At 47.2% G+C, this 143,379-nt stretch overlaps 1 protein-coding gene across 1 annotated transcript; it reads right to left on the bottom strand.

The window, feature by feature from the left end:
* Positions 1-41,084: 41,084 nt before the first annotated feature.
* On the bottom strand, positions 41,085-114,635 carry LOC128398541 (uncharacterized). The gene is made up of 15 exons (XM_053359768.1): positions 114,242-114,635; positions 101,151-101,503; positions 93,812-93,951; positions 77,420-77,536; positions 75,922-76,032; positions 69,533-69,673; positions 68,404-68,523; positions 67,170-67,243; positions 66,942-67,077; positions 66,113-66,208; positions 65,163-65,267; positions 51,764-51,899; positions 50,761-50,882; positions 49,534-49,683; positions 41,085-41,304 (listed from the first exon to the last, which is right to left on the bottom strand). Exons 2-15 carry the CDS (start codon positions 101,500-101,502, stop codon positions 41,146-41,148), a joined length of 1,959 nt encoding a protein of 652 aa, XP_053215743.1. The 5' UTR covers position 101,503; positions 114,242-114,635; the 3' UTR covers positions 41,085-41,145.
* Positions 114,636-143,379: the final 28,744 nt, after the last annotated feature.

The raw sequence follows: 143,379 nt of genomic DNA, 5'->3' as shown, positions 1-143,379 counted from the left end.
CGCTCCTATTGGTGGGACACTCAACCGGAGGTGGGGTGGCGCAGGGAGCTGCTGCGGGGACCTTTGCAAGCAGTCTCACCAGAGGTACCCGGGGGAGGGGAGGACATGGACGTGTTGGGGGAGGATCCTGGATTCGAGCACATCAGCAGAGAGATGGAAGCAGAGGAAATTGACGTCGACGAGCCCGTTGCGGTTGGGCCGGATCCAGTGGACCGGCTACACACCAGGGGGGAAGAATGGTATCCCGCACTCACACCCACAGGACTGGAGCACCCGGAACCCACACCTGAAGAGGGAGAGGGGGGAAGGGGGGGCTTCGAGGGGGGGATGGATGTCAGGGAATCAGGAGCAGGAGCACTGGGGAGAGAGGAATTGGATAGCGAAGGGGAAGAATCCGAGGGCAGCGTAGGGGAGTATGACAGTGGCCCGAGAGATTCCATGAGCTTCTCCAGTGAATCAGAAGATTCCCAGAAGGGGGCGCCGATGGTTAGGGCAAGGGGGGTCCCAGGGGGGACGCACCAGAAACAAGGAGCCAGAGGGGAACCCCAAAGCAGCAGTGGAGGATCGGGACCAGTTTCCCCACCAGAGCGTAGTGGGGGGGAAGAGTCACATGTGTCAGGGCCAGTGTCTCCTCCAGAGAGGGAGTCAGGGCTGACCACGCCTCCATCGGAGAGTGGGGGAACGGAAGGGAGGTCAGTTGCAGCTAGCCCCCCCGAAGGGGGAAGCAGTGACAGCAGCAGTGAAACGGTCAGGAGGAAAGCTGCTGGCTGGGTGCGCGCGCCAAGTTCAAATGTGCAGGCGCGCGGACAGCAGGAGACCCGGATGGGGAACCAGCTCCTAAAGCCCGCCGGAGGGAGGGAGAAGGCTCAGGGGAATCAGCGGGAGAAGAGGCTAGAAAGGGCGGAATCCCGGCGGGCAGGCGGACCCAGAGGAGGAAGGAGCAGCGGAGAAGGTGGAGCAAGGCTAGAATCTTAAATTGGTGTCAAGGGGGAGGAGACTCAGACGGAGCATCAGCGGTCTGACAGTTGAGACGTAGAGCTGTGCGCTGCGGCTCTGGAAGTGAAACTGAACTTCAATAAAGACTTTTATACTTAACAACGAAGCAGCGTTGGTCCTTTGTGAGCTGGGACCTAGGGTAGCTCTGACAGTTAGCATCATGCATATTCTTAACCTTGTCACAAAACTCCTGAAACCTTTCCAAGGCTTCCTGTGGCCTCTTTAACACATAAATCCAGACAAAGTTAGAGAAATGATCCACACACACAAGATAAAATCTTGCTTTGCCTCTAGATGGTTCTAGAGGACCAATCACATCAGCATACACCCGCTGAAACGCTCTGTCGACCCTGGCCATCTTCTTGGCGCTCGTTTTGGTCACACCTGCAAGAGAAATCACGTTAGACTCAGAATTACATTCCATGTAATCACTTTGGTCAAAAGTCAACAAATACAGTCCATCTTTCTCTCTGGCAGAAAGATACAACTCTCCATCTTTGAAGATCTTGCAGCTCTCAGCATCATAGGACAGTTTCAGTCCTTTCTTTGCAATCTGCGAAACACTCAGCAGATTGAACTTCAATTCAGGAACCAAGTAAACATTGTGTATAGTCAAGTTCAGACTCTTAAGATACACAGTTCCAATCCCGGTCGCGTCCAGCTCCTGACCGTTGGTTAGTTTCACAGCGAAGGTTTGCTTCTTAAACGTCGAAAAGAGCTGTTTGTGTGGAGACATATGAACAGTACAGCCCGTATCGATTATAAACGAGTGTCCAACATCTGGCGTGGTTCCTTTCGCCATCAGGGCCTTTGCAGGTTTCACCGAAGACTTCGTATGACCTTTGCCTGCTGCCTCAGGCTTTGCTGAGCGGCCCTTAGCTCCTTTTGGCTGGCGTGGCTTCTTGCAGTTCCGCTGAAGATGCCCAGCCTGTCCACAATTGTAACATCGGACAACGTTCAAAGCTACAGCATTCTCTCCAGTAGCAACATCAGTGGGGGAATTAGAACTCCGTTCCTCCCTCCCCCTGTCCTTCACCTCCAGTGCAGCAAGCCTGTCGTGTTCATTCAAAACAACGGCAGACACCCTCTCCGCGGTCAAATCGTTCGCCGGAAGGGAACCAAGCTGACTGGCAACGGTTTTGTAAGTCCGATTTAAGCTGTTTATCATCATGAAGCAGAACACTTCCTCCTGCAGACGGAAATTGCGTTCCACCATCTGTTGGCGCAGATATTTCATTTCCGTCAGGTGCGCTTGAACATCTCCATCAGGCGCAAGCCTCAGATTGGTCAGCTTCTCAAAATACAGCAACGCTGAAGATCCAGCATCCCTCTGATGTGTTCTACGCAGCGTTTCCCAAATCTCTTGCGCGTATTCCAAATCCTGAATATGCACAAGTTGATCATCCGAGACACACAGAATTATAGCCGTCCTGGCCTTCACATTCTGTGATTCCCAACCTCGCGTTGGTGCTTGAGGGATGGGGTTCTCAATCACCCCAAAAAGCCTCTGATTCTGCAGCAGGGCCTTCATCTTTACAGACCAAGATGAATAATTGTCATTAGTCAGGGGAGGCGGGTAAGGCAAGGCTCCCCCCTTCTTGGCATCCATTTTGAATCCAAGTCTCAGCTCTCACTCTCGAGCCTGTAAAATCCAAAAGTCTCTTTTGGGTTGTTTTTCTGCCTTCCTGGCAGGCAAACTGCAAGCTGTCTGAAAGTCCTTGCAAAGAAGCGAAGACAAAACAACTTTCGCTTTCCCAGGCTCTGACTGAGCCAGCCCCAGGTGTCAGTAACTTTCCACTGTACTGACTGTCGTTGCCTAGCAACTGTGCATACCTTTCTTCAGATAGGAATTCTTATCTCACCACAAGAATCCCTGGTATGCAAGCCTTTGCTCTCAGAGCTGTTTTTCCAAACGCAGCTCCTGTGAACCAGAGAATCAAATCAATCTGCGTTCACACTTCAAGCCCGATATTCAGCATACCTTTTGGGGCTCCGTTGCTTGGAAAACACCCCCTCTTGGTGTCCAGCCGTCTGTTCAGCTTCTGGCTGCAATGCAGACGTTATCTACTTTCCTTGGTGCAGAGGATGGCACACGATCCATCAACCTCTCACCTCTCATGCTGATTCCCATGGATCAGATAACCAGCGGCGTCTGCTACCATTTGTCGGAATCAAGCCTTAATCAGTCAGAGGAATTGGCCACTCTCCAGGTGCCCGGCTTGAGTTCCTTGTTGATCTCCCCCGTCAGCGACTCCCGGCAAGACAAGGCGAGATCCCGGCGATCCTTCTTCAAACGTGAGAAGAACACACCTTTCCTCCCCCATCCCCAGGGAGGGGAGAGAGACAGACAGAAATGTATTTACATGCCTTTATTTCTGTCTTTCCAGCAGTACAGAGAAAACGTGTCTGCACTCTTTCTACACTGACAGCAGAGAGTGAAAAACTCCACCCATATACATCCAGTACAGGGTCATGTGGCACTCTGAGCTAACATCCGGTGCTCAGTGCACATAATAGACTGTCCCTTGTTCCCACGGTACAGTCCCATAACATCAACATCCTGTTTGGCTTTCCAGCCATCTGGAGCACTCAGCAGCATTGCTCCTTTTTCGTAACAAGAAAGGACTCTCTTCAACTGAAGCCATTGTCTACCTCCAAGTTAGAACTACAGTTTGGGGCACATGCTGTCAGTCACCCACCATTTGGCCTTTGGCTGAATTTACTGTTAGAATTCCCCTTCATGGATCACTGCCTTGCCTGGCAAAGGGGCTTGAAGAACTCAGAGAAGCTATGAACTATGCCAAGCAGGGCACCCAAGATGGACAGGTCATAATGGAGAGTTTGGACCAAACGTGATCCACCTGGAGGAGGAACCGGCAAGCCACTCCAGTATCCCTGCCAAGAAAACTCCATGGACAAAGACAACAGGCATATAAAAGTTATGACGCTGGAAGATGAGCCCCTCAGGTCAGAAGGCGTCTAACATGCTACTGAGGAAGAGCGGAGGACAAGTACAAGTAGATTCAGAGCTGATGAAGCGGCTAGGCCAAAGCCGAAAGGACGCTCAGTTGCGGATATGCCTGGAAGCGAAAGGAAAGTCCAATGCTGTAAAGAAAAATATTGCATAGGAACCTGGAATGTAAGAACCATGAACCTGGGTAAGTTGGAGGTGGTCAAAAATGAGATGGCAAGAATAAATATTGACATCCTGGGCATCAGTGAACTAAAATGGACGGGAATGGGGGAATTCAGTTCGGATGACCACCATATCTACTACTGTGGGCAAGAAACCCGTAAAAGAAATGGAGTGGCCCTCATAGTCAACAAAAGAGTGGTGAAAGCTGTACTAGGATGCAATCTCAAAAATGATAGAATGATCTCAATACGAATCCAAGGCAGACCTTTTAACATCACAGTAATCTAAGTTTATGCACCAACTACTGGTGCTGAAGAAACTGAAATTGACCAATTCTATGAAGACGTACAACACCTTATAGAAGTGACACCAAATAAGGATGTTCTTTTCATCATAGGGGATTGGAATACTAAAGTAGGGAGTCAAGAGATAAAAGGAACAACTGGCAAGTTTGGCCTTGGAGATCAAAACGAAGCAGGGCAAAGGCTAATAGAGTTCTGTCAAGCGAATAAGCTGGTCATCACAATCACTCTTTTCCAACGACACAAGAGACGACTCTACATATGGACATCACCAGATGGGCAGCATCGAAATCAGATTGATTATATTCTCTGCAGCCAAAGATGGAGAAGCTCAATACAGTCAGCAAAAACAAGACCTGAAGCTGACTGTGGCTCAGATCATCAGCTTCTTATAGCAAAATTCAGGCTTAAAATGAAGAAAGTAGGAAAAACCACTGGGCCGGTAAGATACAATCTAAATCAAATCCCTTATGAATACACAGTGGAAGTGAGGAACAGGTTTAAGGATTTAGATTTGCTGGACAGAGTGCCTGAAGAACTATGGATGGAGGCTCGCAACATTATACAGGAGGCAGCAACAAAAAACATCCCAATGAAAAGGAAATGCAAGAAAGCAAAGTGGCTGTCCAACAAGGCCTTACAAATAGCAGGGGAGTGAAGGCAAGCAAAATGTGAGGGAGATAGTGAAAGATACAGGAAATTGAATGCAGATTTCCAAAAAATAGCAAAGAGAGACAAAAAGGCCTTCTTAAACGAGCAATGCAAAGAAATAGAGGAAAACAACAGAATGGGAAGAACCAGAGATTTGTTCACGAAAATTAGAGATATGAAAGTAACATTTCGTCCAAAGATTACCATAATAAAGGACAAAAGTGGTAAGGACCTAACAGAAGCAGAAGACATCAAAAAGAGGTGGCAAGAATACACAGAGGAATTATACCAGAAAGATATGGATGGCTCGTACACCCCAGGTAGTGTGGTTGCTGACCTTGAGCCAGACATCCTGGAGAGTGAAGTCAAATGGGCCTTAGAAAGCACTGCAAATAACAAGGCCAGTGGAAGCGATGGTATTCCAGCTGAACTATTTAAAATTTTAAAAGATGATGCTGTTAAGGTGCTACACTCAATATGCCAGCAAGTTTGGAAAACTCAGCAGTGGCCAGAGGATTGGAGAAGATCAGTCTACGTCCCAATCCCAAAGAAGGGCAATGCCAAAGAATGCTCCAACTACCGCACAATTGCACTCATTTCACACGCTAGCAAGGTTATGCTTAAAATTCTATAAGGAAGACTCAAGCAGTATGTGAACCGAGAACTCCCAGAAGTGCAAGCTGGATTTAGAAGAGGCAGAGGAACCAGAGACCAAATTGCAAACATGCGCTGGATTATGAAGAAAGCTAGAGAGTTCCAGAAAGACATCTACTTCTGCTTCATTGACTATGCAAAAGCCTTTGACTGTGTCGACCACAGCAAACTATGGCAAGTTCTTAAAGAAATGGGAGTGCCTGATCACCTCATCTATCTCCTGAGAAATCTCTATGTGGGACAAGAAGCTACAGTTAGAACTGGATATGGAACAACTGATTGGTTCAAAATTGGGAAAGGAGTACGACAAGGCTGTATATTGTCTCCCTGGTTATTTAACTTATATGCAGAATTCATCATGCGAAAGGCTGGGCTGGATGAATCCCTAGCCCGAATTAAGATTGCCGGAAGAAATATCAACAACCTCAGATATGCAGATGACACAACATTGATGGCAGAAAGTGTGCAAGAATTAAAGAACCTTTTAATGAGGGTGAAAGAGGAGAGCGCAAAATATGGTCTGAAGCTCAACATCAAAAAAAGGAAGATCATGGCCACTGGGCCCATCACCACCTGGCAAATAGAAGGGGAAGAAATGGAGGCAGTGAGAGATTTTACTTTCTTGGGCTCCATGATCACTGCAGATGGTGACAGCAGCCACGAATTTAAAAGATGCCTGCTTCTTGGGAGAAAAGCAATGACAAACCTAGACAGCATCTTAAAAAGCAGAGACATCGCCTTGCCGACAAAGGTCTGTATAGTTAAAGCTATGGTTTTCCCAGTAGTGATGTATGGAAGTGAGAGCTGGACCATAAAGAAGGCTGATTGCCAAAGAACTAATGCTTTTGAATTATGGTGCTGGAGGAGACTCTTGAGAGTCCCATGGACTGCAAGAAGATCAAACCTCTCCAGTCTGAAGGAAATCAGCCCTGAGTGCTCACTGGAAGGACAGATCCTGAAGCTGAGACTCCAACACTTTGGCCACCTCATCAGAACAGAAGACTCCCTGGAAAAGACCCTGATGTTGGGAAAGATGGAGGATGCAAGGAGAAGGGGACAACAGGACGAGATGGTGGGACAGTGTTCTCGAAGCTACCAGCATGAGTTTGACCAAACTGCGGGAGGCAGTGGAAGACAGGAGGGCCTGGCGTGCTCTGGTCCATAGGATCACGAAGAGTAGGACATGACTAAATGACTAAACAACAAAAATCCATTAGTCTTCAAAGCAGGGGTTGCGAACCTTTGGCCTGTGAGCCAAATTTAGGCCAGCACAGGTCTTAACTTGACATGTAAGGCTGTTTTCTCCAAACCACACCCACCTGTCCTATAATATGCGACATCAGGTGTGGGGCAGAGGCAGCAGCCATCGAGGCTTTGACCGCCAGAAGGGGCCGTGGCAGCAGCGCAGGTCATTGAGGCTTTGACAGCTAGAAGGGGCTGCGGCAGCAGCGCAGGTCATCGAGGCTTTGACAGCCAGAAGAGGCAGAGGCAGCAGCGCAGATCGTTGAGGCTTTGACATCCAGAAGGGGCAGCGGCAGCAGCACAGATCGTCGAGGCTTTGACAGCTAGAAGGGGCTGCGGCAGCAGCACAGGTCATCGAGGCTTTGACAGCCATAAGGGGCCACGGCAGCATTTAGACAGCTAGAAGGGGCTGCGGCAGCAGCGCAGGTCATCGAGGCTTTGACAGCCAGAAGAGGCAGAGGCAGCAGCGCAGATCGTTGAGGCTTTGACAGCTAGAAGGGGCAGCGGCAGCAGCGCAGGTCATTGAGGCTTTGACAGCCAGAAGCGGCAGCGGCAGCAGCAGCAGCGCAGGTCTTTGAGTCTTTGTTTTTTTGTTTTTTTTATAATATTTATTGAAATTTCAAAAAATTACAAAAATAAAGAAAAATAAAACAAAAAATACAAAATACAGAAAAATAAAAACAATTATAAACAAGTCAATCTTTCCATATCTTATCTTTCTTTCTTTTTTTAAATTTCTTTTTATTGAGTTCTTTACTACAGAAAACATAAAAACATTGAGAAACAAAACAAAGAAAAATACCAACGAGAAAAAAAACAACGAAGACAACACACATAGCAAATAAACAAACAAATCAACTCTAAAACACTAATTGACTTCCCTCCATCTCGGTTTGAGCTATACAAACACAATACCTCTCTGCAGTTTTATTTGGCTAAATCTGTACGTCGCAGGTTTTATATTTCACCTACTGTGATTTTAATATTTCCTAGATTTGCTTCAATGTATGTTGTAAATTTGTTCCAGTCATTAATAAACTTTATACTTTTTTGATGTCTGATTTTCTGTGTCATCTTTGCTAATTCTATGTACTCGAATAATTTAATTTGCCATTCTCTGACGGTTGGGATGTTAGGAGTTTTCCAGTTTTGCGCTAGCAGTATCCTGGCGGCTACCGTTGCATACTGGAATAATGTTTGATCTTCTTTTTTAATCTCTCCAATAATATCTTATCTTAGCTTTCATTTGCTTATTTCCTTGACCTCCTCACACCTCCCTTTTTTGTATTCTAGTTCAATTAGTTAATTCAGCAAATCCTTTCCATCTTTGTTTTTATCTTAGTAATTTATCTTAATATATTGTGACTTTACATTCTCACCTGTTAACAATCCATTTTTACTTACTCCTTTGTAACATTGCTGCTAAAACCACATAACTTCATTCCAGCATTCCTTCTAACATTCCTTAATTTTACAATGTTTCTGAGGAAAATTGGCTTCCAGGTGGAAAAATCTAAATTAGAAACAGAAGTGCTAGAACTTAAAACTAAAATTATGTCAAAAATGTATAACTTGCTGCTGAAATGGAACACACAGGATGAAACGGTTAAGTCAGCTATGATTAAATGGGCACAAGATCTTGGACACAACATCATGTTTGCTGACTGGGAACAGTTATGGACCACAGGTATGAAATTTACGGCATGTAATGCCTTAAGAGAGAATATTATGAAAATGATATATAGGTGGTACATGACCCCTGTCAAGCTTGCAAAAATATATCATTTGCCCGATAATAAATGCTGGAAATGTAAGGAGGTTGAAAGTACATTCTTTCACCTTTGGTGGACGTGCCCAAAGATTAAGGCTTTCTGGGAAATGATTTATAATGAAATGAAAAAGGTATTTAAGTATACCTTCCTGAAAAAACCAGAGGCTTTTCTCTTGGGCATAGTCGGTCATTTGGTGCCAAAGAAGGACAGAACTTTTTTTATGTATGCTACAACGGCAGCAAGAATACTTATAGCAAAGCACTGGAAGACTCAAGATCTACCCACTCTGGAAGAATGGCAGATGAAGTTGATTGACTGTATGGGACTGGCAGAAATGACCGGCAGAATCCGCGACCAGGGAGAAGAGTCAGCAGAAGAAGATTGGAAGAAATTTAAGGACCATTTACAGAAATACTACAAAATTAATGAACTCTGAAAAGATGTTGGATTGAATTTTTGTGGTCTCTAGCTGTTATGATAAAGATAATAGGGATTAAAATTGTTTAAGTCACTAAATTTAAAAAAAGTTGAGTGGAAAATAAGGTGTTATTTTAAAAGGAATGTTAAGAGATTAGGATTTGCTGGATCAACAAGTTGAACTAGAAAACAAGAAGGGGAGGTACGAGGAAGTCAAAGAAACATGTTATTGAAAAATTGTTATGGAAATTGACTTGTTTTTAATATTTTTCTTTTTCTTTTTCTTTTTGTGTTTATATAAAATTGGAAAATCTAATAAATATTTATTAAAAAATTTTTTTTTTACAATGTTTCTGTAGATAGTCTTTAAATTTCTTCCAACCTTCTTCTACCGACTCTTCTCCCTGGTCTCGGATTCTGCCAGTCATTTCCGCCAGTTCCATGTAATCCATCAACTTCATCTGCCATTCTTCCCGGGTGGGTAGATCTTATAGAATCATAGAATCATAGAATCATAGAGTTGGAAGAGACCACAAGGGCCATCGAGTCCAACCCCCTGCCAAGCAGGAAACACCATCAGAGCACTCCTGACATATGGTTGTCAAGCCTCTGCTTAAAGACCTCCAAAGAAGGAGACTCCACCACACTCCTTGGCAGCAAATTCCACTGTCGAACAGCTCTTACTGTCAGGAAGTTCTTCCTAATGTTTAGGTGGAATCTTCTTTCTTGTAGTTTGGATCCATTGCTCCGTGTCCGCTTCTCTGGAGCAGCAGAAAACAACCTTTCTCCCTCCTCTATGTGACATCCTTTTATATATTTGAACATGGCTATCATATCACCCCTTAACCTCCTCTTCTCCAGGCTAAACATGCCCAGCTCCCTTAGCCGTTCCTCATAAGGCATCGTTTCCAGGCCTTTGACCATTTTGGTTGCCCTCCTCTGGACACGTTCCAGTTTGTCAATGTCCTTCTTGAACTGTGGTGCCCAGAACTGGACACAGTACTCCAGGTGAGGTCTGACCAGAGCAGAATACAGTGGCACTATTACTTCCCTTGATCTAGATGCTATACTCCTATTGATGCAGCCCAGAATTGCATTGGCTTTTTTAGCTGCCGCGTCACACTGTTGGCTCATGTCAAGTTTGTGGTCAACCAAGACTCCTAGATCCTTTTCACATGTAGTGCTCTCAAGCCAGGTGTCACCCATCTTGTATTTGTGCCTCTCATTTTTTTTGCCCAAGTGCAATACTTTACATTTCTCCCTGTTAAAATTCATCTTGTTTGTTTTGGCCCAGTTCTCTAATCTGTCAAGGTCGTTTTGAAGTGTGTTCCTGTCCTCTGGGGTGTTAGCCACCCCTCCCAGTTTGGTGTCATCTGCAAATTTGATCAGGATGCCCTTGAGTCCATCATCCAAGTCGTTGATAAAGATGTTGAATAAGACCGGGCCCAAGACAGAACCCTGTGGCACCCCACTAGTCACTCTTCTCCAGGATGAAGAGGAACCATTGATGAGCACCCTTTGGGTTCGGTCAGTCAGCCAGTTACAAATCCACTGAGTGGTAGCATAGTCTTGTGCCTTCCAATACTTTGCGATAAGTATTCTTGCTGCTGCTGTAGCATACATAAAAAAATTTCTATCCTTCTTTAACACCAATTGGCCGACCATGCCCAGGAGAAAGGCCTCTGGTTTCTTCAGAAAGGTATATTTAAATACCCTTTTCATTTCATTATAGATCATCTCCCAGAAAGCCTTAATCCTTGGGCACGTCCACCAAAGGTGAAAGAATGTACCTTCAGTCTCTTTACATTTCCAGCATTTATTATCAGGCAAATGATATATTTTTGCAAGCTTGACTGGTGTCAGGTACCACCTGTATATCATTTTCATAATATTCTCTCTTAAGGCATTACATGCCGTAAACTTCATACATGTGGTCCATAACTGTTCCCAGTTAGCCAACATAATGTTGTGTCCAACATCTTGTGCCCATTTAATCATAGCCGATTTCACCGTTTCATCCTGAGTATTCCATTTCAGCAGCAAGTTATACATCCTTGACAGAATCTTAGTTTTGGGATCTAACAGTTCTGTTTCCAATTTTGATTTTTCCACCTGGAAGCCAATTTTCTTGTCCAAATTGTATGCCTCCTGTCAGAGCCGCCCGAGGTCCCAGCTCACAAAGGACCAACGCTGCTTCGTTGTTAAGTACAAAAGTCTTTATTGAAGTTCAGTTTCACTTCCAGAGCCACAGCGCGCAGCTCTACGTCTCAACTGTCAGACCGCTGATGCTCCGTCTGAGTCCCCTCCCCCCAGACACCAATTTAAGACTCTAGCCTTACTCCACCTCTTCCTCTGTTCCTTCCGCCTCTGGTTCCGCCTGTCCGTTGGGGTCTCGCCCTTTCTAGACTCTTCTGACGCTGAATCCCCTGAGCCTTCCCCCTCCCTCCGGCGGGCTTTAGGAGCTGGTTCCCCATCCGGGTCTCCTGCTGTCCCCCGCGCCTGTACATTTGAACTTGACGCGCGCGCCCAGCTAGTAACTTTCCTCCTGACCGTTTCACTGCTGCTGTCACTGCTTCCCCCTCTGGGGGGGCTAGCTGCAACTGACCTCCCCTCCATTCCCCCACTCTCCGATGGAGGCGTGGTCAGCCCTGACTCACCTCCTCTTCCCGCTGGAGGGGACGCTGGCCCTGACACATGTGACTCTTCCCCCCCACTACGCTCTGGTGGGGAAACTGGTCCTTATCCCCCGCTGCTGCTTTGGGGTTCCCCTCTGGCTCCTTTTTCTGGTGCGTCCCCCCTGGGACCCCCCTTGCCCTGACCATCGGCGCCCCCTTCTGGGAATCTTCTGATTCACTGGAGAAGCTCATGGAATCTCTCGGGCCACTGTCATACTCCCCTACGCTTCCCTCAGATTCTTCCCCTTCGCTCTCCATTTCCTCTCTCCCCAGTGCTCCTGCTCCGGAGCCCCTGACACCTCCATTATTTGATAATAATGAAGCCAATCTCACACTTCGTTTTTTAGTTTTTCAAAGCTCTGCAATTTTAATTTATCTCCCTCTTGTTCCAAAATTTCCCAGTATTTCGGCCATTTGGCCTCCAAATAGAGCTTTTTGTGAGCCTTCGCTTCCATCGGTGACAACCACCTTGGGGTTTTATTTTCAAGTAGGTCCTTATATCTTGTCCAGACATTAAACAATGCTTTCCTGACAATATGGTTTTTAAACGCTTTATGTGCTTTGACCTTATCATACCACAAATATGCATGCCACCCAAATACATTATTGAAACCTTCTAAATCCAAAATGTCTGTGTTTTCAAGAAGCAGCCATTCTCCCAGCCAGCAAAATGCAGCTGATTCATAGTAAAGTTTAAGGTCTGGCAGGGCAAATCCACCTCTTTCTTTTGCATCAGTTAGTATTTTAAATTTTATTCTGGGTTTCTTGCCCTGCCAGACAAATCTAGAAATATCTCTCTGCCACTTCTTGAAACAGTCCATTTTATCCAAAATTTGCAGTGTTTGAAACAAAAACAACATTCTTGGCAATACATTCATTTTTATCACAGCAATACGGTCTAGCAATGAAAGCTTCAGATTTGACCATATTTCTAAATCCTTTTTCACTTCCATCCAACATTTTTCATAATTATCTTTGAATAAATTCACATTCTTGGCAGTCATATTAACCCCCAGGTATTTCACTTTCTTAACCAATGTTAATCCTGTCTCCTTCTGAAACCTCTCTCTCTCAATCACTGTTAGATTTTTCTCTAGAACCTTAGTTTTTAACTTATTCAACTTAAATCCCGCAACCTGACCAAATTCTTGAATCAGTTCCAATACTCTTTTAGTACTAGATTCTGGCTCCTGTAATGTCAATACTAGATCATCAGCAAATGCTTTCAATTTGTACTGTTTGGCTCCGACTTGTATACCTTTAACCAATTGGTCCCTTCTAATCATATTTAAAAGAACCTCCAGGACCGATATAAAAAGCAATGGGGAAATTGGGCAACCTTGTCGTGTTCCTTTCTCTATCTTAAATTCCTCCGTCACTACATTATTGACAATTAATTTAGCCTTTTGTTCTGAATATATTGCACCTATGCCATTTCCAAAACCTTGACCAACCCCCATCCCCTGTAAATTCTTCTTCATAAAGCTCCAGGAAATATTGTCAAAAGCTTTCTCTGCATCCACAAATATCAAAACTGCTTTGGTATTCATATGCACTTGTAGTTTTTCTAAAATGTTAATTATATTTCTCGTATTATCAGACAAGTGTCTGCCCGGGAGAAAGCCTGCTTGATCTTTATGTATCTCTTCTGCTAATACCTTTTTTAGTCTTTTGGCCAAAATATCTGCAAAAATTTTATAATCCACATTAAGCAAAGATATGGGGCGGTAATTCTTAAGCTGTGTCTTCTCGGAGTCTAGGAGTCTTGGTTGACCACAAACTTGACATGAGCCAACAGTGTGACACGGCAGCTAAAAAAGCCAATGCAATTCTGGGCTGCATCAATAGTATAGCATCTAGATCAAGGGAAGTAATAGTGCCACTGTATTCTGCTCTGGTCAGACCTCACCTGGAGTACTGTGTCCAGTTCTGGGCACCACAGTTCAAGAAGGACACTGACAAACTGGAACGTGTCCAGAGGAGGGCAACCAGAATGGTCAAAGGCCTGGAAACGATGCCTTATGAGGAACGGCTAAGGGAGCTGGGCATGTTTAGCCTGGAGAAGAGGAGGTTAAGGGGTGATATGATAGCCATGTTCAAATATATAAAAGGATGTCACATAGAGGAGGGAGAAAGGTTGTTTTCTGCTGCCCCAGAGAAGCGGACACGGAGCAATGGATCCAAACTACAAGAAAGAAGATTCCACCTAAACATTAGGAAGAACTTCCTGACAGTAAGAGCTGTTCAACAGTGGAATTTGCTGCCAAGGAGTGTGGTGGAGTCTCCTTCTTTGGAGGTCTTTAAGCAGAGGCTTGACAACCATATGTCAAGAGTGCTCTGATGGTGTTTCCTGCTTGGCAGGGGGTTGGACTCGATGGCCCTTGTGGTCTCTTCCAACTCTATGATTCTATGATTCTATGATTCTATGACTCTGTTTTTGGTATAAGTGTAATATAAGCTTCCTTCCACGACTCTGGTTCTTTTTTCCCTTCCAAAATTTCATTACAGACTTCCTTTAATGGTTGTATTATCCATTCTTTCAAAGATCTATAGTATCTTGAAGTCAAGCCATCCGGCCCTGGAGATTTACCCAATTGCATATTCTGAATGGCACCCTCTACCTCCTGCTCGGTTATTTTATAATTCAGCATTAACTTATTTTCTTGAGAGATTTTTTGTAGTCCGTTTATTTTCAAAAATCGGTCAATATCAATTTCTTTCTGTGTCCCTTGTGTATATAATTGTTTAAAGTACCTCTGGAAGCTCTTTCTAATCTCCACTGGATTCTGTATATTCTTTCCTTCCACTTCCAAATTTGTAATAGTATTGGGTTTTTGTCTTTTTTTCATTTGCCAAGCCAGCAATTTCCCACATTTATTAGCCGATTCGAATGTCTTTTGTCTCATCTGTTTAATTTCCATTCTATTTCCTGGTTCATCATTTTCATATATTGTACTTGATGTAATTTTATCTCTCTCAAGATCTCCTGCGACTTTGGTTTCGCTCTCAATTTCTTCTCTCCTTCCTTTATTTTCTCCAAAATTTTGTCTTTTTTCTCATTTTGAGCTCTCTTCTTTATTGCATTCTGTTGTATCAGAAATCCTCTCATAACCACTTTGCTTGCATCGCAGATTACTCTTTTTTCAACAATGGTATCCATATTTATCTCAAAATAATCTCTTAAGGTTTTTTGGGCCTTCTTAGTCACTTCTTCGTTCCTAAACAAGGTGTCGTTCATCCTCCATCTAAAGGAACCAATTGGTGTTAGTTTCATTTCCATCTTCACAGCATTATGGTCGGAGCAAGTTTATAGGCAAATTTCCACTTTTCTTGTCTTCGGAGCCAGCCCTCTAGTTACCCAAATTTGGTCAATTCTTGTCCATGTCATTTTGGCTTCAGAGAAGAAAGTTCCCTCTCTTCCCAAGGGGTTCTTTATTCTCCAAATATCAACTAAATCCATATTGTCAGTCATGTCAAAGAAGGTTTTTGGTAGTCTGCCATCCTTAGTAACTACCTGTCTCTGTGCCTTGTCCATATTTGTAGATACCACTCCATTCATATCCCCCATCACGATCATATTGTAATCCAAATAGTCCATCAGAGTCTCATGCAACTTCTTAAAAAATTCTGATTTTCCCTCATTTGGTGCATAAACGCCTACTATCAAAAATTTCTCTCCTTGTAATTGAATTTCAATAGCAACAAATCTTCCTTGGTCATCTTTACTACTGCATAAATTACTACTCCTCTTTTTTTAACTTTGTCTGATGAAATAAATTCCTGGCCCAATCTTTTATTACTCAATACTTTCCTGTGCAGCCTTATCAAATGTGTTTCCTGTAGGCAAATCAAGTCCAATTGTTCCTTTTTTAATAAATGAAAGACTCTTCGCCTTTTTTGAGGGGAATTGAGTCCATTCACGTTCCAGCTTAATAGTTGCAGTGCCATGATGAAGTTACTCTGTCGACGCTTTGACAGCCAGAAGAGGCAGAAGCAGCAGCGCAGATCGTCGAGGCTTTGACAGCCAGAAGAGGCAGAGGCAGCAGCACAGGTCCTCAAGGCTTTGACAGCCAGAATAGGCAGAGGCAGCAGCGCAGGTCGTCGTGGCTTTGACAGCCAGAAGAGGCAGAGGCAGCAGCGCAGGTCATCAAGGCTTTGACAGCCCTAAAAGGCAGAGGCAGCAGGGCAGGTCATCGAGGCATTGACAGCCAGAAGGGGCAGTGACATCAGCACAGGTCGTCGAGTCTTTGACAGCCAGAAGAGGCAGAGGCAGCAGTACAGGTCGTCAAGGCTTTGACAGCTAGAAGAGGCAGAGGCAGCAGCACAGGTCGTCGAGTCTTTGACAGCCAGAAGAGGCAGAGGCAGCAGCGCAGGTCATCGACTCTTTGACAGCCAGAAGAGGCAGAGGCAGCAGCGCAGATCGTCGAAGCTTTGACAGCCAGAAGGTGCAGGGGCAGCAGCGCAGGTCGTCGAGGCTTTGACAGCCAGAAGGGGCAGTGACATCAGCACAGGTCGTCGAAGCTTTGACAGCCAAAAGAGGCAGAGGCAGCAGCGCAGGTCATCGACTCTTTGACAGCCAGAAGAGGCAGAGGCAGCAGCGCAGATCGTCGAAGCTTTGACAGCCAGAAGGGGCTGCGGCAGAAGCACAGGTCATCGAGGCTTTGACAGCCAAAAGAGGCAGAGGCAGCAGCGCAGGTCATCGACTCTTTGACAGCCAGAAGAGGCAGAGGCAGCAGCGCAGATCGTCGAAGCTTTGACAGCCAGAAGGGGCTGCGGCAGAAGCACAGGTCATCGAGGCTTTGACAGCCAGAAGAGGCGGAGGCAGCAGCGCAGGTCATCGACACTTTGACAGCCAGAAGAGGCAGAGGCAGCAGCACAGGTCGTTGAGGATTTGACAGCCAGAAGAGGCAGAGGCAGCAGCACAGGTCGTCGAGTCTTTGACAGCCAAAAGAGGCAGAGGCAGCAGCGCAGATCGTCGAAGCTTTGACAGCCAGAAGGGGCTGCGGCAGAAGCACAGGTCATCGAGGCTTTGACAGCCAGAAGAGGCGGAGGCAGCAGCACAGGTCATCGAGGCTTTGACAGCCGGAAGGGGCAGAGGCAGCAGCACAGGTCATCGACTCTTTGACAGCCAGAAGAGGCAGAGGCAGCAGCGCAGGTCATCAAGGCTTTGACAACCAGAAAAGGCAGAGGCAGCAGCACAGGTCATGGAGGCTTTGACAGCCAGAAGGTGCAGGGGCAGGAGCGCAGGTCATCGAGGCTTTGACAGCCAGAAGGTGCAGGGGCAGAAGCACAGGTCATCAAGGCTTTGACAGCCCTAAAAGGCAGACGCAGCAGCGCAGGTGATCGAGGCTTTGCCAGCCAGAAGGGGCAGTGACGTCAGCACAGGTCGTCAAGTCTTTGACAGCCAGAAGAGGCAGAGGCAGCAGCGCTGGTCGTCGAGGCTTTGACAGCCAGAAGAGGCAGAGGCAGCAGCGCAGGTCATCGACTCTTTGACAGCCAGAAGAGGCAGAGGCAGCAGCGCAGATCGTCGAAGCTTTGACAGCCAGAAGAGGCAGAGGCAGCAGCGCAGGTCATCGACTCTTTGACAGCCAGAAGAGGCAGAGGCAGCAGCGCAGATCGTCGAAGCTTGGACAGCCAGAAGAGGCAGAGGCAGCAGCGCTGGTCGTCGAGGCTTTGACAGCCAGAATGGGCTGCGGCAGAAGCACAGGTCATCGAGGCTTTGACAGCCAGAAGAGACAGAGGCAGCAGTGCAGGGCATCAACTCTTTGACAGCCAGAAGAGGTAGAGGCAGCAGCGCAGATCGTCGAAGCTTTGACAGCCAGAAGGGGCAGAGGCAGCAGCGCAGGTCATCGAGGCTTTGACAGCCAGAAGGGGCAGTGACATCAGCACAGGTCGTCGAGTCTTTGACAGCCAGAAGAGGCAGAGGCAGCAGCACAGGTCGTCGAGGCTTTGACAGCCAGAAGAGGCAGAGGCAGCAGCACAGGGCGTCGAGGCTTTGACAGCCAGAAGAGGCAGAGGCAGCAGCGCAGGTCGTCGTGGCTTTGACAGCCAGAAGAGGCGGAGGCAGCAGCACATTACGTTCATTTTTATTGCCGCCATCCTTCCCATCCACGAAAGTTTAACTCTATTCCATATATCTAGATCTTTTTTAATTTCCTTCCATGTTGTCAAGTAATTATCTTGGATTAAATTTATATTTTTTGTAGTTAGCCAAATTCCCAGATATTTTATTTTTTTAGCCACCTTAATTCCATTCTGTATCTCTAATTCTTCTCTTTCATCCTTTCCCAGATTCTTAGTCATCATTTTTGTCTTTAATTTATTCAGTTTAAAACCGGATAGTTTGCCATATTCTTCTAATATTTCCAGCACCTTGCTGACACTTTTTTGCGGCTCTTCTAGGGATAGCATCAAATCATCTGCGTAAGCTTTTAATTTATATTCTTTCGTTCCTACTTTAATCCCTCGAATCTCTGGTGTTGCTCTTATTTTACTCGCGATAACCTCTAATACTATGATGAACAAAAGCGGGGAAAGAGGGCAGCCCTGTCTTGTTCCTTTTTCGATTCTAAATGGATTTGTTAAGTTGTTATTTATAATCAATTTGGCAGACTGACTCGAATATACTGCCTTTATTCCTTTCATAAATTCGCCCTCTATCCCTGCCTTTTCCATACTTTTTAATAGGAACGACCATGAGACATTGTCAAATGCCTTCTCTGCGTCGATAAAAATCAGCGCCGCAGGTATCTCATTCTTACACTCCAGATATTCAATGATGTTTATAGTATGTCTTACATTATCTTTAAGAAACCTGTTTAGGAGGAATCCTGCTTGATCTTATGAATTAGATTTGCTAGACACTTTTTAAGTCTGTTTGCCATTACCTCTGCAAAGATTTTGTAGTCATTATTTAATAATGATATAGGCCTGTAGTTTTTGATGTTTAATTTATCCGTGTCCGGTTTAGGGATCATCGTGATGTGAGCCTCTTTCCATGACTCTGGTATCTTTCCTCCCCCTAATATTTTATTCATGATATCACATAGCACTGGCGTTAGTTGATTTTCTAATACTTTGTAGTATTTTGCAGACAGTCCATCCGGTCCTGGGGCCTTCCCTAGTTTCATTTTTCTTATCGCATTCTGGATCTCTTCTATTTTTATAGGTTTGTTTAGTTATGGTCTTCCCGCTGCAGTCTTCTAAATATTTTTCTATTTGGTTTAAATCTTCGTCTTCCTTTTTATACAGTTTCTCATAAAATTTGAGGAAATTTTCCTTTATTCCTTTTGGATCTTCTATCAATTGCTCCCCTATTTTTATCTTATTTATCACATTTTGTTTTTGCCTTCTTCGCAATTGCCAAGCCAGTAGTTTACCTGTTTTATTAGCTGATTCGAAATATTTTTGCTTCATTAACTTAATTTTCCATTCGATTTCATGATTTGTCAGCATTGAATATTGTGTTTGTAATCAGGTCGTCGAGTCTTTGACAGCCAGAAGAGGCAGAGGCAGCAGCGCAGGTCATCGACTCTTTGACAGCCAGAAGAGGCAGAGGCAGAAGCGCAGATCATCGAAGCTTTGACAGCCAGAACGGGCTGCGGCAGAAGCACAGGTCATCGAGGCTTTGACAGCCAGAAGAGGCAGAGGCAGCAGTGCAAGTCATCGACTCTTTGACAGCCAGAAGGGGCAGAGGCAGCAGCACAGGTCATCGAAGCTTTGACAGCCAGAAGGGGCTGTGGCAGCAGCGCAGGTCGTCGAGTCTTTGACAGCCAGAAGAGGCAGAGGCAGCAGCGCAGGTCATCGACTCTTTGACAGCCAGAAGAGGCAGAGGCAGCAGCGCAGATCGTCGAAGCTTTGACAGCCAGAAGAGGCAGAGGCAGCAGCGCAGGTCATCGACTCTTTGACAGCCAGAAGAGGCAGAGGCAGCAGCGCAGATCGTCGAAGCTTGGACAGCCAGAAGAGGCAGAGGCAGCAGCGCAGGTCATCGACTCTTTGACAGCCAGAAGAGGCAGAGGCAGAAGCGCAGATCATTGAAGCTTTGACAGCCAGAACGGGCTGCGGCAGAAGCACAGGTCATCGAGGCTTTGACAGCCAGAAGAGGCAGAGGCAGCAGTGCAAGTCATCGACTCTTTGACAGCCAGAAGGGGCAGAGGCAGCAGCGCAGGTCATCGACTCTTTGACAGCCAGAAGAGGCAGAGGCAGCAGCGCAGGTCATCGACTCTTTGACAGCCAGAAGAGGCAGAGGCAGCAGCACAGGTCGTCGAAGCTTTGACAGCCAGAAGGGGCAGCGGCAGCAGCGCAGGTCGTCGAGTCTTTGACAGCCAGAAGAGGCAGAGGCAGCAGCGCAGGTCATCAAGGCTTTGACAGCCAGAAAAGGCGGAGGCAGCAGCACAGGTCATGGAGGCTTTGACAGCCAGAAGGGGCTGCGGCAGCAGCGCAGGTGATCGAGGCTTTGCCAGCCAGAAGGGGCAGTGACATCAGCACAGGTCGTCGAGTCTTTGACAGCCAGAAGAGGCAGAGGCAGCAGCGCAGATCTTTGAGGCTTTGACAGCCAGAAGGGGCAGAGGCAGCAGCACAGGTCCTCCAGGCTTTGACAGCCAGAAGAGGCACAGTCAGCAGCGCAGGTCATCGAGGCTTTGACATCCAGAAGAGGCACAGTCAGCAGCGCAGGTCATCGTGGCTTTGACAGTGAGAAGAGGCGGAAGCAGCAGCACAGGTCATCAAGGCTTTGACAGCCAGAAGGGGCAGCGGGAGCAGCGCAGGTCATCGAGTCTTTGTTGTTGTTTTTTATAAAATATTTATTGAGATTTTACAAAAACATAGGTTTACAAAATACAAAGAAGACATATGAAAAGAAAAAGATAAAAAAGAAAACATACAGAAATACATAAAAAATAAAAAATAAAAATAATAATACAAAATACAAAAAATGAGTAGATAAATAAAAATTAAAAACAAATCGTTTTTTGTAACTTTAAACTCATTAGCTTGTTTCCTTGACCTCTTCACACCTCCCCTTTTTGTATTCCCATTTAAATAATCAAATCAGCAAATCCTTACCCTCTTTTGTTTATCTTAACTCTATATCTTAACATATTATAACTCTATATTTTCATCCATTATCAATTCATTTTTGCATATTCTTATTAACTTTGTTGCTAATGCCACTTATTTTCAATCCAACATCATTTTAACATTCATTGATTTTACAGTGTTTCTGCAGATAGTCTTTAAATTTCTTCCAATCTTCTTCCACCAACTCTTCTCCCAGGTCTCGGATTCTGCCAGTCATTTCCGCCAATTCCATATAGTCCATCACCTTCATCTGCCACTCTTCCAGGGTGGGTAAATCTTGTGTCTTCCAATTCTTTGCAATAAGTATTCTTGCTGCTGTTGTTGTATACATAAAGAAAGTTCTATCCTTCTTTGGCACCAATTGGCCGACTATGCCCAGGAGAAAGGCCTCTGGTTTCTTCAGGAAGGTATATTTAAATACCTTTTTCATTTCATTATAGATCATCTCCCAGAAAGCCTTAATCTTTGGGCACGTCCACCAAAGGTGAAAGAATGTACCTTCATTTTCTTTACATTTCCAACATTTGTTATCGGGCAAATGATATATTTTTGCAAGCTTGACTGGTGTCATGTACCACCTGTATATCATTTTCATAATATTCTCTCTTAAGGCATTACATGCCGTAAATTTCCCAGTCAGCAAACATAATGTTGTGACCAATATCTTGTGCCCATTTGATCATAGCAGATTTAACCGTTTCATCCTGCGTATTCCATTTTAACAGCAAGTTATACATTCTTGAAAGTATCTTAGTTTTGGGATCTAACAGTTCTGTTTCCAATTTTGATTTTTCCACCTGGAAGCCAATTTTTTAATCCAAATTATAGGCCTCTCTTATTTGATAATAATGAAGCCAGTCTCGCACTTTATCTTTTAATTTCTCAAAACTCTGCAATTTCAATTTGTCTCCTTCTTGTTCCAATATTTCCCAATATTTCGGCCATTTGTTGTTGTTTTTAAAGATATTTATTGAAATTTTCAAAAAATAAAGAAAAAACAAAAAAATAAAAATAAAAATAAAAATAAAAAACACACGTATTGTTACATTCCTTTCTTTCAATAACATATTTCCTTGACTTCCCCACACCTCCCCTTCTTGTATTCCAATTCAATTTTTAGTTCAGCAAGTTCTTATCCCCAAATTTTACCTTATTATATTTAAATACTTTTGGTTAACCAATTTTAACATAAACCTCAGTCTTTATGCATCAGTACTTATTCTTAATATCTTTTTCTAAGATCGACCCCAATTCCCTTTCACGAGTTCCCCATTTTAATATAAGTAACAAAACAAAGTATATAAAAACAAAGTATAATTGTACAGCCTTTGGATACCCAAAACCCCACTCCCCACCTTTCCCGGTTTCAAGCTCCAACAAATGTCCATCAGTCTATCTGCTGTCAGCCTGGTGATCTCACATCCGAGGCTCTTAAGTCTCTCTCATTTCCTCTCTGCCGGTTTTTTTGGTAGTCCTTTATATTAAACACTAAATCTCAGAGAAGCTCTGTCCCAATAAGGTCCATGTTTCTTCCAGCCAGACCTCCATATTTAAAATTGTAGTCCAAATCTTGTTTCTTACTTCTTTTAAGTCCAAATGTCCCAGAAACTCCAGCTTCCACTTTAGTCAGGTTTGTAATCCATAAGTCTTCAGATCTCCACATGAGGAGATCTCTCCATTCCTCATTCTTCCATTCAAACCAGATTTTCATAATCTCATTCTTCTTTTCCTTTATATCCATCTTAGCAGGCCTCTGGCTCTCCTTAATCATCTGCGGCATTATAGCTCCTCCTTCCTTTCCCTCTAAATTATCATGTATCTCTTTCCCCACTTTCTCAAATTTATCGGATTTCTTTTCTTGTTCAGCTGCAAAATTTTTTAGCTTAGATACAAAATCTTTTTGTTCTGATACAAAGACTTGAGTCAAGTCCCTTCCAGTTTCAGCAAGATTATTTACTGTTTCATTCAATGTTGTAACATTTATAGCCAAAACATTGCTTTGTTCTTGGAATTTTCCCAGAAGAAGAAAGGTCTTTTCCAGTTCAATCAGTATTTTTCCACTTACAGCCATTCTTGTAATGTCCCAGAGCCCCCTCTAGAGGAGTTCTGGTTACTTAGTATTCCTTCCAGTTCCAATCCAAAAGTCAATATAACTTTTTCTCTTTATTTTCAACAATTTATTACCTGAATGTAACAAATATAACCAGCCGAGGCAACAGAAACAAAGTTCTCTTTTTCCCCCAGCTTTGACAGCTAGTTTGACAGCTGTCAAAATCTTCTATGTCTCTTCAACAGGCTCTCTCACGAATCACTCCCGGGTCCTGGGGGGGGGTGGCAGTTCCACTCTCAAAATTAGCTCTTATCCTCCAGCAAAGTCACTTATACTGCCAAAACGTGAAATTAATTACTTTTATCCTCTCAAGAAGAAGGTGTTCTCTCAACCTTAGTTATCTAGTCCTTGCTTTAAAATGTTTACAAGACGGGGAGACGGACTTCCTCTTTGCGCCTTCCCCGCTCGTGCCAAATCCAAAAAAGAAATTTTAAGTCCAATTTCTGTATTACTCACGGGTTGTTACTTTTAGTCCAAATGTTCAAAGGAAGAAGTCAGCACTCTCCGACCATGGCATGCGACTTCACTCCGTAGGGGAAGCAGTCGACTCACAGCACCTTCGTGGGTCGGGGGGCGCAAATGGTGCCCGCCGAGTCACCAGGTCCACAGGCTTCAGCACCTGTGGTTTCTGAGGGTCCCCGCGTCGCCGCCGCGGCAGGACCCGTCCCCTACTGAGCAGATTCCCTCCGGAGCTCGGAGGGAATCCGCCATTAGCCGTTCGCGCTAACCCGGAAGTCCAATTTGGCCTCCATATTGAGCTTTTTCTGAGCCTTCGCTTCCATTGGTGACAACCACCTTGGGGTTTTATTTTCCAGTAAATCTTTGTAACTTATCCAGACATTGAACAATGCTTTCCTGACAATATGGATTTTAAATGCTTTATGTGCTTTAACCTTGTCATACCACAAATATGCATGCCATCCAAAAACGTTAAAACCTTCTAGGTCCAAAATGTCTGTGTTCTCAAGAAGCAGCCAGTCTTTCAACCAGCAGAATGCTGCTGATTCATAGTAAAGTTTAAGGTCTGGCAGGGCAAATCCGCCTCTTTCCTTTGCGTCAGTTAATATTTTAAATTTTATTCTAGGCTTCTTGCCCTGCCAGACAAATTTAAAAATGTCTTTCTGCCACTTCTTGAAACAGTCCATCTTGTCCAAAATTTGCAATGACTGAAACAGAAATAACATTTTTGGCAATACATTCATCTTTATAGCTGCAATTCGACCCAACAAGGAAAGCTTCAAATTTGACCATATTTCCAAATCTTTTTTCACTTCTATCCAACATTTCTCATAGTTATCTTTAAATAAATTTAAATTCTTAGCAGTCATATTAACCCCCAAATATTTTACTTTCTTAACTAATGTTAAACCTGTCTCCTTCTGAAACCTCTCTTTCTCAATTGGTGTAAATTTTTTCTCAAGCACTTTAGTTTTTGACTTGTTCGGCTTAAATCCTGCCACATGACCAAATTCTTGAATCAATTCTAATACTCTTTTCGTACTAGATTCTGGCTCCTGTAACGTCAAAACTAGGTCATCTGCAAAAGCTTTCAATTTGTATTGTTTAGCTCCGACCTGAATACCTTCAATCAGACGGTCCCTTCTAATCATATTCAGCAAAACCTCCAGAACCGAAATAAAAAGCAATGGGGAAATTAGGCAGCCTTGTCGTGTCCCTTTCTCTATATTAAATTCCTGTGTCATCACATTATTGACTATTAACTTAGCCTTTTGTTCTGAGTAAATTGCACTTATACCATTTTCAAACCCTTGGCCCACCCCCATTCCCTGAATATTTTTCTTCATAAAATTCCAAGAAATATTATCAAAGGCTTTTTCCGCATCTATAAAAATTAAAACTGCTTTGGTATTGATGTTCACTTGCAGCTTCTCCAAAATGTTAATTATGTTCCTCGTATTGTCAGACAGATGTCGACCTGGGAGAAAGCCGGCTTAATCTTTATGTATCTCTTCAACTAATACCTTTTTTAATCTGTTAGCCAAGATATCAGCAAAAATTTTGTAATCCACATTAAGCAGGGATATGGGGCGGTAGTTCTTGAGTTGTGTCTTTTCAGACTCAGTTTTCGGTATAAGTGTAATGTAAGCTTCCTTCCACAACTCTGGCGCCTTTTCCCCCTCCAAAATTTCATTACAGACCTCCTTTAGTGGCTGAATTAACCACTCTTTCAAAGATCTATAGTATTTGGAGGTTAGACCATCCGGCCCTGGAGATTTACCCAACTGCATGTTCTGAATGGCACCTTCTACCTCCTGTTCTGTAATTTTGTAGTTCAACATTATCTTATTTTCTTGAGAGATTTTTTATAATCCATTTGTTCTTAAAAATTGGCCTAAATCAGTCTCTTTCTGTGGCCCTTGTGTGTATAGTTGTTTAAAATATCTCTGGAAGCACTTTATAATCCCCAATGGATTAGGTCATCGAGTCTTTGACAGCAGAAGAGGCAGAGGCAGCAGCGCAGGTCATCGAGGCTTTGACCGCCAGAAGGGGCAGAGTCAGCAGCGTAGATCGTTCAGGCTTTGACAGCCAGAAGGGGCAGAGGCAGCAGCATAGGTCGTCGCGGCTTTGACAGCCAGAAGAGGCGGAGGCAGCAGCGCAGGTCATCGAGGCTTTGAGAGCCAGAAGGGGCAGAGGCAGCAGCGCAGGTCGTCAAGGCTTTGACAGCCAGAAGGGACAGCAGCGGCAGCGCAGGTCGTCAAGTCTTTGACAGCCAGAAAAGCCAGAACCAGAGGCAGCAGCACAGGTCATCGAGGCTTTGACAACCAGAAGGGCCAGCAGCAGCAGCACAGGTCGTCGAGGCTTTGACAGCCAGAAGGGGCAGCAGCAACAGCGCAGGTCGTCAAGGCTTTGACAGCCAGAAGGGGCAGCGGCAGCAGCGCAGGTCGTCGAGGCTTTGACAGCCAGAAGGGGCAGCGGCAGCAGCGCAGGTCGTCAAGGCTTTGACAGCCAGAAGAGGCAGAAGCAGCAGCACAGGTCGTCGAGGCTTTGACAACCAGAAGAGGCAGAGGCAGCAGCGCAGGTCGTCGAGGCTTTGACAGCCAGAAGAGGTGGAGGCAGCAGCGCAGGTCGTCGAGGCTTTGACAGCCAGAAAAGCCAGAGCCAAAGGCAGCACCGCAGGTCACCGAGGCTTTGACAACCAGAAGGGCCAGCGGCAGCAGCGCAGGTCATCGAGGCTTTTACAGCCAGAAGAGGCAGAGGCAGCAGCGCAGGTCGTCGAGGCTTTGACAGCCAGAAGAGGTGGAGGCAGCAGCGCAGGTCGTCGAGGCTTTGACAGCCAGAAAAGCCAGAGCCAAAGGCAGCACCGCAGGTCACCGAGGCTTTGACAACCAGAAGGGCCAGCGGCAGCAGCGCAGGTCATCGAGGCTTTTACAGCCAGAAGAGGCAGAGGCAGCAGCGCAGGTCGTCGAGGCTTTGACAGCCAGAAGAGGCGGAGGCAGCAGCGCAGGTCGTCGAGGCTTTGACAGCCAGAAAAGCCAAAGCCAGAGGCAGCAGCACAGATCGTCAAGGATTTGACAACCAGAAGGGGCTGCGGCAGCAGTGCAGGTCATCGAGGCTTTGACAGCCAAAAGAGGCAGAAGCAGCAGCACAGGTCATCGAGGCTTTGACAGTCAGAAGGGGCAGCGGCAGCAGCGCAGGTCGTCAAGGCTTTGACAGCCAGAAGGGGCAGCGGCGGCAGCGCAGGTCGTCAAGTCTTTGACAGCCAGAAGAGGCAGAAGCAGCAGCACAGGTCGTCGAGGCTTTGATAGCCAGAAAAGGAAGAGGCAGCAGCGCAGGTTGTTTAGGCTTTGACAGCCAGAAAAGCCAGAGGCAGCAGCGCAGGTCATCGAGGCTTTGACAGCCAGAAGAGGCGGAGGCAGCAGCGCAGGTCATCGAGGCTTTGACATCCAGAAGAGGCACAGGCAGCAGCGCAGGTCATCGAGGCTTTGACAGCCAGAAGAGGCGTATATTACACTTATACCGAAAACAGAGACTGAAAAGACCCAGCTTAAGAACTACCGCCCTATATCGTTACTTAATGTGGATTACAAAATTTTTGCTGATATTCTGGCCAAGAGATTGAAAAAAGTATTGATGGAAGAGATTCATAGAGACCAAGCGGGCTTTCTCCCGGGAAGACATTTGTCTGATAATCTGAGGAACATAATTGATATTTTGGAAAAATTAGAAGTGAATATAAACACTAATGCAGTTCTGATATTTGTGGACGCGGAGAAAGCCTTTGACAATATCTCTTGGAGTGTTATGAAAAAGAACCTACAGGGGATGGGGGTAGGCCAAGGTTTTGAAAATGGTATAGGTGCAATATATTCTGAACAAAAGGCTAAATTAATAGTAAATAATGTGGTGACGGAAGAATTTAAGATAGAAAAAGGGACACGACAGGGGTGCCCAATCTCCCCATTGCTTTTTATATTGGTCCTGGAGGTTCTGCTGAATATGATTAGAAGGGACCGGTTGGTTAAAGGTATACAGGTCGGAGCCAAACAGTACAAATTGAGAGCATTTGCAGATGATTTAGTATTAACGTTACAGGAGCCAGAATCTAGTACTAAAAGGGTTTTAGAACTAATTCAAGAATTTGGTCAAATGGCAGGATTTAAATTGAACAAGTCAAAAACTAAGGTTTTAGAGAAAAATTTAACACTGACTGAAAGAGAGAGGTTCCAGAATGAGACAGGTTTGACTGTGGTTAAGAAAGTGAAATACTTGGGGATTAATATGACAGCAAAAAATGCGAACGTATTTAAAGATAATTATGAAAAATGTTGGACGGAAGTGAAAAAAGAAATTTGGTCAAATTTGAAGCTTTCCTTGTTGGGTTGAATTGCAGCTATAAAGATGAATGTATTGCCTAGAATGCTGTTTTTGTTTCAAACACTGCAAATCGTGGACAAGAAAATGATATACAGGTGGTACATGAGACCAGTCAAGCTTGCAAAAATATATCATTTGCCCGATAACAAATGTTGGAAATGTAAAGAAAATGAAGGTACATTCTTTCACCTTTGGTGGACGTGCCCAAAGATTAAGGCTTTCTGGGAAATGATTTATAATGAAATGAAAAAGGTATTTAAATATACCTTCCTGAAGAAACCAGAGGCCTTTCTCCTGGGCATAGTCGGCCAATTGGTGCCAAAGAAGGACAGAACTTTCTTCATGTATGCAACAACAGCAGCAAGAATACTTATTGCAAAGTATTGGAAGACACAAGATTTACCCACTTTGGAAGAATGGCAGATGAAGATGATGGACTATATGGGACTGGCAGAAATGACTGGCAGAATCCGGGACCAGGGAGAAGAGGCGGTGGAAGAAGATTGGAAGAAATTTAAAGACTATTTACAGAAATATTGCAAAATTAATGAATGTTAGAATGATGTTGGATAGAAATTAAGTGGTTTCCAGCTGTAATGCTTTAAGAATATGGAAGAAGGGTATAATTAGGTAAAAAAAAAAAAAACTAAAATGGTGTTGGATTGGAAATAAGTGGTATTGGCAACAAAGTTAATAAGAATATGCAAAAATGAATTGATAATGTATGAAAATACTGAGTTATAAAATGTTAAGTTATAGAGATAAGATAAATGAAAGAGGGTAAGGATTTGCTGATTTGATTATTTAAATGGGAATACAAGAAGGGGAGGTGTGAGGAAGTCAAAGAAACAAGCAAATGAGTTTTATGTTATGAAAAATAATTGTTTTTAATTTTTCTTGTTGTTTCTGTATGTTTTATTTATCTTTTTATTTTTAATTTTTTCTCTTTTATTATTATGTGTTTTTGTATATTTGTCTAAAAAAAGAAGAGGCAGCAGCGCAGATCGTCGAGGCTTTGACAGCCAGAAGGGGCAGCGGAAGCAACACAGGTCATCGAGGCTTTCATAGCCAGAAGAGGCAGAGGCAGCAGCACAGGTCATCGAGGCTTTGACAGCCAGAAGGGGTAGCGGCAGCAGCGCAGGTCGTAGTGGCTTTGACAGCGAGAAGAGGCGGAGGCAGCAGCACAGGTCGTTGAGGCTTTGACAGCCAGAAGAGGCACAGGCAGCAGCGCAGGTCATCGAGGCTTTGACAGCCAGAAGAGGCAGAGGCAGCAGCGCAGATCGTTCAGGCTTTGACAGCCAGAAGGGGCAGCGGCAGTAGCATAGGTCGTCACGGCTTTGAAAGCCAGAAGAGGCAGAGACAGCAGCGCAGATCGTCAAGGCTTTGACAACCAGAAGGGGCTGCGGCAGCAACGCAGGCCATCGAGGCTTTGACAGCCAGAAAAGGAAGAGGCAGCAGCGCAGGTCATCGAGGCTTTGACAGCCAGAAGAGGCGGAGGCAGCAGCGCAGGTCATCGAGGCTTTGACAACTAGAAGGGGCTGCGGCAGCAACGCAGGTCATTGAAGCTTTGACAGCTAGAAAAGGAAGAGGCAGCAGCACAGGTCGTCGAGGCTTTGACAGCCAGACGGGGCAGCAGCAGCAGCGCTGGTCATCGTGGCTTTGACAGCCAGAAGAGGCGGAGGCAGCAGCGCTGGTCATCGAGGCTTTGACCGCCAGAAGGGGCAGCGGCGGCAGGGCAGGTCGTCAAGTCTTTGACAGCCAGAAAAGCCAGAGGCAGCAGCGCAGGTAATCGAGGCTTTGACAGCCATAAAAGGCGGAGGCAGCAGCGCAGGTCATCGAGGCTTTGACATCCAGAAGAGGCACAGTCAGCAGCGCAGGTCGTCGAGTCTTTGACAGCCAGAAGAGGCAGAGGCAGCAGCATAGATCGTCGAGGCTTTGACAGCCAGGAGGGGCTGCGGCAGCAGCACAGGTCATCGAGGCTTTGACAGCCAGAAAAGGAAGAGGCAGCAGCATAGGTCATCGAGGCTTTGACAGCCAGAAAAGGAAGAGGCAGCAGCACAGGTCGTCGAGGCTTTGACAGCCAGACGGGGCAGCAGCAGCAGCGCTGGTCATCGTGGCTTTGACCGCCAGAAGGGGCAGTGGCAGCAGCGCAGGTCATCGAGTCTTTGACAGCCATAAGAGGCGGAGGCAGCAGCGCAGGTCATTGAGGCTTTCACAGGGAGAAGAGGCGGAGGCAGCAGCGCAGGTAATCGAGGCTTTGACATCCAGAAGAGGCACAGTCAGCAGTGCAGGTCGTCGAGTCTTTGACAGACAGAAGAGGCAGAGGCAGCAGCATAGGTCGTCGAGGCTTTGACAGCCAGAAGGGGCTGTGGCAGCAGCACAGGACATCGAGGCTTTGACAGCCAGAAAAGGAAGAGGCAGCAGCACAGGTCGTCGAGGCTTTGACAGCCAGACGGGGCAGCAGCAGCAGCGCAGGTCGTCGAGGCTTTGACAGCCAGAAAAGCCAGAGGTAGCAGCACAGGACATCGAGGCTTTGACAGCCATAAAAGGCGGAGGCAGCAGCGCAGGTCATCGAGGCTTTGACATCCAGAAGAGGCACAGTCAGCAGCGCAGGTCGTCGAGTCATTGACAGCCAGAAGAGGCAGCGGCAGCAGCGCAGTTTGTCAAGGCTTTGACAGCCAGAAGAGGCGGAGGCAGCAGCGCAGGTCATCGAGGCTTTGACAGCCAGAAGGGGCTGCGGCAGCAGCACAGGTCATCAAGGCTTTGATAGCCAGAAGAGCCAGAGGCAGCAACGCAGATTGTCGAGGCTTTGACAGCCAGAAGTGGCAGCGGCAGCAGCGCAGGTCGTCGTGGCTTTGACAGCCAGAAGAGGCAGAGGCAGCAGCGCAGGTCATCGAGGCTTTGACAGCCATAAGAGGCGGAGGCAGTAACGCAGGTCATCGAGGCTTTGACAGCCAGAAGGGGCAGCGGCTGCAGCGCAGGTCATCGAGTCTTTGACAGCCAGAAGAGGCAGTGGCAGCAGCACAGGTCATTGAGGCTTTGACAGCCAGAAATGGAAGAGGCAGCAGCACAGGTCGTCGAGACTTTGACAGCCAGACCGGGCAGCAGCAGCAGCGCAGGTCATCGTGGCTTTGACAGCCAGAAGGGGATGCGGAAGCAGCGCAGGTCATCAAGGCTTTGACAGCCAGAAGGGGCAGCGGCAGCAGCGCAGGTCGTCGAGTCTTTGACAGCCATAAGAGGCGGAGGCAGCAGCGCAGGTCATCGAGGCTTTGACAGCCAGAAGAGGCAGAGGGAGCAGCATAGGTCATCGAGGCTTTGACAGCCAGAAGGGGCAGTGGCAGCAGCACAGGTCATTGAAGCTTTGACAGCCAGAAATGGAAGAGGCAGCAGCACAGGTCGTCGAGACTTTGACAGCCATAAAAGGCGGAGGCAGCAGCGCAGGTCATCGAGGCTTTGACAGCCAGAAGAGGCAGCGGCGGCAGCACAGGTCGTCGAGTCTTTGACAGCCAGAAGAGGCAGAGGCAGCAGCGCAGGTCGTCGAGGCTTTGACAGCCAGAAAAGCCAGAGGCAGCAGCGCAGGTAATCGAGGCTTTGACAGCCATAAAAGGCGGAGGCAGCAGCGCAGGTCATCGAGGCTTTGACATCCAGAAGAGGCACAGTCAGCAGTGCAGGTCGTCGAGGCTTTGACAGCCAGAAGGGGCTGTGGCAGCAGCACAGGACATCGAGGCTTTGACAGCCAGAAAAGGAAGAGGCAGCAGCACAGGTCGTCGAGGCTTTGACAGCCAGACGGGGCAGCAGCAGCAGCGCTGGTCATCGTGGCTTTGACCGCCAGAAGGGGCAGTGGCGGCAGCGCAGGTCGTCAAGTCTTTGACAGCCAGAAAAGGAAGAGGCAGCAGCGCAGGTCGTCGAGGCTTTGACAGCCAGAAAAGCCAGAGGCAGCAGCGCAGGTAATCGAGGCTTTGACAGCCATAAAAGGCGGAGGCAGCAGCGCAGGTCATCGAGGCTTTGACATCCAGAAGAGGCACAGTCAGCAGCGCAGGTCGTCGAGTCATTGACAGCCAGAAGAGGCAGCGGCAGCAGCGCAGTTTGTCAAGGCTTTGACAGCCAGAAGAGGCGGAGGCAGCAGCGCAGGTCATCGAGGCTTTGACAGCCAGAAGGGGCTGCGGCAGCAGCATAGGTCGTCGAGTCTTTGACAGCAAGAAGGGGCTGCGGCAGCAGCACAGGTCATAAAGGCTTTGATAGCCAGAAGAGCCAGAGGCAGCAACGCAGATTGTCGAGGCTTTGACAGCCAGAAGGGGCAGCGGCAGCAGCGCAGGTCGTCGTGGCTTTGACAGCGAGAAGAGGTGGAGGCTGCAGCACAGGTCATCAAGGCTTTGACAGCCAGAAGGGGCAGCGGCAGCAGCGCAGGTCGTCGAGGCCTTGACAGCCATAAGAGGCGGAGGCAGCAGCGCAGGTCATCGAGGCTTTGACAGCCATAAGATGCGGAGGCAGTAACGCAGGTCATCAAGGCTTTGACAGCCAGAAGGGGCAGCGGCTGCAGCGCAGGTCATCGAGTCTTTGACAGCCAGAAGAGGCAGAGGGAGCAGCATACGTCATCGAGGCTTTGACAGCCAGAAGGGGCAGTGGCAGCAGCACAGGTCATTGAGGCTTTGACAGCCAGAAATGGAAGAGGCAGCAGCACAGGTCGTCGAGACTTTGACAGCCAGAAGAGGCGGAGGCAGCAGCCCTGGTCATCGAGGCTTTGACCGCCAGAAGGGGCTGCGGAAGCAGCGCAGGTCATCAAGGCTTTGACAGCCAGAAGGGGCAGCGGCAGCAGCGCAGGTCGTCAGGTCTTTGACAGCCATAAGAGGCGGAGGCAGCAGCGCAGGTCATCGAGGCAGCGGCAGCAGCGCAGGTCGTCGTGGCTTTGACAGCCAGAAGAGGCGGAGGCAGCAGCCCTGGTCATCGAGGCTTTGACCGCCAGAAGGGGCTGCGGAAGCAGCGCAGGTCATCAAGGCTTTGACAGCCAGAAGGGGCAGCGGCAGCAGCGCAGGTCATCGAGTCTTTGACAGCCATAAGAGGCGGAGGCAGCAGCGCAGGTCATTGAGGCTTTCACAGGGAGAAGAGGCGGAGGCAGCAGCACAGGTCATCAAGGCTTTGACAGCCAGAAGGGGCAGCGGCAGCAGCGCAGGTCGTCGAGTCTTTGACAGCCAGAAGAGGCAGAGGCAGCAGCACAGGTCGTCGAGGCTTTGACAGCCATAAGAGGAGGAGGCAGCAGCGCAGGTCATTGACGCTTTGACAGCCAGAAGAGGCGGAGGCAGCAGCGCAGGTCATCAAGGCTTTGACAACCAGAAGGGGCAGCGGCTGCAGCGCAGGTCATCGAGTCTTTGACAGCCAGAAGAGGCAGAGGCAGCAGCATAGGTCATCGAGGCTTTGACAGCCAGAAGGGGCAGTGGCAGCAGCACAGGTCATTGAGGCTTTGACAGCCAGAAGGGGCAGTGGCAGCAGCACAGGTCGTCGAGGCTTTGACAGCCAGACGGGGCAGCAGCAGCAGCGCTGGTCATCGTGGCTTTGACAGCCAGAAGAGGCGGAGGCAGCAGCGCTGGTCATCGAGGCTTTGACCGCCAGAAGGGGCTGCGGAAGCAGAGCAGGTCATCAAGGCTTTGACAGCCAGAAGGGGCAGCGGCAGCAGTGCCGGTCGTCGAGTCTTTGACAGCCAGAAGAGGCGGAGGCAGCAGTGCAGGTCATCGAGGCTTTGACAGCCAAAAGAGGCAGAGGCAGCAGCACAGATCGCCGAGGCTTTGACAGCCAGAAGGGGCAGCGGCAGCAGCAGAGGTCATTGAGGCTTTGACAGCCAGAAGAGGCAGAGGCAGCAGCGCAGATCGTCAATGCTTTGACAGCCAGACAAGGCAGCGGCAGCAGCGCAGGTCGTCGTGGCTTTGACAGCCAGAAGGGGAAGTGGCAGCAGCACAGATCGTCGAGGCTTTGACAGCTAGAAGAGACGGAGGCAGCAGCGCAGGTCATCGAGGCTTTGACCGCCAGAAGAGGCAGAGTAAGCAGCGTAGATCGTTCAGGCTTTGACAGCAAGAAGGGGCAGCGGCGGCAGCATAGGTCGTAGCGGCTTTGAAACCCAAAAGAGGCAGAGGCAGCAGCACAGGTCTTCGAGGCTTTGACAGCCAGAAGTGGCAGCGCCGGCAGCGCAGGTCGTCAAGACTTTGACAGCCAGAAGTGGCAGCGGCTGCAGCGCAGGTCATCGAGTCTTTGACAGCCAGAAGAGGCAGAGGGAGCAGCATAGGTCATCGAGGCTTTGACAGCCAGAAGGGGCAGTGGCAGCAGCACAGGTCATTGAGGCTTTGACAGCCAGAAATGGAAGAGGCAGCAGCACAGGTCGTCGAGACTTTGACAGCCAGACCGGGCAGCAGCAGCAGCGCAGGTCATCGTGGCTTTGACAGCCAGAAGAGGCGGAGGCAGCTGCACAGGTCGTCGAGGCTTTCACAGCCAGAAGGGGCCGTGGCAGCAGCACAGGTCATTAAGGCTTTGACAGCCAGAAAAGGAAGAGGCAGTAGCGCAGGTTGTCGTGGCTTTGACAGCGAGAATAGGCGGAGGCAGCAGCACAGGTCATCAAGGCGTTGACAGCCAGAAGAGGCAGAGGCAGCAACGCAGATTGTCGAGGCCTTGACAGCTAGACGGGGCAGCGGCAGCAGTGCAGGTCGTCGTGGCTTTGACAGCCAGAAGAGGCGGAGGCAGCAATGCAGGTCATCGAGGCTTTGACAGCCAGAAGAGGCAGCGGCAGCAGCGCAGTTTGTCAAGTCTTTGACAGCCAGAAGAGGCAGAGGCAGCAGCACAGGTTGTCGAGGCTTTGACAGCGTGAAGGGGCTGCGGCAGCCGCACAGGTCATCGATGCTTTGACAGCCAGAAGAGGCAGAGGCCGCAACGCAGATTGTCGAGGCTTTGACAGCCAGACGAGGCAGCGGCGGCAGCGCAGGTCGTCAAGTCTTTGACAGCCAGAAGAGGCAGACGCAGCAGCACAGGTCGTCGAGGCTTTGACAGCCAGAAAAGCCAGAGGCAGCAGCGCAGGTCATCGAGGCTTTGACAGCCAGAAGAGGCGGAGGCAGCAGCGCAGGTCATCGAGGCTTTGACATCCAGAAGAGGCACAGTCAGCAGCGCAGGTCATCGAGGCTTTGACAGCCAGAAGGCGCAGCGCCAGCAGCACAGGTCGTCGAGTCTTTGACAGCCAGAAGAGGCAAAGGCAGCAGCATAGGTCATCAAGGCTTTGATAGCCAGAAGAGGCAGAGGCAGCAACGCAGATTGTCGAGGCTTTGACAGCCAGAAGGGGCAGCGGCAGCAGCGCAGGTCGTCGTGGCTTTGACTGCAAGAAGACGCGGAGGCAGCAGCGCAGGTCATCAAGGCTTTGACAGCCAGAAGAGGCACAGGCAGCAGCGCAGATCGTCGAGTCTTTGACAGCCAGAAGTGGCAGAAGCAGCAGCACAGGTCGTCGAGGCTTTGACAGCCAGAAGGAGCTGCAGCAGCAGCACAGGTCCTCGAGGCTTTGACAGCCAGAGGAGGCAGAGTCAGCAACCCAGATTGTCGAGGCTTTGAGAGCCAGAAGGGGCAGCGGCAGCAGCACAGGTCGTCGTGGCTTTGACAGCCAGAAGAGGCGGAGGCAGCAGTGCAGGTCATCGAGGCTTTGACAGCCGAAATAGGCAGAGGCAGAAGTACCAGTCGTCGAGTCTTTGACAGCCAGAAGGGGCAGAGGCAGCAGCGTAGATCGTTCAGGCTTCGACAGCCGGACGGGGCAGCGGCAGCAGCGCAGGTCGTCGTGGCTTTGACAGCTAGAAGAGGTGGAGGCAGCAGCACAGGTCATCGAGGCTTTGACCGCCAGAAGAGGCAGAGGCAGCAGCGTAGATCGTTCAGGCTTTGACAGCCAGAAGGGGCAGCGGCTGCAGCATAGGTCGTCGCGGCTTTGACAGCCAGAAGGGGCAGCGGCAGCAGCGCAGGTCGTCGAGGCTTTGACAGCTAGAAGATGCGGATGCAGCAGCGCAGGTCGTCGAGGCTTTGACAGCCAGAAAAGCCAGAGGCAGCAGCACAGGTCGTTGAGGCTTTGACAGCCATAAGAGGCGGAGGCAGCAGCGTAGATCGTTCAGGCTTTGACAGGCAGAAGGGGCAGCGGCAGCAGCACAGGTCGTCGAGCCTTTGACAGCCAGAAGAGGCAGGTGCAGCAGCATAGGTCGTCTCGGCTTTGACAGCCAGAAAGGGCAGCGGCAGCAGCACAGGTCGTCTCACCGTCAGATCCTAAGTGACACCAGATAAAGTCAAGCAACATTTATGGACTCAAGCCTGATATTCACCTGAGAAGGTGGTGCCTTGTTTTGACCCCCAGGCTTGTTGTGACCCATGGAAGGTATAGAGCTGCCGCCCCCCCTTATCAGACAACAAATATCACGTATTTCATAAGCATATAATGTCATGGTTTTACAGTTGGAGTGTGAGCTCAGTTTCTAAAAAGCACCTCTTGAACGGGTTATTTTGTTTTTTGTTTTTTTATAAATATTTATTAAGTTTTCCAATTTTATGCAAATACAAAAAGAAAAAGAAAAAGAAAAATATTGAAAACAAATCAATTTCAATAACAATTTTTTTGAACGGGTTATTTTGGGATTGATTCAGGTTGGCCCCCAAAGCAGCTCACTTCAGTTCAATGGTCTCCAGCAAGAAGCACCCAGCCACGCATGACCCCTCCTGCCCCTTCTCATCCCAAACTGGCCGCAGCAGAAGCTAGACTGGTGCTTCCATTTGGAACTATGGAGTTCTCCGGTGGTTTCTGGTGGGCCTGGACCCCGCATTCCAACCTCTGGGGCCGGGCATGGCCCTCCCAATCTAATTTGCCTCTGCTCTTCACAGTCAGGTACATTTTGGTGGGAAAGGGAAGGAAGGAGTATGAGCTGGTTGGAATCATGCTGAACCAAATGCATCCTAAGCTGGGTCTGAACTGCAGGAGGGTTTGGACCTGGCTCATAAAGAGCATGAGATGAGGCTTGAAACTGGAGAAATCTCTTCAGTTCAAAGACTTAGTGGCCTCAATAAATAAATGAAAAAAGCTTATTTGGACGAGCAAAGGATTATTATTATTATTATTATTATTATTATTATTATTATTATTATGTCTCCCCACCCCGATACATAGTGGAACAAAGAGAAAAAAAGATATATAATAAACCAGCAGACACACATAAATCAATCTTTAAAGCAGGCAAAAATAAATACATATGAACTTATACCAGCTTTAAGGTGTTTCCAATAGTACATATAAAAATGTAATTTTAAGAAAAATCTTAGCCTTCCAAAGGTGAAGACTTGTCCATCCATTAACGGAATACCTGTGTGATTGCTGCCTGCAGTAACTTGCGCGCTAGGTCATGGAAGTGTCTGTATCAGAGTCGGACATCCCCTAAGTTGGAGCAAAGCCACTGTAAGTGCATCTTTTATTATGTATACATTCATCTTCTATCAAAAAAATATTGTCCATATATATTAGACATGATAGCAGTGAATGCAGCTGAAGTTGTACAATTAAATAAAAAATGTGTAAATGCTAAAGAACATTTGACAGTTAAATTGCGAGGAATAAAGAAACCATTAGAAACATTAGAACAGGCATTCCCTTTTTCCAGTTCCTACCTCCAAGTAAAACGCCATGCCGATGGCTCTCTTCTTATTGTTTGGACAGCACATATATTCGCGTGCCAATCGGGCAATCCTCTTGTACTGTTCAGTTGAGGAGGTGAACAAGGTCCTGAAACATAAGAGTAAGAGACAAAGGATTCACAAGCCTGAAGCTGGCAGGAAGAACCGCTCAGCGTTCCTGCACAACAACCACCACCACCAGGTTACTGTGGTGCCCCGCAAGACGAACGCCTCGCAAGACGAAAAACCCGCTAGACGAAAGGGTTTTCCGTTTTGGAGGCGCTTCGCAAAACGAATTTCCCTATGGGCTTCCTTCGCAAGACGAAAGCCCATAGGGAAATCTCCAGGACAGCGGGGAAGCGCAGCGCGTCTTCCCCACTGTCCTCGGACCTCCTCCGAAGGCTGGCGGTGGGGCGGAGAGACCTCCTCTCTCCGCCCCACCGGCAGCCTTCAGAAGGCTGCTCCGAAGGCTGGCGGCGGGAGGAGGTCTCTCGGCCCCACCGGTAGCCTTCGGAAGGCTGCTCCGAAGGCTGGCGGTGGGGCGGAGAGACCTTCTCCCCGCGCCAGCCTTCGGATGGCTGTCCTGAAGACTTGCGGTGGGAGGAGGGTTTTCCTTCCCACCGCCAACATTCAGAATGCTGTTCTGAATGTTGACGGTGGGGAGGAAAAACCCTCCTCCCACCGCAAGCCCCGGGAACAGAGGAGAAGCGCTGCGCGCCTTCCCCTCTGTTCCCGTACCTGTCCTGAAGGCTTGCAGTGGGGAGAAAAGCCCTTTTCCGCACCGCCAGCCTGGCAAGTGGTCTCCATAGGAACGCATTAATTGATTTTCAATGCATTCCTATGGGAAACCGTGCTTCGCAAGATGAAAAACTCGCAAGAAGAAAAAACTTGCGGAACAAATTAATTTCGTCTTGCGAGGCACCACTGTACTTGAACGCTGAGCAGAGCCTCCCGCCTGCATTCGCTCCATAAGACGCACACACATTTCCCCTTACTTTTTAGGAGGGGAAAATTGCGTCTTATAGAGTGAACAATATGGTACATTTTCTGAAATAAATAAGAAGTTTATCCCCATTTCCCCAGAAAGCAGGCCTTGCTCTTCATGCCTCACCTGCCAGTCCTTTTCACCTTCTTACCTTGCCAGAAGACGAATGCCTTCGAAAAAGCTTTCTGGACTTGACAGCATATCCCAGCAGCCCAAAACCTCAAATTCGTCAAGGTATTCAACACGCCCAATCAGTTGTTTCAGGGCCTGCACAGCGGTCCTGAGTCAAGTGAAGGAATTAAGAATATTATATTTTAAAAATTTGTATACTGCCCTTCACCCGTAGATCTCCGGGCAGTTCACAACATAAAAATGCAAGTTAAAAAGCACAAAATACAGAATAAATGCACCTGGCAAGCCTCCCTGAGGAGAGCAACCCACTAATGGGGAGCCACCACAGAAAAGGCCCCTTCTTGTGTGGAGGAGGCACGTGAAGAGGGGCTTCCGATGATGAGCGCAAGGTCTGGGTAGGTTCATCTGGGGAGTTTTAGGTCCTTGACATCTTGCAGTCCAACCCCAACCATCACCCCCTGCAGCCTCCCCCATGTTTCCAGCACAAGCGGCAACCTTTCGGCTGTGATGGAGACTTAAGGTTTCATGACACGTGAGTCCACCACACCCAAATCAGCCCATCGTACGGGAGAGTCTCCAACATCCTCTCCCATCCTAGGGTCCTTCAGATGTTTTGGGCTACAACTCCCATCTTCAGTCCAGTTGTGCTGGCTGGGGCTGGTGGGAGTTGTGGTCCAAAGCGACTGAAGAGCACAGGGGTTGGGGAAGCCTGGGTCTCCTAGCTATCTAACCTAAGCAGAACCTCCTTGTCCAAATGAAGCCTATCTCTTGGGGGAGGGCTGAGCCATCACCGCTATGGGTCAGAGAGAGAAGGGAGGGCCCCCCCAGGTCCCTTACGTCAGCGGATCGAGATGCGAAGAGGGCTCCGGGATTAGACTTGTCGCCCTCGAACCTCTTCTTCTCGCCTCATGGACAAAACAGATCCGAGTGCTAAGTGCAAACAGCAGGTGGTGGAACTTGCTCTTCAGGATACCTGCAGCCTCAGGCAACGACAGGATATGACACAGAGCGTTGGTAGCCTGGAGGGACAAGGACAGGAGAACGGCATTCAGCAGAGGTCATCGTCAGATCAAGATCTCAGACGCGACTCAGAGCCCCGGTCCATCTCACTCAGTGTTGTCTACACTGACTAGCAGTGGCTGTCCAGGGTTTCAGGCGAGGGACTCCCCGACATGGAGATGCTGGGGCCCTTCTGCATACAAAGCAGGTGCTCACAGGATGGACCACTTATTAAGATGCACCCCCCTCCCAGCAAGAAGCCCCCAGCCCCATCCAGCTCCCATTCAAAACAATCCAGGAGAGAGAAACTGAGTGGTTTTGTACCGCCATTGGCATTTGAGAAGTGCTGCGTCGCCTGGAAGTGACTTCCGCTTTGGGGTCTTCATCCTGCAGCCTTTTCAGGAGGGGTCTCAGCAGCTTGACGCTGGAATACGGATCGGTGACCAACGACTTCCAGATTGTTGCGGCACTTCTGCAATTTTTCAAAACAGAATTTTTCCTTTTTCCTTTTCTTAAAAAAAGTCAGGCCTTTGATATTTTCTTTATATTGCACATACATTAGCAAAGAAAGAAACCACAACTCGGAGCACAATTTTTTGCAAATACGAAATTCAATATCATCAGAGCTGCCCAAGGTCCCAGCTCACAAAGGACCAACGCTGCTTCGTTGTTAAGTACAAAAGTCTTTATTGAAGTTCAGTTTCACTTCCAGAGCCGCAGCGCGCAGCTCTACGTCTCAACTGTCAGACCGCTGATGCTCCGTCTGAGTCTCCTCCCCCCTGGCACCAATTTAAGATTCTAGCCTTACTCCACCTCTTCCTCAGTTCCTTCCGCCTCTGGTTCCGCCTGGCCGTTGGGGTCTCGCCCTTTCTAGACTCTTCTGACGCTGAGTCCCCTGAGCCTTCCCCCTCCCTCCGGCGGGCTTTAGGAGCTGGCTCCCCATCCGGGTCTCCTGCTGTTCCCCGCGCCTGTACATTTGAACTTGGCGCGCGCGCCCAGCCGGTAACTTTTCTCCTGACCGTTTCACTGCTGCTGCTGTCACTGCTTCCCCCTCTGGGGGGGCTAGCTGCAACTGACCTCCCCTCCGTTGGAGGCGTGGTCAGCCCTGACTCACTCACTCTCCCCGCTGGAGGAGACGCTGGCCCTGACACATGTGACTCTTCCCCCCCACTACGCTCTGGTGGGGAAACTGGTCCCGATCCCCCACTGCTGCTTTGGGGTTCCCCTCTGGCTCCTTGTTTCTGGTGCGTCCCCCCTGGGACCCCCCTTGCCCTGACCATCGGCGCCCCCTTCTGGGAATCTTCTGATTTGCTGGAGAAGCTCATGGAATCTCTCGGGCCACTGTCATACCCCCTACGCTGCCCTCGGATTCTTCCCCTTCGCTCTCCATTTCCTCTCTCCCCAGTGCTCCTGCTCCTGAGTCCCTGACAAATATAAATAAATATAAATTAAGAAACCCCTTAAATCTACCCCTCCCCATTTTCACATCACAAAAACTTACTCATCACACTCCATCGAGCAGTCCAACAGGCTGTCTACGACCGGCTGTAGGCGCTTGGTGGCTAGGCTGACAATAGCCGAAAGCGTCTCTTCCTTAGTGCGGGTGTCGGGGATCTGGTGGAGATGGTTGTAAATCTCCTTCACAACCATAGGCAGCTGGAAGAAGATTAAAGAAGACCAGGATGAGAAAGTGTGGTGAACCTGGAGGACTTCCAGTCAGCGCCGGCGATTAATGGCAGACTTTCCCCCGAGCTCCGGGGGAAGCCTGCTCCGCGGGTTCGGGTCCTGTCGCAACGGCGAAGCGGGGACCCTAAAAAATCACAGGCGCGGAAGCCTGTGAGCGAAGAGATCCGGCGGGCACCTTTTGCGCCCCCCCAAAACCGCAAAGAAGCCTTTTTAAAGGCTTTGGAGCGGCAGCGGGAGAACGGCGCGGTGCTGAGGGTCGCTGACAAAGCCTGCTGAGTGAAGCCGCATTGCCATGATCGGAGAGCGCTGATTTCTTCTCTGAAATTTGGACTTTAAAGCAACTACTCATTAGTAGTAATAACGGGCTTAATTTGAAACAAAATTGGGAAGAAATTTGGTACTGCACGGGAAAGGTACAAAAAGGAAGTCTGCCTCCCCGTTGTGTAAATAACCTGAAGCAAAGAGACTGAAAGCTGTAACTTAAGAGGGAATATTTTTTTGGAACTAGTAATCCATCGTTTGGAAGAGTATTTCCCCCCAACGTTTGACAGGAGCGGAGGGGGGTGGAAATTGAACTTTTTATGCCTGTAAGAAAGGAACGCTTAAAAAGAACGTCCGCTGCTTTGATCTCTGGAGTCGGACTGCCTTGACATGGAAACTGAATGGTGGACTGTCAATACATTGGGACTGTTTACAACAGTAACTTTATGTAAAGATACAGTGTCTTTGAATGGACTTATATATAAAATAGCATTGAAAATAAATTTGAAACTGTGGCTAATTGGAAAAAAGGGGGCTTTTAAGAGATATTGGTTATAAAGTTACAAAGTGAAGCTGGAACTTTTCCCCCTAGTGGAGACTTTGTTGTTACAATAACAATCAAGCCACCAGAGTGAGAGCCAGTGGAAATTTCCTTCTCAAAACAAAGTACAAGAGTAAGACGTGACCTTGGCTCTGAATGAGAGTGTTATGGATAAAGAAAAGGGGAAGTCTGAAGAAAGAAGTTTAAGATCAGGCAGACAATACAAGACTGATTTTTCCCACCAGCGGAGAGCTTCAACATCCGGAGGCACGGGCACAGCTGCTGCCTCTCAAACTAAACCAAAAGTTATGTCAGCAGAAGACGCTTTAGCACAAGCACTTGGCAAGATTAATGTATCTTTGGAATATTTAACGAAGCAGGGAACAGAGACAAGTAAACAAGTTGTGGAAACTAATAAACAAATTCAGGAAACTAATAAACAAGTGGCTGAGATCTCAGCAAAAATTGATCTGAACACGAAAAGTATTGATGAATTGGGAAAGAAGGTAAATTCCAACACAGAGACTATTGTAAGACTTTTGGAGGACTCGGCCACAACTCGAAAGATTGCAGAGGAAGCAAAGGAAATAGCGGTTCTCACCCAAGAGAGGATACCACCGGTCATCAGGAAATTGGAGGATCATGATCTGACTTTGTCTATGATTGAACTGCAGAGAAAAGAGAGGAATTTAAGGATAAGATCGGTTCCGGAAAGTGAGAAAGATAACTTGGTGGACTTCCTGACAAAAGAATTTTTGGACTTTTGGCAACAGGGCCTGGAGAAGGAAGAATTTAAGATAGTGAGTGCATTTAGGCTTGGTACAAGACAAAGGAAGAATAAGGCAAGAGACTGCTTAATAACATTAAGGACAAAGGAAGAAAGGGATAAAATTTTGAATCTGCACTATCAAAAAACCCTGGAGATTGAAAATTCTTACGTGGAGATCTTTAAGGATATTCCGAAGCACATTTTGGACGTAAGAACCTACTACAGAGATCTGGTCGTTTTATTGAAGAAAAACAAAATATTCTTCAGGTGGGAATTTCCACAAGGCCTATCTTTCAAATACAGAGGAAGGAAGATAAGAATAAGAACATTGAGTGATAAAGACAAATTCCTGAGAGACCACGAAGAGGATCTACAGAAGGAGGTGGATTCCGGGCAGGAACTGACATCATTGGGAAAAGGAACACTGGATATATCAGACATATCGAACTTGTCATTTGGTTTGAAACCATCGACAGAGGAAGAACAACTACTTGGAGCAACAGGAATAAGTAAATAGTCTCATCATGGCTCTGCAACTTCTAAGTTGGAATTGTAATGGCTTGAATATGCCTCGAAAGAGGAAAGCTGTTTTTCATATATTGAAGAAAGAACAACTGGATTTGATCTGTTTACAAGAAACACATGTGACGAGGTTACAAAGGAAAATATTGGTGAATAAAAGATTGGGTCAAGAATTTATTTCATCAGACAAAGTTAAAAAAAGAGGAGTTGTGATATATGCAAAGGAAAAATTACTACCGAAATTTGTTTTTAAAGATGAACAAGGAAGATTCCTGGCAATTGAAATTCAAATCCAAGGAGAGAATTTTTTAGCCGTAGGAATTTATGCACCGAACGAGGGGAAATCTGAATTCTTTAAGAAGTTGCATGAGATTTTGTTGGACTATATGGATTATAATCTTATTTTGATGGGAGACATGAATGGAGTAGTATCTACTAATATGGATAAAGCACAAAGACAGGTACTCACTAAGGATGGAAGATTACCAAAAACTTTTTGTGAAATGACTGACAATATGGACTTGATTGATATTTGGAGAACAAAGAATCCTCTTGAGAGAGAGGGAACCTTCTTTTCTGAAGCCAAAATGACATGGACCAGAATCGACCAAATCTGGGTTACTAGAGGAATGGCATCAAAGATAAAGAAAGTGGAAATCTGCCCAAAAACCTGCTCCGACCACAATGCAGTAAGAATGGAGATGAAGCAAATATCAACTGGATCCTTTAGATGGAGGATGAATGACACCTTATTTAGAGAGGAAGAAGTGTACAAAAAGGCCCAAAAAACTTTGAGAGATTATTTTGAAATAAACATGAACACTAATGTGGAAAAAAGAGTAATCTGGGACGCAAGTAAAGCCGTTATGCGAGGATTTCTGATACAACAAAATGCAATAAAAAAGAGAAGCCAAAATGAGAAAAAAGACAAGATTTTGGAGAAGATAAAAGAAGGGGGAAAGAAACTAAGATCAAAACTAAAGTCCAAAGAGATTTTGAGAGAAATCAAATTGTATCAAACACAATATATGGAGCTGATGAATCAAGAAATAGAATGGAAAATTAAACAAATGAGACAAAAGACATTTGAATCAGCAGATAAATGCGGCAAACTATTGGCTTGGCAAATGAAGAAAAGACAAAAATTAAATACGGTTACAAATCTAGAAGTGAAAGGAAAGAATGTATATAAGCCAAATGAGATTAGAAACTGCTTCCAGAGATATTTTAAACAATTATATACACAAGGGCCACAGAAAGAGACAGATATAGACAATTTTCTCAAGACTTACGGATTACAAAAAAATTCTTATGAAAGTAAAATAGGTTTGAACCAGAAAATAACTGAACAGGAAATAGAAGGTGCCATTCAAAATATGCAACTGGGCAAGTCTCCGGGACCGGATGGGCTTACTTCCAGATACTATAAAATGTTAAAGGAGTGGCTATTACAACCTATGAAGGAAGTTTGTAATGAAATTTTGGAGGGGAAAAAGGCACCAGAAACGTGGAAAGAAGCTTATATTACACTTATACCAAAGACTGAGACTGAAAAGAACCAACTTAAGAACTACCGCCCTATTTCGTTACTAAATGTGGATTACAAAATTTTTGCTGATATTCTGGCTAAGAGACTGAAAAAAGTTTTGATGGAGGAGATTCACAGGGACCAAGCGGGCTTTCTCCCGAGAAGGCATATGTCAGATAATGTAAGGAATATAATAGACATTTTGGAAAAGCTAGAAGTGAACATAAATACTAAAGCAGTTTTGATATTTGTGGATGCGGAGAAAGCCTTTGACAATATTTCTTGGAGTTTTATGAAGAAGAATCTTCAGGGGATGGGGGTAGGCCAAGGATTTGAAAATGGTATAGGTGCAATATACTCAGAGCAGAAAGCAAAGTTAATTGTAAACAATATGGTTACGGAAGAGTTTAAGATAGAAAAAGGGACACGTCAGGGGTGCCCAATCTCTCCATTACTTTTTATATCAGTCCTGGAAGTCTTGCTGAATATGATTAGAAAGGACCAGTTGTTTAAGGGAGTACAGGTCGGAGCTAAACAATACAAATTGAGAGCATTTGCAGATGATTTGGTACTTACGTTACAAGAGCCAGAATCTAGTACTAAAAGGGTTTTAGAACTAATTCAAGATTTTGGCCAGGTTGCAGGATTTAAATTGAATAAATCCAAAACTAAGGTATTGGAAAAAAACTTAACACCTATGGAAAGGGAGAAGTTTCAGAATGAGACAGGTTTAACTGTGGTTAAGAAAGTGAAATACTTGGGGAGCAATATGACAACTAAAAATGTGAATTTGTTTAAAGATAATTATGAAAAATGCTGGACAGAGGTAAAAAAAGATTTAGAAATTTGGTCAAAATTGAAGCTTTCCTTGTTGGGTCGAATTGCAGCTATAAAGATGAATGTATTGCCTAGAATGTTATTTTTGTTTCAAACATTGCAAATTGTTGACAAGATGGACTGTTTCAAGAAGTGGCAGAAAGATATTTCAAAATTTGTCTGGCAGGGCAAAAAGCCCAGGATAAAATTTAAGATATTAACTGATGCAAAAGAAAGGGGGGGGGGATTTGCCCTGCCAGATTTTAAACTTTATTATGAATCAGCGGCTTTTTGCTGGTTGAAAGACTGGCTACTTCTTGAGAATACAGATATCTTGGATCTAGAAGGGTTCAATAATATTTTTGGGTGGCATGCATATTTGTGGTATGACAAGGTCAAAGCTCATAAAGCTTTTAAAAACCATATTGTCAGGAAAGCACTGTATAATGTCTGGATTAGGTATAAAGACCTGCTGGAGAACAAAACTCCCAGGTGGTTGTCCCCAATGGAGGCAAAGGCTGTGAAAAAACTTAATATGGAGTCTAAATGGCCGAAATATTGGGAAATTTTGGAGCAAGAAGGGGATGTAATGAAATTGCAGAGTTATGAGAAATTGAAAGATAAAGTGAGAGATTGGCTCCATTACTACCAAATAATGGAGGTCTTTAAGTCAGACAGGAAAATTGGCTTCCAGGTGGAAAAATCAAAACTGGAGACAGAACTATTAGAATCCAAAACTAAGAATTTGTCAAAAATGTATAACTTGCTGTTGGAATGGAATACACAGGATGAAATAGTTAAATCAGCTATGATCAAGTGGGCACAAGATATTGGTCATAACATTATGTTCAAGGACTGGGAACGGTTGTGGACCACCGGTATGAAATTTACGGCATGTAATGCCTTGAAAGAAAATATTATGAAAATGATTTATAGGTGGTACATGACTCCAGTTAAGCTCGCAAAAATTTACCACTTGTCTGATAATAAGTGTTGGAAATGTAAAGAGACTGAAGGTACATTCTTTCACCTTTGGTGGACTTGCCCAAGGATTAAGGCTTTCTGGGAAATGATTTATAATGAAATGAAAAAGGTATTTAAACATACCTTCTTGAAGAAACCAGAGGCCTTTCTCCTGGGTATGGTCGGCCAATTGGTGCCAAAGAAGGACAGAACTTTTTTTATGTATGCTACAACAGCAGCAAGAATACTCATCGCAAAGTATTGGAAGACACAAGATCTACCCACCTTGGAAGAATGGCAGATGAAAGTGATAGACTATATGGGACTGGCAGAAATGACCGGCAGAATCCGAGACCAGGGAAAAGAGACGGTGGAAGAAGATTGGAAGAAATTTAAGGACTATCTTAAGAAACATTGTAAAATTATTGAAGGCTAGAACGATGTTGATTTAGAAATTAAGGAGTTAAAAGCTGTAATGATTATGTGGTTAAGAAAAGAAAGGTTAAAAAGTACATAGAAATTAGGGAAAGGATTTGCTGAATTGACTTAATTAGAGAATGGAATACAGAAAGGGGAGGTATGAGGAGGTCGGGAAAGTAAGTTTTATGAATATAAGGGATGGAAATTATACCTGTTTTGTATGTGTGTGTTTTCTTTTTTGGATTGTATGTATTGTTATTGTTTTTGTTTTTACTGTTCTGTTTATTCTGTTTTATATAAATTCCTAAACTTTAATAAATATTATATATATATATAAAAAGAGAAAGTGTGCTGAACCTGTTTCTATTTGGCTTAATGTATGTAGGGTTTGGTGTCAGCGTTACTCGTGCCGGTTCTCTGCTGTTCACTTGTGTTCCTTTGGTGGTGAGAGAGGTTGGGGTTGGCCTAGGGTGTGGTTGTTTGTTTGTGATTGGCTGTGGTGATCTTTGTTTTCGTGTGTGAGTGGGGTGAGTGGGTGTTTTGGATCAGGTTAGCCATATTGATTTGTATGCTGTTGGTGGATTATTGTCATTGTCTTTTTGGGCTGTGTTTGTGATAAAGGGGAGCCATACCAGGATAAAGGCGTCTTCTTCTGTTTGTCCCCGTGTCAGTTTCAGTTTATTGGTTAATTTTTCTAGTAGGGCTGTTTCCCATACTATTTGGTACCATTGGTCCATGCTTACTCCTGACAGGTCTCTCCAGTGTCTGGTTATGGTGTTTCTGGCTGCTGAAAGTAGGTGGGTTATGAGTTCTTTGTGGTGTAAGTGGGCATTGTTGTCTTGGAAGATGTTTAGTAGGGCCAGTTCTGGGGTGATGTCTAGTACTTGCTTAGTTATTTTACATATTTCTCGTATGGCTGTTGTCCAGAATAGTTGGATTTTGGGGCATTCCCACCACATGTGGAGGTATGTGCCTGTGGAGGTGCACCCTCTCCAGCATTTTGGTGAGGTTCCTGGGCGTATTAGCGCTAGTTTTCTTGGTCTTAGGTACCACCTGTAGGTGAGTTTCAGAGTGAGTTCTTTTCGTTGATATGGATTTAAAGGGGGGGGTTAGACCACATTCTGATCCATTGAGTGGGGTTAATCTCATAGCCTATGTCATTCTCCCATTGTTTTTTGATTGCGTCTAGGGGGTTTGTGGGATTTTGGAGTAGTATTTTGTATATTGCGGATACCATCCTTTTACCGTTTCCCTTTGTTGTTAGGAGGAGGTTTTCAAAGGTTATCAGGGGCCTAGTTGCTGCTGATTTTACTGTTGGATTGTTTAAGAGGGCATGTAATTGGTGTTGTGTTAACCAGGGCATTTGGGTGTCTTCTAGTTTGTCTTGTATTTCTTGTGTTGACAAAGGTTTGTTATTTTTACAGAAGTCTATTAGGCGATATAAGCCTTTGGTTTGCCAGGTTTTTATTTGGAGGTTTTGTGCTGCATGGTGGAATAATGGGTGGTACGGCAGGGGGATTAGTGGGGATGGGGTTGGTATTTTCAATTATGTCCCTCTCTAGGTGCACCCATTGTTTTGTCTCATCTTCTAGTATATATGGGATTATATGGAGTATTTGGCTGGCAATGTAATATGCTTCTATGTTGGGGATTCCCCATCTTCCTTCTGAGGTGGGGAGGTGCAGGTATTTGGGGCTTATTTTTGGTTTTTTATGTGAGAAGATAAAAGAGTGTAGTTTTCTCTGCCATCTGTGGAGTTGTGTTGGGGGAATCCAGATTGGGAGGGTTTGGAATAGGTAGGTTAGTTTTGGGAGGGTGATCATTTTGATCATAGCAAAGTTTTATTAATTGACCTCAGTGTTGTACACATTGTGTTTCCTTTGCACTGAAATGAACAGGGTGGAATAATGTAATTAAAATACTACCAAAGCAGACAGCAAGATGAAAAACAGGGTGGTTGATTTTTGGAAGCCAAACTGCAGCAGGATGGAAACAGAGGCGCGAGCCACAGACACGGAAATTGAAGAAGTTTGGATTTGATATCCCACTTTATCACTACCCGAAGGAGTCTCCAAGCGGCTAACATTCTCCTTTCCCTTCCTCCCCCACAACAAACACTCTGTGAGGTGAGTGGGGCTGAGAGGCTTCAGAGAAGTGTGACTGGCCCAAGGTCACCCAGCAGCTGCATGTGGAGGAGCGGAGACGCGAACCCGGTTCCCCAGATTACGAGACTACCGCTCTTAACCACTACACCACACTGGCTCTTCTTACTTCCCACACAATGCCTTCTTACTTCCCAGAAACAAGCTAATTCTAAGTCCGAAGAGAATGTTTAATTTAGAGGAAACCTGCTCCCCCTGCCTCCGTTTTGAGCCTTACGTCCTCCATTTCCATCCCACATTCCTCAAGGAAGGACCTCAGGAGCTTTCCTGCAGCCTGAGAGACGGCTCTGTCTTCCACTGTCAGGTTGTCAATCGCCTTCAACACGACTTCGTTGATCTGGCTGGGCTTGAGGTGCTCCCCAAAAGCCTGGCACAAAGAAGAAAGAAGAGGGAGTTTTCTTCTGCTCCACACTCTGACCACGTTTCAGTAGTCCAAGGGTGCCTTCACAAACCAAGTGAAAGACATCTCCACTCTGCCTTGAGAGGGTTGAACTAAGTGACCCCCACGTCCCTTCCAACTCTACAATTCGGTGATTCTGTTTATGTGTTTATTTAAGTAGCTGAAAGATTTTACAACAAAGAAAACTAAAAGTCAGGTGACGCCTTGCTATTTTCGATCCACATCTTAAATTGGTTATGACATTGGAACATGAAGAGGTTCAATCTAAAATCAGACTAGAAAATTAAAAAAAAATTCTCGCAGGAACAGAGAGGGTGAATAATAGTGGCTATCCGTTATATAACCAATGCCAAACAGACTGGGTGGGAACCTGCTGGCTGTGTGTTTAGTTCTTAATATACAACAAAAACACCCACCACAAGGTTGGCATAGTTCATTGGCTTGGCAGTGCCTTGTGAAAGATGTATTGAATGAGTCAACTTTTCCTATTCTTTTTCCGCCCTGAGGAGCCCAAGGTGGCAATGCATGGTTCTCTCTCCTCCCCGTTTTAGTCTCATGAGGTAGGTTAGACTGAGAGACTGTGACTGACTCGTGAGTTTCAGGGCTGAGTGGGGATCTGAACCCTAGGTCTCCCAGCACCTGGTAGAATTTCAATAAGTAGAATTCTGCATGCAGTTTAGGCTACCGGGCACTTGTCTTTGAGCAATTTATTCTAATACAATGCATTTCTGAATGTTATTTACACTAATAGCTCACGCATGGATTTTTTTACACACTGTTTGGCATTGCGAAATTCAAGGACGTGTGAATTTCAAAGGCGGGTTGTGTTTCAGTTCTCCTATTGTTTCTGAAAGCCTCGATTTGATAGCTTTGGCTTCCAGTGTGAACTGCTCTGAATCTCTCCCTCATCCCTAGAAGGCGTGGGCTGCCTGAGGGCAGGCTGAAGTTGGTGGGGCAGGGCCCCATTGGCCCGAGTGAGCAAATCTTTGCTAACTGGGAGTGGCTGCGGTCTTAGCAATAAAGAGTACAAAAAGCCACCCCTACCTTGGCCACTTTTGCGATGTGGTAGTGGAAGAGGGAGGGCCCAGGGATGAAGAAGTCTTCTCGGACCCATCTGACCATGTTGCCTTTCTTATTTTTATTCCTCCTCTTCTCCAGTTCCTTACCTAAGCAGGGTCGGGTTTTGGAATATGCATGCAAAAGAACCCAGCATTAGTGCTCCCTGCTCAAAACCTCCAGTTTTCCCACTGGAACCAACAAAAACAATTATCGATTTCACCTCAAAAATTATAATTCAGAACTGGGAAAAAGGTTCAGAAGGGGGCAACCAAAAGGACTGGGGTGCTTGTGGAGCTGGTTGCAGCATTTGGGGGGGGGTTCCGTTTAGAAAAATGGCGAGGAAGAGGAGACACAATGTATGGCATGGAGAAAGTGGAGAGAGAAAGCTTTCTCTCTCACCGTCAGAACATGAGAACAACTGGACCTCCAATGAAACTGAAGTTTCAGGATGGTCCTTCTTCTTGCAGTGCACAGCTAAACTCTGGAACTCCCTGCCACAGGAGGCACTGATGGCCACGGACAAAGATGGCTTTCAAAGAAGATGAGGCAAATTCATGGAAGAGAAGGCTACCCATGGCTATTAGCCAGGATGGCTATCCTCTGCCTCCATGGTCAGAGGCAGCAAAGTACAGGAGTAGAAAGAGCTTGAATTCTGCTTGCTGGATTCCCACAGGCATCTGGTCAACCCCTGTGGGAACAGGATGCTGGGCTGGGCTGGGCCACTGGTCAGGTCCAGAAGGCTTTTCTGATCTTCTTCAGCAGTGAATCCCTCCCCCAAGACTGCCCTCTCGTCTCTGGCCAACAGGGTGTTGGCGTTAGGCCAGTGCTGGCACGAATCCTGGCCCTCCTGAACTCCCGGATCAACACCAGCAGCAGCCAGCATGGGCAACACTCAGGGATGATGGGAGTTGGAGCAGCCTCTGGAGGGCTACAGATCTCCCACCCTGCGGCTTACAAGAAACAAGCCATTTCCCAGCATCACCCTCACCCATTTTGGCTATCATGATGTAATGGAGATGGTACAAGGCCTCCGCTGACTGCAGGCCAATCTCCTTCACGTTGTCTGCGAGGTGAAGGGACAAGAGCGCCACCAGCTGTCCAAGAAGGGGGAAATCCTGGGATACCTAGGAGGTGGAAAGAGAGAGATGCACAGTCAGCCCTCGTCCCACAGAGCCCAGCAAGAGAAAACCGTCTGGCATGCTTTCAGTCAGCAAAGGTGACAGAGGGGCGCAGGGCAAGAGAGCTGTGCTTAGGTGGCCCACCCTAGGCTTGCCCCAGGGCTTTTTCCCCAGCCAGAACTCACTGGAACTCAGTTCTGGCTGTTGAATGGTTGAATGTTGAATGGTTGAATGTTGAATGGCTGTGTCATTCATTGAATGGCTGTGTCAGCATTTGGGTGTAGTATATAAGGAGCAGCACCTAGCTCTCCCATTACCCTGGGGGATGAGTTGGTGGTTGGGTCTGGTTTGTTGATGATGTATTTAGTGTATAAGGAGTTTTTGTTTTTGATATTAAAACCTTGTTTAAGTTATTTTTGAGTCCCTTTTTAATGCATGGTCTCCCCAGCAAGCTCTCTGCAGTGCTACTATACTGCAAATAGCTAACATCTTTGGTTATGGGCCCAGCTGCTGAGTGGATGACTGCATATTTTTGGACTCTGAGAAAGGTTTGAAAACTCCTTCTCCTGTTAGTGTAGTTTCTGTGGGTCTGGAAGAGTTCCAGAATGGTTGACCGGGTTCCAGAAGCCAAGAAGGCTCTGGTGTTCCCACAGCTAACAGATGAGAACTATAGTTTATGGTCTTTTCGGGTGGAGGCGCTTTTGACCTCTAGAGAAGTATGGACCTATGTAACTGATGACCCTCCTGACCCTGTAACTAATGCTTGGTCAAAAGGAGATGCGAAAGCCAGGGCAATAATTAATTTGGCAGTCAGCAACCAGCAAGTAGTCTATATAAGAAATAAGAAAACTGCCAAAGAAATGTGGGACAGTCTTGCAGCAGTGCATATTAGAAAAGAGTCAGCGTCCGCATTGACGTTTTTCAAGCAGCTGTACCAGACCAAGTTGCAGCCTGGTGGTGATTTGGCAGCACACTTTTTTTAAAAAAAAAATAATATTTATTAAAATTTCAAAAGAAATTACAAAAGTAATAAAGAGATAGAAAAAAGAAAACAAAAGATACAAAATACAGAGGAAATAAAAACAATTAAAAATAAATCCATCATTCCATGTCTTGCCTTTCATTTACTTGTTTCCCTGACCTCCTCACACCTCCCTTTTTTGTATTCCAGTTCGAATGGTTAATTCAGCAAATCCTTTCCCTCTTTGTTTTTATCTTAATTCTTTATCTTAACATATTATAACTTTATATTTTCATCTATTAACAATCCATTTTACATACTCCTTTTAACATTGTTGCTAAAACCGCTTCATTTCATTCCGACATCATTTTAGCATTCCTTAATTTTACAATGTTTCTGTAGATAATCTTTAAATTTCTTCCAGTCTTCTTCCACCGACTCTTCTCCCTGGTCTCGGATTCTGCCAGTCATTTCCGCCAATTCCATATAGTCCATCACTTTCATCTGCCATTCTTCCAAGGTGGGAAGATCTTGTGTCTTCCAGTACTTTGCAATGAGTATTCTTGCTGCTGTTGTAACGTACATTAAAAAAGTTCTATCCTTCTTTAACACCAATTGGCCGACCATGCCCAAGAGAAAGGCCTCTGGTTTCTTCAAGAAGGTATATTTAAATACCTTTTTCATTTCATTATATATCATCTCCCAGAAAGCCTTAATCCTTGGGCAAGTCCACCAAAGGTGAAAGAATGTACCTTCATTCTCTTTACATTTCCAACATTTATTATCGAGCAAATGGTAGATTTTTGCAAGCTTGACTGGTGTCATGTACCACCTGTATATCATTTTCATAATATTCTCTCTTAAGGCATTACATGCCGTAAATTTCATACCGGTGGTCCACAACTGTTCCCAGTCAGCAAACATAATGTTATGTCCAACATCTTGTGCCCATTTAATCATAGCAGATTTAACCGTTTAATCCTGAGTATTCCATTTCAACAGCAAGTTATATATTCTTGATAGTATCTTAGTTTTGGGGTCTAACAGTTCTGTTTCCAATTTTGATTTTTCCACCTGGAAGCCAATTTTTTTGTCCAGATTGTAAGCCTCCCTTATTTGATAATAATGAAGCCAGTCTCACACTTTATCTTTTAGTTTCTCAAAACTCTGCAATTTCAATTTGTCTCCTTCTTGTTCCAAAATCTGATTTGGCAGCACATTTGAGACGTCTGGAGGCAATACGCTGCAAATTAATTCAAAGGGACATAGAGATACCTGATATTCAGTATGTTTTTATCATTCTTTGTTCCCTTAATGAGGACTTTGATGGTGTAGCTAGCCAGATATCTGCCGTTCCACCAGCACAATTAACTGTGGAAGGGATAACGGCAAGATTAATGGGCGAGTTGGATAGAAGGGAGGCTTGTGCCATAAGCACTCCTATTTCCAGAAACAATGAGGAACGCCATATGCAAACTTGTGGTGATACGACTGCATTTAAAGCTGCAAAGCGTTATTGGTTCTGCAATAAGCAGGGACATTTTGCAAAGGACTGCAGATCCAAAAGAAAGCAAAGTACTCCCAAGTCTGTTTCTGTTCGTCAGTCACGGTCGTCAGCCCAGCAGCCGACATCGTACCGTAAAGACAGAAACGAGCCGCGAGCTTTTCATGCTCGGAGTACAGATCGTAAAAGAATTAAAGGTGCCAAGTGGAAGTCTTTTATTGTGGACTCAGGAGCATCCCAGCACATTTGCAATGATCGAAGCTTGTTTATTTCTTTTGAAGAGGAAATTGGTAATGTACATTTAGCCAATTCACAAGTCTTGCAGTCGCTTGGCAGGGGTACTATTAAACTTGACTCTTTAAACATTACGATAGCGAACTGCATTTACTGCCCGTCAGTGGACAATTTATTGTCAGTAAGATGTTTTGCTCGTCAAGGCATAACTGTGCATTTCTTAAAGTCAATGTGTGAGTTTTTCGATGGGAACAAACATCTATTGTATGCCCAGGACTCTGATGGTTTATATAGACTGTATTTTTGCACCTACTCCCAATCGCCTATAAATTGCAGAGCAGCACAGTCAAGCCAGGGGTTGAGGAATGTAAGGCCACATTCCGGGTGTGCCCATGAAGCACACAGAATTCTGGGACATCTGAATTTTGCTGATGTAATTAAGACAAAGAATATTGTTAATGGCCTAAACTTAAAACCATGTAAATTCTTTATACAATGTCTATCCTGTTGCAAGAATAACATTAAGGTTGCACTCAAGGGTAGGTGCTCAGATAGGAAAGTAACTGAGCCATTTGAGCGTGTACATTATGATTTAGTTGGGCCACTCCCACCATCATTAGGGGGTTCTAAGTACTGGCTTACCCTGACTTCCGGAGGCGGCACCATCGGTAATGGCGGATTCCCTCCAGCTGTGAGGGAATAGCTCCACGGAAATCGGGTCTAGTCGCGACGGCGATGCGGGGACCCCTTAGAAAACTACAGGCGGGAGAAGCCTGTGTTCGTGGGACTCAGCGGGCACCTTCAGCGCCCCCCTAACTGCGAGGGAACCCCGCAAGGGGTCCCGGAGCGAAACGGGGAGATAGGCGCGGTGCTGAGAGCCAACTGCTTCTTCCGTGGAGCGAAGCCGCACAGCTGTTGCCGGAGAGCGCTGACCTTTTTCCTGGGACAATTTGGCTAACAAACAACTACCCGTGAGTAGGTCAAGTTCAAAGACCGGGGAATTTAAGGAAAATAGGATTAATTTGGCACTGAAACGGGAAGGCGCAAACAGGAAGTCCGCCTTCCTTTTTGTATATAGATCAAAGCAAAGACTGATCAAGCTAACGCTGGAGAGCTGGGTTTAAAAGGACTTAAATCCTAACGTCAAATTAAAAGATTTCCCTCCCTGAATTGCAGGAGAGGGGAGGGAAGAGGAGAAAATGTATTTTGCCTGCAAAAAAAGTGGAGAGAAAAAGGAGTAAAGACCACCACTTAATCCTTGGGAACGGACTGCCAGATTAATAAAATTGCTGTACTGAGAATCACACTATTTATGGACAATGTAACTTTGTGACAGTTAACTCTGCAAGTGAGACACTTTTACTCTGAGGGTTACTTTGGACTTGGAACTGTTGCTTTTTTCTTTTGTAGAAGGGGGACTTTGGAAAATCGGAAAAGAGACTCTATTGCAATACCATTGATCGTTACTGTGTCCCCCTAGAGGAACTTTGAAATTGTTGCAACTAGCCAGGGGATTTTCCACTCTTGACTGGCCTGGGAAACTTCCACAGCAAAACAAGTTTTGGCCGTGGGATTGACCTTGATTTTCAGATCCTTAGATAAAGTGGCATGGCAGACTTGCTTCAGGAAAAGACAACAAGATCAGGAAAGGTTAGACAGCAGCAGACTAGTGTAACGCAGCAGCGCAGAGCATCCATATCTGCCTCTGCATCTGTATCTGCCCCTTCTGCATCACAAGGAAAAGATCCTGCACAAGGAAAAGATCCTGCACAAGTTGGGTCTAAAGGAATGGCTACTGAAGAGGGATTCACTTCAGTATTAAATAAAAATTTTGAAACCTTGGAAAAATTAAGTAACCAAGTTACTGAAGCGACTACTAAAATTGACCAAAATACTACTAGCATCAACAATTTGGGGCAGAAGGTGAACTCAAATACAGAAGCTATTGAAAGACTGTTGCAAGAATCCGCTTCGAACCAAAAGGCAGTTGAGGAAGCAAAGGAAAAAGTGCTGGCTGTAGAGGAAAAGATTCCAACTATATGCAAAGAGCTAAAGGACCACCGGTCGCTTCTGTCTATGATCGAACTTAAGGAAAAACAGACTAATCTGAGGATCAGGGCGGTCCCTGAATTGGAAAAAGACAGTTTAAGTGACTTTCTTACGCAGGAATTTGCAGAATTTTGGAATTTGGATGCTAAGCAAGATTTCAAGATAGTAAGTGCTTTTAGACTTGGAAGAGGAGGGAGAAAGAACAGGGTGAGAGACTGTTTGGTTACCCTCCGAACGAAAGAAGAGAGAGATAAAATACTGAGTCTGCACTTCCAGAAGACCGTGGAAATAAACGATTCAAGAGTGGAGATATTCAAGGATATTCCGAAATACTTATTGGATCTTAGAACTAACTACGGAGATCTGGTGGCCCTGTTGAGAAGTAACAGAATTGTTTTTAGATGGGAATTCCCTCAAGGCCTATCCTTTACCTTTAAAGGGAAAAAGTTCAAAATAAGATCAGTGGAAGACAAGGAAAAATTCCTGAGAGACCACGAAGAAGACCTGCAAAAAGAAGTTCTAGAAGAGCTAAGAGCTTTAAAACCAGGAGTACTAGACATAGTACCACCACCTTTGGGATTGGACAAATTAGAAAAAGTGATACCACCGTCAGAACAAGAGGAATTACTGGGAGCAGTTGGAGGAAAGTAGAATAAATACACCATGTCTCTGCAATTATTAAGTTGGAACATTCATGGACTTAACTCCCTGGAGAAGAGGAGGAAAGTTTTTCATTTATTGAAAAAGGAACTGTCAGAGCTGCCCGAGGTCCCAGCTCACAAAGGACCAACGCTGCTTCGTTGTTAAGTACAAAAGTCTTTATTGAAGTTCAGTTTCACTTCCAGAGCGTGCAGCTCTACGTCTCAAACTCTAGATCGCTGATGCTCCATCTGAATCTCCTCCCCCCAGACACCAGTTTAAGACTCTCGCCTTACTCCACCTCTTCCTCTGTTCCTTCCACCTCTGGTTCCGCCTGGCCGTTGGGGTCTCGCCCTTTCTAGACTCTTCTGACGCTGAATCCCCTGAGCCTTCCCCCTCCCTCCGGCGGGCTTTAGGAGCTGGTTCCCCATCCGGGTCTCCTGCTGTCCCCCGCGCCTGTACATTTGAACTTGGCGCGCGCGCCCAGCCAGTAACTTTCCTCCTGACCTTTTCACTGCTGCTGTCACTGCTTCCCCCTCTGGGGGGGCTAGCTGCAACTGACCTCCCCTCCGTTGGAGGCGTGGTCAGCCCTGACTCACTTTCTCTCCCCGCTGGAGGAGACGCTGGCCCTGACACATGTGACTCTTCCCCCCCCACTACGCTCTGGTGGGGAAACTGGTCCTGATCCCCCGCTGCTGCTTTGGGGTTCCCCTCTGGCTCCTTGTTTCTGGTGCGTCCCCCCTGGGACCCCCCTTGCCCTGACCGTTGGCGCCCCCTTCTGGGAATCTTCTGATTCGCTGGAGAAGCTCATGGAATCTCTCGGGTCACTGTCATACTCCCCTACGCTGCCCTCGGATTCTTCCCCTTCGCTCTCCATTTCCTCTCTCCCCAGTGCTCCTGCTCCTGAGCCCCTGACAGGAACAATTGGACTTAATTTGTTTACAGGAAACACATGTGATAAGGCTACACAGGAAAGTATTGTTTAATAAAAGATTGGGTCAAGAGTTTATTTCATCGGATAAGGTTAAAAAGAGAGGAGTTGTAATTTACACCAAAGAGAGCCTGTCACCGAAATTTGTTTTAAAAGATGATCAAGGAAGATTTGTGGCAATCGAAATTCGATCACAAGGAGAAAAATTTTTAATAGTAGGAGTTTATGCACCAAATGAGGGAAAATCTGAATTTTTTAAGAAATTGCACGAGACATTGTTAGACTATATGGATCACAACATCATTATGATGGCAGATATGAATGGAGTGGTATCTACAAATATGGACAAGTCGCAGAGACAGATTGTAACTAAAGATGGCAGACTACCAAAAACCTTTTTTGAACTGACTGACAATATGGACTTGATTGACATTTGGAGAATTAAGAACCCCCTAGGAAGAGAGGGAACATTCTTCTCTGAAGCCAAAATGACATGGACAAGAATTGACCAAATATGGATAACCAGAGGACTGGCACCTAAGACTCAAAAAGTGGAAATTTGCCCAAAAACTTGCTCCGACCATAATGCTGTGAAAATGGAGATGAAACTAACACCAATCGGTTCCTTCAGATGGAGGATGAATGACACCTTATTTAGAGATCAAGAGGTTATCAAGAAGGCCCAAAAAACCTTGAGAGACTATTTTGAGATAAATTTGAATACTACTACTGAAAAAAGAATAATCTGGGACGCAAGTAAAGCAGTTATGAGGGGGTTTCTGATCCAACAGAATACAATAAAGAAGAGAGCCCAAAATGGAAAAAAGATAAAATTTTAGAAAAAATAAAGGAGGGTGAGAAGAAACTAAGAGCGAAACCAAAGTCACAAGAGATTCTGAGAGACATAAAGTTATATCAAGTGCAATATATGAAGATGATGAACCAAGAAATTGAATGGAAAATTAAACAAATGAGACAAAAGACATTTGAACCGGCTAATAAATGTGGAAAATTGTTAGCTTGGCAAATGAAAAAAAGACAAAAACTTAACACTATCACAAATTTGGAAGTGGAAGGAAAGAACATTCAGAATCCAGTGGAAATTAGAAAATGCTTCCAGAGGTATTTTAAAGAGTTATATACACAAGGGCCACAGAAAGAGTTTGATATAGACCAATTTTTAAAAACAAATGGATTACAAAAAATCTCTCATGAAAATAAGATAATGCTGAACTACAAAATTACAGAACAGGAGGTAGAAGGTGCCATTCAGAATATGCAGTTGGGTAAATCTCCAGGGCCGGATGGCTTAACCTCAAAATACTATAGATCTTTGAAAGATTGGTTAATTCAACCACTAAAGGAGGTTTGTAATGAAATTTTGGAGGGGAAAAAAGCACCAGAGTCGTGGAAGGAAGCCTACATTACACTTATACCGAAAACGGAGTCTGAAAAGACACAGCTTAAGAACTAACGCCCCATATCCCTGCTCAATGTGGATTACAAAATTTTTGCTGATATTTTGGCTAATAGATTAAAAAAAGTATTAGTGGAAGAGATACATAAGGACCAAGCTGGCTTTCTCCCAGGTAGACATTTGTCTGACAACACGAGGAACATAATTAACATATTGGAGAAGTTGCAAGTGAACATTAATACTAAAGCAGTTTTAATTTTTATAGATGCGGAGAAAGCCCTTGACAATATTTCTTGGAATTTTATGAAGAAAAATCTTCGGGGGATGGGGGTGGGTCAAGGGTTTGAAAATGGTATAAGTGCAATTTATTCAGAACAAAAGGCTAAGCTAATAGTCAATAATGTGATGACAGAGGAATTTAAGATAGAGAAAGGGACACGACAAGGCTGCCCAATTTCCCCATTGCTTTTTATTTCAGTCCTGGAGGTTTTATTAAATATGATTAGAAGGGACCGTCTGATTAAAGGTATCCAGGTCGGAGCCAAACAATACAAATTGAAAGCTTTTGCAGATGACCTAGTTTTGACGTTACAGGAGCCAGAATCTAGTACGAAAAGAGTATTAGAACTAATTCAAGAATTTGGTCATGTGGCAGGATTTAAGCTGAACAAGTCAAAAACTAAAGTTCTTGAGAAAAATTTAACATCGATTGAGAAGGAGAGGTTTCAGAAGGAGACAGGTTTAACATTAGTTAAGAAAGTAAAATATCTGGGGGTTAATATGATGGCTAAGAACTTAAATTTATTTAAAGATAATTATGAGAAATGTTGGACAGAAGTGAAAAAAGACTTAGTAATATGGTCAAATTTGAAGCTTTCCTTGTTGGGTCGAATTGCAGCTATAAAGATGAATGTATTGCCAAAAATGTTATTTTTATTTCAATCATTGCAAATTTTGGACAAGATGGACTGTTTCAAGAAGTGGCAGAGAGATATTTCTAGATTTGTCTGGCAAGGCAAGAAGCCCAGAATAAAATTTAAAATATTAACTGATGCAAAGGAAAGAGGCGGATTTGCCCTGCCAGACCTTAAACTTTACTATGAATCAGCAGCATTCTGCTGGTTGAAAGACTGGCTGCTTCTTGAGAACACGGACACTTTGGACCTAGAAGGATTTAACAATGTTTTTGGGTGGCATGCATATTTGTGGTACGACAAGGTTAAAGCACATAAAGCATTTAAAAACCATATTGTCAGGAAAGCATTGTTCAATGTCTGGATAAGATATAAAGACTTACTGGAAAATAAAACCCCAAGGTGGTTGTCACCAATGGAAGCGAAGGCTCAGAAAAAGCTCAATATGGAGGCCAAATGGCTGAAATATTGGGAAATATTGGAACAAGAAGGAGATAAATTGAAATTGCAGAGTTTTGAGAAATTAAAAGATAAAGTGCGAGACTGGCTTCATTATTATCAAATAAGAGAGGCCTATAATTTGGACAAAAAAAATGGCTTCCAGGTGGAAAAATCAAAATTGGAAACAGAATTGTTAGATCCCAAAACTAAGATACTTTCAAGAATGTATAACTTGCTGTTAAAATGGAATACGCAGGATGAAACGGTTAAATCTGCTATGATTAAATGGGCACAAGATATTGGTCATAACATTATGTTTGCGGACTGGGAACAGTTCTGGACCACCGGTACGAAATTTACGGCATGTAATGCCTTAAGAGAGAATAATATGAAAATGATATACAGGTGGTACATGACACCAGTCAAGCTTGCAAAAATATATCATTTGCCCGATAACAAATGTTGGAAATGTAAAGAAAATGAAGGTACATTCTTTCACCTTTGGTGGACGTGCCCAAAGATTAAGGCTTTCTGGGAGATGATCTATAATGAAATGAAAAAGGTATTTAAATATACCTTCCTGAAGAAACCAGAGGCCTTTCTCCTGGGCATAGTCGGCCAATTGGTGCCAAAGAAGGATAGAACTTTCTTCATGTATGCAACAACAGCAGCAAGAATACTCATTGCAAAGTATTGGAAGACACAAGATTTACCCACCCTGGAAGAGTGGCAGATGAAGGTGATGGACTATATGGAATTAGCGGAAATGACTGGCAGAATCCGAGACCTGGGAGAAGAGTTGGTGGAAGAAGATTGGAAGAAATTTAAAGACTATCTTCAGAAACACTGTAAAATTAATGAATATTAAAAATGATGTTGGATTGAAAATAAGAGGTATTAGCAACAAAGTTAATGAGAATATGCAAAAATGAGTTGATAATGGATGAAAATATAGAGTTATAATATGTTAAGATATAGAGTTAAGATAAACGAAAGAGGGTAAGGATTTGCTGATTTGATTATTTAAATGGGAATACAAAAAGGGGAGGTGTGAGGAAGTCAAGGAAACAAGCTAATGAGTTTAAAGTTACAAAAAATGGATTTGTTTTTAACTCTTTTGTATCTATTCGTTTTTTGTACTTTGTATTTTTATTCTTCTTTTTTTCTTTTTTTGTGTATTTTTGTATGTTTTCTTTTTTTATCTTTTTCTTTTCTTATTTCTTTTATGTTTTTGTAAAATTTCAATAAATATTATACCAAAAAAAAAAAAAAGTACTGGCTTACCCTGATAGACCAGTATAGTAGATATTGTTGGACTTATGCAATAGCTGAGAAGTCCCAAGCATTTGAGAAGTACAGAGCTTTTTGCAACTGGGTAAAAACGCATTTTAACAAACCAATTAAGAACCTGTTTACTGACCGGGGCGGGGAATTTGTTTCTGAGGATTTTGAGAATTTCCTGGAAGCGCAGGGGACTACACATGAGTTATCTTGTGCCCGAAGTCCCTGGCAAAATGGGCTTGTTGAAGTTGTGCAGCGTGACCTGCAGGCAGGGGTTAAAACTTATCTGCACAATGCTAATCTGCCCAAAGTCTTTTGGGCTGAAGCGCTCGATGCCTTTTGTTACGTTAGAAATCGCAGTTATCATTCTGGTTTAGATGTCACCCCTGTTGGGATACTGCCAGGGAGACAAAGGCCATCATGCCCCCACGTCGACTTCGGACGATCCATCAACCTCCCGTAGGAACGCAGTATCAGTCGATTAGCGACACAAGCCTCAGAAACAGCTTTCCACATTCCGAGGACTTGTGCACGCCCTTTGCAGAGTTCGCACAACGAAAGATGCACTCAGGAGAGCATTATTTACAACTTTATTCAGCGTTGGTCAGAACAAAGAAAAAACATGACTGCTTGCCTGCGTGTTCAGGCACAGAGAGAGAAACAATAGCTATGTACAAAACATAAACTTCCTGTGAGCCGGAAGTACGCAGACTGTGACTCAAACAACAGCCTGCTCCCTGTTTAAGGTGGAACGGAAATATCCTAACAACCCCCTATGAGAAGCTGTTTAAAAAACGCCCTAATCTGAAATACCTACGCATTTGGGATTCAGATATAATTATGCATTATCCCGCTAAGCAGAAATTGGGTGAGCGTAGTGTTCAGGGAAAATTAATGGGCTACCAGCAGGGGGCGTACAGAATTTACATACCAGCAACTGGCAAATTTCATATTACCAGAAGCATGATACAAACTGTAAATTGGAATGGCGTTGCTGTTTTCCAAGATACTAACGGTATAAATGACACTGAGGAAGAAGAGGAAGCAGCAGCAGCAGCAGCAGCAGGAAATGGTGCTTCTGAATTAATGGAACAAGACAAAAAGCCTGTTGAATCTGATAATTTGTTTGATGATTTAAAGTCACAGGCACCCGAGGGGAGGTTAGATTCTCTTGAGTTTTCTGACTGTGAGCTTAGCCTACAGGCACCTCTTCAGTCTGACAATGATGATTTACAACCTGAAACTAGTAGTTCACTTAGTCCCATTAAGTCTGAGGAGTCTGACTCTCCTTCCGGACTGAGACATTCAGATAGAAAAAGACAGAAGCCACAATGTTTTGCAGATGAACATTTAAATACTGTGTATGCCAATAAGGCGGTTTTTGAGCCAAAAAGCTACAATGATGTTCAGAATTTACCTAAGCACCAAGCTGTAAATTGGTATAAAGCTACGAACTCTGAGATAGCTTCTTTAAAAGAGCATAACACCTGGTCTCTTGTACCACAAGCCCCAGATATGAGACTTATTGATTCAAAATGGGTTTAAGAAAATGCAAATGGGAAGGAAACGCCTATGGTGTGTGGTTTCACCTTTACAGGTGAAGATAAGCCATTTCCTAACAAAACTTTGTATCGTTCTGCTATAGGCAAGCTAAATTTCATTCAAAGAATCTCAAGACCAGATATAACTTATGCCTTTCACTTTCTGGCAAAATTTGTGGAAAAGCCCACTACGCAATGTTTCTCTGCTCTTAAGAGAGTGGTAATGTACCTTAAACATACCAAACATTATAGGTTGCAGTTTACATCATGTATTGACAAAGGTTTTGAAATTTTCTGCGATGCATCTCATGCAGTGGAACAAAATAATTGCAGGGATGTGTCTGGTATGGTGTTTTGTTATAACGGTTGTCCATTTGAATGGAAGTCCCAGACACAAACCATTATTTGTCTCTCCACAACAGAGAGTGAATTATGTGCATGCGTTCAGGCCACTCATGATGTGGAATGGTATCTGCAAGTATTTGCAGACCTACAGATGAAAGTAACACTACCAGTAAGAGTTTACCTTGATTCCCAGAGCGGACTCGCTATCCTGTGTTCAGAGACCAATACGCAGCGCACTAGAGTCTTAAGGTTACGTTTACAGTTTGTAAAGAAACTAATTGCTGATGAAATGATTGTATTTCAATATGTTCCAGGTGACAATCAAATTGCAGACATTTTTACAAAAGCACTTCCAAAGCTTACTCATGAAAGACATGTACAAAATATGCTTTATGTTTTTGTTCCACAATGATGAACCGCAGGGGAAATGTTGAATGGTTTCTTTAAATGTAAAGGTTCATTATTGTTCCACCAGTTGTGTATGTCTTTAAGGGGCCAGAGCAAGGGCCAGAGCAAAATAACGAGACCCAGCTTTACAGCTGTGAAACACAGCAGGTGCTGAGTTGTATTGATTAAGCTGTGTCAGCATTTGGGTGTAGTATATAAGGAGCAGCACCTAGCTCTCCCATTACCCTGGGGGATGGGTTGGTGGTTGGGTCTGGTTTGTTGTTGGTGTATTTAGTGTATAAGGAGTTTTTGTGTTTGTTATTAAAACCTTGTTTAGTTATTTCTGAGTCCCTTTTTAATGCATGGTCTCCCCAGCAAGCTCTCTGCAGTGCTACTATACTGCAAATAGCTAACACTGGCACCTCTCAGGTGGGCGCTATTGCCATTATAAGAGAATGAGGGAGGTGAGTTCATGGTGAGTCCTGGCACCTCTTTTTCTAGAAAAATAGCACTGGCTGGCACCTTCCCCTGGGATGGCCATGCCATACAGCTTTCATCTAGTTCACACCTGAACTTTCCAACGCAATACGATTTGAAATTGCAGCGTTAAGCCTTGGTCACTCACATCAAAGTCCAAATGCTCGGAGACATATTTCATGAGTACGTTGGTGGTCTTGACTGCTCTTTGCCTCTCACTGATTTTTGTGGAGTCAATCCAGCCATTTGTGTGCTGCGAGAGAGAAATCATCGTCATCACATGGAAGGACAACCCTTAATCCAGGTTTGCAAATTCACAAAGCTTCATAGAGGGGACAAATTGCAAAAAGGGGTTGTTTTGTAAAGGAGAAAGTTTGCTGCAATTTGTATTATTATTATTATTATTATTATTATTATTATTATTATTATTAATAATAATAATAATAATACCCCACCTTTTTCCCAGACAGGGACTCGAGGCAGCTTACAAACAAAACAAGAACAACTAAAGACACAGAAAAAAGAAGCCATTAAAAAAAAAGCATTAGTAGAATTAGATATTAATTGGCTCTTGGGTTGCTTTTGTTTTATTATGCATTTTCTGTTCTGATTGTGTATTTTTATGTTGTGAACCGCCCTGCAATCTGTCATTTGTGTGTTTGTGTGTGTGATAATTACAACAATACAACATACACCTCACCACAGCCATAGCAATGGAATGCAGGAAGCATCCTTAGACCAAGCCCAGCCATTGATCCACAAGTACTGAGGACTGGCAGTTGGCCCTTTGGCCTTTCAGGCAGAGAGCCTTTTCCCAGCCCCACCTGGAGATGCTGAGGACTGAACCGGGGACCTTGGGCATGCAAGACAGATGCTCTGCCCCAAGCCACGGCCCTTCCCCATACGCCATCAGCAGAGGACATATCTTGTGTGCCTTGCACAAGCATTGCTAGCAGAACAGAGGCCCACTTGACCATCAGCACCCACAACCAGCGAGTTGGCCGCAGATGCCCCCCGTGCAATCATTTCAAGAGGGTCTGTCCTCCAGCATGGAAGCTGCTGCTTCCCCCTGCTCTGACACCTTGGGGGCTCCCTTACCACTAATATCTCCTGCAGCGTCTCCAGAGAGGGGGCCTCCGACAGCAAGCTGGTGAGCATGTTGAGCCAGATGTAGATGGTCTCTTGAAAGCAGTCCTGGAAGGAGAGAAGCAAAAGCACTTAGAAGCTGAAGACCCCCATGGAAATCCCACATGCTCTGGAGCCTTCTAGTCCAAATTCGTAACAAAGCTTATGCAGGGCTTCAAGCAAGGCACACAAAGAGTCATAAACAGCAAACGTTTCTTGATATATGTAAGGTTACAGGTCATGTGATATAAAGATACAGGACTCCACACTGGGCTCAACTTCCTTGGGGTGTTCCAAGGCAGAGGGCCTTCTTGGTGGTGGGGCCCACCCCGTGGAACACCCTCCTATCAGATGTCAGAGAGATACATCATTATACTTCCATCTGAAGACATCTGAAGGCAGCCCTGCATAGGGAAGTTTTAAATATTTGATGTCTGGCTGTGTTTTAATTTGTTGGAAGCCGCCCAGAGTGGCTAGAGTAACCCAGTCAGATGGGCAGCATATAAACAAACAAGCAAACAAATAAAATTAAATGCAGCGTAGGAGGGAGGCATGAGAGTCACAAAATGCAGGCATGCAGGAATCATTTGTGGATGCATTTTAGCCAAAGGTGAAATGCAATAAATATGGAAACGTGATTAAAATCAAAAATATACACCCCAAGTCTCTGGCTGTTACATCATTGTGATGGGTCAAGTGTCTCGGGCAGCATTCTTTGCAGCTTACACGGCTCAGACTCTTTGCCCTCAAATGCTTTAACCTGGCAACCCCATTTTCCTCCAGAAGCAGAAGGTCCAGTCACCTGGCTCTGTGTTGCTGGCACAGAGCTCCCGGCTTTGACCTTCGTAACCTGCAATGATGGCAATTGGAAGACCTTCCTGATGGTTTTTTGTAGCAGCTGAGACCGGAGCAGGGGGTCCATGCGTGGTCTCAAGGCACTGAAAAGAGAAAGAAGGGGAGAGGAAAGGATCAGCACCCAGCAGTCCATAAACCTGGTGAAGAAATATGTACTGTGTCTGGCCGTACTTACGTCATGCGAATGATAGTTTCCATCGCTTGGTGTAATATGGTGAGCGATGCCATCGGCTCCTCTTTGATAACCTCCTGTGGTGGGGAAGCACACAGCATGTCAGGGAACTGGAGGCGCCATCCCTGCCACCACCACACCAAGCCCTGAGTTGTGCTCTCTATCCAGCCCACTTGACAACTTCTTTGCAATTGGCAAGTGGGTCCTCCTAGAGGAGAAGAGTGGGCTTCCTGGATCTGGGAATAAGAAGGACACTGACAAACTGGAACGTGTCCAGAGGAGGGCAACCAAAATGGTCAAAGGCCTGGAAACGATGCCTTATGAGGAATGGCTAAGGGAGCTGGGCATGTTTAGCCTGGAGAAGAGGAGGTTAAGAGGTGATATGATAGCCATGTTCAAATATATAAAAGGATGTCACATAGAGGAGGGAGAAAGGTTGTTTTCTGCTGCTCCAGAGAAGCGGACACGGAGCAATGGATCCAAACTACAAGAAAGAAGATTCCACCTAAACATGAGGAAGAACTTCCTGACAGTAAGAGCTGTTCGACAGTGGAATTTGCTGCCAAGGAGTGTGGTGGAGTCTCCTTCTTTGGAGGTCTTTAAGCAGAGGCTTGACAACCATATGTCAGGAGTGCTCTGATGGTGTTTCCTGCTTGGCAGGGGGTTGGACTCGATGGCCCTTGTGGTCTCTTCCAACTCTATGATTCTATGATTCCCTTTTTCTCCTGGGCAGAGCTCTACCACATAAGAACAGCATAAGATCAGCCTTCTGGACCAGGCCAAGGGCCCATCTAGTCCAGCATCCTCACAGCATTCTCACAGTGGCCAACCAGACGTCTGTGAGAAACCAGGGAGCAGACCATGAGCCCAAGAGCCCTCTCCCCACCTGTGGCTTCCAGCAACTATATTCAGAAACATTGCTTCCTTCCTCTGTGGAGGTAGAACATAGCAATCATGGCTGGGAGCCATCGACAACCCTCTCCTCCTGGGAGAACCTAGCCTCTTTTACTTAGGCGCTGGTGACATCCTGCTGAGGTTGCCACAATGTAGGGCTGCCTTTCTAGAGGGTTTGGAAACTTGAGTTGGAGCAGAACGTGACCACCCAGAAATGGTTTGGGGCCAGATGGTCAGAACATGCAACCCAGAGCTAGACCTACACAGCTATTTTTAAGAAAAAACGCTCTGAAAATAAACCCCAGGAGATTCCCCCTCTTTTTTTCTTTTTCTTTTTACTCACTATGATGCAGAAGGTGAGCTCGTCTTTGTGGGGGAAGGTGACATATCCCACATTCGATTGCACAAGCGCCTTGGTTGTTAGAGTTGCTGCCTTCATAAAGCTCTTCTTCAAAGCCTGGTTCTGAAAGGAGAAGGGATTTTATAAAATTGAGTTTGAATCAAAATCACAAGGAAACATAAAGCCACACTGACCCTAACCCTAATTCTAATCCTTACCCTAACACTAACCCAATCCAAAAATTAACCCTAACCCAGAAATGGTCTTGTTAGATGGTTAAATTCATGGTAAATTGCTGTTTTAGGGTTTGTTTTAAAAAAGTCTGGAAAGAATTAATCCATTTTGCATTACTTTCTATGGGAAAGCGTGCCTTGGTTTGGAACGCTTTGGTTTCAGAATGGATTAAGTTTGAGAACCAAGGTACCACTGTAGTGCCCCATCTGGTCCTAAGGGTGGAGTCAGTATACACCCCAGTCTACAACCCTTCGGTGGATGAAGCCAGAGACCCTGCCCTAGGGCACAGTCTGAAGGCATGTGGTGCAAGGACCTTGACGGAGCTCAGGAGGTCTGCTCAGTGCCTGGATGGTGACCACGGGGGAAATGGAGTCGTATGACAGGAGAAAGGCAGGATATACCGTATTTTTTCGTGTATAAGACACCCCCTATTTTGGGGGACTCCAAATTAAGAAAATGGGGGAAGGATTGCCCAGAGTTGCTGAGCTTTTGGGAGGGAGGATCACCCACAGTTGTTCAGCTATTTGGGGGAGGGGATTCCAAATATTGCTCACCTGCTGGACCTATGCTGCCACTCACACACGTCACAAAACCCACCTATTGTCTGTCCCTCGCCGGCAGAAACCGCCAATCGCCTTCCCAATTGCCGCAGCGACAGCCAGTCAACACCACCCCTTGCCGCAGCCACCAATAACATGCACAATAGCCGCTGACTATCTCCGGCTTGCAGCGGCAACCAATCCCACGTCCCCCTATGCACTATCTGTGTATAAGATGACCCTCATTTTTAAACATCATTTTTTAATAATAATAAAAAACACCTCGTCTTATACACGGAAAAGTATGGTATAGCTGAGAGAACAAACAACAGGAGTCCGTGTGATAATCAGAGCCATACCTTCCTGCTGTTCTGGAATTGGAAGAGGAGCTCCTCTGTGAGGACGTCTATAAAAAAGGGGAGATCATCCTGCCGTGCCCCGAATGCCATTTGCCCGCAGCAAAGGATGACGGTGATACTGGCATTCGTCTTGCTAGTATTCTGGAGGGAAAGGATGGGGAAAGTGAGTTTGGGAACCTTAAGTGCAATTGGAGACAAATCACCATTTAGTTGGGACCTTTTAGCAGCTGGGAAAATATTCATAGAATCATAGAATCCTAGAGTTGGAAGAGACCACAAGGGCCATCGAGTCCAACCCCCTGCCAAGCAGGAAACACCATCAGAGCACTCCTGACATATGGTTGTCAAGCCTCTGCTTAAAGACCTCCAAAGAAGGAGACTCCACCACACTCCTTGGCAGCAAATTCCACTGTCGAACAGCTCTTACTGTCAGGAAGTTCTTCCTCATGTTTAGGTGGAATCTTCTTTCTTGTAGTTTGGATCCATTGCTCCGTGTCCGCTTCTCTGGAGCAGCAGAAAACAACCTTTCTCCCTCCTCTATGTGACATCCTTTTATATATTTGAACATGGCTATCATATCACCCCTTAACCTCCTCTTCTCCAGGCTAAACATGCCCAGCTCCCTTAGCCGTTCCTCATAAGGCATCGTTTCCAGGCCTTTGACCATTTTGGTTGCCCTCCTCTGGACATGTTCCAGTTTGTCAGTGTCCTTCTTGAACTGTGGTGCCCAGAACTGGACACAGTACTCCAGGTGAGGTCTGACCAGAGCAGAATACAGTGGCACTATTACTTCCCTTGATCTAGATGCTATACTCCTATTGATGCAGCCCAGAATTGCATTGGCTTTTTTAGCTGCCGCGTCACACTGTTGGCTCATGTCAAGTTTGTGGTCCACCAAGACTCCTAGATCCTTTTCACATGTAGTGCTCTCAAGCCAGGTGTCACCCATCTTGTATTTGTGCCTCTCCTTTTTTTTGCCCAAGTGCAATACTTTACATTTCTCCCTGTTAAAATTCATCTTGTTTGTTTTGGCCCAGTTCTCTAATCTGTCAAGGTCGTTTTGAAGTGTGATCCTGTCCTCTGGGGTGTTAGCTACCCCTCCCAGTTTGGTGTCATCTGCAAATTTGATCAGGATGCCCTTGAGTCAGTTTAGTAGTCAGTAAGTCAGTTTAGTAGTCAGTAAGTTGTTGTGCGAAAGGTGGAGGGCACAAGGAGAAGGGGACAAGCTCTCTGCGTGCAAACAGCACGCAGACCTAGTGGTGGGAGGAAAAAATCCTAAAATAAGAGACACGGGGGAATGATTAATGGACTTCAATGTCTGTACACTAATGCGCAAAGCATGGGAAATAAACAAGATGAGCTTGAACTCTTGGTACAGCCAACTAAATATGACATAATAGGCATCACTGAAATCTGGTGGGATAAGTCCCACGATTGGAATGTAATAATGGAGGGATACAATCTATTTCAGAGAAACAGACCAGACAAGAAAGGAGGAGTGGCGTTATATGTCAGGGATGTGTATACCTGTAAAGAGATCCAAGATTTAGAACCTCAAAGCCAAAGTGAGAGCATTTGGGTCAAAATAAAGGGAGAGAAGAATAACAGTGACCTCATTGTGGGAGTTTACTATAGATCCCCATGCCAAACGGAGGACATAGATGATGCCTTCCTGGAACAGATGGCCAAGCATGCAAAAGGAAGGGAGATAGTAGTAATGGGGGACTTCAATTACTCGGATATTTGTTGGATGTCAAACTCAGCCAAGAGCATAAGGTCAAACAGATTCCTCACTGGCCTTGCAGACAACTTCATTGTCCAGAAAGTGGGAGAAGCAACAAGAGGAACAGCCATTTTAGATCTGGTCCTAACCAATGTTGATGACCTGGTTAGTGGGGTAGAAGTGGAAGGATCATTAGGCGCGAGTGATCATGCTCTTCTGAAGTTTACTATACAGCGGAAAGGAGCAGCCAAGCATACTAGGACTCAATTTCTTGACTTTAAGAAAGCCGACTTCATAAAACTTAGGGAAGTGCTGGGTGAGATCCCATGGACAGTAATACTAAAAGGAAAGGGAGTTCATGATGGCTGGGAGTTTGTTAAGAGGGAGATAGTAAAAGCACAACTTCAGGCAATACCAATGAGACGGAAACATGGAAGGTGCCTAAAGAAGCCAGGGTGGCTATCTAAAGAACTTTTAACTGAGTTAAGATTAAAAAAGGATGTGTACAAAAAATGGAAAAGGGGGGAACCATCAAAGAGGAATTCAAACAAATAGCCAGCACGTGTAGACACAAAGTCAGAAAAGCTAAAGCACAGAATGAACTCAGGCTTGCTAGAGAGGTTAAAAACAACAAAAAAGGCTTTTATGGGTATGTTCGTAGCAAAAGGAAGAACAAAGAAACAGTGGGGTCACTCAGAGGAGAAGATGGTGAAATGCAAACAGGGGACACAGAAAGGGCTGAACTCCTCAATGCCTTCTTTGCCTCAGTCTTCTCCGATAAAGAAAACAATGCCCGACCTGAAGAATTTGGAGCAAATGATTCAGCAGAGGAAACACAGCCCAGAATAACTAAGGAGATAGTACAAGAATACTTGGCTAGTCTAGATGTATTCAAGTCTCCAGGGCCAGATGAACTGCATCCAAGAGTATTAAAAGAACTGGCAGATGTGATCTCAGAACCACTGGCAGTCATCTTTGAGAATTCCTGGAGAACAGGCGAAGTCCCAGCAGACTGGAGGAGGGCAAATGTTGTCCCTATTTTCAAAAAGGGCAAAAGAGAGGACCCAAATAATTACCGCCCAGTCAGTCTGACATCAATACCAGGGAAGATTCTGGAGCAGATCATTAAGCAAACAGTCTGTGAGCACCTAGAAAGGAATGCTGTGATCACCAATAGTCAGCATGGATTTCTGAAAAATAAGTCATGTCAGACTAACCTGATCTCGTTTTTTGACAGAATTACAACCCTGGTAGATGAAGGGAACGCAGTGGATGTAGCCTACCTTGATTTCAGCAAGGCATTTGACAAGGTGCCCCATGATATTCTTGTAAAGAAGCTGGTAAAATGCGGTCTTGACTATGCTACCACTCAGTGGATTTGTAACTGGCTGACTGACCGAACCCAAAGGGTGCTCATCAATGGTTCCTCTTCATCCTGGAGAAGAGTGACCAGTGGGGTGCCACAGGGTTCTGTCTTGGGCCCGGTCTTATTCAACATCTTTATCAATGACTTGGATGATGGACTCAAGGGCATCCTGATCAAATTTGCAGATGACACCAAACTGGGAGGGGTGGCTAACACCCCAGAGGACAGGATCACACTTCAAAACGACCTTGACAGTTTAGAGAACTGGGCCAAAACAAACAAGATGAATTTTAACAGGGAGAAATGTAAAGTACTGCACTTGGGCAAAAAAAAGGAGAGGCACAAATACAAGATGGGTGACACCTGGCTTGAGAGCAGTACATGTGAAAAGGATCTAGGAGTCTTGGTGGACCACAAACTTGACATGAGCCAACAGTGTGACGCGGCAGCTAAAAAAGCCAATGCAATTCTGGGCTGCATCAATAGGAGTATAGCATCTAGATCAAGGGAAGTAATAGTGCCACTGTATTCTGCTCTGGTCAGACCTCACCTGGAGTACTGTGTCCAGTTCTGGGCACCACAGTTCAAGAAGGACACTGACAAACTGGAACGTGTCCAGAGGAGGGCAACCAAAATGGTCAAAGGCCTGGAAACGATGCCTTATGAGGAACGGCTAAGGGAGCTGGGCATGTTTAGCCTGGAGAAGAGGAGGTTAAGGGGTGATATGATAGCCATGTTCAAATATATAAAAGGATGTCACATAGAGGAGGGAGAAAGGTTGTTTTCTGCTGCCCCAGAGAAGCGGACACGGAGCAATGGATCCAAACTACAAGAAAGAAGATTCCACCTAAACATGAGGAAGAACTTCCTGACAGTAAGAGCTGTTCGACAGTGGAATTTGCTGCCAAGGAGTGTGGTGGAGTCTCCTTCTTTGGAGGTCTTTAAGCAGAGGCTTGACAACCATATGTCAGGAGTGCCTTGATGGTGTTTCCTGCTTGGCAGGGGGTTGGACTCGATGGCCCTTGTGGTCTCTTCCAACTCTATGATTCTATGATTCTATGATTCTATGATTCTCTAAGCTACCAGCATGAGTTTGACCAAGCTGCGGGAGGCAGTGGAAGACAGGAGTGCCTGGTGTGCTCTGGTCCAGGGGGTCACGAAGAGTCGGACACGACTAAACGACTAAGCAACAACAACAAGTTGTTGTGCAGACTTACAAATTTTGTATTTTTTTTTCCTCCAGGAAACTCAAACTGCTGGCAAGCCAGGGCTCCACCACCCTATATATGTGCATCGGGTTCTTCCTGCCTAAATGTAGAGCCTGACATTTGACCCTATTGAATTTCATTTTGTTAGTTTGGGCCCAGTTCTCCAATCTGTTAAGGTTATCTTGAATCCCGATTCTGTCTTCTGTGGCATTGGCTACCCTTCCCAGTTTGGTGTCATCTGCAAATTTGATGAGCATCCCCTCAATTCCTTCATCCAAGTCATTTATTTTAAAAAAACGTGGAACAACAACGGGCCCAGGACAGAACCCTGTGACACCCCACTGGTCACTTTTTCCCCAGGATGACGAGGAACCATGAAGGTGTTCTCTTTGGGTTCGGTCAGTCAACCAGGGAGGAAGTGCAGGACAGTGTAGGGTAGACTGACCACTGGTGCTCTTTTCCATGGGAGCTGCTTTTTTAAAATTAAAATGAACCGGGTGGATCTGCTCATCTTCTCCATAGTGAGGGTTGGGAAATTTCCTTGGTCATTTCCCAACTCACAGCAAAAATCCAGGGGTACCACACTCCTGGGTTTCATTTCTCTTGGATGGCAGAGCACAAGAGAGTTCAGGACTGCGTTCAGATGTAACAATAAACCAGAGGGCATCAACATAGGTTGGCCTCTAGCTCCCATCAGCCTCAGCCAGCATGGCCAGTGGTCAGGAGGGATGGGAGTTGCAGTCTGTAGCATCTGAAGGGCCCCATTTTGGTTACCTCTGTGATAAACTATGGTTTATTATTGTGTGAATGAGCCTTGGACTCATCGGCTCCTGCTCCCTTCTCCTCTAGCACAGTTGCAAAACGGAGACCAGAAGCTTGAGGGAAGTTAACTGAAAGTGGAAGGAAAAGGTTCTGATCTCCTTCCAGCTGGGTTGGAGAATTGGAGAGTCGGGGGCACATGACCCCAAGGCCCCCTCAGGTTATGGAACTGTTAGATCCGCACGCAGTTACTATGCCTTTGTAATAATTCGCTTAATTAACGAATACATGGAGGTGAACACAGAGAGTGACACTCAACTATGCTTTGCTTCAAGTAGACCTGTCGAAATGAATGGGCCTAACTTAGTCATCTTCATTAAATTCAATGGGTCTGCTCTAGAACATAGTTGAATGGGGCCAGCAGGCACTCCCGTAAGGCAGAAGAACCCTTGCACGAGAGCAACTTGGGCAGCTGCCCTGCCCCGGGATGCAGCTGAAACCTCTCCCCTCTTTCTCTCTGCCTCTCCCAGCCTGCCGCCTGCCTGCTCTCTTGGGTTCTGCTCCCTCCCCTCAGTTGGAGAGGTGTCCCCTCTTCCAAACTCTAAGAGGTTCTTCATTCAAAGCTTTCTGACAGCAGAACACTCTCCCTTGGGAGGTTGTGGACTCTCCTTCATTGGAGGTTGGATGGCCATCTCTCAGGGATGCTTGAGCTGAGATTCCTGCATCGGAGGGGGTTGGGCTAGATGACCCTTGGGGGTCCCCCATTAGCTTCCACTATTGAAGAAATGCCAACCAACCATCTGACAACCAACCTAAAAACAGGGGTCAGCGTACTTTGGGGGATGACCAATGGTTTCTAACGAATCCGTTTGACTGACTGACTGAGCCAAGGGATCAGATCAGATCTAGGATCTGGAGCCACAGAGACAGGACTGCTGGAGCCCACTTCAGAAGGATGACTGAGACATACCCACAGAGGAAGCTGTCTGGCTTCCATACTGAGAGGATGAGCAGATCCAATTGCCTTTTTGGAATGGTAAGGATCCCATCCCTTGAAAAAGAGCATATTTGGAAATGGGGCAGGATTCGTTCTTTTCCAACACAGCTCTGTTTTACTAGATCAGAGGAACCCACAGGCTGCTTCACGTGCTTTGGTGTGGATGTAAATAGCCGCTAAGGATCCAATTTGCCAGGACCTTTGTCTAACCATTGGCCATGCTGTCAGGGGCTGATGGGAGTTCCAATTCAAAACACACGGATGGGGAAGGGGCACCAGGCTGGGGATGGCTGACCTACACTCTTGCTGCGCTCTTTCCTCACTTCACACCCTTACCTCAGACGTCTCTGTCTTCCTTGCAATGGCTGCGCGGCCAAAATCCCGCACTGCCATCAGCGCCTGGGAAATATGGGTGCTTGAAGCCACACCAATAGCCTCAGAAATTCCCTAGGGAGAATGAGGCACGTCAAAAATGTTGTTTTCTTGATTGCAATTAGTGATAATAATAATAAAAAAAAATTTTATTTATATCCCGCCCTCCCCAGCCAAAGCCGGGCTCAGGGCAGCTAACAACAATAAAATAGTACAACATTCTAAAAACATTTCATTATAAAAGTTAATTAAAATCAATTAAAATGAAATTGATGGCAACCATTAAGCTAAGCTGATCATGAGGGATGGAGGATAAATGTGATTCTGTAAGCAGATTGCTGCAAAATGTGGGGAACCAAATTTAAGAATGGAGAAATGAGACACTTAGAGAACCAATTTGAACAGATCCTTTCATCCCGGATAATAATAGGGGTGGTTTGAAGAACGATATTTCTGTGGATTCTGATGTGAACTGACCAGACCACACCTCCCAGACTCATGTGCAGCTTGCAATGCAAGGATGCCTTGCATTCTGACATTTTCGAATCTTGTGATACAGTTCTTGGCTTCATTAAACACCCAACTACATTAAAATGCATCATTTATTCCCTGGAAGTATTTGTAATCCACCCCTCACCCAAAGGTGCCAGAGCAGAAATATGCACCATCTAAACCAGGGTGCTCCAATATCTCATACCAAGCGGGCCACAAGAGTAGTTCAGCATAGAACCTGTGGGCCGCACACTGACTTGTCGTGTGGGAGAGGGGAGCAAGGCCAAAATTTGACACACACACCCGGCCCGCATGCTGCCTTCCCAAAGGTAGGCAGGTGAGGCGCTGGGTTTTGGGAAGGAGGCACGAGGCTCTGGTGGGACCTAGCGCCTTCCCACCTTCTTGCCAAAGGTGGGAAAGAGCTAACTGAGGACTCTAGGACCCTGACAGATCACACCTGCCTCCTTCCCCAAGCCCATCACCTCCTTACCCAGCTTTAGGAAGGTGATGCAAGGCCTACAGGTGTGTAGGGGTGCCTCCAAGGTTGCTGAGGGCTGCCAAGAAAGGCATTGAGAGCCACTTGTTGGCTGCTCTGCTCTAACCCAAAACTAAACAAATCTGCCCCAGATATGTTGAATGCTGAAAAGCGGTTCCTCCTGTAAGAGGCTTTGAGGGGGTGACTGGGTGGGCACGAAATCCTTGGAGGAAGGAAGGTCATGAGCAGAAATCAGGACAGAGGGCTGGTGGGGTCTGTGGGGTAATGTCAGGGACTGGCTGGATGAATAAGAGTGGGGGACCCTGGATTGTGGTGGTGGGACACTGGGGAGCAGCCTGGGGAGGCGCTTGAAGCAGGAGGGTTCAGAAGGAGGAGGCTCTTCCAGGACACGGCTGGAGGTGGAGAGTCTCCGTGTGAGCACAGTCCCAGTCCCGCTGGCTCTTCTCCCCCCTAACATCCCACACTTTCACTCACCTCTCTGTCTGCTTCCTCTTCGAGAGGCAACGTCAGGAGTAAGTGCAGGTACTGGTGGACTGTCTCTGCGCTCCTGGAATCCCGCAGCTTGAGTCCATAGTATCTATAGAGGGCGTTCTAAGGGTTGGGGAAGGTTTGGGTGAGTCACAGGGAGGAGACCCCACCAGCTACATCAACTGCTTTTGGAAAACCAAAGAATTTCAATTTTACCGTCTGAAAATGTCGGGTAATACTGAATAATAATAATAGATTGCAAGTACTAGGCAATTGTTTTAATGATTTGTATGCAATTTTACACATCTTCTGAATTCCCAAGTCATGTTACAACTCTTTAAAGGTAAAGGTAAAGGGACCCCTGACAAATAAGTCCAGTCGCAAACGACTCTGGGCTTAAAACTCATCTCGCTTTAAGGCCGAGGGAGCCGGCATTTGTTTGCTTCCACAGACAGTTTCTCCAGGTCATGTGGCCAGCATGACTAAGCCGCTTCTGGCGAAACCAGAGCAGCACACGGAAACGCCGTTTACCTTCCAGCCGGAGCAGTACTGGCTTCGGCTGGGGAGGGTGGGATATAAATAAATTATTATTATTATTATTATTATTATTATTATTATTATTATTATTATTATTTACTTGCACTGTGTGCTTTTGAACTGCTAGGTGTGTAGGAGCTGGGACCGAACAACAGGAGCTCACCCCGTCGCAGGGATTCGAACCGCCAACCTTCCGATTGGCAAGCCCAAGCGGCACAGTGGTTTAACCCACAGCGCCACCCGCGTCCCTATTACAACTCTTTAGTACTCCTCATTTGGGGAATTTGAAAGTTGACAAGTTCAGCATGTCCTAATTGCTCTGCCTCCACTGTTGGAGGCAGGAATGCTTCTGAATACCAGTTGCTGGAAACCACAGGAAGGGGAGAGGGCTCTGTGTTCGAATTCTGCTTTCCAGTTTCCCATGGGCATCTGGTTGGTCTCTGTGAGATAAGGATGCTGGACTGTGCAGGCTGCTGGTCTAACCCAGCAGCCTTGTCTTTCATTCTCATGACACACTTTTGTCCTAGATACGCTGACCCTAGGCTCTTCCCGCTTTTTAAGAGAACTAATATCTGCACCCGCAGCCTCTTACGGGTTTCCCCACCCTCCCTCCACGACTGAAATTGGGAGAGGGTGTTCTCTTTTGTGGCACCCCACAGTAATGTGATTGGCTGTCACCGGTTTAAAAGGAAAGCCTGTCCAATAGTAGTGGAGTGGTGTAGATGAGTGTGGAGTCTTCTTTTGCCTCAAGGCGCAGGTACTCTGTCTGATTATATGAACTGCTTCTGTAGATATTTGTATATATCATAGAATCATAGAATCATAGAATCCTAGAGTTGGAAGAGACCACAAGGGCCATCGAGTCCAACCCCCTGCCAAGCAGGAAACACCATCAGAGCACTCCTGACATATGGTTGTCAAGCCTCTGCTTAAAGACCTCCAAAGAAGGAGACTCCACCACACTCCTTGGCAGCAAATTCCACTGTCGAACAGCTCTTACTGTCAGGAAGTTCTTCCTCATGTTTAGGTGGAATCTTCTTTCTTGTAGTTTGGATCCATTGCTCCGTGTCCGCTTCTCTGGAGCAGCAGAAAACAACCTTTCTCCCTCCTCTATGTGACATCCTTTTATATATTTGAACATGGCTATCATATCACCCCTTAACCTCCTCTTCTCCAGGCTAAACATGCCCAGCTCCCTTAGCCGTTCCTCATAAGGCATCGTTTCCAGGCCTTTGACCATTTTGGTTGCCCTCCTCTGGACACGTTCCAGTTTGTCAGTGTCCTTCTTGAACTGTGGTGCCCAGAACTGGACCCAGTACTCCAGGTGAGGTCTGACCAGAGCAGAATACAGTGGCACTATTACTTCCCTTGATCTAGATGCTATATTCCTATTGATGCAGCCCAGAATTGCATTGGCTTTTTTAGCTGCCGTGTCACACTGTTGGCTCATGTCAAGTTTGTGGTTAACCAAGACTCCTAGATCCTTTTCACATGTACTGCTCTCAAGCCAGGTGTCACCCATCTTGTATTTGTGCCTCTCATATTTTTGCCCAAGTGCAATACTTTACATTTCTCCCTGTTAAAATTCATCTTGTTTGTTTTGGCCCAGTTCTCTAATCTGTCAAGGTCGTTTTGAAGTGTGATCCTGTCCTCTGGGGTGTTAGCCACCCCTCCCAGTTTGGTGTCATCTGCAAATTTGATCAGGATGCCCTTGAGTCCATCATCCAAGTCGTTGATAAAGATGTTGAATAAGACCGGGCCCAAGACAGAACCCTGTGGCACCCCACTGGTCACTCTTCTCCAGGATGAAGAGGAACCATTGATGAGCACCCTTTGGGTTCGGTCAGTCAGCCAGTTACAAATCCACTGAGTGGTAGCATAGTCAAGACCGCATTTTACCAGCTTCTTTACAAGAATATCATGGGGCACCTTGTCAAATGCCTTGCTGAAATCAAGGTAGGCTACATCCACTGCGTTCCCTTCATCTACCAGGGTTGTAATTCTGTCAAAAAACGAGATCAGGTTAGTCTGACATGACTTATTTTTCAGAAATCCATGCTGACTATTGGTGATCACAGCATTCCTTTCTAGGTGCTCACAGACTGTTTGCTTAATGATCTGCTCCAGAATCTTCCCTGGTATTGATGTCAGACTGACTGGGCGGTAATTATTTGGGTCCTCTCTTTTGCCCTTTTTGAAAATAGGGACAACATTTGCCCTCCTCCAGTCTGCTGGGACTTCGCCTGTTCTCCAGGAATTCTCAAAGATGACTGCCAGTGGTTCTGAGATCACATCTGCCAGTTCTTTTAATACTCTTGGATGCAGTTCATCTGGCCCTGGAGACTTGAATACATCTAGACTAGCCAAGTATTCTTGTACTATCTCCTTAGTTATTCTGGGCTGTGTTTCCTCTGCTGAATCATTTGCTCCAAATTCTTCAGGTCGGGCATTGTTTTCTTTATCGGAGAAGACTGAGGCAAAGAAGGCATTGAGGAGTTCAGCCCTTTCTGTGTCCCCTGGTTGCATTTCACCATCTTCTCCTCTGAGTGACCCCACTGTTTCTTTGTTCTTCCTTTTGCTACGAACATACCCATAAAAGCCTTTTTTGTTGCTTTTAACCTCTCTAGCAAGCCTGAGTTCATTCTGTGCTTTAGCTTTTCTGACTTTGTGTCTACACGTGCTGGCTATTTGTTTGAATTCCTCTTTGGTGGTTTCCCCCCTTTTCCATTTTTTGTACACATCCTTTTTTAATCTTAACTCAGTTAAAAGTTCTTTAGATAGCCACCCTGGCTTCTTTAGGCACCTTCCATGTTTCCGTCTCATTGGTATTGCCTGAAGTTGTGCTTTTACTATCTCCCTCTTAACAAACTCCCAGCCATCATGAACTCCCTTTCCTTTTAGTATTACTGTCCATGGGATCTCACCCAGCACTTCCCTAAGTTTTATGAAGTCGGCTTTCTTAAAGTCGAGAAATTGTGTCCTAGTATGCTTGGCTGCTCCTTTCCGCTGTATAGTAAACTTCAGAAGAACATGATCACTCGCGCCTAATGATCCTTCCACTTCTACCCCACTAACCAGGTCATCAACATTGGTTAGGACCAGATCTAAAATGGCTGTTCCTCTTGTTGCTTCTCCCACTTTCTGGACAATGAAGTTGTCTGCAAGGCCAGTGAGGAATCTGTTTGACCTTATGCTCTTGGCTGAGTTTGACATCCAACAAATATCCGGGTAATTGAAGTCCCCCATTACTACTATCTCCCTTCCTTTTGCATGCTTGGCCATCTGTTCCAGGAAGGCATCATCTATGTCCTCTGTTTGGCTTGGGGATCTATAGTAAACTCCCACAATGAGGTCACTGTTATTCCTCTCTCCCTTTATTTTGACCCAAATGCTCTCACTTTGGCTTTGAGGTTCTAAATCTTGGATCTCTTCACAGGTATACACATCCCTGACACTCCTCCTCCTTTCTTGTCTGGTCTGTTCCTCTGAAATAGATTGTATCCCTCCATTATTACATTCCAATCGTGGGACTTATCCCACCAGGTTTCAGTGATTCCTATTATGTCATATTTAGTTTGCTGCACCAAGAGCTCAAGCTCATCTTGTTTATTTCCCATGCTTTGCGCATTAGTGTACAGACATTGAAGTCCATTAATCATTCCCCCGTGTCTCTTATTTAAGGATTTTTTCCTCCCACCACTAGGTCTGCGTGCTGTTTGCTCCATTCGGTCTATGACATTTGGATGATCATCTTCATCAATTGATAGACTCCTACCTTCAGGACCACTGTCTCCCTCCCCCACATTAGTCAGTTTAAAGCCCTCCTGATGAGGTTTCTGAGATTTTTTGCAAAAACATTCCTCCCAACCGTTGTGAGGTGCAGCCCATCGCTTGCCAGAAGTCCATCTTCAAGAAGCTGCATTCCGTGATCTAAGAATCCAAACCGTTCCTGTTTACACCATTTGCGAAGCCAGTTGTTCACTTCCACTATTTTTCCCTCTCTCCCTGGGCCACGTCGTTCAACTGGGAGGACAGATGAGATGACAATTTGTGCATTTAATTGCTTCAATTTCCTGCCCAGAGCCTCGTAATCTCTTTTGATCTTCTGGAGGCTATTGCTTGCAGTGTCATTGGTTCCCACATGAACCAAGAGGAAGGGGCATTTGTCAGTGGGTTTTATGATTCCTTGCAGTCGTTCAGTTACATCTTGGATCTTAGCCCCGGGGAGACAGCACACTTCCCGAGACATCTTGTCAGGCCCACAGATAACTGCTTCTGTTCCCCTCAGTAGGGAATCCCCTATCACCACCACACGCCTCCTCTAAGGTCTGGTCGGGGTTCTTCCGTGAGCTGTCCGTTCCAAGGTCGCCTGCACATTCCCTGAGGGCTGACTTTGCTGCTCGTCTTCATATACCTGATCGACTGTTAATGAGGGAGAGATCCTCAAATGGAGTCTGCTCTTCGTCTTCCATGCTAGGGGAGAGGACCTCAAAGCGATTGTGTATTTCTAAACAATCAGAGCGAACCCTGGGCCTCCTACTTCTTTGAGTCACGTTTCTCCATATATCTGGCTCCTGTGTTGGTGAACTAGCCTCCTTCTCAGGGGAGTCCCCTGTCTCCTCCTTGGTGGAGACGGTGTGCTCTGTTGCTTCCAAGAAGAGCTCCAGCTCTCTAATTCTTTGGAGCGTAGCTACACGTTCCTCCAGTTGCTGGACTTTGTCTTTTAAGAGGGCAATCAACATGCAATTGCTGCAGGTAAAGCTGCCTGCAACCTTTGGCAAGATGGCAAACATTGCGCAGGAACCACAGGCGACTGCAGCTGTTCCCTCACCCTCCATCTTGAGAACGTGTCGTTGGGGCTGACTACAGCGGTCCTCCATCATAAAAAGCGTGAAGACAGGACAAATAAATTCCCCCCAAAAAAATATATATTTAGCTCACAATAATGAATACTGCACTAAAGAACCTGGGACTCTGAGCATTCTGCTAAAAGCGCCGCGAGGAATTCGTGACAGGGTTATGGGCCCAGCACGCTTCCGCTGCGCATGAGTACAGGTGGCAGTTATCTAGCCGTGGGTGCTGGAGGGGAGCTGCAGGGATGGAGCAGTCCAGAGCTGGCGTGTTGCTGGAGAAGCTGACGGCCACAAACTACAGGATCTGGTCAGTCCGCATGCAACACTTCCTCAAGTGTGAGGGCCTGTGGAAAGTGGTGGAAGATCCACCGCAGCCCCCTGAGGAGGATGAAAAGGATGAGAAAGCCTTGGCTACGATCATCCTTGGAGTGGACGACAGCCAGCTAATCTATGTAGCTGATAAGGTGACAGCAAGTGAGGCGTGGAATGCGCTCAAGGCTGTCCATGTGCGAGAGACAGCTGGCTCGCTGATAACACTGACCAGGAGAACGTACCGGTGTCGGAAGACACCGGGAGACTCCCTGGTGAACCACATAAAATTCCTAACAGGCTGTTTCCAGGAGCTAGTCTTAAGAGGGAGGCCTGTGGGGGAAGAGGACAAAGTCTTTATAGTCCTGAGTTCCCTTGATGACAGCTATGATATGCTGGTCAATTCCCTCGAGTCGGTAGAGACTGATAAGCTGACTCTGGAATACGTTACCGGACGGTTGTATGCAGAGGAGAACAGGCGTTCAGAGCAAAAGATCACCTCAGTCCAGCTGTTGGAGCATCCCAGAGGGAACAGCCGGGAAGAGCAGAGGTGTCAGGAGCCGGAGAAACAACCAGGAGGAGCTGCTGCAGACCAGCTGGTGGTCAACAAACTAAAAAGGTGTTTTTGCTGCAAGTCCAGTGGACATCTGCTTCGGGACTGCCCGAGGAAACAACAAAAACAGCAGAAGCACAGGAGGCAGCAGAGAGAGTCTAACACTTGGGTGTCTGCAGATGGCCAAGAAAATGAAGAGCTGTGGGTTCTGGACAGCGGAGCTTCTCAAACTTTTTGTAAAAGAAAAGCATTGCTAACTGATGCTAGGGCTTCCAACAAAACCATGTAAGTCTTGCCTCAGGCCAGAAAGCTAATATAGTCTGTGAGGGGGAGATTGTGTTCCCACAGCTGGGACACACATTCAGGAATGTGTTGTGTGTGCCTAGTTTGCAAAACAATCTCCTGAGTATTCCTGACTTAGCAAAAGCGGGCTTTGAAGTAAACTTTGTGGGAGATCAGTGCCAGATAAAGCCAAATGGGGCAGTATTGGCAAATGCTAACCTTAGAACTAATATAGAATCATAGAATCATAGAATCATAGAGTTGGAAGAGACCACAAGGGCCATCGAGTCCAACCCCCTGCCAAGCAGGAAACACCATCAGAGCACTCCTGACATATGGTTGTCAAGCCTCTGCTTAAAGACCTCCAAAGAAGGAGACTCCACCACACTCCTTGGCAGCAAATTCCACTGTCGAACAGCTCTTACTGTCAGGAAGTTCTTCCTAATGTTTAGGTGGAATCTTCTTTCTTGTAGTTTGGATCCATTGCTCCGTGTCCGCTTCTCTGGAGCAGCAGAAAACAACCTTTCTCCCTCCTCTATGTGACATCCTTTTATATATTTGAACATGGCTATCATATCACCCCTTAACCTCCTCTTCTCCAGGCTAAACATGCCCAGCTCCCTTAGCCGTTCCTCATAAGGCATCGTTTCCAGGCCTTTGACCATTTTGGTTGCCCTCCTCTGGACACGTTCCAGTTTGTCAATGTCCTTCTTGAACTGTGGTGCCCAGAACTGGACACAGTACTCCAGGTGAGGTCTGACCAGAGCAGAATACAGTGGCACTATTACTTCCCTTGATCTAGATGCGATACTCCTATTGATGCAGCCCAGAATTGCATTGGCTTTTTTAGCTGCCGCGTCACACTGTTGGCTCATGTCAAGTTTGTGGTCAACCAAGACTCCTAGATCCTTTTCACATGTAGTGCTCTCAAGCCAGGTGTCACCCATCTTGTATTTGTGCCTCTCATTTTTTTTGCCCAAGTGCAATACTTTACATTTCTCCCTGTTAAAATTCATCTTGTTTGTTTTGGCCCAGTTCTCTAATCTGTCAAGGTCGTTTTGAAGTGTGTTCCTGTCCTCTGGGGTGTTAGCCACCCATCCCAGTTTGGTGTCATCTGCAAATTTGATCAGGATGCCCTTGAGTCCATCATCCAAGTCGTTGATAAAGATGTTGAATAAGACCGGGCCCAAGACAGAACCCTGTGGCACCCCACTAGTCACTCTTCTCCAGGATGAAGAGGAACCATTGATGAGCACCCTTTGGGTTCGGTCAGTCAGCCAGTTACAAATCCACTGAGTGGTAGCATAGTCAAGACCGCATTTTACCAGCTTCTTTACAAGAATATCATGGGGCACCTTGTCAAATGCCTTGCTGAAATCAAGGTAGGCTACATCCACTGCGTTCCCTTCATCTACCAGGCTTGTAATTCTGTCAAAAAACGAGATCAGGTTAGTCTGACATGACTTATTTTTCAGAAATCCATGCTGACTATTGGTGATCACAGCATTCCTTTCCAGGTGCTCACAGACTGTTTGCTTAATGATCTGCTCCAGAATCTTCCCTGGTATTGATGTCAGACTGACTGGGCGGTAATTATTTGGGTCCTCTCTTTTCCCCTTTTTGAAAATAGGGACAACATTTGCCCTCCTCCAGTCTGCCGGGACTTCGCCTGTTCTCCAGGAATTCTCAAAGATGACTGCCAGTGGTTCTGAGATCACATCTGCCAGTTCTTTTAATACTCTTGGATGCAGTTCATCTGGCCCTGGAGACTTGAATACATCTAGACTAGCCAAGTATTCTTGTACTATCTCCTTAGTTATTCTGGGCTGTGTTTCCTCTGCTGAATCATTTGCTCCAAATTCTTCAGGTCGGGCATTGTTTTCTTTATCGGAGAAGACTGAGGCAAAGAAGGCATTGAGGAGTTCAGCCCTTTCTGTGTCCCCTGTTTGCATTTCACCATCTTCTCCTCTGAGTGACCCCACTGTTTCTTTGTTCTTCCTTTTGCTACGAACATACCCATAAAAGCCTTTTTTGTTGTTTTTAACCTCTCTAGCAAGCCTGAGTTCATTCTGTGCTTTAGCTTTTCTGACTTTGTGTCTACACGTGCTGGCTATTTGTTTGAATTCCTCTTTGGTGGTTTCCCCCCTTTTCCATTTTTTGTACACATCCTTTTTTAATCTTAACTCAGTTAAAAGTTCTTTAGATAGCCACCCTGGCTTCTTTAGGCACCTTCCATGTTTCCGTCTCATTGGTATTGCCTGAAGTTGTGCTTTTACTATCTCCCTCTTAACAAACTCCCAGCCATCATGAACTCCCTTTCCTTTTAGTATTACTGTCCATGGGATCTCACCCAGCACTTCCCTAAGTTTTATGAAGTCGGCTTTCTTAAAGTCGAGAAATTGAGTCCTAGTATGCTTGGCTGCTCCTTTCCGCTGTATAGTAAACTTCAGAAGAACATGATCACTCGCGCCTAATGATCCTTCCACTTCTACCCCACTAACCAGGTCATCAACATTGGTTAGGACCAGATCTAAAATGGCTGTTCCTCTTGTAGCTTCTCCCACTTTCTGGACAATGAAGTTGTCTGCAAGGCCAGTGAGGAATCTGTTTGACCTTATGCTCTTGGCTGAGTTTGACATCCAACAAATATCCGGGTAATTGAAGTCCCCCATTACTACTATCTCCCTTCCTTTTGCATGCTTGGCCATCTGTTCCAGGAAGGCATCATCTATGTCCTCCGTTTGGCTTGGGGATCTATAGTAAACTCCCACAATGAGGTCACTGTTATTCTTCTCTCCCTTAATTTTGACCCAAATGCTCTCACTTTGGCTTTGAGGTTCTAAATCTTGGATCTCTTCACAGGTATACACATCCCTGACATATAACGCCACTCCTCCTCCTTTCTTGTCTGGTCTGTTTCTCTGAAATAGATTGTATCCCTCCATTATTACATTCCAATCGTGGGACTTATCCCACCATGTTTCAGTGATGCCTATTATGTCATATTTAGTTTGCTGTACCAAGAGCTCAAGCTCATCTTGTTTATTTCCCATACTTTGCGCATTAGTGTACAGACATTGAAGTCCATTAATCATTCCCCCGTGTCTCTTATTTAAGGATTTTTTCCTCCCACCACTAGGTCTGCGTGCTGTTTGCTCCATTCGGTCTATGACATTTGGATGATCATCTTCATCAATTGATAGACTCTTACCTTCAGGACCACTGTCTCCCTCCCCCACATTAGTCAGTTTAAAGCCCTCCTGATGAGGTTTCTGAGATTTTTTGCAAAAACATTCCTCCCAACCGTTGTGAGGTGCAGCCCATCGCTTGCCAGAAGTCCATCTTCAAGAAGCTGCATTCCGTGATCTAAGAATCCAAACCGTTCCTGTTTACACCATTTGCGAAGCCAGTTGTTCACTTCCACTATTTTTCCCTCTCTCCCTGGGCCACGTCGTTCAACTGGGAGGACAGATGAGATGACAATTTGTGCATTTAATTGCTTCAATTTCCTGCCCAGAGCCTCGTAATCTCTTTTGATCTTCTGGAGGCTATTGCTTGCAGTGTCATGTATGTACTGCAGTGTGAGTCTAAGGTTGTGAATGTGCAAAATGTCCCGACCCATGATATGTGTATTCATCTGCTGCACAGGCGTCTGGCTCATGCCAGCTTTAAGGTGCTGAACAAAACATTGGAGTTGTGTGGGGGGATGAAAAACATTATAAGTTGTGATAATTACTTAGACTGCAATATCTGCAAGGAGGTTAAAAGCAGGGCTTGCCCAGTAGCAAGAGCAAGCCAGAGAGAAACAAAAAAAACCACTGGAGTTGGTTCATGCTGATGTAACTGGTCCTTTTCCACCAAGTGTCTCCCGCAACAAGTATTGTTTGATCCTAGTGGATGACTATTCTAGATTTGGCTGGGTCTATCCATTAAAGCAAAAATCTGATGTTGCCCAAACTTTGAAGTTCTGGGTAAGAAGGATAGAAAGACAACTTGGCCAAAAGGTGTGCTCTATTCAGACAGACAGGGGAGGAGAATTTATGGCAAGCTCCCTAAGAAACTGGTTGCGATCCCAAGGGATTAAACATAGGCTTACCAATGTGGCGACTCCTCAGGAGAATGGAGTAGCAGAGCGTAGGGGAGGTGTCTTGCAGACACAAATGAAAGCATTGTTGGCAGATGCAAATCTTCCAATTAAATACTGGACTGAGAGTATTAAGACAGCGAATTATATTGGAAATTGTTTGTGGTCAAGGGTACTAGATGACATACCCTATAAGATTCTCTATAACAAAAGTCCCAGTTTGCAACATTTGAGAATCTTTGGGACAAAGGCACGGGTTGACATACCTATAAAAAAACCGAAGAAAAGGTGGGAAAAGGGCACAGCAGTTGCTATTTCTTGGGTATGAAAGCGGTACGAAAGCCTACAGGTTTGAAGATGATAAAAATCTTTTGAGTTATAGTTGGTCAGCCAGCTTTAATGAGCAAAGAAATTGGCCCAAGATACATGCAAACCTGCTGCCAGAAAAAGTTTTACTGCCAAGCGTACCTGATAAGGCCGTTGAAAGAAAGCTAAGAATTGGCAGCTCTCCCAGAGAAATTGAAAGGGAGGAGGTAAAGACTGAGCATTTTTCTCCAGCTGCTAGCATGGAACGGGGGGGGGGGGGAGAGAAAGTGCAACAGGGACAGGAGGAGGTAAATCTCCAGAGTCAATCCACCCCAAAAGCAGTCCTGAAGGTAGCCCAGGGGGTGAGATTAATGAACCAAGGAGGTCTGAAAGAAGTAATAAAGGCCAACCTCCAGCCCATTATGGGTTCCCAGCCACCATAAACCAGGTTTGTGTAACTGAGCCAGCAAACTTTGAAGAAGTGCAAGAGTTACCTACTCTAGAGAAAGAGGTGTGGTTAAAGGCAATGCAGGCAAAGTATAACTCTCTGCTAAATAACAATGTGTTTGTACCTACTGAGGAGATTTCACCCCTCCCATATCCAAGAATCTGCTGATGTTCTCTGCTGATTCTCCAGAGAGGAGGGGGCGGTTTTTGCTCTCTATTTATTCCGCTCCAGCCTCACATCAAAGTGTCGGAGAGAGAGACTGAGTGTTAGAGAGAGATCATGTGTATAGGTAAGGTTGCTGCTAAGAGCAGCTGCAGACACTCAGTGCAGTTCAGCATTCATTTTCGTTTAGACCTCATTTAGCTCTGTATATAGTTGTGTATTATAGTTGTAGATAGAATAAAGAAGATATTCTACAGAGCTGTTCTCCGAGTCATTTATGCTCTGCTGTACTCTGCTATACTCTGCTGTGCGACGACTGTCTTCTTGTGGAAGTGAATCTGGTGCTCACAACTCTAAGCTGTGATTCCACAGCACTTTGACCTGTTCCTGTGCAGAAGGTGGTCTCTGGAAGTGCTACCCAGCTCGCCTAGCTCAGTTGGGGCTGAAGTGGATGAGTCCAGTTGGTGACACTGGCTCAAGGGCAATGCTGACACCTACAGAATTGCCTGAAGGTAAAAAGCCCATAAGCTGTAAGTGGGTTTTTAAAGTGAAAAAGCTGGCTGATGGTAGTTGTCAGAGGAAAGCCAGGCTGGTTGCAAGGGGCTTTACACAAAGGAAAATGATACATTATGATGAAGTGTTTGCCCCAAGAGCAAAGGCTGAAACAGTAAAATCAGTTTTAGCAATGGCAAGTCTGAGGGGGTTAAAAGTTAATCATTTTGATGTTGCCTCAGCATATCTAAATGCTCCTATTGACGCCGAGGTGTATTTACAGCAAATACCAGGTTATGAGCTGGAAAAAGACAGCATGGTGTTAAAGCTGCAAAGGGCACTATATGGTTTACACCAAAGTGCACGTCTATGGCATGAATGCATAGACACAACTTTGAAAAAGATGGGATTCAAACAAAGCCTGGCTGATTCCTGTTTATATTCAGCAATGGTGCAAGGAAGCGTTTGTTATTTACTTTTGTATGTTGATGATATCTGTCTAATAACAACTGCACTAAAGCAAGGGTCTTGGTTTATAAACAGCCTAGGTAACAAATACAAACTGAAGTATTTGGGAGAGATTCAGAATTACTTAGGAGTAGAGGTTCAGAGAAATGAAGAGGGCGTCTACTCTCTGAGTCAGAAGGAAAAAATCGAAAAGTTACTGAAGACATATGGAATGGAGAGGGCAAATGAGGTTGACACTCCCATAACTAAACAGTACAAAAATGAACCAGAAGGACAAAAATGTGAGAATGCAACTGTGTTTCATTCTTTGTTAGGTTTTCTGTTATATTTAAGTTGCTGGACGAGACCCGACATAACATTGGCAGTGCACATGTTAAGCCAAAGAAGTGCAGACCTGGCTCAGAGAGATTGGGTAGCACTTAAAAGAATCCTAAGGTATCTGAAAGGCACAAAAGATTACAAACTGGTGCTGGATACAGGATATGATCAGCAAGTGTATGCATATACTGATGCCAGCTGGGGAGACAGAGAAAATGGAAAGTCTACCACTGGCTATGCCATATATATTGGAAATGCCCTGGTTCAGTGGAAATCCCAGAAACAAACATTTGTTGCCACAAGTACTTGTGAAGCAGAGTACTCAGCCATAAGCGAATGTATGTCACAAGTAGAGTGGTTTGCTTGCCTAACAAAAGAGCTTGGAATACCTTCTGAAATGCCAATCTCTGTGCTCAGTGACAACATGGCTGCACAACAGCTTGCTAACCAACAGAACTTTAAGAGCAAGAGCAAACATATTGCTATAAGATACGGAAATGTGAAAAATGCTTTGGAAAGAAATGTGTTCAAGGTACAGCACTGTAACACAAAATGTAATGTGGCAGATTTGTATACAAAATGTTTGGATGCTCCTAAATTTCGAGACCTAAGAGAATTATTAGGTCTCAAGCCTTTGACTTAAGGAGGAGTGTTGGGATTCACAGGATGCTGTGCAAGTAAGTCTGCAGGCTTCAGTTTGCAACAGGCTGATGTGAAGGAATGGGTTTCCCAAACCCAAAACTGACTGTGAAGGCAGTTTGAAAACTGCACCAAAATCCCTATTTTTCCTTAGCTAAAATCCATTAACTTGAGCTCTGAGTCAATGTATAAACAAAAACCCGGCTGTGCTCGAAGCTCTCTCCCTTATCAGTCTGTGGCGGCAATGAGTGACCTTGCCAAGTTCCAGTAGAGCAGGGATGATGCGTGTGTGCCTTATCTTATGTGCTGACCACAAAAGACGCACAGACCCAATCTGGGAACAGCACCAGAGCGTGTTCCCGGAGATTATGACCTATTCCTCCCAGATAAGAGTAGGAAGAGGAAGATCCTTTTATGGTCAGAAGTACAGAAAGGAACACCCTTTTATGGTTAAGAATACCAGAGCAAGAACATATGTGATGTCAACCTGCGTACATAAGCTGATGTGGTTGGAAGGAGGGAGAGGGTGCCTGGAGGATATATATACTGCATGAAACTTGTCATTTCTTTGGACTTGCTGTGGACTTAATCACGCAAGTACCTTCTGCTATCCGGAAAGCAGAATAAACTCTTTCTTCTTTGAATCAACCTCGGTGTCATTTGGCTTCCTTCCTCCTGTCCCGGAGCAACGCAGACCCAATCAGTGAACTCCAATAAGGCTACAGATCCAATACTCTCTGTGGAAGTGCTGGGTCAGATACTGCACTAAAGAACCTGGGACTCTGAGCATTCTGCTAAAAGTGCCGCGAGGAATTCGCGACAAGGACTTACCTTGTTGTGTCCAGGTTTGGATGTATTCTGCTGGGAATAAAATGAAGAAAAGTGTCATGTTTCTTGTCTAGAGAACAGTTGCCATCTATCTGCCACTTGTCTTCTCTAAAAAAAACCCCACATGCCTAGAAATAGACTTATTGCAAAAATCATTTGGAGTAAAATCTATTGCAATCAATTCTTCTTCTTTTTTAAAGTAACACTCCAAAGAAGATTAAATAAATCCTCTGGACTGGGAGACACACCATTCATTTAAAGCACTTTGTTTCCTGCCATGAACAAACAGAATCTAGGCATTGTGGCTATTACTATTATTTATTAAATTTCTGTACTGCCCTTCATCCGAAGATCACAGGGCGGTTTACAATATAAAAACTCAAAAATACATACCATAATAACAAACAGACAATACCACTCCCAGTATGATTATTTATTAAATTTTCTGTTGCATAAAGTATTTGCTTGCCTGCTCTGCCAAATGCCCAGGCCTGGCAAATTAACTGCTCTTGAGAGCGAAGAGGAAATATTGGCCATATCAGGCACAATACAGTCACGAAAACTTTTACTGCACAATATCGGGTTCTCAAACGTTCCCAGATATCGGGAACGATCAGTTGCAAAAGTTAAAGAAAAAAAATGCAACATTTCCTGGGGTCCAAGTCACCCCACCAAATCAAGTTCATGGATTGGTTCTTCTTCCGGTCTACAGATCCTGCACTGGTCGCCTTCTCTGCTTTCCCAAATTTGCCTGGTCCTCTTTTCAAGCCCCCCAGACTGGCGGCCACCACTCCTTCTCACCAGGGGAAAGTCGTCTCTTGCATCTGCAAATAGGACCTTCCTCCAAGCTGGGCTCCCAATAGTTCAGGCCTAGGCAAACACGGCCCTCCACCTGTTTGGGGACTCCAATGCCCATCACCCCTGACCCGCTGGTCCTGTTAGCTAGGGATGATGGGAGCTGTAGTCCCAAAACAGCTGGAGGGCCGAGTTTGCCTTTGCCTGTGATAGTTCATGGCAGTTCCCCTCAACTTGAACCCTTCTACATGCTCCCACCAGCCCCAGGCAGCATATGGTCCAGAACATTTAGAGGGCACCAGGTTGGGAAATCCTGGTTCACGCTGCGCAACATCAGACCAGGGTGGATAAAAATCAATGACCCATTTTTATTTTTTTTAAATGGATTTCTTTGATTTAAATCACATTTTTTAAAAAATTAAATTGGATTTCTAAAATAAAATGCTTTTGGAGGAAAAATCTTTCGAAATATATTTTTCTTTTTAAGTTGCATTATAGTCCAACGGCTATTCACTGGGAAGTAAGGATTTATTTTAAGTTTTTCATATATGCTAAAATTCATTTTAAGAATTTTTTTTAAAAAAATGTTTAACCACATCAGTTAACAAACATGGATATATATGCTATAATGTTATTGTTTTAGTTAAATAAATTGTTTAAATTCTTATTAAGGAAATGATTATTTTTATCCTTCCAATAAGGTACAGCAGAAAAGTTGTCCAAATATACAGTGGTACCTCAGGTTAAGAACTTAATTCGTTCCAGAGGTCCATTCTTAACCTGAAACTGTTCTTAACCTGAAGCACCACTGTTAGAGGTATCGGTTGGTTGCTTGAGAGCAATCAGGAAATATGGCTCAAGAGTCTGTTTTCCAGCTTTCTTCTTACTGATCAAAACCTTTAGAATGCAGAGCGCCTCTATTCCGTGTCTTGCTCATTCACGGGCAGAATCTGAGAGTGGGCGGCCCTTCAACCTTCCCCAGCACAGTCTGCGCCTCCCCTCTCTGCGCAGAGGCCTACTGCGCAAGGAAGGCTTGGGTAATGGGGGACCCCCCTCCTCCCCGCTTTGCTCAGGCAAGGTGTCCTGGCACCGCCTTGCCTCCTCCGACCCCTGCATCTCCTCTCCTTCCTCCTCTGAGGAAGTGCTGCTTCCCACGATCTTTGGGGGCTCTTTGTAATCCACCCGGCTTTTCCCCTCTTGCCCCTGAGCCGATGGCAGTTCTTAACCCAAGGTACTATTTCTGGGTTAGCGGCGTCTGTAACCTGAAGCGTATGTAACCTGAAGCGTCTGTACACAGTTAACTTATTATACCCCACAATAATACCTGGGGAGGTGGCTGGAGGTGTTGGAGGATGGTGTCCAAAATCTCCCTTTCATCCATCATCTCCAAGGCTTCTCTGATGGTTCTTCCTCCCAGGATCTTCTTACCCATCCACAAGTACTCAAAGTTTTCATCAGAGAGTTCTTCAGAAAGAGAGAGAGAGAGAGAGAGAGAGAGAGAGAGAGAGAGGTGAGTAAATGAGGCGGATGAGAGGGAAAGGTACCGTATTTTTCCATGTATAACACGCCCCCATATATAAGACGCCCCCTATTTTTGGGCACTCAAAATTTAGAAAATGGGGGCAGATTGCCAAGACTTGTTAAGCTTTTTTGGGGAGGGGTTGCCCAGAGTGGTTGAGCTTTATTTGGGGGGAGGGAGCCATTAATCAAATTGCACAATTGCAGGCATCAACCACCAAGTCACCTATCGTCTGCCAGTCGACAACAGCCCTTTTCACAGCAAAGAAATCATGGCTGGGAATCTCTTCCTGGCGGCTACAACCAAGCGCCCGTCCCCCCTCAGCACTCCCCCTGTAGAAGAGGAGCCCCAATTTGACACTTGATTTTGGGGGTAAAAAACCTCGTCTTATACACGAGAAAAGACGGCAAGTTCTTTCTCAGGGGGCTTCTCGCCTGTTGCAATGAGTGGGTGCATGCCATATCTGAACAGGGATCATAGAACTGTAGCATCTGAAGGGACCTGCGGGGTCACCTAGTCCAATGCAGCAATGCAGAACAGGGGCAGCCACCCGGAAGTCCCTGCTCCATGTTACACGCTGTCAGAGCTGCCCGAGGTCCCAGCTCACAAAGGACCAACGCCGCTTCGCTGTTAAGTACGGAAGTCTTTATTGAAGTTCAGTTTCACTTCCAGAGCCGCAGCGTACAGCTCTACGTCTCAAACTTCAGACCACTGAAGCTCCGTCTGAGTCTCCTCCCCCCAGACACCAGTTTAAGACTCTAGCCTTACTCCACCTCTTCCTCTGCTCTTTCCGCCTCTGGTTCCGCCTGTCCGTCGGGGTCTCGCCCTTTCTAGACTCTTCTGACGCTGAATCCCCTGAGCCTTCCCCCTCCCTCCGGTGGGCTTTAGGAGCTGGTTCCCAATCCGGGTCTCCTGCTGTCCCTCGCGCCTGTACATTTAAACTTGGCGCGCGCGCCCAGCCAGCAACTTTCCTCCTGACCGTTTCACTGCTGCTGTCACTGCTTCCCCCTTCGGGGAGGCTAGCTGCAACTGACCTTCCCTCCGTTCCCCCACTCTCCGATGGAGGCGTGGTCAGCCCTGACTCATCTTCTCTCCCCGCTGGAGGAGACGCTGGTCCTGACACATGTGACTCTTCCCCCCCACTACGCTCTGGTGGGGAAACTGGTCCTGATCCCCCGCTGCTGCTTTGGGGTTCCCCGCTGGCTCCTTGTTTCTGGTGCGTCCCCCCTGGGACCCCCCTTGCCCTGACCATCGGCGCCCCCTTCTGGGAATCTTCTGATTCGCTGGAGAAGCTCATGGAATCTCTCGGGCCACTGTCATACTCCCCTACGCTGCCCTCGGATTCTTCCCCTTCGCTCTCCATTTCCTCTCTCCCCTGTGCTCCTGCTCCTGAGCCCCTGACACACACCTCTTAACAAGGGGGGGGGGACTTCCACCCAGACATCAAGGAAACCAAGAGAGACCCCGACCTTGTATCATAATAATAATAATTTATTATTTATACTCCGCCCATCTGGCTGAGTTTCCCCAGCCACTCTGGGCGGCACCCAATCAAGTATTAAAAACAATACAGCGTTAAATGTTAAAAACTTCCCTAAACAGGGCTGCCTTCAGATGTCTTTTAAAGATAGGGTAGCTACTTATTTCCTTCACATCTGAAGGGAGGGTATTCCACAGGGTGGGCGCCACTACCGAGAAGGCCCTCTGACTGGTTCCCTGTAACCTTACTTCTCGCAATGAGGGAACCACCAGAAGGCCCTCGGCGCTGGATCTCAGTGTCCTGGCTGAACGATGGGAGTGGAGAGGCTCCTTCAGGTATACTGGACCGAGGCCGTTTAGGGCTTTAACACTTTGAATTGTGCCCGGAAACGTGTTGTTGTTTAGTCGTTTAGTCGTGTCCGACTCTTCGTGACCCCATGGACCAGAGCACGCCAGGCACTTCTGTCTTCCACTGCCTCCCGCAGTTTGGTCAGACTCATGTTTGTAGCTTCGAAGACACTATCCAACCATCTTGCCCTCTGTCGTCCCCTTCTCCTTGTGCCCTCCATCTTTCCCAACATCAGGGTCTTTTCCAGGGAGTCTTCTCTTCTCATGAGGTGGCCAAAGTATTGGAGCCTCAGCTTCATGATCTGTCCTTCCAGTGAGCACTCAGGGCTGATTTCCTTCAGAATGGATCGGTTGGATCTTCTTGCAGTCCATGGGACTCTCAAGAGTCTCCTCCAGCACCAGAATTCAAAAGCATCAATTCTTTATGGTCCAGCTTTCACTTCCATACATCACTACTGGGAAAACCATGGCTTTTACTATACGGACCTTTGTTGGCAAGGTGATGTCTCTGCTTTTTAAGATGCTGTCTAGGTTTGTCATTGCTTTTCTCCCAAGGAGCAGGCGTCTTTTAATTTCGTGACTGCTGTCACCATCTGCAGTGATCATGGAGCCCAAGAAAGTAAAATCTCTCACTGCCTCCATTTCTTCCCCTTCTATTTGCCAGGAGGTGATGGGCCCAGTGGCCATGATCTTCGTTTTTTTGATGTTGAGCGTCAGACCATATTTTGTGCTCTCCTCTTTCCCCTCATTAAAAGGTTCTTTAATTCCTCCTCACTTTCTGCCATCAAGGTTGTGTCATCTGCATGTCTGAGGCTTTGATATTTCTTCCAGCGATCTTAATTCCGGCTTGGGATTCCTCCAGCCCAGCCTTTCGCATGATGAATTCTGCATATAAGTTAAATAACCAGGGAGACAATATACAGCCTTGTCGTACTCCTTTCCCAATTTTGAACCAATCGGTTGTTCCATATCCAGTTCTAACTGTAGCTTCTTGTCCCACATAGAGATTTCTCAGGAGACAGATGAGGTGATCAGGCACTCCCATTTCTTTAAGAACTTGCCATAGTTTGCTGTGGTCGACACAGTCAAAGGCTTTTGCATAGTCAATGAAGCAGAAGTAGATGTCTTTCTGGAACTCTCTAGCTTTCTCCATAATCCAGCGCATGTTTGCAATTTGGTCTCTGGTTCCTCTGCTTCTTCTAAATCCAGCTTGCACTTCTGGGAGTTCTCGGTCCACATACTGCTTGAGCCTTCCTTGTAGAATTTTAAGCATAACCTTGCTAGCGTGTGAAATGAGTGCAATTGTGTGGTAGTTGGAGCATTCTTTAGCACTGCCCTTCTTTGGGATTGGGATGTAGACTGATCTTCTCCAATCCTCTGGCCACTGCTGAGTTTTCCAAACTTGCTGGCATATTGAGTGTAGCACCTTAACAGCATCATCTTTTAAAACTTTAAATAGTTCAGCTGGAATACCATCACTTCCACTGGCCTTGTTATTTGCAGTGCTTTCTAAGGCCCATTTGACTTCACTCTCCAGGATGTCTGGCTCAAGCTCAGCAACCCCACTACCTGGGGTGTACGAGACATCCATATCTTTCTGGTATAATTCCTCTGTGTATTCTTGCCACCTCTTCTTGATGTCTTCTGCTTCTGTTAGGTCCTTACCACTTTTGTCCTTTATTATGGTAATCTTTGGACGAAATGTTACTTTCATATCTCTAATTTTCTTGAACAGATCTCTGGTTCTTCCCATTCTGTTGTTTTCCTCTATTTCTTTGCATTGCTCGTTTAAGTAGGCCTTCTTGTCTCTCCTTGCTATTTTTTGGAAATCTACATTCAATTTCCTGTATCTTTCTCTATCTCCCTCACATTTTGCTTGCCTTCTCTCCCCCGCTATTTGTAAGGCCTTGTTGGACAGCCACTTTGCTTTCTTGCATTTCCTTTTCATTGGGATGGTTTTCGTTGCTGCCTCCTGTATAATGTTGCGAGCCTCCATCCATAGTTCTTCAGGCACTCTGTCTAGCAAATCTAAATCCTTAAACCTGTTCCTGACTTCCACTGTGTATTCATAAGGGATTTGATTTAGATTGTATCTTACCGGCCCAGTGGTTTTTCCTACTTTCTTCAGTTTAAGCTTGAATTTTGCTATAAGAAGCTGATGATCTGAGCCACAGTCAGCTCCAGGTCTTGTTTCTGCTGACTGTATTGAGCTTCTCCATCTTTGACTGCAGAGAATATAATCAATCTGATTACGATGCTGCCCATCTGGTGATGTCCATGTGTAGAGTCGTCTCTTGTGTTGTTGGAAAAGCGTGTTTGTGATGACCAGCTTGTTCTCTTGACAGAACTCTATTAGCCTTTGCCCTGCTTCGTTTTGATCTCCAAGGCCAAACTTGCCAGTTGTTCCTTTTATCTCTTGATTCCCTACTTTAGCATTCCAATCCCCTATAATAAGAACATCCTTCTTTGGTGTCACTTCTATAAGGTCTTGTAAGTCCTCATAGAATTGGTCAATTTCAGTTTCTTCAGCACCAGTAGTTGGTGCATAAACTTGGATTACTGTTATTACTGTTATGTTAAAAGGTCTGCCTTGGATTCGTATCGAGATCATTCTATCATTTTTGAGATTGCATCCCAGTACAGCTTTCACCACTCTTTTGTTGACTATTAGGGCCACTCCATTTCTTTTGCGGGTTTCTTGCCCACAGTAGTAGATATGATGGTCATCCGAACTGAATTCGCCCATTCGCGTCCATTTTAGTTCACTGATGCCCAGGATGTCAATATTTATTCTTGCCATCTCATTTTTGACCACATCCAACTTACCCAGGTTCATGGTTCTTACATTCCAGGTTCCTATGCAATATTTTTCTTTACAGCATTGGACTTTCCTTTCGCAGCATTGGACTTTCCCCTTCATGGATCACTGCCTTGCCGTGGCGAAGTGGCTTGAAGAACTCAAAGAAGCTATGAACTATGCCGAGCAGGGCACCCAAGATGAACAGGTCATAGTGGAGAGTTTTGACCAAACGTGATCCACCTGGAGGAGGAACCGGCAAGCCACTCCAGTATCCCTGCCAAGAAAACTCCATGGACAAAGACAACAGGCATATAAAAGTTATGACACTGGAAGATGAGCCCCTCAGGTCGGAAGGCGTCCAACATGCTACTGGGGAAGAGCGGAGGACAAGTACAAGTAGATCCAGAGCTGATGAAGTGGCTGGGCTAAAGCCGAAAGGACGTTCAGTTGCGGATATGCCTGGAAGCGAAAGGAAAGCCCGGAAACGAACTGGGAGCCAATGCAGATCTCTCAGAACCAGTGTTATGTGGTCCCGGCGGCCGCTCCCAGTCACCAGTCTAGCTGCCGCATTCTGGATTAATTGCAGTTTCTGGGTCACCGTCAAACGTAGCCCCACGTAGAGCGCGTTGCAGTAGTCCAAGCGGGAGATAACTAGAGCATGCACCACTCTGATGAGACAGTCCGTGGGCAGGGAGGGTATCAGCCTGCGTACCAGGTGTAGTTGGTAGACAGCTGCCCTGGATACAGAAGTAACCTGCGCCTCCATGGACAGCTGTGAGTCCAAAGTGACTCCCAGGCTGCGCACCTGGTCTTTCAGGGGCACAGTTACCCCATTCAGGACCAGGGAATCCCCCACACCCACCCACCCCCTGTCCCCCAAAAACAGGACTTCAGTCTTGTCAGGATTCAACCTCAAACTGTTAGCCACCATCCATCATCCAACCGCCTCCAGGCACTCACACAGGACCTTCACCGCCTTCACTGGTTCTGATTTAAAGGAGAGGTAGAGCTGGGTGTCATCTGCATACTGATGAACACCCAGCCCAAACCCCCTGATGATCTCTCCCAGCGGCTTCATATAGATATTAAAAAGCATGGGGGAGAGGACGGAACCCTGAGGCACCCCACACGTGAGAGCCCAGGGGTCTGAAGACTCATTCCCCAACACCACTTTCTGGACACGGCCCAGGAGAAAGGAGCGGAACCACCGTATAACAGTGCCCCCAGCTCCCAGCCCCTCTAGACGGTCCAGAAGGATGTTATGGTCAATGGTGTCAAAGGCCGCTGAGAGATCCAGCAGAACTAGGAAACAGCTCTCACCTTTGTCCCTAGCCCGCCGGAGATCATCGACCAGCGCGACCAAGGCAGTTTCAGTCCCATGGTGAGGCCTGAATCCCGATTGGAAGGGATCCAAATGGTCTGCATCCTCCAGGCATGCTTGGAGTTGTTCGGCAACCACCCGCTCAATCACCTTGCCCAAGAATGGTAAATTTGAGACTGGGCGATAGTTGGCCAAACTGGCTGGGTCTAAAGATGTTTTTTTAAGAAGCGGTTTAATGACCGCCTTTTTCTGCGGGTCTGGGAAGGCTCCCTCACAGAGAGAAGCATTCACCACCCCGCAGAGCCCATCGCCCAGCCCTTCCCGGCTCGCTTTTATCAGCCAGGATGGGCAAGGATCAAGGAGACAGGTGGTCGGTTTCACTTGTCCAAGCAGCATGTCCACATCCTCGGAGGTAACAGATTGGAATTGATCCCATGTAACAGGACTAGACAGAACTCTAGCACTCTCCCACCCTGGCCCTGCTCCCACAGTGGAGTCTACCTCCTTCTAAATCTGAGTGACTTTATCTGCAAAAAAAACTTTGCAAAAGCATTGCAGGAGATCTTGGGGTCCCTACCATGCCCCGGTGGTGCAGGTGGTTCCGATAGATTGCAAACCACCTGAAAAGGTCTCCTGCTGCTCTTTTCTGCAGATGCAATGGAGGCGGCGAAGAAGGCCCTCTTCGCCGTCACCATTGCCACTTGGTAGGCTCGACATTGAGCTCTAGCCCGTGTCCGGTCTGATTCAGAGTGAGTTTTCCGCCACCAGCGCTCTAGCCGTCTCAACGATTGTTTCATCGCCCTCAGCTCTGGGGAAAACCACGGAACTGTCCGGGCTCCATGCAATCTGAGAGGGTGCTTCGGAGCCAGACAGTCAATAGCCCTGGTTATCTCCGCATTCCAAAGGGCCACCAGGGAATCAGCTGAGAGGCCATCAACGTGGGATAAAACATCCCCTGCCACTCTCTGGAAACCAGTTGGATCCATTAAGTAGCGGGGCTGGACCATCCGAATCGGTCCCACCTCCCTGCAGAGGGGAAGGGTCGTGGAGAAGTCCACTTGCACCAGGAAGTGGTCTGACCATGGCACTTCTTTTGTTTCGCTTTTAGTTAGTGTCAGATCACCAACATCCGTAGAGGTAAACACCAAGTCTAAGGCCAAGGGGAACCCAAAAGGGATCTGGTTCTGCCTACTCACCTGGGAGCGCTGGCCCAGAGTCCTCGAGGCTCTTCTTTTTTGAGGGCCGCTGCTGGCTTGGGTCTTGCTTGCTGGTCTGGGGCTTCACCAGCCCTGGCAAGACTAGGGGCCTGGCCTCTGCCGGTCTGGCCTCTGCCGCTGATGTTGAAGGCTTTGCCAATGCCGGCAGTAGGGCAGGGGCCTCGTCCTCATATGAGGGGTAGATCTTGTTTTTGCGTGCAACTTGATCTTTCCTCCTGCCCTCTGTGGCTGATGTTGAAGGCTTCGCCAATGCCGGCAGTAGGGCAGGGGCCTCATCCTCATATGAGGGGTAGATCTTGTTTTTCTTTTTTCCTTTTAGAAAAAAAGCCATCCTGCAAGATGCAAAAAGATTAGTAATTATTGGGGAATGATATATAATGAATTGAAAAAACTGTTTAAAAAGACTTTTGTTAAGAAACCAGAAACATTCCTTCTAGGAATTTTAGACCAAGACGTAAAAAAAGAAAATTGGAAATTATTTATGCATGCAACAACAGCAGCAAGAATTTTATTAGCACAAACTTGGAAGACAGAAGAAATACCAACGAAAGAACAATGGCAAGGGAAACTTATGGAATATGCAGAACCGGCAAAACTAACAAAAAAATTACATGAAAAGGACAACAAAGACTTTAAAAGAGAATGGGAACCATTTACAACATATATGAAGAGGCAACATAAATAAATGGACTCATTGGCAGGGTTTGAGTGAACAATCACAACTGTCTACAACAAAAAATAAGACTATATGTATTGAGGAACTTTTGGGGAAACATCAAATACGCAAGGTGAACAATAGGGAAATAAAACAAAATGTGAGTACGAGGGAAGTCCAGGGGAGGAGGGTCGAAATATGAAAAATTGTTAAAGATATATTGTTAGAAGTAGAATCCATGGAAAAATCAATAAAAAATTATTTTTAAAAAATAAATAGAATCTCTGGATAAGAAAGTGTCATTTTTAGGTATTCTATTAAGACTGGAATATGATATTCCAGTTTTGATTGCTGGAAATTTAGCAACTGGGAAATATTATCCTGAATAGTGACAGAATTTGGGAATGATTCAAAGTATTTGGTATGGTATTTTTATTTGTAAACATTGAAATGAGGAAGTCTTTTTACTCAGAGTGAGAAGGATGACCAAATATTTGACAGACCTGGAAATAGCAAGCTCATGTAGATCCAAGGGGGGAGGAAGTGGATACCGCGGAAGAATATTGTAAAATTTGTGGAGGAAAATGATCTGACATGATCTACTATTCCAGCCTGGTTATCTCTTCCTAATTCTGGGTGCTGTGTTTTATTATCTTCAATATCTCTTGTGAAAAGGTCTTTTAATGTACGGTCAGTAAAAGCCTGGATGTAAGGCCTGCCTTTTGTGTGAATAGTTTTGTTTTCGTTTTCTCATTATGGGTGGATCCCAGGACAGACTAGGTCTGGCTGAAGGTCTGCCCTGAAACCTTGCTGGAAGGATCTCCCCTTGCTGGGCCACTTTGCAGGAGTCGACTCCTGCAGGCGGCTTGTCTTGTGTGCGGGTGGAGGCGCGCTGCCTGCAGAAGTGGACCCTGGGACTAGCTACCTGGAAAACCTCTGTGCCTGAGGACGCCACAACTCCCGTAGCCTTTTCAGGCTTTGCCCTCAGGTGGGAAGAGCATTGCACCCGGGAGAGGGAAAGGGGAGTCAAACAGGCACTCAAGGGATAATTTCAGAGAAAGAGCTTTATTTCTATCATCCGGGCTTGGTAGAAGGAGCTAGTGTCATAACTTCATAAACAAGCACAAGTTCACATCCATTGGCACAGAGCATATATTCCCCTCCAGTTCCCTCCCCCTTCTCCCCCTCCTCAGGAGTCCTGCCTCATGAGTTTCCCTGAGCATGAACAGAAAGCTCCTGTCCTGAGACTCTTGGGACTCTTGGCGCCCTTCCCAGGAAAGGGGGATGAGAAGCCAAGGGGGTTGAGAAGCCTTGCGTTCAGCGTGTCCAAGATGTGATGCAACTGGATGAGATAAGACTCAGTTCCCAGACCTGCTTATTCCTGGCATTGACAGAGCCCATTCATTAGCTTTTTGAAGCCTTCTTGTACTGATAAAAAATAACCTTTTGCTTATGCAGCAGCATCTTGTGAGAAAGCAGAGAAGAGCAGAGAAAAGCTGTTGTAGACGAGAGAAATGGGAAATTTGGTTTTGAGGCCTGGGGTGACTTTGGGCCTGGGGGGGGTCACCTGTCCTCACCTCCTTCACTCCCTGGCTTCTCCCCCCCCCCCCCGGAGAAAGGGGAAGGCATGGACAACAGACAGTCGCTTCAGGACACTGATCCGCTCTAAAGAAGCTGGCGCATGGGAAGAGCCGCACCCCATCAGCTGCGAGCAGTACCTGTTCCGCCTCCAAATAATCATTTGGGCTTCTGTGTATATTCCCAGGTTGTACTTTCAGTTAGTTGGAAGGGGGGGCGGTTCTCCAGCAGATGCAGGAGTGAAACGCCATCCCTTTTGTTGTGTTGAAAACAACAACTCATCTGTGGGAGCCTCAGCTTCTGATCCTAAGGATGAGGCTAATGCTTCTGGTCCTATCCCTGAAGTTCTTTTATAGGTACTGAAGATTGACTGGATATTCTGTTTATTGGTTTGGTAATGCTGTGTGTCATTTAGAATGTGGTTGAACAACTCACACCGCTCATGTGATGGCTCTCTGGGAAGTCAGCCCAAATCACGGCGTGCACCGCATCCCAGAGAAAGAGGGAAAGTGAATTGCTGTTATTAAGATGAATGTGTTGCTGAGAATGTTGTTTTTGTTTCAAACACTGCAGATTGTGGACAAGATGGACTGTTTCAAGAGGTGGCAGAAAGACATATCTAGATTTGTCTGGCAGGGCAAAAAGCCCAGAATAAAATTTAAGATATTAACTGATGCAAAAGAAAGAGGGGGGTTTGCCCTGCCAGACTTAAAACTGTATTATGAATCAGCGGCTTTTTGCTGGCTGAAAAACTGGCTACTTCTTGAGAACACAGACATTTTGGATCTGGAAGGGTTTAACAATAGGTTTGGTTGGCATGCATATATATGGTATGACAAGGTTAAAATTCATCAAGGATTCAAAAACCATATTGTTAGGAAAGCACTATATAATGTTTAGATTCGGTATAAAGATTTGTTGGAAAACAAAACCCCTAGGTGGTTGTCACCAATGGAAGCTAAGGAAGTGAAAAAACTTAACATGGAATCTAAATGGCCAAAATACTGGGAAATCATAGAACAAGAGGAGGGAAAAGTGAAATTGCAGAGCTATGAGAAATTGAAGTCAAAAGTAAGAGACTGGCTTCATTACTACCAGATAAATGAAGTTTTCAAACAGGACAGGAAAATCGGCTTTCAGGTGGAGAGATCAAAATTAGAAACTGAATTGTTGGAACCCAATACTAAGAATTTGTCAAGAATGTATAACTTGTTGTTGAAATGGAATACACAGGATGAGATGGTTAAATCAGCTATGATTAAATGGGCACAAGACATTGGTCATGACATTATGTTTGCTGACTGGGAACAGTTATGGACTACCGGTATAAAATTTACGGCATGTAATGCCTTAAGAGAGAACATTATGAAAATGATTTGTAGGTGGTACATGACCCCAGTCAAGCTTGCAAAAATCTATCATACGCCCAATAATAAATGCTGGAAATGTAAGGAAACTGAAGGTACTTTCTACCACCTTTGGTGGACGTGCCCAAGGATCAAGGCCTTCTGGGAAATGATCTATAATGAAATTAAGAAGGTACTTAAGTGTACCTTTCATAAGAAACCAGAGGCCTTTCTCCTGGGCATGGTAGGCCAATTGGTGTCAAGGAAAGATAGGACGTTCTTTATGTATGCTACAACAGCAGCAAGAGTTCTTTTAGCAAAGTATTGGAAGACACAAGAACTACCCACGCTGGAAGAGTGGCAGACAAAGGTGATAGACTATATGGGACTGGCTGAGATGACTGGCAGAATCCGTGACCAAGGAAAAGAGACGGTGGAAGAAGATTGGAAGAAATTTAAAACTTATCTTAAGAACTGTTGTAAAATTAATGAGTGCTAAAATGTTATGGGTAATGTAAAACAGAATTGCAGTGACAAATAATTGGGTAAGAGAAAAAGGATTAAAGAAAGTGAATTATAAGTACAGTGGTGCCTCGCAAGACGAAATTAATTCGTTCCACAAGTTTTTTCTTCTTGCGAGTTTTTCGTCTTGCGAAGCACGGTTTCCCATAGGAATGCATTGAAAATCAATTAATGCGTTCCTATGGAGACCACTTGCCAGGCTGGCGGTGCGGAGAAGGGCTTTTCTCCCCACTGCAAGCCTTCAGGACAGGTACGGGAACAGAGGGGAAGGCGCGCAGCACTTCTCCTCTGTTCCCGGGGCTTGCGGTGGGAGGAGGGTTTTTCCTCCCCACCGCCAACATTCAGAACAGCATTCTGAATGTTGGCGGTGGGAAGGAAAACCCTCCTCCCACCACAAGTCTTCAGGACAGCCATCCGAAGGCTGGCGCGGGGAGAAGGTCTCTCCGCCCCACCGCCAGCCTTCGGGGGAGCCTTCCGAAGGCTGGCGCGGGGAGGAGGTCTCTCCGCCCCACCGCCAGCCTTCGGAGGAGCCTTCCGAAGGCTGGCGCGGGGAGGAGGTCTCTCCGCCCCACCGCCAGCCTTCGGGGGAGCCTTCCGAAGGCTGGCGCGGGGAGGAGGTCTCTCCGCCCCACCGCCAGCCTTCGGGGGAGCCTTCCGAAGGCTGGCGCGGGGAGGAGGTCTCTCCGCCCCACCGCCAGCCTTCGCAAGGCTGCTCGGAAGGCTGGCGCGGGGAGGAGGTCTCTCCGCCCCACCGCCAGCCTTCGCAAGGCTGCTCGGAAGGCTGGCGGCGGGAGGAGGTCTCTCCGCCCCGCCGCCAGCCTTCCGAGCAGCCTTCCGAAGGCTGGCGGCGGGAGGAGGTCTCTCTGCCCCACCGCCAGCCTTCGGAGGAGGTCCGAGGATAGTGGGGAAGACGCGCTGCGCTTCCCCGCTGTCCTGGAGATTTCCCTATGGGCTTTCGTCTTGCGAAGGAAGCCCATAGGGAAATTCGTCTTGCAAAGCGCATCGAAAAATGGAAAACCCTTTCGTCTAGCGGGTTTTTCGTCTTGCGAGGCGTTCATCTTGCGGGGCACCACTGTAATTGAAATTAGGGGTTGCTGGAAAAGTTTAAAACAGGGATGCAGAAAAGGGAGGTATGGGGAAGTCGTTGAAATAAGGTTTAAGAAAAAGAGGTTATGAAATTATACGTGTTTGTATGTGTGTTTGTTTGTGTATTGTTAGTTGTGTTGTGTTTTGATATATGTTGGAAAATTAATAAAAAATTTATTTAAAAAAAGAGAAAGAGGGAAAGTGAGCCTTAAAAACCCTTTTGGATCTCTATCCCAACAGAACAGCTGCATTATTTCTCTGGGAAAGTTTTAGTTTAGGTTTTAGAATCCCAGTTGCTCCCCCCCCCCAATTCAGGTGACCCACCAAATCAGAAATCAGTTAGAGAGATGCCCGAAGTGGCGTGCAAGAAAATACTTAAAGAAATTAAGGCAGGGAGGGTAGCCGGCCCCTTTTCTGTCCCTCCCATAGAGGGTTTGCATATATCCCCATTAGGCATCGTCCCCAAAAAGGCACCCAGTGAGTTTCGCATGATTCACAACCTATCCTACCCAAAGGGAGGGTCCGTCAATGATGCGATACCTCAGGAACTTTGCTCTGTGAGGTATGCCTCATTTGACCAAGCGGTTAAACTTATTCGCAAATTTGGAAAAGGCGCGTTGCTGGCGAAATGTGATATAGAGTCTGCTTACTGACTCCTGCCAGTCCACCCGGAAGATTTCCGGTGGCTGGGTTTTAAATTTGATGGGGCATACTTTGTAGACACGGGACACGGGTGGCGCTGTGGGTAAAACCTCAGCGCCTAGGACTTGCCGATCGTATGGTCGGCGGTTTGAATCGCCGCAGCGGGGTGAGCTCCCGTCGTTCGGTCCCAGCTCCTGCCCACCTAGCAGTTCGAAAGCACTCTTAAGTGCAAGTAGATAAATAGGTACCACTTTATAGCGGGAAGGTAAACGGCGTTTCCGTGTGCTGTAATGGTGCTGGCTCACCAGAGCAGCTTCGTCACGCTGGCCACGTGACCCAGAAGTGTCTCCGGACAGCGCTGGCCCCCGGCCTCTTAAGCGAGATGGGCGCGCAACCCCAGAGTCGGACACGACTGGCCCGTACGGGCAGGGGTACCTTTACCTTTACTTACTTTGTAGACAAAGCAATGCCTATGGGTTGCTCAGTGGCCTGTGCAGCCTTTGAGGCATTTAGTACCTTTTTGGACTGGGCGCTTCGTTTTAGAACAGGCTCTGAGGGTGTGTCACACTACTTGGACGACTTTATTCGCATAGCTGATAGTAGGCATAAGTGCTCGGCCCTTCTGTTTTTTTTTTAATAATATTTTTATTAAACAATTTTTATATTAATGCAAACAAAACATACATAAATAAACAACAAACAATAACAGAACAAAAAACAAGTACCATTTCATATCCTAATTTCTTTAACCTTTCTTCCTCGACTTCCTCTTGCCTCCCGTTTCTGTATTCCAAATTCTTATAATTATTCAGCGAATCTTTCCCTTATTTTACTATAAATTTATGTTAATCATCCTTATTCTCTTTGTCTTAACCAATACTAATAGTAACCATTTATTTTAATCCAACATCATTTTAACTGTCATTAATTTTGTAATATTTCTTTAAATAGTCCTTGAACTTTTTCCATTCTTCTTCCGCCGCTTCTCTTCCCTGGTTTCGGATTCTGCTCGTCATTTCTGCCAAGCCCATGTAGTCCATCACCTTCATCTGCCATTCTTCCAGTGTGGGTAGATCCTGTGTCTTCCAGTACTTTGCAATAAGTATTCTAGCTGCTGTTGTAGCATACATAAAAAAAGTTGTATCTGTCTTTAACACCCCCTGGCCGACAATACCCAAGAGAAAGGCCTCTGGTTTCTTGGGGAAAGTATATTTAAATACCTTTTTCAGTTCATTGTAAATCATTTCCCAGAATGCCTTAATCTTCGGGCACGTCCACCAGAGGTGAAAGAATGTACCTTCCTTTTCTTTACATTTCCAACATTTATTGTCAGGCAAGTGGTAGATCTTTGCAAGCTTGACTGGGGTTATGTACCACCTATAAATCATTTTCATTATATTTTCTCTTAAGGCATTACACGCCGTAAACTTCAACCCGGTGGTCCACAACTTTTCCCAATCAGCAAACATGATGTTATGACCAATGTCCTGAGCCCATTTAATCATACTTGATTTTACCATTTCATCTTGTGTATTCCATTTCAGCAGCAGATCATACATTTTTGACAAATTCTTAGTACTGGATTCTAACAGTTCAGTCTCTAATTTTGATTTTTCCACCTGGAAGCCTATTTTACTGTCTAATTTAAACACTTCATTTATTTGATGATAATGTAACCAATCTCTCACCTTCCCTTTTAGTTTTTCAAAGCTCTGCAATCTCAATTTGTCCCCTTCCTTTTCCAAAATTTCCCAATATCTTGGCCATTTTGACTCCATATTTAGCTTTTTAACTGCCTTAGCTTCCATTGGTGATAGCCATCTTGGAGTCTTATTTTCCAGCAAGTCCTTATATCTAACCCAGACATTTAATAGTGCTTTCCTGACAATATGATTTTTGAAACTTTTATGCGCTTTAACCTTGTCGTACCACAAATATGCATGCCACCCAAAAATATTGTTAAATCCTTCCAAATCCAAAATGTCTGTGTTTTCAAGAAGCAGCCATTCTTTTAGCCAGCAGAAAGCTGCCGCTTCATAGTACAATTTAAAGTCTGGCAGGGCAAACCCCCCTCTTTCCTTTGAATCCGTTAATATCTTAAACTTTATTCTGGGCTTCTTGCCCTGCCAGACAAATTTAGATATATCTTTCTGCCACTTCTTGAAACAGTCCATTTTATCCATTATTTGTAATGCTTGAAACAAAAACAACATTCTTGGCAATACATTCATTTTTATAACTGCAATTCGCCCTAACAAGGAAAGCTTCAGATTTGACCAGATCTCCAGATCTTTTTTCACTTCTGTCCAAGTTTTTTCATAATTGTCTTTAAATAGGTTCACATTCTTAGCTGTCATATTCACACCCAGATATTTCACTTTTTTGACCACAGTCAACCCCGTCTCATTCTGAAACCTTTCTTTTTCAATCTGTGTTAAATTTTTCTCCAATACCTTAGTCTTTGACTTATTCAGTTTAAATCCTGCCAATTGGCCAAACTCTTGAATTATCTCCAAAACTCTTTTCGTACTAGCTTCTGGCTCCTGTAAAGTAAGTACTAGATCATCTGCAAATGCTCTCAGTTTATATTGTTTAACTCCGACCTGAACCCCTTTCACCAACTGGTCCTTCCTAATCATATTAAGCAAAACCTCCAGGACCGAAATAAAAAGTAATGGGGAGATAGGGCACCCCTGACGTGTCCCTTTTTCAATCTTAAACTCTTCTGTTACCACATTATTTACAATTAATTTTGCTTTCTGTTCAGAATATATTGCACCTATACCATTTTCAAACCCTTGGCCTACCCCCATCCCCCGGAGGTTCTTCAACATGAAGCTCCAAGAAATATTGTCAAAGGCTTTCTCGGCGTCCACAAATATCAAAACAGCCTTAGTGTTTATATTCACTTCCAACTTCTCCAAAATGTCAATTATATTCCTTACATTGTCCGACAAATGCCTTTTCGGGAGAAAGCCCGCCTGGTCCCCATGAATCTCCTCCATCAAAACTCTTTTCAGTCTCTTTGCTAAAACATCAGCAAAGATTTTGTAATCCACATTTAGTAAGGAGATGGGTCGGTAGTTCTTAAGTTGAGTCTTTTCAGTCTCTGTCTTTGGTATAAGTGTAATGTAGGCCTCTCTCCACGTATCGGGTGCCCTTCTCCCCTCCATGATCTCGTTGCAGACTTCCTTCAAAGGTTGTATAAGCCCTTCCTTCAAAACTTTGTAGTATTTGGAAGTCAATCCATCCGGTCCAGGTGATTTGCCCAACGTCATGTTTTGAATGGCATCTTCTATTTCCTGTGCTGATATCTCCTGGTTCAAAATTGTCCTACTTTCCTGAGAAATCTTTTTCAGCCCATTTTTCTCGAGGAATTGTTGTATGTCTTTATCTTTCTGCGGCCCTTGTGTATACAATTGTCTAAAGTAGCTCTGGAAACAATTCCTAATTTCCACTGGGTTGCATATGTTCTTTCCCTCCACTTCTAAATTTGTTACCGTGTTGAGTTTTTGTCTCTTCTTTATTTGCCAAGCCAGTAACTTGCCACATTTATCTGCAGATTCGAAGGTCTTTTGTCTCATTTGTTTGATTTTCCATTCTATTTCTTGATTCATCAGTTCCATATATTGTGTTTGGTACAGTTTAATTTCTCTTAAAACCACTTGCGATTTTGGCTTCAATCTTAGTTTCCTTTCCCCTTCCTTTATCTTTTCCAGAATTTTCTCTTTCCTCTCATTTTGCTTTCTTTTCTTTAATGTATTTTGTTGTATCAAAAACCCTCTCATCACGGCTTTACTTGCGTCCCATATTATTCTTTTTTCTACTTTAGATCTTAGATTAATTTCAAAATAATCCTTCAAAGTTTTTTGGGCCTTTTTACAGATCTCCTCGTCTCTGAATAAGGTGTCATTCATTCTCCATCTGAAGGAACCAGTTGTTGTTTGCTTCATCACCATCTTTACTGCGTTATGGTCGGAGAGAGTTTTTGGGCAGATTTCCACTTTCTTTATGTTCGACGCCATGTTGCTAGTCACCCAAATTTGGTCAATCCGAGTCCATGTCATTTTGGCTTCAGAAAAGAAGGTTCCCCCTCTCTCTAATGGGTGTTTTGTTCTCCAGATATCTATCAAATCCATATTGTCAGTCATTTCAAAAAAAGTTTTTGGTAGTCTTCCATCTTTTGTAACTACCTGTCTTTGTGCTTTATCCATATTTGTTGAAACTACTCCATTCATGTCTCCCATCATAATTAGTTTATAATCCATATAGTCCATTAAAGTCTCATGCAACTTCTTAAAAAATTCTGCTTTCCCTTCATTTGGTGCGTATATCCCCACTATCAAAAGTTTTTCTCCTTGAAATTGAATTTCAATTGCCAGATATCTTCCTTGATCATCTTTGAAAATTTGTTTCGGCTGCAGATTTTCCTTTGCGTAGATCACCACTCCTCTTTTTTTTACTTTGTCTGAAGATATAAATTCTTGTCCCAATCTCTTATTTATTAATAGTTTTCTGTGTGCTCTTGTTACGTGGGTCTCTTGTAGACAAATCAAGTCCAATTGGTCTTTCTTTAAAGCATGAAATATATTTTTCCTTTTTCGGGGATTGTTTAGACCATTACAATTCCAGGTTAGAAGTTGCAAAGCCATGATGGGGTTATTTAATTCCTCCTACAGCTCCCAGTTGTTGTTCGTCCTTTGTTGGTGGTTCTGTGTCCGTGTCTAGTCTTGAAGGATGTCCTTCTCCTGGATAGGTCTCTTTCTGTAGGTCTTCTTCGTGTTCTCCCAGGAACTTGTCTTTATCACTCACTGTTTTTATTCTTCTTTTCTTCCCCTTGTATTTAAAAGACAGGCCTTGGGGAAACTCCCACCTGAATAGTATGTAGTTCCTCTTCAGTAGTGTCACCAAATCCTTATAAGGACCTCTTGCATCCAAAATACTTTTGGGAATATCTTTAAAGATCTCAATATGAAAATCTTCAATTCGAAGGGTTGTTTGGTAGTGCAGGTTCAATATTTTATCTCTCTCTTCTTTGGATCTTAGAGTTATCAAGCAATCTCTGGGTCTATTCTTCCTCTGCCTTATTCCCAACCTAAATGCACTCTCTATTTTGAACTCTTCTTCTTTCAAATCTTGCTTCCAGAAGTCGGAAAACTCTTTTGTCAAGTAATCCACCAAGTTGTCTCCTTCCTTTTCCGGCACAAGTCTAATCCTTAGGTTTTTCTCCTTGCGTTGCATATCCTGCATAGAAAGTGTCAGTTCATACTCATCCAGTTTCCTGTACACCGGTGGAAGTTTCCCTTCAACAGCAGTGGCAATTTCCTTGGCTTCCTCAGCTATCTTTCGTGTTGTAGATGAATCTTCCAATAGTTTCCCAATTGCTTCTGCATTAGAGTTCACTTTATTCCCGAGGTCAGTTATGCTTTTAGTATTTAAGTCAATTTTCCCAGAGATTTCTTCAATTTTCTTATTTGTTTCAGCGCCTTGCTTCTTTAATTCCTCCAAAGAATCATTTATTTTTCCCAATGCCTTTGCAAACGCTTCTTCAGAAGACATTGTTTTCACTTTTGCCTTTGTGACAGCTGCAGTTCCCGAGGCCCCTGATACAGAGGCCCTTCTTTGCATAGAAAGATCAACTTTGTATTGTCTACCAGATCTCAAAGTCGTTTCTTGTGAATCTTCTTTCTGTTTACCATCTGCCATAACAAAGTCTTTCACTCAAGGTCATTCCCACACTCTTAAGCTGTCAAAATATAAAAGTTCTCAGGTTTTAAATTCCACTTGTTGCTGAAACTGTCCAAATCCTCTAGAGGGCGTAAAGTCAGTTCTTAAACTTTAAATTGTTCCCACACTCAAAAGGCAAAAGCCCTCCAAGTCCCTTTCTTTGTAAAAGATCCAAATCAATAGTGTCCTGCAAGTAACTTACTATATAGCAAAATACGATGTTTCAAGTTGAGAGTAGCCAGAGTCTATATTACAGTTACTTTCTAACCTTTTTTGTAACGACCGTCCTTGGCCGGTTCCTTTCCTCCAGCAGTCCGACCCCCAGGTAGATGAGCAGCGGTAAACAGTTCAATCTCCTTTAAAAACAGGCAGGGAATCCCTTTAAAATCTTCTCCCCCCCCCTCCTGCCTTCTGGGGGGGGGAGTTCTTTACTTGGTGTTGGGTTTCTTAGCTCATAAACTCTCCTGTCAAAAGTTACAGCTTAAATGCCTTTCACTTTAATCTTGCTGCAGGACGGAAAGCAGACTTCCTTTTTAATGCTTATCCGTCTCGGTGCCCAATTTCTTTAGTTTTAGTGTCCAATTATTAATGCAAGCTCAATCCTACTCATGGAAAGTTGCTCTTTTTTAATCCAAAATCTTCGGAAGAAGTCAGCGCTCTCCGCTAATGGCGACGCGGCTTCGCTTCGCAGGCTGGGTGAAAGCGACTCTCAGCACCGCTCCACGCACCCTCCGCTGATCTATAGCCTTTAAAAAGGCTATTTCACAACGTCGGGGGGGGGGCAAAGGTGCCCACCGAGTCTCCGGTTCACAGGCTATGCGCCTGTGACTTTTAAGGGTCCTTGCTCCGCCGTGAGCTACGGGACCCGAACCCGCGAAGCAGATCTCTCCCGGAGCTCCGGGAGAAATCCGCCATTCAGCGCTGGCGCTAACCCGGAAGTGCTCGGCCCTTCTGGAAGCCTTCACATCTTTAGCAGGAGAGCTGGGAGTACCTTTGGCTGCAGATAAAATGGAGGGCCCAGCTACAACTATGGTTTACCTAGGCATTGAGTTGGACACAGTCGCCCAAACCTCAAAACTTCCTAGTGAAAAATTGGTTGCGCTTAGGGACCTCATTCAGCAACTTCTCCCTCTAAGAAAAGTTACGCTCAGGCAGATTCAGTCATTGTTAGGCCATTTGAACTTTGCTTGCCGAGTGGTTTCCCCAGGCCGCCCATTTTGCAGCCGCCTCGCGAGGTTGTCAGCAGGCTTGCGGTCACCCCATCACAGGGTTCGCCTATCTAAAGAGGTAAAATCTGATCTGGAAGTCTGGCTGAGGTTCTTGGAAAGGTATAATGGTGAAGAAGCAACCGTTGGAACGCAAAGGCAATGCGGCCAGTACCAAATGCAAAGGGGTAGCGACAAAGACGTGTCCTTTTAAGCCTCCCTCCTTTTGCTCCACCAAGCCCCCCACAAACGTTAAAGGTGCCCCACCACCCTGCGAATGTGGCTAGAAATAAAAACCCCCAGCCAAACCTGATCCGTCGGGCGAGCTGTGCGCTTCCAAGTAAAAGGACTAAACGGCGATGGGCTGGCGCTGAACGTGCAAACCGCGTTCCGCAAAGCTCCGCTGCAGAGAAGCCACCCAGAGAGAAGGGAACACCCGGTCGATGGGGTTTTCCAGCGCGGTTTCAGCCCTGCTGTTCCGGAGCTAAATGGCTCTGGCTGCCGAAGCCGCTGCCTGGAACACGGGTGGGCTTGAAGCAGGCAATCCGATGGGAGGCACAACACCGATGCGCGGGTAAATCCAAGTGAAAATCGATCACCGAAGGAATTGAGATACACAGCCTAAAGAAAAGGTAAGCAAGAGACAAAACAACCTTAATACAAACCAAAGCGGGATGGCTGGCGAGGTGAAAAGAGGGCGAGCCCCGGCCGCGCCGGCCCTAAATAGGGCAGGCTATGCCCCCCAGCCACCCAACTGGCTGGCTGGGTTGACGACGCGGCCAGGATTCCCTCAGTCTCAAGGGGGCTGGAACCAGCCCCCGCGCACATGGAGTGGGCGTGAAGCCCACAACCCCAACTCCTCGCCAGGTTCGGAAGTGGCTTTGTTGTGTTGAAAACAACAACTCTCATCTGTGGGAGCCTCAGCTTCTGATCCTAAGGATGAGGCTAATGTTTCTGGTCCTATCCCTGAAGTTCTTTTATAGGTACTGAAGATTGACTGGATATTCTGTTTATTGGTTTGGTAATGCTGTATGTCATTTAGAATGCGGTTGAACAACTCACACCGCTCATGGGATGGTGTGATAGGCGCACATACATAGATCAGCACAGGAAGACCGACCTGAAGCCATTTTGATTCCTAAACTGAGCAAATGTTTTCTCTGCAAGGTCAGACTGGAAAAGCCTCCCCATTGTCTTTTCCTTCACAAATCCTGTCTTAAGGGTATGTCTGTGTTTGAATAGGGTGAGTCTGTGACCATCCCAGGAACTAAGTATTTATCATTACGAAAGACTGGCCGGGCTCCCCAGGCAATCCAATCAAGTAAAGCCACTTCCGGCCTGCCCAGGAGGTGGGGTTGCGGGCTTCATGCCCACCCCACGTGAGCAGGGGAATCCCGGCCGGGTCTGCCCCCCCCAGCCAGCCAATCAGCTGGCTGGGGGGGCGTGGCCTGCCCTATTTAGGGCCGGCGCAGAGGGGGCTCACCCTCTTTTCGCCGGCTAGCCCTCACGTTTTCCCACCCTCCCTCCCTTTAAGTAGGCTTTAGGTAGGTCTTTGACTTTGCTATGGACTTCGGTCTGTCGCCGCAAGGAGCATGGTAGGAATTTTTCCCAATTGGCAATTTCTAGCCTTTTGGTTTTTCAATTTCTAGCCTTTTGGTTTTTCAGGCAATCCAGTCAAGTAACCTGCCAAACAGGAGATAAACAAGGACAAAAACAACATCAAATTTCTGTTTAGACCGCCTTTTCTGTGATGTAGGTGTGATGTATCTGAGGGGTGGTCTTAGGTTACACCCCTTCTGTGATGTATGTATGATGTTCCAGGGGTGGTCTTGGTCTACAGGGTGGCAATTTCAAGAGTCCATATAAGGCCTTGCGCACCATTGTTCTGGGTTCCTCGTCTCTCCTGCGGGTGAGGGGAGCACCCTGTTGCAACAGATCAATAAAGATCAGGCTTACTAGCTGCTTTGCTTCTCAATATTCTCTGGTTGGCCTCTGTTATCTTCTCCTACCAATAGGGAACCTATGTAAGGACTCTATATGGGCTCTTGGATAACCCCATAAGGAAAAAGGGCAATTTTTTATTTACAACAGAGGCTCTCTGGGAAGTCAGCCCAAATCACGGCCTGCACCGCATCCCAGAGAAAAAGGGAACGTGAGCCTAAAACGTACAGGGGAGGGAACCAAGCAAGCTGTTAGGGGCCAATTCTCATTTACTGCACCCTCATGGTAAGACCTTGGGAAAATGCCACCTTTTCCCAGACATGAGCTATATAGAGAATGGTTATTTCTCTTGTGAAATCAGGGAGACGTTTAATTAGTAAGGAATTCCATGGGTAGTAATGATACCACCACAAATAGCTCTGAACAGGCCTCTGTCTCCAATTTCTACATTTTACCCTGGCCAGCCCCTGAAAGAGCTGAATGGTTCTGGCTTTGGAACAAAATTCTGCCTAAAAGGTCCTTCCTGGGGTTTTTTTATGATGTTAGCCGCTCCGAGCCCAGCCTCAGCCGGGGAGGGCAGGATACAAATAAAAAATTCTCATTCTTATTCTTATTCTTATTAAAAGGGAACACAAATGCCAAATTAAAACTAAATATACCACACTGACTTTGGGGAGAACAAGAAAACACACTCACTCTCTATGGAGGTCGCTGTGTACCAGCGTTGCTAAGGGCTCCCAAGCCCCTGGAGACATGAGGTCACAGCACTATGACAACATGATGGAATGATGATGTCAGTGGAAAGGAGACCTCTTGCTCATCTCTTTTTCTATTTACATTATATTTGCTGATTTATGATCCGGCAAACCTTCATCGAAGATGAACTAAGAACTTATTAATGGATTGAATATTTTTAAAATTAATTCTCCATTAATAACATTCCAATGATAACAAATCAAATCAATTCTTGCCACATCATAATACAAACAATAAAGCCAATTATACATTCCAAACTAAAAATTTTGGGGAGGCCTTTCCATGTTCTGGCTGTCAGGAGAAAGCTTCTTTCACTTGTTCCTGCGTTCTTCTCTCTTGTTCCCCCCCAGATTCAGCTAGGTAGACCAACTACCTACCTCTAAGGGGCTACTGTACAATTTCTTAATTTTTTGGAAAGGATTCTTTTAAATACTTTTTTAGGACTTTTTTTTAAAGACTTGATTCTTTTAAAGGGATTTTTGGAAGAGTTTTTTAAATATATTTTTTCCAAGTTTTCCCCCCATTTCATAATTCTGATCTTCCAGTCATTTTGAAATATCCTTCCTTCCAGAACACTCTCCTGTTTCTTAGTCCAAATTCTAATAGTTTTTGAAGAGCTGAGTCCAGGGTGTCGTACATTGTCCTGGGCAAAGGTGGTTAGCATTGCAGGGTAAATATTAGGCTCAAGTGGCACCGCAAATTTTGCACACAGTGATCTCTAGGATAAGCCAGGCATGTGTTGCACTGGGACCTATAGCACTGTGTTTAGAGGTCAACTACAGTTCCCATGATTCTCGGGGGGAAGGAGTCATGTGCTGTAATGTTATGGCATGTCCACAGCCACTAACAACAACCAAAGTGAATAGTTTCTGATGAATTTTCCTTAAAATGTCTTGTCTCAATTATATTTTTAGAGTTTATCATTGCAATGGTGAGCTAGATACTGCAGTTTTTGGTTGTGGTGACCTGCTATTCGATATAATTAGTTAAAGATGTTTCTATATGTAACAACAGCAGCTAGGATTCTATATGCGCAGAAATGGAAGGAAAATGAAGTTCCAAAGAAGGGATAAGTGAGATAATGGACTATGCAGAACTAGCAAAATTAGCAGTTTTGTGGACAAATAGGCCTAGTCCCCTTTTCCCAGCAGCGGGGGGGCGGGGGGGCGGCATTGCCCCCTGCCATTGCCTGCCAGCCCAGAAGGGAGCCACAGGCCTGACTAGGCCTCAAAACGTGGCCTAGTCCCTTTTCCCAGCGGGGGGGGGGCGGCATTGCCCTCGCCACTGCCTGCCAGCCCTGGAGGGCGGCACAGGCCTGCCTAGGCCTCAAAACGCGGCCTAGTCCCTTTCTCAGCTGCGGGGGGGGGGGGCGGCATTACCCCCGCAGGAGGCCCTGCGAACCCAGGAGGTTCTGTTGAGATTTATGATTTAATTTGTCTGTTGAGGCTTATTGTTGTGGTTTGTTGAAGCCGCTGCTACCGACCCGAGCGGGATGCACAGGCCCCAGCTAGGCAGCAGCCACTGGCTGCTTGTTTTGCAGCTGGGGGGGTGGCATTGCTGCCAGCCACTGGTGTTGCTGGCCAAAATGTGGCGCGGGCCTCAGCTGGGCCGCTAGGCCAGTCTGCTGTTTTGCCATCCGCAGAAGAGGGCCACAAGGCGACCTTTTTGAGCTGAATCACTCTGGGGAGGGGGTGCCTCGCCAGGCTGCAGGGCAACCCACTTCAGTTTTTCCTTATTGGGGGGGGGACTAAGTCAGGCCGCATGGCGGTCATGCTTCCACCCACCCCCCACCCCCGTTCCCCCAAGTTGGTCTTCAGGATGTGTGCTGTCTCTATTTTTTGCAGTCTTAGCGTTTGTGCGCAGTTAGGTTGGCTGGTTCTGTCTTTCACCAAAACATTCCGATTGCAAATATAAATAAATCTAATAATTATAATTAATATAACAAACAAACAAATACAAATACAACATCATACTTAGGTATTTGTAGGTCTTAGTAGTGGTTGACTTGCTTCAAGGTGCATTATGTCTCTAGCCGTGGCTGCTGATCAAAGAGAAGGCTCCCCCTCGCACTCTCTTGGTGCTGTAGGGGTGGGCACCCCAAGAGCCGCATAGAGGGGTACCCCTAGCAATGCAGTAAAGGCAAGCCAACAGGATTTAAAAAAAGGGCCTTGTCTTCCAGCCGGAAGGTCCCACCTATGAAGTTAATTATCTCTAAGAAAAAAGTGAGGGATGATGGCCCCTCCACCTCTGATGCCAGGCCCTACAGGTTCCTTCCTAAGAAGAAAAAGCAGGCATACACAGAGGAGCTCACTGCTGAGAGCGATTCTTCCCAGTCCAGTGACGACGATGTGCAGGAATTACTGCGTCAGAACCGCATCTTGCAGCGTCGCCTGGCTAGGGCTAAGGAGCGCTTAGATAAGTCCCCTCGTCGACGCTCCCGCGAGGCATAGGTCACCGGTTTCGAGTTCATCAGACAGCTCCTCCAGCCCTGATTTGCGCAGAACACGTCGCAGGAAGAAGAGGTCTTGCAGATCGAGGAAGCATGGATGTAAGTGCAGGAGGGACTCTTCTGATTCTTCAGATCTTTCAGGTACGTGTGATTCCTCCTGTGGCGAGTCAGAAGAACGGTGCAAAGGGTACTGGGTTACTACCCACAAGGCCCCTGGCCTGCCTAGTTGGATTTGGGAACGTCGCACCCGATGCCATCGCCGTGCCTTTGGGGCCAAGGAACCATGTGGGGAGGATGGGCTTGATGCGAAAGGGAAGGTGCGGGCATCTAACTTCAAGACCACGGATCAGCCTCCTGGCATCCGGCTTAAAAAGAATATACGCAACCGCATTCTAAATGGGGAATTTGTGGACTTGTTTGGCCTGCTCTCCCTAGCTTATTCTTGTAGTTCCAAGTTTAAGCCTGAATCGCATCGCAAGAAGGAGAAGGCAGTGGATATTGATAGAACTTTTGACAATTGGCTAGCTGCTTTCGCCTCTTACATGGGTTTGGTGGCCGCTGCTTACCCAGATAGGGCTTGGCACTTGGCTAACTATCTGGGCATTAACTTAAAAGCCAAAAAAATGGCAGGGGACTCAGCGGCTTTGGCTTGCGATGAGCTGTTCTGTGAGAGGGCTGCTGAAGAACCCACGGCCCGTTGGGACATCAAGGATAATGATCTTTGGTCCGAAGTAGTGGCCCCAAACTTCCAAAAAAGGGCTTTTGGGGAGAAGTCAGGTAAACCCCCCTCCAAAGTGCAAAGGGTGGCTATATCAAAATGTTGGGAGTTTAATAATGGGTTGTGCAGCAGGGACCGATGCCGCTTTGACCATGCTTGTGAGCGCTGTGGTGGTCCTCACTCACGGACTAAGTGTTTTCGGGCTAAGCCCCCTTTTCGCAGTTTTCGAAAAACAGGATCAGGGAGTGGAGCCAAGGACGCCAAGGGAGACTCAGGAGCCTCTATCTCTGGAGCCCAGCAAGCCAAGGCTGCCTCCCGGAAATGAGGTTTTTTCCACCCTAGCCCCAACCCCTGTCCGCCTCTCCACGATGTTACCTTTGTTACAGGCTTATCCCAACAGGACTGCAGCCGACTACTTGGAAGCAGGGTTTCGTTTTGGCTTCTGCATCCCTGTCTCCAATACACCGGTATCCAGAACCCCTCCTAATCAAAAGTCAGTAATGGAAATGCCCCTTGTTGCTTTTAACAAAATTGAAAAAGAGCAGCGTTTAGGCAGGGTGGCCGGCCCTTTCCCGGCCCCCCCTTTCAAAAAGTTTATAGTTTCCCCTCTTGGCATAGTGCCCAAAAAACTTCCTGGTGAGTTCCGCATGATACACAACCTTTCTTATCCTAGGGGTGGGTCTGTAAACGACGCCATACCACGGGAGCTTTGTTCAGTTAAATATGCATCCTTGGATGTGGCCATTAAAATTATTAGGGAATTGGGCACTGGGGCCTTATTGGCAAAATGTGACATCGAGTCAGCCTTTCGGCTGCTCCCAGTTCATCCTGAAGATTTTTGGCTGCTTGGATTCAAATTCAGGGATAGCTGGTACTTTGACAAGGCTATGCCCATGGGCTGCTCTGTGGCCTGCACAGCCTTTGAAACCTTCAGCACATTCATTGAATGGGCCTTCAAAACCACATCTGGTTCCCCTTTTGTGACCCATTACTTAGATGACTTTCTTATCAGTGGGGCCCCAGACTCCCCCAACTGTGCCCTATCCCTAGCTACATTCATGCGCCTTGCAGCTGACTTTGGCATACCTCTGGCTGCTGACAAGACCGAGGGCCCTTCGACTATCCTTTCCTACTTGGGTATTGAATTGGACACAATTCGGCAGTCATCGCGCCTACCGCAAACCAAGTTGGAATCCTTGAAAGTTTTGCTGGAGGCAATGCTTGGGGTTAAGAAGACCACCCTTCGCCAGGTGCAATCCCTGTTGGATCATCTTAATTTTGCATGTAGAGTAGTGGCACCAGGCCGTGCCTTTTGTGCCCGTCTGGCACGGCTCACGGCTGGGGGGTAGCCCCCCACCATCACATCAGGGTGACAAAGCAGATAAAGGACGATCTGAGGGTTTGGCTTGCATTCCTGCAGGATTATAATGGGGTTTCTTTTTGGCAGAAGTGCCTTAACCCCGGGGAGGAGTTCCAGGTTCATTCTGATGCTTCTGGCCACTTTGGCTTTGGCGTGTTCTTCAGGGGACATTGGTGCGCCCAGCCGTGGCCATCTTCTTGGCACGCAGCAGGCATTACTCGGGATTTAACCTTTCTGGAGTTCTTTCCTATTCTAGTCGCCATTCGCATCTGGGGAACCCTCTTTTCGAATTCCAGCGTCTGTTTCTGGTCTGACAATCAAGCAGTGGTAAGAGTTATATCTAGGCAGTCAGCAAAGTCCCAGAGGGTCATAAGGGTCCTGCGCCTGTTTGTCTTGGAGTGCCTGCGGCACAATATTTCTTTCACTGCCCGCTTCATACCTGGCCTTAACAATAACATTGCTGATGCCCTGACTCGTTTCCAGATGGAGCGTTTCCGCGAACTGGCACCAGGAGCAGCCCAGTCCCCAGACGCCTTCCCAGACGATCTGTGGGAGATTGGAAGCAAGAAGTAAACCAGGGAGTATTGGCAGCAATAGCACCCTCCACTAGACATTCTTATTCCAGGGCCTGGGATGCCTTTGGGCGCTTTCGTGGCTCTGTAACATGGCACGCATCTGAGGAGGAGGTGCTTCAGTTCTTGGTGCTCCTAAAGAGCAAGGGCCTTGCCATAAAAACTTTAATGCTTTACAGGGCAGCTATTTCTTTCTTTTGTAAATTCTGTCACTGGCCAGATCCCAGTGACAGCTTCCACGTCAAGAAGTTACTGGCTGGGTGGCGGCGTGTCATTCCCCCTCGTCAGGATGGCAGGAAGCCTATCAACATAGACATACTTTATCTAATTTGGAAAAAACTACCAGAGATCTGCTGGTCAAATTTCGAAACGCGTCTGTCAGCGCTGCCCAAGGTCCCAGCTCACACAAGACCAACGCTGCTTCTTTCTTTAGTATAAAAGTCTTTATTGAAGTTCAGTTGCACTTCCACACGCGCAGCGTGCAACGCTACGTCTGTAACTTTAGACCGCCAAAGCTCCATCTGAATCTCCTCCCCCCTGACACCAGTTTAAGATTCTAGCCTTACTCCACCTCTTCCTCTGTTCCTTCCTTCTCTGGGTCTGCCTGCTAGTCGGAGTCTCACTCTTCCTAGACTCCTCTGACGCTGAGTCCCCTGACTCTTCCCCCTCCCTCCTTCGGGCTTTTGGACCTGGCTCCCAATCCGGGTCTTCTGCTGCCCCGCGCTCCTGCACATTTGAACTTGGCGCGCGCGCGCAGCCTCCCACTTTCCTTCTGACCGTTACACTTGTGTCACTGCTCCCTCTTTCGGGGAGGCTAGCTGGACCCGGCCTTCCCTCCGTTTCCCCACCTTCCGATGGGGGCGTGGTTATCCCTGACTCATCTTCTCTCCCCGCTGGAGGAGAGGCTGCTCCTGACTCATGTGACCCTTCCCCCCCCACTGTGCTCTGGTGGGGGAACTGGTCCTGATCCTCCGCTGCTCCCTTGGGAGTCCCCGCTGGCTCCTTGTTTCTGGAGCGTCCCCCCTGGGACCCCCCTTGCCCTTACCATAGGCGCCCCCTTCTGGGAATCTTCTGATTCGCTGGAGAAGCTCATGGAATCTCTCGGGTCACTGTCATATTCCCCTATGCTCCCCTCTGATTCCTCTCCTCCGCTCTCTATTTGCTCTCTCCCCTGTGCTTCTGCTCCTGAGCCTCTGGCATCCATCCCCCCCTCGAAGCCCCCCCTTCCCCCCTCCCCCTCTTCGGGTGTTGGGTTCCGGGTGCTCCAGCGCTGGGGGTGTGAGTGCTGGATGCCGTTCTCTCCCCCTGGTGTGCAACCGGCCAGCGGGATCAGGCTCCCCCACGATGGGTTCGTCGACGTCGACCTCCTCTGCTTCCATTTCTCTGCTGTCGTGCTCAAATCCCGGATCCTCCCCCCACACGTCCATGTCCTCCTCTCCACCCGGTCCCTCGGGTGAGGCTGTGTGTAAGGGCCCCCTCAGCAGTTCCCTGCTCCACCCCACTTCTGGTTGAGTGTCCCACCAATAGGAGCGGTCTGTGGCAAACCCCGAGAGCGACCCCTCCTGGGAGCTCGTTCCTGGCGTCGGCTCCTCATCTGATGAGAAACCCTGGAACGTGCTGGCTGACAGTGTGGGTGTGAAAAGCCAGTCGTCGAAATACTCCGCCGGCATGGGTCTGTGTGGGAAGAGCGAATGGAACTCGTCTTTGAGGTAATGCTCCTCCACGGCATAGCACGGCACCCACTCGTTGGCGCTGGCCGGGGTACCCTCCCTGGTGAGGAGATATTCAACTCCCTCTTCCCCCCATCTCGAGTCCAAAATCTCCGTGACCTCGTTGAGTGGCGTCACCCTCTGTGATCCCTCCCCTGTTGGCGATGTGCTACGTGGGGCTGGTGCGGTCCCTGGCGCCTGAAACCTGTGGGGTGCCTTGTAGGGTGTGAGCACTGACCTATGAAAGACTGGGTGCATTCTGGAGCCCTCCGGGAGTGTCAACCGGTAGGCCACTGGATTGATTTGTGCCGCGACCTGGTAAGGTCCCAGCTGCTTGTGCCCGAGCTTCTTCTTAGCTAGCGTTCTGGCCGGCACTGCCTGGGCTGCTAACCAGACCCAGTCCCCCACCTGGATGTCTTCCCCGACCCTCCTGTGCCTGTCTGCCTGCATCTTGTAGGCGTGTTTCGCGAGTTCCAAGTGCCTTCGGAGTTGCTCATGGACCTCCTGTAACTCTGCGGCTAAGTGCTCTGCCCCCCGTGGCTCCCCCTCCCCCTCGGTTTCTAACCCCGGGAAGGTTCTGGGATGGCGCCCATTGTTGGCAAAGAACGGTGTCACCCCTGTAGACCCGTGCTTCGTGTTGTTGTAGGCAAACTCGGCCAGCGGTAGGTAGTCCACCCAGGTCGAGGGCTGTTGAGTGGCGTAGCATCGCAGGTACTGCTGCATGATGGCGTTGACCCTCTCCGCTTGTCCGTTGGTCTGCGGGTGTCGTGCCGACGCTAAGTTGATCTTGACGTTCAGGATGCCCAGCAGCTTCTGCCAGAAGTTTGAGATGAATTGGCGGCCCCGGTCGGACAGGATGGACCGCGGCAAGCCGTGAGCTTTGAACACGTGGTCTATGAACAGCTTGGCCGTCTGTTCCGCTGTGGCCACCTTCGCGCACGGAATGAAGTGCGCCATCTTGGTGAACAGGTCTACGACCACGAGTACCGCTGTCTTGCCTCGCGAGCTGGGCAGATCTGTAACAAAGTCCAGGGCCACTTTCTCCCATGGTTCGAGCGGCATCTGCAGCAGTTCCAGCAGACCTGCCGGCTTCCTGTGTACTGGTTTGGCCCTTTGGCAGGTGTCACACCTGGAAACGTAATCCGCGACTTCTCCCCTCACCTTGGGCCACCAAAAGTCCCTGGTGACTAATTCCGCCGTCTTGTCCTTGCCGAAGTGCCCAGCGCTGGGCGCGTCGTGTAGCTGCTGCAGGACTTTCGCGCGGAAATCGTCTCCCGGTACATAGAGAGCCCCTTTGCGGAGGAGTAGTCCGTCGCGTATCTGGAACTCGTCGTCCCTCGCTGTGCCATTTCGCACCTCCTCCATCTTGGATTGTGCAAACGAATCCGTCTGCAGCGCGCGACGCACTGCGTCCAGGTCCACGGCGGCTGAAGCGCACGCCCACACTGTTGGTGCGAAAATGTGTTTGGCCGCTGCCGGTGCCGGTGCCGCTTCCTCGAGATACTGCGGCTTCCTGGATAGCGCATCCACCATGACGTTGTTGTCTCCCGGGATGTATTCTATCCGGAAATCGAAATCCGCAAAGAACTCCGGCCAGCGGATGTGTCTCTGGTTCAGGAACCTCGCCGTGCGCCAGTACTCCAGGTTCTTATGGTCCGTGCGGACCTGCACTGTGTGCCTGGCTCCGACAAGGAAGTGCCACCACGCTTTGAAGGCTGCATGAATGGCCAGCAACTCCCTGTCCCAGATGGTGTAGTTCTGCTCCGACTTGCTGAGCTTCCTGGAGTAGAATGCGAACGGTCTCCAGTCCCCTCGCAGATCTTGCTGCAACAGGACCGCCCCCACCGCTCTGTCCGAGGCGTCCGTTTCAACCCTTATCGGTTTGCTGGGGTTTACGTGTAGCAGCTGTTCTTCGGACGCGAAGAGACGCTTGAGCCTCCGAAAGGACCGCTCCGCCTGGTCCGTCCAGGTGAACTTCTTCTTGGAGCTGAGGGTGTCCGTGATGGCCGCCGTCTCCTTCGCGAACCCCTTGATGAACTTGCGATAAAAGTTGGCGAAACCAATGAACTTCTGGACCTCCTTCCGATTGCGCGGGCTCTTCCAGTCCAACACCGAGCGGACCTTGGCACTGTCCATGGCGAGTCCCTTGTCGGACAGCTTGTAGCCCAGGAAATCCACCTCTGTCATGTCGAACTGGCACTTCTCCAGCTTGGCGTAAAGTCTGTGCTCCCGTAGTCTCTGCAGGACCTCTTTGACGTCCTCCTCGTGAGTCTCCTGCGATTCTGAGAAGATCAGGATGTCATCTAAGAAGCAGACGCACTTCTTGTAGAGGAGTCCCGCTAACACGTGGTGCATGAAGGCTTGGAAACAATGGGAGCCATTTTGCAGACCAAACAGCCTAAAGGCGTAAACATGGCTGTCTTCCACTCATCGCCCTCCCGCATGCGTATAAGGTTGTACGCCCCTCGTAGATCCAACTTGGTGAAGATCCGTCCCTTCCTCACCGTCGCGAGCAGGTCGTTGATCTTGGGCATGGGGAATGCTGTGGGCTTTGTCCTGGAATTGATGATTCGATAATCCACTATGAGCCTCCGTTCGGGCGTGTTCTTCTTCTTCACGAAAAACACGGGACTGCCCCCTACTGCTTTGGATTCCCGGATGAATCCCCGCTTCATATTGTGGTCTATGAACTCCCTGAGTTCTTGCATTTCGTCTTCAGACATGGAGTACAGTCTTCCAGTCGGCAGCGTCGCCCCCGGCAGGAGGTCAATCTTGCAGTCATAGGGCCTGTGGGGAGGCAGCTTGTCCGCTTCCTTCTCGCAGAAAACCTCCAAAAAGGCCTTGTACTTGTTGGGTACCGCCTGCACCATGCCCAGGTGTAGCTGCGGTTCATCCCCCTGTCCCTCTTCTTCCTGGCATGTCCGGACGCAGTGTTCTGCGCAGTAGGAAGAACAGAAGGTTAATTGCCGCTGGTACCATGCTAATGCCGGGCTGTGCCTATCCAGCCAACTCATGCCCAACACTATGGGCGTGTCTGACAGGTGGGTGACGTTGAAGCTGATGACTTCGCGGTGGTTTCCAATTTGCATCACCAGAGGCGGTGTTTGCTGTACCACCTCTCCTCCCAGTATCTTCCTGCCATCTACCGTGAGGACATTTAGGGGCATTGTGGCTGGCAGGAGTGCTATGCGATGCTGCTTGACGAAGTCCAACCCTACAAAGTCTGCATTGCTACCAGAGTCAATGGTAATAGGGACCTCCAGGGTGAGCCCATCGGGCAGCTGGAGAGATGCTGTGAGTTGCACCACTGGTTTGGGTGGGAGGGGGTCTATGGGCTGCAAAATCTCTGGGGACTGCTTCACTGACTCGCCTGGTTGAGCCCCAGTGCTACTGTTTCCAACCAGGCTCCTTCGTTTCCCTGCAGCTGTTCCCCTTGCTGAATTGCTCCTTTTACAGTTGCTGAGGCTGCAGTGTGCTTCTGGATCCTCTGGGGACACTCTTTGGCCATGTGCAGTGCACTGTCGCAGATGTAACACTTCCTGCTCCCTCTAGGAGCCTTCGCCTTGACTGCTCCTGGCGTTTGGGCTCTGCTTGCTGTCTGAGCCCTGGCACCACCTATCTCCATTGGCTCTTCTCCCCTCCCCAGCGGGGGTGTGGAGTGCGTGCGCTCTGTCTCTCTGGGTAGGAAGGGAGTTGTGCTGGCTGGTGTGTTTGCCCTACGCCCCTCCTCCCTGCTCCAAGGGTGGTCTTCTAGGCGCACTCCTATTGCGAGCGCTCTTTGGACTACTTCTGTAGTGCTTTTGGGTCTCTCTCCCCTTGCCAGCTCATCTTTCACGGCCCCATTCAGCCCCTCCCAGAACAGATCCCTGACGGCAGCGGAGTCCTTCTGCCAGCCCAGCACATTTACTAACGCAAAAAAGCGGGAGTGATATTGTCGCACCATTGCTTTCCCTTGCCTCAGTCCATGCATTTCCCTTCTGGCCACATCCAGATCTACCGTTGATTTAAAACAAGCGTCCATAGCTTCAATAAAAGCGCTTGAATCTTTGAGGGCGGGATCATTCTCACGCAACAAGGTCCACAGCCATGATTTAACTTCCCCATGCAGATGAGTTATTATGAATCCCACTTTCTCCTCCTCATCTCTAAAGTCTTTCCGAAGCAAAATGAGCGCGAAAACCATGTCTGCTCTGAAGTTAGGATACTGCTGCAGGCTCCCATTGAAGTGGGCTAATATGCTGCCCCCCCCGTTTCCCGAGGCCAACTCCCTCCGGCTTGGCTCCTGGCAGCCCCTCCTTGTCCCAACGGTCCCACCTGGCTTGGAGATCCCGGTAGAGCGCTGCTGTTTCTTCTTCTCTTTTCTTTGATGCTGCTAATTCTGCGTAGAGCGTTGAGACTGCATCCTGCAGTTGTACCACCTTCTCCTCTGTGGTCATCTTTGCCTATCTTCGTGAGCTTGCAAAACACCAAGTTTTGCCCCTCGCTGCGCCAACTCACGCTGCGAGGGTTGAATACTTAGGGAGACGGAGCTTACTGTCAGCGCTGCCCGAGGTCCCAGCTCACAGAAGACCAACGCTGCTTCGTTCTTTAGTATAAAAGTCTTTATTGAAGTTCAGTTTCACTTCCACACTCGCAGCGTGCAACGCTACGTCTGTAACTTTAGACCGCCAAAGCTCCATCTGAATCTCCTCCCCCCTGACACCAGTTTAAGATTCTGGCCTTACTCCACCTCTTCCTCTGTTCCTTCCTTCTCTGGGTCCGCCTGCTAGTCGGGGTCTCACCCTTCCTAGACTCCTCTGACGCTGAGTCCCCTGACTCTTCCCCCTCCCTCCTTCGGGCTTTAGGACCTGGCTCCCAATCCGGGTTTTCTGCTGTCCCGCGCTCCTGCACATTTGAACTTGGCGCGCGCGCGCAGCCTCCCGCTTTCCTTCTGACCGTTACACTTGTGTCACTGCTCCCTCCTTCGGGGAGGCTAGCTGGACCTGACCTTCCCTCCGTTTCCCCACTTTCCGATGGGGGCGTGGTCATCCCTGACTCATCTTCTCTCCCCGCTGGAGGAGAGGCTGGTCCTGACTCATGTGACTCTTCCCCCCCACTGCGCTCTGGTGGGGGAGCTGGTCCTGATCCTCCGCTGCTCCCTTGGGAGTCCCCGCTGGCCCCTTGCTTCTGGTGCGTCCCCCCTGGGACCCCCCCTTGCCCTTACCATAGGCCTGATCCTCCGCTGCTCCCTTGGGAGTCCCTGCTGGCCCCTTGTTTCTGGAGCATCCCCCCTGGGACCCCCCTTGCCCTTACCATAGGCGCCCCCTTCTGGGAATCTTCTGATTCGCTGGAGAAGCTCATGGAATCTCTCGGGTCACTGTCATATTCCCCTACGCTCCCCTCGGATTCCTCTCCTCCGCTCTCTATTTGCTCTCTCCCCTGTGCTTCTGCTCCTGAGCCTCTGACACTGCCAATCCTGATTGCAGGGGCCCAGCCAAACACTCCCCAATGCGCATGGCACCAAAAAAGGCTAGGGAAAATGCTGCCCAAAAGAGACGCTGTCAGAGGCTCAGGAGCAGAAGCACAGGGGAAAGAGCAAATAGAGAGCGGAGGAGAGGTGCAGACGTAGCGTTGCACGCTGCACGTGTGGAAGTGAAACTGAACTTCAATAAAGACTTTTATACTAAAGAAAGAAGCAGCGTTGGTCTTGTGTGAGCTGGGACCTTGGGCAGCGCTGACAGTAAGCTCCATCTCACAATAAAGAGTTTGACCCTCGCAGCGTGAGTTGGCGCAGCAAGGGGCAAGAACTTGGTGTTTTGCAAGCTCACGAAGATAGGCAAAGATGACTACAGAGGAGAAGGTGACACAACTGCAGGAGGCAGTCTCAGCGCTTTACGCAGAATTGGCCGCATCAAAGAAAAAGGAATAAGAAACAGCTGCGCTCTGCTAGGATCTGCAAGCCAGGTGGGACCGTTGGGGAAAGGAGGCGCAGTCAGGAGCCAAGCCGGAGGGAGTTGGCCTCGGGAAACGGGGGGGCAGCATTGTAGCCCACTTCGATGGGAACCTGCAGCAGTATCCTAACTTCAGAGCAGACATAGTTTTCGCGCTCAAATTGCTTCGGAAAGACTTTAGAGATGAGGAGGAGAAAGTGGGTTTCATAATCACTCATCTGCATGGGGAAGCTAAGTCGTGGCTGCGAACCTTATTGCGCGAAAATGAACCCGGCCTCAAAGATTCAAGCGCCTTTATTGAAGCTATGGACGCTTGTTTTAAATCAACGGTAGATGTGGATGTGGCTAGAAGGGAAATGCATGGATTGAGGCAAGGGAAAGCAACGGTGCGCCAATATCACTCCCGCTTTTTTGGGTTAGTAAATGTGCTGGGCTGGCAGAAGGACTCCGCTGCCGTCAGGGATCTGTTCTGGGAGGGGCTGAATGGAGCCGTGAAAGATGAGCTGGCGAGGGGAGAGAGGCCCCAAAGCACCACAGAAGTAGTCCAAAGGGTGCTCGCAATTGGGGTGCGCCTGGAAGAACGCCCTTGGAGCAGGGAGGAGGGGCGTAGGGCAAACACGCTGGCCAGAACAACTCCCTTCCTACCCAGAGAGACAGAGTGCGCTCAATCCACGCCTCCGCAGGGGAGGGGAGAAGAGCCGATGGAGATAGGTGGTGCCAGGGCTCAGACAGCAAGCAGAGCCCAAACGCCAGGAGCAGTCAAGGCGAAGGCTCCTAGAGGGAGCAGGAAGTGTTACATCTGCGACAGTGCACTGCACATGGCCAAAGAGTGTCCCCAGAGGATCCAGAAGCACACTGCAGCCTCAGCAACTGTAAAAGGAGCAATTCAGCAGGGGGAACAGCTGCAGGGAAACGACGAAGCCTGGTTGGAAACAACAGCACTGGGGGTCAACCAGGCGAGTCAGTGAAGCAGTCCCCAGAGATTTTGCAGCCCACAGACCCCCTCCCACCCAAACCAGTGGTGCAACTCACCGCATCGCTCCAGCTGCCCGATGGGCTCACCCTGGAGGTCCCTATTACCATTGACTCTGGTAGCAATGCAGACTTTGTAGGAGTGGACTTCGTCAAGCAGCATCGCATAGCACTCCTGCCAGCCACGATGCCCCTAAATGTCGTCACGGTAGATGGCAGGAAGATACTGGGAGGAGAGGTGGTACAGCAAACACCGCCTCTGGTGATGCAAATTGGGAACCACCGCGAAGTCATCAGCTTCAACGTCACCCACCTGTCGGACACGCCCATAGTGTTGGGCATGAGTTGGCTGGATAGGCACAGCCCGGCATTAGCATGGTACCAGCGGCAATTGACCTTCTGCTCTTCCTACTGCGCAGAACACTGCATCCAGACCTGCCAGGAAGAAGAGGGGCAAGAGGATGAACCGCAGCTACACCTAGGCATGGTACAAGCGGTACCCAACAAGTACAAGGCCTTTTTGGAGGTCTTCTGCGAGAAGGAAGCGGACAAGCTGCCTCCCCACAGGCCCTACGACTGCAAGATTGACCTCCTGCCGGGGGCGACGCTGCCGACTGGAAGACTGTACTCCATGTCTGAAGACGAAATGCAAGAGCTCAGGGAGTTCATAGATCGCAACTTGAAGCGGGGATTCATCCGGGAATCCAAAGCAGTGGGGGGCAGTCCCGTGTTTTTCGTGAAGAAGAGGGACACGCCCGAACAGAGGCTCATAGTGGATTATCGGATCATCAATTCCAGGACAAAGCCCACGGCATTCCCCATGCCCAAGATTGACGACCTGCTCGCGACGGTGAGGAAGGGACGGATCTTCACCAAGTTGGATCTACGAGGGGCGTACAACTTTATACGCATGCGGGAGGGCGACGAGTGGAAGACAGCCATGTTTACGCCTTTAGGAACCTATGAATACCGAGTCATGCCGTTTGGTCTCCAAAATGGCTCCCATTGTTTCCAAGCTTTCATGCACCACGTGTTAGCGGGACTCCTCTACAAGAAGTGCGTCTGCTTCTTAGATGACATCCTGATCTTCTCGGAATCGCAGGAGGCACACGAGGAGGACGTCAAGGAGGTCCTGCAGAGACTACGGGAGCACAGACTTTACGCCAAGCTGGAGAAGTGCCAGTTCAACATGACAGAGGTGGATTTCCTGGGCTACAAGCTGTCCGACAAGGGACTCGCCATGGACAGCGCCAAGGTCCGCTCGGTGTTGGACTGGAAGAGCCCGCACAATCGGAAGGAGGTCCAGAAGTTCGTCGGTTTCGCCAACTTTTATCGCAAGTTCATCAAGGGGTTCGCGAAGGAGACGGCGGCCATCACGGACACCCTCAGCTCCAAGAAGAAGAAGTTCACCTGGATGGACCAGGCGGAGCAGTCCTTTCGGAGGCTCAAGCGTCTCTTCGCGTCCGAAGAACAGCTGCTACACGTAAACCCCAGCAAACCGATGAGGGTTGAAACGGACGCCTCGGACAGAGCGGTGGGGGCGGTCCTGTTGCAGCAAGATCCGCAAGGGAACTGGAGACCGTGTGCATTCTACTCCAGGAAGCTCAGCAAGTCGGAGCAGAACTACACCATCTGGGACAGGGAGTTGCTGGCCATTCATGCAGCCTTCAAGGCGTGGCGGCACTTCCTGGTCAGAGCCAGGCACACAGTGCAGGTCCGCACGGACCATAAGAACCTGGAGTACTGGCGCACGGCGAGGTTCCTGAACCAGAGACACATCCGCTGGGCGGAGTTCTTTGCGGATTTCGATTTCCGGATAGAATACATCCCGGGAGACAACAACGTCATGGCGGATGCGCTATCCAGGAAGCCGCAGTATCTCGAGGAAGCGGCACTGGCAGCGGCCAAACACATTTTCGCACCAACAGTGTGGGCGTGCGCTTCAGCCGCCGTGGACCTGGACGCAGTGCGTCGCGCGCTGCAGGCGGATTCGTTTGCACAATCCAAGATGGAGGAAGTGCGAAACGGCACAGCGAAGGACGGCGAGTTCCAGGTATGCGACGGACTACTCCTCCGCAAAGGGGCTCTCTATGTACCGGGAGACGATTTCCGCGCGAAAGTCCTGCAGCAGCTACACGACGCGCCCAGCGCTGGGCACTTCGGCAAGGACCAGACGGCGGAATTAGTCACCAGGGACTTTTGGTGGCCCGAGGTGAGGGGAGAAGTCGCGGATTACGTTTCCAGGTGTGACACCTGCCAAAGGGCCAAACCAGTACACAGGAAGCCGGCAGGTCTGCTGGAACCGCTGCAGACGCCGCTCGAACCGTGGGAGAAAGTGGCCCTGGACTTTGTTACAGATCTGCCCAGCTCGCGAGGCAAAACAGCGGTACTCATGGTCGTAGACCTGTTCACCAAGATGGCGCACTTCATTCCGTGTGCGAAGGTGGCCACAGCGGAACAGACGGCCAAGCTGTTCATAGACCACGTGTTCAAAGCTCATGGCTTGCCGCGGTCCATCCTGTCCGACCGGGGCCGCCAATTCATCTCGAGCTTCTGGCAGAAGCTGCTGGGCATCCTGAACGTCAAGATCAACTTAGTGTCGGCACAACACCCGCAGACCAACGGACAAGCGGAGAGGGTCAACGCCATCATGCAGCAGTACCTGCGATGGTACGCTAATCAACAGCCCTCGACCTGGGTGGACTACCTACCGCTGGCCGAGTTTGCCTACAACAACACAAAGCACGGGTCTACAGGGGTAACACCGTTCTTCGCCAACAATGGGCGGCATCCCAGAACCTTCCCGGGGTTAGAGACCGAGGGGGAGGGGGAGCCACTGGGGGCAGAGCACTTAGCAGCAGAGTTACAGGAGGTCCACGAACAACTCCGAAGTCACTTGGAACTCGCGAAACACGCCTACAAGATGCAGGCAGACAGGCACAGGAGGGTCGGGGAAGACATCCAGGTGGGGGACTGGGTCTGGTTAGCAGCCCAGGCAGTGCCGGCCAGAACGCTAGCTAAGAAGAAGCTTGGGCACAAGCAGCTGGGACCTTACCAGGTCGCGGCACAAATCAATCCAGTGGCCTACCGGTTGACACTCCCGGAGGGCTCCAGAATGCACCCAGTCTTTCATAGGTCAGTGCTCACACCCTACAAGGCACCCCACAGGTTTCAGGCGCCAGGGACCGCACCAGCCCCACGTAGCACATCGCCAACAGGGGAGGGATCACAGAGGGTGACGCCACTCAACGAGGTCACGGAGATTTTGGACTCCAGATGGGGGAAAGAAGGAGTTGAATATCTCCTCGCCAGAGAGGGTACCCCGGCCAGCGCCAACGAGTGGGTGCCGTGCTATGCCGTGGAGGAGCACTACCTCAAAGACGAGTTCCATTCGATCTTCCCACACAGACCCATGCCGGCGGAGTATTTCGACGACTGGCTTTTCACACCCACACTGTCAGCCAGCACGTTCCAGGGTTTCTCATCAGATGAGGAGCCGACGCCAGGAACGAGCTCCCCGGAGGGGTCTCTCTCGGGGTTTGTCACAGACCGTTCCTATTGGTGGGACACTCAACCAGAGGTGGGGTGGAGCAGGGAACTGCTGAGGGGGCCCCTACACACAGCCTCACCCGAGCGTCCAGGAGGAGGGGAGGACATGGACGTGTTGGGGGAGGATCCTGGATTTGAGCACGACAGCAGAGAAATGGAAGCAGAGGAAATCGATGTCGACGAGCCCATTGCGGGCGGGCCTGATTCCGCTGGACGGTTGCACACCAGGGGGAGAGAACGGCATCCCGCACTCACACCCCCAGCACGGGAGCACCCGAAACCCACACCCGAAGAGGGGGAGGGGGAAGGGGGGCTTCGAGGGGGGATGGATGTCAGAGGCTCAGGAGCAGAAGCACAGGGGAGAGAGCAAATAGAGAGCGGAGGAGAGGAATCTGAGGGGAGCATAGGGGAGTATGACAGTGACCCGAGAGATTCCATGAGCTTCTCCAGCGAATCAGAAGATTCCCAGAAGGGGGCACCTATGGTAAGGGTAAGGGGGCTCCCAGGGGGGACGCACCAGAAGCAAGGGGCCAGCAGGGACTCCCAAGGGAGCAGCGGAGGATCAGGACCAGCTCCCCCACCAGAGCGCAGTGGGGGGGAAGAGTCACATGAGTCAGGACCAGCCTCTCCTCCAGCGGGGAGAGAAGATGAGTCAGGGCTGACCACGCCCCCATCGGAAAGTGGGGAAACGGAGGGGAGGTCAGGTCCAGCTAGCCTCCCCGAAGGAGGGAGCAGTGACACAAGTGTAACGGTCAGAAGGAAAGTGGGAGGCTGCGCGCGCGCGTCAAGTTCAAATGTGCAGGAGCGCGGGACAGCAGAAAACCCGGATTGGGAGCCAGGTCCTAAAGCCCGAAGGAGGGAGGGGGAAGAGTCAGGGGACTCAGCGTCAGAAGAGTCTAGGAAGGGTGAGACCCCGACTAGCAGGCGGACCCAGAGGAGCAAGGAACAGAGGAAGAGGTGGAGTAAGGCTAGAGTCTTAAACTGGTGTCAGGGGGGAGGAGATTCAGACGGAGCTTCGGCGGTCTAAGGTTAGAGACGTAGCGTTGCACGCTGCGCGTGTGGAAGTGAAACTGAACTTCAATAAAGACTTTTATACTAAAGAACGAAGCAGCGTTGGTCTTCTGTGAGCTGGGACCTCGGGCAGCGCTGACAGTTGTTGTTGTTTAAAAGCAGTTTTCTTTAGGGAGCCTGTACTGGCAAATGCAGCCAATGACAAGAACCAGGCAAAGGCACACCTTCAAAGGTTCTAAACGTATAAATGTGCAGTGCTGAGGAATGGTTTCCTGATCACAAACCCTGAATTGTCCACCCCAAGCCCTGCCTTATTTCTTCCCCCAAACATCAAGCGAAGGGGGGGGGTGGCTTAGAGAAACCAAGAGGGGTGATAACCCGACTCGCTGCGGGACGACGACGACTGAGGAGGAGGCGGAGCTGGAGCCGCAGCATTAAGCTGCTAAACACGCCCCCTGGAGACACCTGGTTGTCTGCCTCCGGTGGGCGTGGGCGCCAGCCAGGTGAGGAGGGGCGGGGGCTAAGGCCCCCGGCCAGGGGCGGAGCTCGGGCTCCCGCGCACAACCACTCCCCTCTCTTCCAGGGAGGAGAGTCTTTATCATTTGGGAAAAGGGGTAGGCACCACAGACAGGGTTTAGCATGTGTGCCCACAAACAAGGACAGGAGAAAAACAACATTCAAATTTCTGTTTTAAACATCCCTCGAAATAGTCGCCAGGTGCTCTGTGGGCCTGAGGGTGTCTCAGCCAGGAGAAGTCTGTGGAATTGGGCTGCTGCTGCTGCTGTGTAAACTAAGGCAGAGTGGCCCCAGGACCGCAGTTAATCTGTAAGGAGCCGCTCTGAGCACTCTGTGTATGCTCTTTGGCTGTGCTGTTTAGGAGCAAGTTTATTTTCTCAAGACAAGTCTCATTCTGTTTCTAAATCAGACTCTGTCTTGATTAATTCACCGCTGCATGACAGCTTCCATTGGCTGCAAATCTCCCAGAGGTCTGGGGGAAGATGGAATTTCTTAGCCAATCAAAATGACCAAGGATTTGAGGGAAAGCCGCCCTTGATTAGTTGCAACTAGTCTCCAATCTCGAGAGACTGAAGCGATGTATGCACTTCAGGCCAGACCTTGGACCCATTTCGAAAGGCAAGCCCCTCATGACGTAGGAGCAATGAAAACTGCTGCTCTGACATCATTTATGACGCAGGATGGAATTCTACAGCGCCGCTTTCTTATCTTCAAAGGGTCTTCCATCCTCCGGAGTTGGCCAGTTTTCTCGCTTCCTGGGTGAATGTGACCTTGGTCGCAAGGATTTCCTAAAGAGCAGTCACTTACTGTTCTCTTCTTTCAGTGTTGGGGTCTCCCTATTAGCTTTGGGGGTACATTCTGTCCTTTTGGTCTCTTCCGAGCAATCTTAAATCTTACAAGCTTCTTTTTAAGGCATTTATTCTCTTGTTGCCCTGTGTCTTATTTTAACTCCCCTTCATTAGCAAGCTCTTGCCTTCCAAGGTAATATCTGCCTCCTATCTCCTGACAAGGTTCCAGCTGCTAGTTTGCTGTTGTTGTTGTTTAGTCATGTCCGCCTCTTTGTGACCCCCTGGACCAGAGCACGCCAGGAACTCCTGTCTCCCACTGCCTCCCTCATGCTGGTAGCTTCCAGAACACTGTCCCACCATCTCGTCCTCTGGCGTCCCCTTCTCCTTGTGCCCTCCATCTTCCCCAACATCAGGGTATTTTCCAGGGAGTCTTCTCTTCTCAGGAGGTGGCCAAAGTATTGGAGCCTCAACTTCACGATCTGTCCTTAGTCTTCCTAAAATAGTACTCATTATAAGCAGTTTTCCAAGACTTTTCTATATTTATAGATAATATTGGGGTACACAACAGCCTTCTGTTCAGAGACTCTCTACTCAGCTTTTAGGGTGTCCATGTAAATAGTACTCTTTGAGGACAGTCTCTTATATGGATTTTGATCACCTTTTAAAATCATTAAACTGTACTGTTTTGCTTTCATAAAATTCCATTGTACGCATTCCCTGTACAATTTGCCCCTTGGGAGACCAGAGTTCGAATCCCCACTTGGCCATGGGGTGGGGGGGTCAGTCAGTGCCTGTCAGCCTGGTCTACCTCACAGGGCTGTTGTGGAGATTGAATGAGGAGGGAGAGAACCACCTTGAAGGGAAAGGTGGGATAAAAATGCAATAAAAAAGTAGCCCTGGAGCATTTTTGTTCATTACATTGATATCCCACCTTTGCTCTGAGGAGCCCAAGATGGGGCACGTCATTAACTTCTCCCACATTTTGTCATCACAACGACCCTGTGAGGCAGGTTAGGCTGGGAGGAAATAACTGGCTGCGGAGATTCTCAAGCCCGGAAGGAAGCTAGGCTGATAGCAGAGAGCCACTTTAGGAGGGGGTCCTACTGCAAGACGCCCCACTGCCCCCACAAAACAGGAAAGGGTTGCCAAGGGAAAACCAGAAGGAAAAGTCTGGGGAGGAAAGGAGGTGGGGGAAGAATGCACGCCAGAGAGAAACTGCTGCTCATTTGCATCAACTATTTCTTGTGACTTGCAAATTCATCCAATGTTAGCAAGAGCTAATGGAAAGTGTCAGGGAGCTAGCAGTGCCTTTTACCAGCTTTGTCAGGTTCCCTAGCTGCAGTAGGGCCATTCCTGGATGACGGATTGCCCCATTCCCCACTCCCTATAGGTCTTCAGCCCCTCTTATTTCTCTGAGTCCCCGTCATGGAATAGGGCAGGACTACTGTTCCTCGCACCATACAGTTGTGCTGGCTGAGACTGATGGGCTTTGGACGGATAGTCCAAAACAACTGGAGGGCACCAGGTTGACAAAGGCTGTTCTCTATCATGGCCTGTGATGAAGTCTTCCTGAAGCAAGCTATGCCTGGCTTTCATCTTTCCCCATTATTATTATTATTATTATTATTATTATTATTAAAATTTGCATACCGTTCTTCATCCACAAATCTCAGGGCGGTTTACCACCTAAAACTGCAATATAAAAAACACAAAATGCATAATAAAAATAAGAAGAAAAACAAGCATCCCCCCACCCAACATAATTAGAAAGATATCAGGTGTCAATCAGCCAAAGGCTGGGTTGAAGAGGAACATTTTCGCTGACGCCTACAGATAGGTCGCGAAGGTGCCAGGCGAGCCTCCTGGAGAGAGCCTTCCACAAATGGGGGGCCACTGCAGAAAAGGCCTGTTCTTGTGTAGCCACCCTCCTCTCGGGGAGGAGGCACCCGAAGAAGGGCCTCAGAGGATGAATTTCCCTTGGAAACGCCTTTATCCTTTGCAGAAAGCACCGAGGCCCAGTTCGTCATCCCTAGGCCCCCTTGAAAGGTGGGGTGGTCTGTTCTTCTCATCCTGCAGTCTCTCTTCTCTCTTCCAGTTGTCACCCCGCATTCTGAGATCTGGTTTCTGGACCAAGCTCTCTACTGGCATTTCCTCACAGCTTACTGCCGGCTCCTGATCACCCACCTGGGGCTGCTGCATTGCCAGTATGCCTTCACCAGCTACGGCATCAGACCCCAGGCTAAAGTGAGAGAACGACAGGCGGCCCGTCCCTTTTCCTAGGCTCTGCCACTCCTGCTCATTCTGTCTTCACAAAAGCCCTGCAAGGGAGGTCAGGCTGAGAGTGAGTGACTGGCCCGAGGTCACCCAGTGAGCTTCATGGCCAGACAGGAATTTGAACCCCAGCCTCCCGGGCCCTAGACCGACATTCTGATCCACTGTTTCTTCCCAGCTGTTGTCTGGACCCAAGTTTGAGAAACACTGCTCTTACCACTATGCCACACCACCTCTACACTGACTGGCTGCTGCTCTCCAGGGCTTCAGAGCCAGTGTGCTGTAGTGGTTAAGAGCGATAGTCTCGTAATCTGGGGAACCGGGTTCGCGTCTCCGCTCCTCCACATGCAGCTGCTGGGTGACCTTGGGCCAGTCACATTTCTCTGAAGTCTCTCAGCCCCACTCACCTCACAGAGTGTTTGTTGTGGGGGAGGAAGGGAAAGGAGAATGTTAGCCGCTTTGAGACTCCTTAAAGGGAGTGAAAGGCAGGATATCAAATCCAAACTCTTCTTCTTCTTCTTCTTCTTCTTCTTCTTCAGATGGCATGGTGAGGGTCTCTCCCAGCCCCCCTTGCAGATACCAGTGAGGATTTGCCTGCAACATAAATGCTCTTGCCTCTGAACTTGAACACTGACTCTCCAGGATTTGGGCCCTGGATCTGCACACTGGACTTCTGTGGAGGCAGCCGAGAAGAGCATTCGCCTTTTTTGCTGCTGCTGCTGCATCACAGCGTTAAGCTTCTGGTCTTCGCTCGCCCCCCCCTCCCCAACCTAGCCCATTCCCTGCTAGGTTGCATCTGTCCATGGAGGTCCCCCTGCAAGAGCTATGCTTCTCGGCCATACTGGCATCCCGTCCTGCATTTACTCATGTGAAAATCCCACAGTGCCCCCTGCCCCCCATGCTCACTGCCAAGGATTTTGCTGCGCTTGCCTGTGCTTTTGCTGGTTTTGTAAACTGCTTTGAGGTTTTTTGTTCTACAATCAAGCAACACATACTTTTCATGAAATAGTGAAATGGAAACATGGCCACCTGCCCAACCTGAGGAGGTGTGTGCAGATCTCCAAAAACAGATTGGGTTTTCGTTGGAAGGGGACAACACCTGCTTCTGGTGCTCATGAGCAACAGTGAGTGAGTGTCAGTTGCCATCAAAGTGTACTTCCTGCATTGCAGGGGGTGGGCTGGATGACCCTTGGGGATCTCTGAAGCCTACAATTAGAATCTGAGGCAAACTGACAGAGTGTTTAGCTTGGGTGTTGGTGCCAAATGAAGGCCTTTCTGTAGCAAATAGCCTGGATTGGCATATATTTTTTTCTTTGGGCCTTTCCCTGAACCCATAAATTTGGGACTTGCTTCCAGAAAAATGTGCAGGACAGACCTGCAGCCATTCCATGTAAAGACAAAAGACAAAAAAAGACTTCTATGCTGACTTGCCCATTTCAGGATAGTTTCACCCAGGTTCCAAAATGTCACATTGATCTCAACAAAATTCATTTCAAGTTAGTGTGCATATAGCCATAGCCTTGTATTATTGTTAAGTTTGCTTCAGATGATTCAATTGGTTTCACTTCTGCCCTGTGTGTTTGCCAAAGGACTGGCCGTGGACTTTGTCGCCTGTTCTTAAAGACCACAAAGACCACAGAGAGAGCAACTTGCGTAGGGGAAACTTCTGCACCAAACGCATCAGCGAACCTAATGCACCCAGGTATCTCTGCCTTGTGTGAGATAGAGAGTGGTTGCCAGTCAGTGCAGAGCAGCCTTTCTCCACCTTGGGTCACCCAATGTTGTGGGAATACAAGGTCCATCTTCCCTGACCACTGGTCCTGCTAATGAGGTCCTGACCACTGGTGGTTTGGGCATGCTGCAGGCCTCGTGGTGAGTGCCGCCCAGCATTTTGTCACCCTCCTCAGTGGTGACGCCCAGGGTGGCACACACACACCGCACCCCCTTCCTCCGCCTCTGCCTGCAGAGACAATGGAATGCATCCCTCCTGTCATAACCCTGTTTTTATCAAGGGACAGAGTTAAGAGCTTTCAGCAGCAGTAGCAACCTCCAAGGATGCTGTGTTTTGATAATCAGTTGGTTTTTGTTTCAGGCTGCTTTGGGCACCATTCAGTGCAGTGACATAGCGTATGAGCACACTCAACTAAACTTGCCATTTGTGGGCACTCTCAGTTGGCATGTCTGTGGTTGGCAATGATGGGAAAACAGAACTGAGATGTCTGTAAGAAGCTGGTGAGGTGGGCAAGGGGGCTTGGCTTAGCTCAGGCAAGGGACTGTTGGGTGGCCTCCTTAAGTACAACTGATAGCCAGTTTGGATGAAGAGCAAAGAACTGAAGAGGTTGTGCCTCAACCTACCAGGCACTTTCTTGGCAGAAACAGTGACGTCGCAGAGGGGTGTGTGAGATGGGTACCTTAGGGGGTATGGAAATCAGCAGCTCTGCAACTTACATCCGTTGGAGGGGTCGGGCCTCTGAGCACCCCAAGTGCCTCACTTCACAAACAGGCAGACTTCAGAGCCAGCTCTAGGTGGGTGCTGGTGTGGTAGGTTCTTTCATGGAGCTTTGACTGTGTTAGGCCATGGAAGGCTGGGATGCTAATGAAACTGCTCCATGGAGTAAATATTGTGGGAGTTTAGAAATCAAATCTAAAAATGAATTTTCTTACTAGTAAGCAAGTGTGGGGATTAAAATCACAGAGCAGTATTGCTGTTAGGTGGACTCAGACCAATGCAATTGGTAGAGAAGGCTCTGTGTTATTTCATTTCACCTCCTCTCTTGGGAGGTGTTATGTACTGAGTTGAATAGGATCCAAACTGCAGCAGTCTGATTGGTCCTAGAACAATAGGATCCAAAAGGCAGCAGTCTGATTGGTCCTAGAACAATAGGATTCAGAATGCAGCAGTCTGATTGGTCCTAGAACAATGCAGCAGTATGATTGGTTGGCAGGAACTATCCAATCATGCTCCAGATAGAAGTGAATCCACAACCTGATTGGCTTACAGTAGAATTCCGGAATTAGCCAATCATGTGCAGCCCATTGTGTACTTTGAGGGGACATTCATTCATTCCTCCTCACCACTATGAGCTGAATAAAGAGCATTGTCAGAGGCTCAGGAGCAGAAGCGCAGGGGAGAGAGCAAATAGAGAGCGGAGGAGAGGAATCAGAAGGGAGCGTAGGGGAATATGACAGTGGCCCGAGAGACTCCATGAGCTTCTCCAGCGAATCAGAAGATTCCCAGAAGGGGGCGCCTTTGGTAAGGGACCAGCGGGAACTCCCAAGGGAGCAGCGGAGGATCAGGACCAGTTCACCCACCAGAGCACAGTGGGGGGGAAGAGTCACATGAGCCAGGATCAGCCTCTCCTCCAGCGGGGAGAGAAGATGAGTCAGGGGTAACCACGCCCCCATCAGGAAGTGGGGGAACGGAGGGAAGGCCAGGTCCAGCTAGCCTCCCCGAAAGAGGGAGCAGTGACACAAGTGTAACGGTCAGAAGGAAAGTGGGAGGCTGCGCGCGCGCGCCAAGTTCAAATGTGGAGGAGCGCGGGACAGCAGAAAACCCGGATTGGGAGCCAGGTCCAAAGGCCCGAAGGAGGGAGGGAGAAGAGTCAGGGGACTCAGCGTCAGAGGAGTCTAGGAGGGCTGAGACTCCGACTAGCAGGCGGACCCAGAGAAGGAAGGAACAGAGGAAGAGGTGGAGTAAGGCTAGAATCTTAAACTGGTGTCAGGGGGGAGGAGATTCAGATGGAACTTCGACGGTCTAAGGTATAGACGTAGCGTTGCGCGCTGCGCGTCTGGAAGTGAAACTGAACTTCAATAAAGACTTTTATACTAGAGAAAGAAGCAGCGTTGGTCTTGTGTGAGCTGGGACCTTGGGCAGCGCTGACAAGCATGAAATCACTTTGTGACTCTGAGTATATTTCACTGGCGACGAGGATGGGATCCCGCTGAGCTGACTGCCACACACAGCACCGCAGCACCGCCACCTGCTGCACCGCTGCCTTGCACCGTGTATCCAGGCTTCAGCTCCGGGACACAAGGAACTCAGAATGGCAACCGACAGCAGCTTCTCGCCGTTCAACCCAGCATCTGGAGACTGGGAAGCGTACGCCTCCCATTTCACCTTCCTCCTAGAAGCCAAAGGGGTCACCGATGAAGAAGACGCCAAGAAGAGGGCAATATTCTTCAGCGTCTGCAGAGAGGAGACGTTTGAAATCGCCCGGGCTCTCCTTGCGCCTGAAGACGTCACTACTATTCCATACAAAATAATAATGGAACAGCTGAAGGGGCACTTTTCGCCACAGCCGTCGGTGGTGGCTCGTCGAAATGCCTTCTACGCAAAGCGGCAAGCCCCTGGGGAAACCATAACTGGGTTTGTGACCTCTCTCCGCCAAGCTGCCCGGTTCTGCAACTTCTCAGAGCTGGAGGACATGCTTCGTGACTGCCTCGTCGGTGGCCTGAAGGATGAGAAGCTGCAACGACGCCTCTACGCTAAGAAGGACCTAACGTTCCAGGTTGCTCTGGAGGAGGCCCTGGCAACAGAAGCTGCCGAGAGGTCGACGCAAGAGGCACGGCCGAGCCAGCCGTCCCAACCGAGGGTCCACCACGAAGACCTCACCGACGACTCAGGATCCAACAGGGAGGAGGTGCACCGAGTACAGCAGCGCACCCAAGCAGCCCACACACCACAGCTGCCTCGACGAGAAGGAGGGAACTGCGCAAGCTGTGGAGAAAGTCACGAGAGGAGGACCTGCCGTTTCTGCAACGCAGAGTGCAGGCAGTGCAGAAAATCGGGACACATCGCCCGGGTGTGTCGGGCTCGGCCCACCCGGCGCCAGGCATCAGATGACCAATCCAAGAGCCCCAGGTCCCGGGGCCCAATGCACCAAGGCAACTCGACAGAGCTCACGG

This window comes from Podarcis raffonei, chromosome 12 (genome assembly GCF_027172205.1).
Source record: "Podarcis raffonei isolate rPodRaf1 chromosome 12, rPodRaf1.pri, whole genome shotgun sequence".
In the NCBI taxonomy this organism is placed as follows: Eukaryota; Metazoa; Chordata; class Lepidosauria; order Squamata; family Lacertidae; genus Podarcis; species Podarcis raffonei.
The sequence above is the reverse complement of the archived record's forward strand: the minus strand, read 5'-3'. Positions and strand labels throughout refer to the sequence as shown.

Coding starts and splice junctions, on each gene's coding strand:
- LOC128398541 (XM_053359768.1), bottom strand. CDS start 101,502: ATGGCTTTTTTTCTAAAAGGAAAAAAGAAAAACAAGATCTACCCCTCA. Junction 51,900..65,162: donor CCGAGCATTTGGACTTTGAT/GTGAGTGACCAA, acceptor TCCACCTCCTAG/GTATCCCAGGATTTCCCCCT. Junction 50,883..51,763: donor CATCATGATAGCCAAAATGG/GTGAGGGTGATG, acceptor GACCCTGCTTAG/GTAAGGAACTGGAGAAGAGG.